Source organism: Hetaerina americana, unplaced genomic scaffold, assembly GCF_022747635.1.
Source record: "Hetaerina americana unplaced genomic scaffold, ioHetAmer1.1.p SCAF_9, whole genome shotgun sequence".
Taxonomy (NCBI): domain Eukaryota; kingdom Metazoa; phylum Arthropoda; class Insecta; order Odonata; family Calopterygidae; genus Hetaerina; species Hetaerina americana.
In genome coordinates, this window is record NW_027287538.1 from 59,867,344 (window position 1) to 60,011,522 (window position 144,179).

General features: G+C 36.6%; 6 protein-coding genes across 11 annotated transcripts; 3 read left to right on the top strand and 3 right to left on the bottom strand.

Annotated features, from left to right (window-relative positions):
* Positions 1-27,574: 27,574 nt before the first annotated feature.
* Positions 27,575-49,773, bottom strand: LOC139699118 (U2 small nuclear ribonucleoprotein auxiliary factor 35 kDa subunit-related protein 2-like). The gene is made up of 9 exons (XM_071598146.1): positions 49,661-49,773; positions 49,488-49,579; positions 45,141-45,346; positions 42,516-42,611; positions 42,201-42,239; positions 39,901-40,013; positions 38,889-39,032; positions 32,277-32,503; positions 27,575-29,696 (listed from the first exon to the last, which is right to left on the bottom strand). The coding sequence occupies exons 1-9, from the start codon at positions 49,666-49,668 to the stop codon at positions 28,975-28,977; spliced, it is 1,647 nt and encodes a 548-aa protein (XP_071454247.1). The 5' UTR covers positions 49,669-49,773; the 3' UTR covers positions 27,575-28,974.
* Positions 49,774-49,869: 96 nt separating this feature from the next.
* On the top strand, positions 49,870-73,904 carry LOC139699119 (transmembrane protein 164). Of its 3 annotated transcripts, none has more exons than XM_071598147.1 (6): positions 49,870-50,143; positions 50,650-51,284; positions 54,370-54,486; positions 72,138-72,216; positions 72,376-72,476; positions 72,557-73,904. In XM_071598147.1, exons 2-6 carry the CDS (start codon positions 50,772-50,774, stop codon positions 72,962-72,964), a joined length of 1,218 nt encoding a protein of 405 aa, XP_071454248.1. In that variant the 5' UTR covers positions 49,870-50,143; positions 50,650-50,771; the 3' UTR covers positions 72,965-73,904. The 3 variants fall into 3 exon arrangements, with proteins under 3 accessions (XP_071454248.1, XP_071454249.1, XP_071454250.1); XM_071598148.1 differs by lacking the exon at positions 49,870-50,143 and adding an exon at positions 50,177-50,321; XM_071598149.1 differs by lacking the exon at positions 49,870-50,143 and adding an exon at positions 50,367-50,540.
* On the bottom strand, positions 73,894-76,104 carry Fsn (F-box synaptic protein). The gene is made up of 3 exons (XM_071598150.1): positions 75,511-76,104; positions 75,304-75,394; positions 73,894-75,223 (listed from the first exon to the last, which is right to left on the bottom strand). Exons 1-3 carry the CDS (start codon positions 76,090-76,092, stop codon positions 75,129-75,131), a joined length of 768 nt encoding a protein of 255 aa, XP_071454251.1. The 5' UTR covers positions 76,093-76,104; the 3' UTR covers positions 73,894-75,128.
* A 174-nt stretch (positions 76,105-76,278) lies between these two features.
* Positions 76,279-102,980, top strand: Dp (transcription factor Dp). Of its 2 annotated transcripts, none has more exons than XM_071598143.1 (11): positions 76,279-76,639; positions 77,481-77,584; positions 83,690-83,741; positions 83,914-84,056; positions 87,366-87,709; positions 90,150-90,312; positions 90,646-90,855; positions 91,361-91,515; positions 96,481-96,563; positions 97,082-97,165; positions 99,779-102,980. In XM_071598143.1, exons 1-11 carry the CDS (start codon positions 76,591-76,593, stop codon positions 100,105-100,107), a joined length of 1,716 nt encoding a protein of 571 aa, XP_071454244.1. In that variant the 5' UTR covers positions 76,279-76,590; the 3' UTR covers positions 100,108-102,980. The 2 variants fall into 2 exon arrangements, with proteins under 2 accessions (XP_071454244.1, XP_071454245.1); XM_071598144.1 differs by having other exon boundaries at positions 83,914-84,050.
* Positions 102,981-108,519: 5,539 nt separating this feature from the next.
* Positions 108,520-109,276, bottom strand: LOC139698678 (COP9 signalosome complex subunit 9). The gene is made up of 3 exons (XM_071597551.1): positions 109,070-109,276; positions 108,913-108,985; positions 108,520-108,803 (listed from the first exon to the last, which is right to left on the bottom strand). The coding sequence occupies exons 1-3, from the start codon at positions 109,136-109,138 to the stop codon at positions 108,766-108,768; spliced, it is 180 nt and encodes a 59-aa protein (XP_071453652.1). The 5' UTR covers positions 109,139-109,276; the 3' UTR covers positions 108,520-108,765.
* A 54-nt stretch (positions 109,277-109,330) lies between these two features.
* Positions 109,331-117,625, top strand: LOC139698735 (cyclin-dependent kinase 20-like). Of its 3 annotated transcripts, none has more exons than XM_071597635.1 (7): positions 109,331-109,483; positions 110,997-111,229; positions 111,434-111,622; positions 114,543-114,800; positions 114,913-115,140; positions 115,244-115,408; positions 117,568-117,625. In XM_071597635.1, the coding sequence occupies exons 2-6, from the start codon at positions 111,044-111,046 to the stop codon at positions 115,403-115,405; spliced, it is 1,023 nt and encodes a 340-aa protein (XP_071453736.1). In that variant the 5' UTR covers positions 109,331-109,483; positions 110,997-111,043; the 3' UTR covers positions 115,406-115,408; positions 117,568-117,625. The 3 variants fall into 3 exon arrangements, with proteins under 3 accessions (XP_071453736.1, XP_071453735.1, XP_071453734.1); XM_071597634.1 differs by lacking the exon at positions 117,568-117,625 and adding an exon at positions 115,612-117,173; XM_071597633.1 differs by lacking the exon at positions 117,568-117,625 and having other exon boundaries at positions 115,244-117,173.
* Positions 117,626-144,179: the final 26,554 nt, after the last annotated feature.

Genomic DNA, 144,179 nt, shown 5'->3' on the forward strand with positions numbered 1-144,179 from the left:
CGAGATATTACTAATACCGAGTGCGTGATATCAGAAGAACGCGTCGGTCACATTTTGCTCGAGAAAATTGCACATGAAAAAGCGTTTTACCAATGATGGGCGCCGCGCGTTCTCACTGTGGATCAAAGACGTATTTGGACCACACAAACAAACACTTTACGAAAAACAAGCGTGATTTTATGCGTCGATATGTGACAGTGGATGAAACATGGGTTTGCCACTACACACCAGAATCGAAATTATAATCTATGGAGTGGATAGAGGCCAGTTCTTCAGCTCCGAAGTAGGCGAAGGCGGTGCCATCGGCGGTAAAGTTTATGGCGTTGGTTTTTTGGAATGCGAAAGAAATTCTGTTGATTGACTCTCTTGGAAAAGGCAAAATAATACCTCGGGAGAACGAATTCTAACCTTCAAACGAAACTGAACGCAAAATTACATGAACCAGTCCCGGTTTGCAGAGGAAAACACCGTTTTCCATCAGGACAATGCACCCGACCACAATAGTGTCTTGGCGATGGGAAAATTGAGGGATTTCCACTATGAAGGGCTTGAAAAGCCACCATATTCCCCGGATTTGGCTCCCTCGGACTTTCATCTCTTCCGAAAACTCAAAAGTTTCCTTACTGGTCAACGTTTGTGGTTCAATCAAGAAGTGATTATGGCTGTAGACGAGTAAATTGCAGCACTTCCGCAAGAAAACTATAGAGACGGGATAATGGCACTTTGAAAAATATAACTTTTTTGAAAACATAAATTGTCATTTTCATCATCAGTTATAGAACTTTTCAATTCACCCCAGTATAACCAAGATATACAGGTATTTGCACGACTCGTGGATATAGACGAGAAGTATTCGTCGGAGTGAATATAGCAAATTGAATGAATACATATTTTTCAGAAGAAAAGAGTAGAATAGAGAGATAAACGACTAATCCGAAACATGAACACATCTCAGACCTTACAAGTGCGAATAACGAATGGGGAGTCGGGATGGGCAGTGATAGGAAGGAATAAACACCGGGATGTCCACTTTCACATGCTATTTTCAATATATTTGTGAAGGAAATGGCAAAGGAGGTATGCAAAGGGCGTGAGGCTGGAGTGAAAGTAGGCAGGGAACTCTTCAAATAAGTTGGATTCGTGTATGATCAAGCGTTAACCAAAGGGTTACAATCATTAGTTTAGCGCATTGCAGAATCAGTGTGAAGGGTAGGTTTGGGATGATAATAAATAATTATAAAAAGAAGGTAATGATATTTTAAAGAAATGGGAATGCTAGGAAAATCATTACAGTTGGGGGACATAAAATTGGAATAGGTAACACAGCTCATTTATTTGAGAAGTGTTTAGGACGAAAGTGGGTAAATAGGTGGGGGCATTCCTGCACGGCACCTGTAAGTACAGATGTAAATAATAAATAGTGAAAAAATTAAATTTTAAAAAGTCGTTTTGTATGGCTCAGGTATGGCTTTGTACGGCTCACGGCTACAGTAGTGCGCAGACCTATCAAAAATATACTCTAAGCCGGTAGATGAATACTAGCAATAATAGCGAAATAACAAATAAAACACAAGGTTCTTAGGTAAAACTAGGAAATTATGTATTCAGTTCTCTTTGTGGGCATTATCATTGCCAGATTTAATTTTCGTCAAATAAAATACAAATTTAAGTACATGAAATAAAAATAAAAAAAGCAATACAATTATTATCATTGAAAGTTCGAGGGAAATGACACAATTGAATCACTCCAGTTGAAATTAATAAATACCGGCGCCACCATGCTGGGAAGTATGATCCTGGCTACGACAAATGAATATTTTTCGTAATTAATTCATAAAATTTCTTAAATATATCACGAGCTTCCGTAAAATATACTGTTGGTTGATTTCCACGTGTTGTTGGTCGTTTTATTTAAATTTTCTCCGATATTTCACCAAAAAAGAGCTATTTTATGAATGCGGGATCGTCCCTATGCAACGGAGACGCACAGTAGTGGATTTGAGATTCTGCCTCGGATCATGGATAGCTGCCATATTATCCCAAAAATTTCTCGACTTTTTTTCTCTTCTAATGTCCCCTCTCGCAAAACGAGACTCTGCATTACTTCACCTTTACTATTACCGTTTTTCCTTGACTCAGGGATCTCTTGCATACCGTCTCCCGCAAACCTTCTATTCCCTAATTTCGCTTCCTTCTTAAAATGGTATCTAATCCCCCATTTCATCTTGATCGTCCTCAATCCGCAGACATCCGCTCTATAATTACTTCTATATAACTTGTTTGATGATTGGACTTATTAACTTTGTGTTCTTTCCATGATGTTTTTGAAATAAGTTTTTTGTCCGTATTTAACGCAATTTAATTTTTTTTCACCCCACTCTATCCTTCTTATTTATTTTATAATTGTTTATTATCTTTTATGCATCATTAATTTTTTTGATAATCCAGTGCAATGGCCAATTGAACTATTTTGGGGTTACTTTTAAAATAAATTATTAGATTACGTCGAAGAGACTGTTCATCCTATCTCTTTCGAAAATTGTCACCGGCAAATTCGTTCTGCGGTTCAATTGAAATGGTGCGATGGACCGACACTCATTGTAAATGAAAGGAAAAAAAGAAAGTCCAACCAGTGAAAGAACTTCCTGTTTTTTATGTCCTTATGCTACCAGTGGGGGGGGGGGGTAGTTCTTTCATTTCGCAATGGCAGTTTTACGCGGCACGAATTCTTTCTGAGCGTCGAAAAATTTCCACTGCACCCTTGAATATTTTTCTACGGAGACTCAGTGAGCACTGTCGAGCAGAAACTAAGTTTAAAAAAAGTTCAGCTTGTTATTAGTGCACGGGCAAGATGCAAACAATCGAATCCTTAAGAGTTAAAGGCATCATCGTGTCCACGAACGTGATGAGAAACCTTGACGCTGTCAAGAAGTGCGACATTCAACATCAGACATTTTCTAGCCTTAATTCGAATTATCTTAAAAAGGTTGCACCGAGATGTGAAGTATGTGTCATTTGGATAAATTTAAATTTGAATTACGATGATAAGGTAAGGTCTTACCATGTTAGTTTTCATAGTAATTGACATTGAAAATTCAAGATTCTACATATGCTCATATATGTACAGTGGAGGACTGCCTATAACATATATAATATGGCAATGGAATAATGCGCTATTTGTACAGACACGCATGTTGTTCTCACGAAAACCTGATATCATGCGCACGTTTATTTGAGGACTGCAAAGCGTTAACATTAGGCATCTAACTACATTAACCACACTCTAACCCATAACCACATTCGAATGTACTTTGTAGCAGTTAAAAAAAGAAAGTTGCTAAATGGTGATGTTAGTTTACTTTACGTCTTGGTAGTAGTAGTATTTAGGCGAGGCGGCCGACAGCTGAGGTCATTTGTGTCCTTAGGGATGAGTTGGAAAGGCTAGAGGATGGAGAGATAACCTGCGTCGGCATTAGCCTACTCTTAACGAAAGGCGCCAAGGGGTCCGCAGTTCAACGTCCCATCCGACGGACGGCGTACTCACTCAAAGTGCTCTCCACAAAGTACCTCAGGTAGGGATAAGGATACCTCCGAAAAATATTCAACACCGCCGGGATTCGAACCTGGGCCCTCTATGTGGGAAGCTAGTACGTTAGCCACCACACCGTCCCGAATCTCTTTACTTTTTACAAATTACTCACCAGTACTAATTTTTCTTCCAGATAATAACACTACACTAATAAAATTCCAGAAAACAGTCTTTGATTTTCTCTACGCTTGCTCTTATTATTGTAGGTAAAATGGTAGTATCAATAAGCTGTATTATAATGGTATTGATGCTAACTTTTCTATTAAGAATAACATAAAACGTAGAGAAATTAACTTGCCGGCCACATCAGATTTTTTTCTGGTAGAAACCCTGCTTTTTTCGTCATTACACTTTAGTGTTGAGAAATATTTCAACTTAATTTTTAACAAAAAAAAATAATACAAGAATGGTGTTTTTCGTTAAAAACCAAACAGTCAACATGTAAATATCCTCCCGAAGTTTCTTTTATGTTGATGAATGGTTCGTTAGTAATGCCATTCACCCGCGACTCTTTGCATTTTGGAGCTTTCCTGTTTCCATTCCGGCTAATACACTACGCAGGTATCTTGGGCATGAAAGAACCTTCCAACGCGCCGCCGCGTTTGCCTTTCTCATTTCGAAGGTGGATGCACGAGCACAAACCGAGGATGTGGTCACCGAAACCGTCCCCTCGCATTAGCGCGGCGGCGTGGCGCATTAGTCTGCTCTTACGAAATGGACCAAAAGGGTTTAATGGACCTTCCGAAGGACGGAACCGCGGCTCATAGTCCTGTAGGAGGGCTCATGCATGACCGCGCACCCGTGACCACGCAATGACTACCAGGAGATATGCAGGCGAGGGGATGGTGCCTCAACCGCGATGACTTGCACGACCTGATAGCCGCGCGTCGACGTCCACCTTACGACCTCTCTTTTGGATAAGCTTCCTTCTGATCCATTTGAATTACCAACACTGCAACACGATCAGGACAGTATTATCTTAGCAGTGCCTCTGGGAGTCTCCTATGTCAATGATTCATGTGCGATTTTCAGCGCAGGGAATTCCAAAATACCGTGACACGAGAGCCAAGTTCGCGTGCAAAATTTCGTCTCAATAAGTATCCGATTCGACAAAAATGTAGATTATCTTCTAGCGACGACATTTTTACAAGATGCAAATCGGATAGAATCATATGACGACTTAGAAGGGTTTAATGGGCCAGTTTTCATCGAACCGAAGAGCCCGAATATATTAAAATAGAGAATAACATTTTATGATTTGGTCAGGTACACCAATCATTGAATGATTTCTCCAGGCAAGTATGTGCACGATTTCAATTGCATGGCCCCCCCTACCCTGATGTGTCGATTTCACACGCCGTCGGGCTTAGTACTGGGTGAACTTTGGTAGGTGATGGTAACATCACCTACCAAACCGAACTTCGGGTGGATTACTGTGTTTATGGTTTTTTTATTATCTAATGTATATTCAAATACATGTATGAACAAATATTTAAGCAATTATGGCCGGTGCCCTAATATCCCCACCCATACGGTGGCTTGCGTGGTATTTTGTAATGTAATTTTAGAGCTTAGATTTTCCTTCGGTTTGTAAATTAAATTTTCCATTGTGTCACCATCACGTATTTTCGTTGCATTGCAGTCACTGTCATTTCTTTCCTATTTCTCATTACAGCGCCTTTCTGTTCTTCCTCAATATGCTATATACTAAGCTCGTTTCTAATAGGTGGCTGCACTGACTTGAAGGGGGATAAAGACTCTACCCTAAACTATGTCTTGCACAATTTTCTTACGGTTCTCATACGATTTCAATATAGCTCCATACGCGAGTCATTCTTTGATGGGGTTGTAAATAAACTTGGCGCACGAACGATGAGCTAGAATTTGTCCAAGGCTCTTCAGACGAACGTAAACTTTCTTAGGTGTGCCTGATAAATACCTAGTCTTTTCAAAATGGCATCCATCGGGTTTGGTAAAGAGAGAGTGAAGTTAACTGCATTCACGCAAAGTCGAGAATGTTTTCTGGGCACCTTTATTGCCTTCTCCAGCACAATCAATTGGCGTTCTACAAGTATATCAAGGAAAGTTCGGCATCGAGGCTCTTTTCCAGTTCTCTATTGTTGAATAAAATTAAAGATAAAAATAAAATTTTTGAACATCACTTTCAACTTTTAGCGAACAATTTGTACATTATGTTTATCTCAATATAAAATTAGGAATGGCATTTTAATGACAATGGCGTTTTCTCGATGAGAGAGTCAATTTATCTCAGGATTCCAAACCGCGAGGAAAATTCAGAGAGGTTAACAAAATTTGGCAATGCTATGAAAATTCAATGCAACGTCATTTTCATTTGAGAGAAAACGGATGCGAGTTAAGAACATGAGTTAGCAGAATAGTACTTCAATCAACCTATAAGGTCCGATTCCTTTTACTTCCTATACATGGACAATAGTCATTGAGATAGACAGTCATTAAGAGGAAATAGCATTAAATTCATGTAGGTAGGATCCTATTTAGGTAAGGTTCTGTTTTCTTATAACTTAATTGAAACAAACATTATCTTAGTTCTGCGTTGTCAAGTTGCAGTGGATATTGAATCCTCTTTTTTGCTAAGATTTCCGTTTATTTATTTTTTCATTGTGTACACACTGAGGCAGTTTTCTCTTTCCCATACGTTTAATAGCAAGGGAATCTGAAAAAGGTACAGCGAAATAAATGGTGAGAGCATGAAAGATAACAATACCGAGTCTGAATTATCCCGCGCGAACACGTCTCCCTTCTTCAAAGCGCACCCACGACTAAATTCCGAAAGCCACACCGCAATTATGAAAGGAATATAGTGTGCTCAAAATTGCATGAGACTTTTTTGTATAGAGTATTATTCCATCATTGGATAAGATCAATAACAACTTAATACACTATTGCGTGGATATTCACCATCGACAGAATTATTTGGCATGAACGGGATTAGAAGCCGGGATTCCAATTCTGATTCGTGGAGTAGATTTAAATAGTCGAAACATCAGACCGTCATAGGTGAGATCCAAGTTCTAATCGCGGACATATCAAATGACTTTTTTTACAAGTTCCTCACATTATCATGCATAATGATACATGAGAGTATTACGATGAAATTATTGATTGAAAAAAATTAATTCATTCTTTTATTTGCTATTAAAATATTGTAAAAGGTGAAAATATGAAAAACTTATGCTAAAATATGAAATAAAAATGTTCTCTTATGGCCCAATATCTTACAAAGAAGTGGATTTGAGAAAAACCACTTACTCATTTTGGTATATTGTTCGTCCAATAAGAAATTACCATTTCTGAGCCTTGAAATTAAATTAATAAGATTGGGCTGTGTTAAAACATCAGGTGACACTGCTTACAAATGATTACTACACAAGAAAATCTTTGTGCGCGTGAAATAAATGATATTTAATGTGCAAGGGGTGCAAAAAATGACCTCTATGACAACGGACCATATTAAATACAACTCCTATACTATCACTATCTTTTTGCACGCTGTTCACAACATTAGATGAAAGCAGTACTCTTAAAATAATGCTGAGGTACGAGTTACTTTCAAAGTTTGCGGCGCGTCATACATTTTCTGGGTCACTGCATTCCTGAAGAGGCTCGCTGCAATGCGAGAGAAACGTTGAACTACAAAAATTATCCAAACACTGCCAGATTTAACAGCCTCCTCAGAATCAGAATAAGAACCTCTGCAAAGTCACGATGAACGACATTTATAACGATTGACGTTGATGACGTACCTTCTATTACTCCTCAAACAGTTTATGTTTAAGCTATTACTTAAATATGATTATAAATAATTTACGAGCATTGAACTAAAAACAAAAAAAAACAGAAAGGTCAATTTAATATAAGAAGTTTTTCTGCAATTCTTACTTCTTAGAGGTAGGTATCAATCGATACTTTGTAAGCTACAAATGATCATAACTAATTGATTAATCACAAGTACATTCTATTGCTCCCTTCTTATTTTTTTCAACATATAACACAGCAATAACACAGATGAGTGCAATATACCTCAAAATAATCTCTCTAATTTATCATGTTCTTGTTGATTATAAAATCAATTACTTAATTCATATGAAAAACAAGATACTCGTTGATAATAACGCATAATGGTAATTTTTGACATAAGTAATATTTCATTTGAAAAACTACGTGTACACACAAACTCGCGGTCGGAAGTATATCTCTTAAAGCAGCGGCAACGAATGAAGCTCTCATAATAGCCCGCCTAGTTGTACATTTTAAGAATGTTCATAGGCCGACCAGCATGCGATGCGCTGAGAGTTGGCCTGGAGGAAAGATATCGTTAACTTTCTTCCTTCGCAATGAGACGTTGGGGCAGGAGTAAATATGATATACTCTGAAAATTTTGCCTTCCATTCACAACGAAATCGGAAAGATACAATCGAGTGCATCTGATTCCATTTGGGTAAATATAGCCGCGCTAGTTTCCATTGCACCGATACAATCACTGCCAACTAATGGTACATTCAGTGAGGAACCGCCCATCTTTCCATTCCCTAACAAAAGAGAAACGATATCCGTGTGCCACTCCCTAGGAGGACATTCGAAGATAGTTACAACAGCACGAATATTCATAGAAAATAATTAATTATGCTGTCACTGGAGCCCCTATTGTTGCACGGGGTTTCGTAGTAGAGAGGTTTTACTTTCTGGCCAATCTCCTTAAATGGCTTGCGCGGATACCTACAAACAGTACCGTATTCACACGGAATGGGGGAGTCGAATGATATTTCACCACTTGGGCTTTTTTTGAGATGTTTATCTGCCTTAGTAGCACGCGACTTCCTGTGCACAATGGACTGTTCCCTACCCCAACTTCGCGTTGCCTCCCCGAAACGATCCTGGAAGGACGCTTATTGTTTTTCCGCTAAGTTCGTTCGCCCTGACCCGCTGCGGTATTGTCCAAGAAATCTTTTTCCCTAGCCATGATCGCGTTATGACTAATATCTATCAAAGCACGTTACCAGCGAGATAATTTCAACGGTTAACTCCTCATTGTTTCCATGCCCTTAACGGGAAGCAGTCGGTCGGACGCAGAGTCACGTTTCTTTCCAGTGGATGAGTCCTAAATTATGCAACTACCTCGCTTGGAGAGCGTGAGTCTTCCAGTTCGATCCAACGTTTTTTTATTGGTGGATCGAGGTGCGTAATCAATCAAGCGGATAGAGAAATGTTAAGTTAAGAGGAAGACATTATTCAAGTCTGTCTGTGTGCCTTTTATATCCTACCTTTAAAAGCCTTTTAATTTTGCCCTTGAAATTTACTTTCAAGCCACCCATCAAGAGTCAAGTGGTCTCCTCAAATTGTTTTCTCCGAAAGTTATGCATGATATGGAGTTTATAAGCAGCAGAGAAGTAACTAATAATTAATAAAAAAAATTACGAATGCTCACACAATAAAAACGCCTTAAAAGACCTAATGATGAAAATGGGAAAGTTGAAGTGATCTAAGCAAAGAAATAAACTAAGTATTGAAATTAAGGTGAGTGGCAATTTACAAGCTAGACTTACAGAAAAAATCTACTCCTTAAAATACGTCGGAACGGTATTTGACAAATAAATTTAACACGTCAATGGTGGCAGGGCAATGCCCTCGCATCCGGAGGTGAGGGTTCGTTTGCCGTCTATGTGAGTATCAACAACCTTAGGGCTTGAATTATTGTAGTTGTCCTTGATCTTATACCTTGCTAAATAATCCGATGTCAATCACCATACATGCATGTTTTCGGGTAAGTTTTTGAATGAATAAATACTCATTTTCTCAAAGTCATTTTAATAATTTGATTCCTGACGTAAATCCTTAAAATTTTATCAAGTGCAGCTTATTTTTCGCTTGCCGGTTTGAGTCGCCCAACGAATTGAAAGTACGCATTCGACAAACAAGACGATATTCGACAATTATTGTGTTTCGATTTTTTTAGCGTCCAATATACAGTTCGTACTAATTTTCTTCATTACGTAATTATTTTTCAAGATGGATAGAATACATCAATCACCAAAACGATCAAAAAATGTTTGGAGAAATCACGGAATTCTCTGAGCTGAAGAACCGATTTCCATTTGTGGACGAGAGGATCCTTAGCAAATTCAAATAAATAAAAGAATAATTCCCACTCTTAGTTTACGCTTCGAGGATTTTTTTACAAAACAAGCTTCGTGTTTACGAGGTGTTCAACACAGGGATGACTTCAAATAGGCGAAACGTTGGCAACACCCTAAGCAGTGACGTCACAGCATCGTCATACCTCGAAGTAGATGGAAAAGAATAGGGTCGTGACGTCACGCTCACAACCATTGACATGGATCTGCCGAACGCTGCTCTCGTAAAAATCACTCTCGTAGCCAGGCAATCAGTGTCAATGACAAACCTCAGAATGAAAGGCCGAAATATGCGCGCACCATTGCGAAATCCTTTCGCAAGAGACGAATCTTCAAAATGATTTCCCATACACATAAATATTTCTTTCTCCGCTGCCTCTTCCCCTCCCACATTTTCGCGCATAATTTTGCTAGGGAGTTAACGCACCTTGGTAATTGTGAACCCTCGCGATTTCACTCACGGTTTGCATTATTCTCCACTGTGATATGAAGGCAATGCAGCCGGGGTTTCATTCGCTCGGACAAACGGAACGGTGGACACACCCTCGGTCGCCGGGAGTATACCCGTTTTGAATTATAGATTCGCAATCCTCCTCCGCATAATAGAGTATCGTTATTATTGCCGCCACGACCCACGGCAGTGGTGGGCTCACGACACCGCGCGCGCGTTGGCTACGCGGGGCATTCATTCTTCGGTACCTATTTCGGGGAGTTCGCACGGGCACACACACACACACACACAAACATTCGAGACTCACGCAACCTTTCGTCCTCCCGAGCATGGAGCCAGGGAGTGGAAAGGAAAAACGTAATGCCTGGCGAAAATCCTGGCTACAACAATTTTCCTTCGACTATTCTCCGTCCTCAACCCAGACAACCCGGGGGAATTTCGTGGGACGCCGTAAAACCGACTCTATAATCTAAGCGTGGGATCGTGGGAGTGATTTTTATCTCGTGGAGCAGTTGCCTGCATTTTCCGGTAGAATGTTTCTCGCGAGGGAGCGGCTGGCGGCTTTCGAGACGCCGGCTATATCCTCCGTAGAATGTTGTTGTGTTCTGGACACGTCGTGTTGGAAAAAACAGAATTGGTCCCCCCCCCCCCCAGAATAACTTCTCGGAGTGATTTTTGTGGAATCGTATCCGGAGGATGAAAGATAAAACATCACCCCAATTTAAGTCTCTTATTAGTGGCAGATCCCGGAAGGAACTCATCGCGTTTATATAGGAAAGTATTACGTCGGCGGCGTTTTGGTTCAAATCACTTGTTACAACACAGATCCTCTTTTTGGTTTACCTCGTTTCCCATCAGGTTTCATAATTTCGGCATATGAACGGCCGATATGATGAAATTGTAATGGAGAGGGCCATCATATTAGCCATTGAGACCAGCAAATATGCAGCGGAACTCATGAGGGGCATGACAAGAACTCTAGCCTGTCATTTTTTAAGATACGCGGGGGGAAATTCCTTTTAAACAGCCCGTATGTACAAAATATTGTGCTGCAGATGACATTGAATGTGGTTTGTTTTTCAGTCTTTTGGATAATGATCATTGCGAAGACTACTTAGTCGCATTGACGTAAATATTAACTCCACAAATTCTACGAAACATAAATTGACACACTGACCTTAAGCTAATAAACTAAGCATAACATATTTATTCCGCAATTCATTATTCAATTTTTAAATTGTGTTACATACATTTCATTCGGGAAGTATGCATAGACAGTGAAGAAATTATTATTTTGCACTAAATGTAATTTTTAATTACATTTAGTGGCATCATCCTGAGGATGATGCACAGCATCGAAACCATGGTCGTGAAATATTAAATCTTTATTGTGGAAGTGTTAAGTTTCTTTTTGCCCTCATAATTTTAAAATAGTTATATTTTTAATATACCTGTATCTTTCACAAGAAAACATGAATAAATGAATTAAGTGAGATTAATAATTTAAATATTTCGCTTCTTTTAATTTGCATGAATCTTGGCAAATAATTTTTCGCACAAAATTCCTTTGAAAAAACAGTGTTTTATGGATCAAAACCGGCATTGGATAAATGAAACAGCACCTCAACAAATGACAGGAACTATTCGGCACGGTAATATTTTCTATATATTTCAACATGTGTTTTTTTCAATATTAATTGAAACGCTAATCATAAAATGTTGTGGAAAAGCTAAATTCAATTTTTCTAAGAAAGCTACTTAACAGTCAATAATAGTTTGTATGGATTATTCAGTCCGGTAGTTCTCGTGAACACAATCTAGACATAAGTAATAATGGCGATCACATGGGCCCCAAGAGGAGTGGAAATGGAAATATTACGAATGTGGAGCACATAGGAGATACATCCTACCTATGTGAAGTGAGAAATGACATCATGACTCAGGAATAAGCGTTTACGTGGATAATAATACCGTGAATTAGTCAAAGCAATGTCGCTTCATTGTGATGCGTGTGTTAAAGTACTTTAAATGATTATATTACGATAATTATCAATTATATGACTTTATTATTATTACTTGACCTTTGCCATCTATTATATTATTAATTGACCGTCGCCACCAGGAAAATCGCCTAATTGCAACGTAATTCTAAAATAAAGTTATAAAATAAAAATAAAATTAAATTTAGATCACTCCCATAAACTTAAGAGATTATTTGCGGAGAGTGAGATAGCTTGTAATAATCTCTAATCTTTCGCAACAGCGTTCCGGCGTTCAAAGTTTCCGTTGTCACTGTCGTGGTTCATATTGCAAGCTACTTTCTTCGACAGAATCCACCGTCGCTTGTTAAAAATGCCCAAGATGTCCTCATATTGTCGCAACCACATTTTCACTCCACGCAACACACTCTAGTACAGAGATTCAAATTATCAATCCGTATAAGCCAATAATCTCATCAATTAAATGCTACAATTTTCGGATACATTGTTATATTTAACCTATGTGATATCATATTATTTAAGTCTTTTGCGGGTCGATGCTAACGTACACTTTATCCTTGATGGGAACAAAACACTTGTCAAAAAAGCAGACGAGTTTTTAATCTTCAGAACATGAAATACGTTTTAGAATTCAAGGATAAAATCTTCTTCGCATACTGAGGAAACAAAAAACAGTTACACAACGCGATCAGGTCGTCGAGTTGAGATAAAATTTAAAGAGTATACTTCCAAATTAAAAATTACGAAACGTATTTTACGCATATTCTTCGTCATCAGCATTTTGGGGAAGTGTTTGGTAGTCGCTTGGGCCGAGGACGCTGTCATCAAGGCATTTAATTAACAGGACTAGCGTCATGTAGACTCCAATTGACCATGATGGATATTATAGTTAAGTGCGCATGCGGAGGAAACGACCTTGGTGACATGATTAGTTTGACTGGTGGATCATGGAATTTCGACACCAAGCGCTGTCATCTCATCAAAATCAAAACACGTGAGCATTCCAGGAGCTTAATAAGAAAATGAATCCGCTGACTCCAAAATATCCCTTTTTAAATACTTGTGGCATTCCTATTTTTTAAAAATACCATAAAATTAAAATAAATGACTCAAAACACTTTGCACAGACAGTAATAGCAGCGTTCTAGCCCTGTGAGTGCAGTGTTCGGCTACTAACCGGGTTTGGGTGAAAAATCAGGGTGGTATGCATTTTGACATTGCAAATTGGAGGTTAATTACTGTGTTTATGGTTTATTATTTATAATTTCATGAGAATGCGTGTATTTATGCATTGCCTTATAAGCTGCCACCGAGACGCCGGGCGTGACCAGTTAGTGCCCCTGCCAATTGCAGGAAAACAGAAGGATAGTTCATTCTACGTTAAAGAGCAATGAAAGAATCAGTAAACAATTAGTTAATAGCATTTTCTTACGTTTTCTCTCATTTTGATTGTTATTTATGAGTGGTAAAAACATTTTATTGTAATCGATCGTATCAGCAGTCATTTTTCCTTTAACTTCATAACTGTATCTCTTCTATCAATGTAGTTTGATACCATGAGTGGCCGCGCCAAACTCGAACTATTTATATTCCATTGATATAATCCTCGTATTGTGTTTAATATCCGTCCACTGATTACTCTCCTCTATTTCCCGATTTCCGCGTAACATTTCCATTAATGTGAACAAAATTATAACCGGTAGGACGACTTCATTTTGAATTTTCCTCAGTTTAAAAATTTAATCTTTCTCTAATGAGTGTGTCTAAATGTTCAGGGTTTATAAATATCGAAGTGAGATTTAATTGACAACGAGATAAGACCTCTACTTACCTTGTTCATTCGAATATTCCCCCATTTTTTTGGATGAAACCATATTTTCTTGATGCAGGTACCCTCGTTCCCTCGTGGGATCCGGGTTCGAATCCCGGTTAAGAGGAATGATTTATACACTCTAAGATTATTACTTTGAAACAGATTGAGGAGCGAAGATACGATGCGATCCTCTAAAGAAAGAGCGCTTCCATTAAGCATGCAACATTTGAATGAGAAGAGAATGACACTGAGAAAGCCTATCAGGGATCGAACAGGCCTTGGACGAGGTATACCGCTTACCCACAGCAGAACATGGATCCTACCACAGGAGAACATGGATCTCGCTTTTACACGCCGAATTCATCAATTAAAGACTCTATTTGCGAGATGAGCAATGTAGGCACTCGAGGGCAAATATTTAGGAGGAGTTCGAATTCCTTTCCGGAAATGGGCTGTCGTTCATTTACAATACATCGAGACGCTGTGTCATCTTGACGAGGCACGGTAAATAAACCCCAGTATTATTATACAAATGACGCCCGAGCACTTTTAAGTGATACACCAATATGCAAATATCATGTGCTTACTTGGAGAAGAAAAAACGAGGAAAAAACGAGGTTATGAGAGAAACGTAACGAGAGAAGAGGACATTTCAAAGCCAACGACACTCGCTAACAAAATACTATGAGGAACTTTTTAACAGTTTATTATATTTATTCATTTATATATACCCTGCAAGCCACCGCCAGTGTGTGTGGCAGGGGGGGGGTGAATACGCGCCAGAATAATTTTACCCGAACATGACCCTAACGCGGTCGAACAATGTTATTATAATCCCCTATCATCCGTGGAAAAAATGACATCTTAAATCTATCTGTTTTACACTTGATCTCTGTAATTTTATCAGAATGATGAATAATACATTTTCAACATCACTGCTAAATATACCTCCTTCCAATTTATGCAAGAGCTTCAATCTGTATTTAATTTTATCAATTTAACCTTCGCTCCGTGAGTGATTCCCAGCCTAGCTGCTCTAATATTCTGGATACGCAACTAAATTTATCAAAACAACGTTTTACAAATCTAGCTCCTCTACGCCGCACGCTATCCAATTCGGCAATTAATCCAACTTCGTGAGGATCCCATATACTTGCAGCATATCCTAAATGAGGCCTAACTAACGACAGATAACATTTCTCTTTGACCTTTTCATCACATTTACCAACTACTCTTCTGATAAATCCTCATGTTTTGTTAGCATGTCCACATATTCCCCGTATGTGTTTCACTCAGGAGAGATCGTTAGTGAGGGTAACCCCTAGGTATTTAATTGTGCCTACACATTTCATTGCGGTGTTCCTAATGCAGTAGGCGTGGGTGGGAATTGCTCTTTTTCCAAAAATGTATGGCTAAGCACTTTTTTAAGTTTAATTCTAATTGCCAAGTGTCGAACCAGTGTTATATAGCATTAAGGTCATCTGGCAAAGCTGCTATGTCCTCAGGATCACGGATCTCACGGTCAACCACTGCATCGACGGTAAATATACGTATCTTACTAATGACTACTAAGTCAATGCCGTTAACTTAAAGTAGGAATAAAAGAGGTCCGATGGCACTTCCCTAGGGAACACCTGGAGTAACTTCTACTGTATTGGAGCAAACTCCATCTACCACTACTCTTTGAACCCGACCATCCAAAAAGTCTTTAATCCAATACCGGATATTTTTATCCATGCCGTAGGCTTCTAACTTTGCGAGTAATTTACTATGAGGTACTTTGTCGAAGGCTTTCTTAAAATCTAGAAAAATCGCGTCCACTGGAGCATTGATGTCGCCGGAAATAAGAATATCATGAACAAAAAGCGCACGTTGTGTCTCGCAGGATCCACCTTTTCGGAAACCGTGCTGATTTTTCATTAATAACTTCTGATTATCGAGGTGTCTCACGATCGAACTAGAAACTATATGTTCCATAAAATTTGCAAGAAATGGATGTGAGGAAAACAGGTTTGTAATTACTCGGTTCCTCCTTGTCTCCGTTTTTAAATATTGGTGTTTGGGTTTAAATCTCTGGGATCCTTGTGATCGTACCTAGGATGAAACTGCAAGGAAAGTTTTCCAATGAGTATGCACTAATTATACGAGGGTCATCCGGAAAGTAGTACCCGTTCGTGAAATAAAGACACAAAAGTAAATATTAACAAACATAAAAAATTTTATTTGAAAGAGGATACTTTAAACTACTTCTCAACATAATCTCCAAGCAAATTAAGGCATTTGTCATAACGTGTGACAAGTTTCTGTATTCCTGCTGCATAGTCCTTCGCCGCCAGCTCATTGAGATACGCGAGGGACCCATCTTGCACAAATTTTTGCATAATGCAGATGGTGTTTAACAATTTCATGAACAATTGTTCGAGAAACATTGGGAAAATGCTCACAGATGTCATCAATTGTGACGCGCCGATCGTTCCTCACGAATTCGTCAACTGAGCTCACCAGTTGGTCTGTAATGACAGACGGTCTCTCCGAACGCTCATCGTCGTGTGTGTTCCCCCTCCCCATGTTGAAGTTGCGACACCACCGCCGAACAGACGACTCGTCCATTACATTGTCTCCATACACCTCCTTTAATTGGCGATGAATATCACATGGGCGAACGTTTCTTGCATTGAGGAATTTAATCACTGCCCTCACTTCACAACTGGCGGCGTTCTCAATTTTTTTAAACATTGTAAACAATCACAGAAACAACACAGGCAATGCTAGCGTCACGCAACTTGGCTCAGAGAAGGCAGACAAGCCACTGAAGCTATCTGACCTCGTCCAGCGGCTACTCGCGTCGTCAGCACTTCATGCGGCACGAACGGGTACTACTTTCCGGATGACCCTCGTATAGTACTATTTAAAAGAGAAAATTTGATTGCCTTAACATCCTAGTTATAGGGTTATAATGAATACAGCCAGTTCTAAGCATTTATATTATGGGTATCAGCGATGGAAATGGTACCAACTTTAATTGCTAAAGGGAAGATATGGTAATATTAAATATTTTATGCAGAATTATCTGCATGGATAAGTCTGAAAGAAATTCTGTGCAGTCGGAGGAGCTACGACGGATCCGATATTGTTTCCTCCAAAGGGGAAGGCGCAATCAATTTATCGATTAAAGCGAATTTTCTTCGTTTGGCACGTCTTATATCGCTCTCCAATTACCAAATTTACAAGCCCATTTAATAATATAGTGATTGATAAAAACTATTATTACACATTTTGTTTTTCTGGTCTACCTATTTATTGACCCGCAAACAACCACAGGGGATATTAGGACTCGGGCCATTTAAAAGGAAATTCGGCCACCTCAATATTTGTTGTATTGAGGAGTAAAATCGACGAATACCTGTTTCCAATACTTCCAACATTAATCACCATTTCATATCAGAATATATGGAAATTTTAATAACGGTTTTCAGCACAAAATGAAGAAGCTGGCGGTGAATTCTGAATGGAAATATTTTTGGCTATTAAACCAAGAGAAAATGAAATGTACCTCAAATGTTTAATGACGTGTCTGCGAAAAGGAGTGGATCTCTTTTAATGCAGTCGCCTTTCGTCCCCGGGACAGAAGTCTGACTGCAAAGGCAAGAATTAGACTTACGAGAGAAAAAGAATATCGCCGAGCACTTTTTCTCTAGGAAGGGGACGCTACATTGTTGTGCATAGATTGCAGAACGGATGGAATAAATATCAAGAAGGCCACGCTATTACAGTGAGTGATTCGCTTACTACCTATTCCGAAGGTCATGGGCTCGAAACTTGCCTGAGGCACGGATGCTGGGAGGTGATGCATAGATCTTCAGTGAGTTATGCGTGCAGAGCGAAATTCCTCGGCCGTCGAAGAGCTTAAAAGTCAAACCTATCGGTATGCAATCACTGCTACCGCATGCAAAAGGAAGTACACGAAAGTTATTGGTGTGTAAGTGGCAGATAGGAACACATATGAAGGACGAACTCAGTAGAGGTGGGGAAGGCGGAATCAGGCAAATCACAAGTGTAAAAATATTTCCTATGCCGGGACCGGGAAATATTTTTACACTTGTGATTTGTCTGATTCCGTTTTCCCCACCTCTACCGTGTTCGTCCTTTTATGTGTTCCAATCCCTTTTCCTTATATCTGTTTCCATGTGAATGAGTATTTGTTCGCCGTTTGGCGGAATTTCGTGTTTGAATGCATAAATCTGCGGGGGGTTTATGCAACCAAGTGCCCCGAATCTGTAAATTCCGATGGGCACAGCGTCATCTTATTTTTTAGTGGGTCGCGGTAGTCCAGGGGGCAGAGCGTTAGACTATTGACCGGAGGGTTCCGGGTTCAATTCCCGGGCAAGGCACTCTGGGCACCTGCAGCTCCACCCAAGCTATGTGATTTTTCGGGTACCTGGTCTTCCTGGGAAACCATAATCGGCACAGGGAAGGGAACTGGCCCCCCTATCCTGATGTGTGAATTTCACATGCCGTCGGGCTTAGTACTGGGTGGACTCTACTATCACCTACCAAACCGACCTTTGGGTTGATTACTGTGTTTATGGTTATATATATATATATATATATATATATATATATACTACCTTGATCAAAAAGTTCCCGGAATAACCACCGTGTGGCGCTCCCATCGTTCCGATTTGAGTTCTGTTTTTTTTGTTAAATTGGTACATCTGTTGTTGATATTCCCTTTAAATCTTAGTGTCATAACTTGACATTTGCAAAAGTTACGCAGCCAAGAGTACACCTATCTCTGTGTGTGTTGGCGATTTTTTACAATTTCAGAAATGGATTTAAATTTGCAACAACGAACTTGTATTAAATTTTGCGTAAAAAACGGATTTAGTGGCGCACGGACGTTGAAAATGTTGGAAAAGTGTTTCGGCAACGATTCTCTAAAAAAAGGTCGTTTACCAGTGGCACGAGCGGTTCAGAAGTGGTCGTGAGTCAATCGAAGATGATGAACGCAGTGGCAGACCATCGACATCGAAAGTCGGTGAAAAAATTGATAAAGTAAAAGAAATGTTGGTCAATAACCGCAAATTAACCATCAGAGAAATAGCGGAGGACTTGAACATTGCCTATGGATCCGCCCAAGACATTGTGGTTAATGATTTGGGTTTCCGTCGCGTAGCAGCAAAGTTGGTGCCAAAAGACCTCAATTTCATGCAAAAAAGAGACCGTGTTGACATCGCAAAAGACATGATTTGCGAGGCTGAATCCGATCCCACATTCATCAAAAGGATCATTACTGGAGACGAGACGTGGGTTTATGAGTACGACACGCAATCCAGACATCAGGCAAGTGAATGGCGTTCACCAAATGAGCCGAGACCAAAAAAACCACGTCGTTTTCAGTCAAAAAAGAAGGCAATGCTGACGGTTTTCATGGATTACAACGGTGTAGTGCATCATGAATTTTTGCCAGAAGGCCAGACAGTAAACAAAGAGTATTATTTGGGCGTTATGAGACGTTTGCGTGAAGCAATTCGCCGAAAGAGACCAGAAATGTGGGCAGAAAACTCGTGGATTTTGCACCATGATAACGCACCGTCGCACAGTGCTATCATTATTCGTAATTTTTTGACGAAAAATGCAACAAATACCATCCAACAGCCACCGAATTCACCTGATTTGGCTCCCTGTGACTTCTTTCTGTTCAATCGAGTTAAAAAACCATTACGGGGAACGCGTTTTAGCAGCCGAGAGGAAGTAATGGAAAAATCGCAGGAAGCACTGATGGACATACCGAAAACCGAATATAAAAAATGTTTCGAGGATTGGATCAAGCGCTGGCATAAGTGTGTTGCAGTCGATGGGGATTACTTTGAAGGGGACAATATAGATTTAGATGAATAAACTTGTATTTTTAATTTTCTGAATAAATTCCGGGAAATTTTTGATCAAGGTAGTATATATATATATATATGATTTCGTCGACGTAACACGGAAGTGCCGAATAATAGAGTAGACAGCAACAATCAATATAGAAACAAAAAAACATCACTCACGTTATTTCTTGATCATAATTATATATATATATGTATATATATATACATATATATACATCTACATCTACATAATACCCCGCAAGCCGCCGCAAGGGCGTGTGGCGGGGGGTGTTAGGTCACCAACCGTAAAAAAGAAAAATACCACATGCAAAAAAAACAACACGGAAAATTACACCCACAGCAGCGCACACACTCATGCAAAAATCCCTTCATCCAATACTCATGCAAACACATATACCGCAAACAAACAAAAAACTGCACCCCAGGATGCAGCACGAAAGCCATCCTACAACACGGAAGCCAGGACACAACAAGCAAGAAAGTGAAACATCACTACCACATGAAAATGCACCACGAAACACTCTACCCCCAAAGAGTCTCTAAATGGCAGGGAATGCGACCCAACGTTGCAGGTAGCAGGAATTTGCCCCCGCGGAGAGGGACGAGGGATTGAAAGGGAGACTTAAAAACAGATGAACGGAACACGAATGAGGTCATTCGGAAAGAATGGGTTATTATAGCAAAACACATAAGGTTAGTGGAAGAGCATGTATTTAAATACAACTAATTATTTTTTAGACGCTGAGGGTGGCAAGTGGAATTTTTGCTATTTATAACCCTGCAGTTGCTATCCCGTATTGTCCGTGGGAAGAAGGAGTCCTTGAGTCGGCGAGTTCTGGCATCTATTTCCCGAATTTTATATGCATGATCCAAGCGACCAATGTATGTAGGAGTACGAATAATTTGCGAGACCTCGGTGCTGAAACATGCGGATCTAAATTTATTTAATAATTTCAATCTTGCATTGAATCGTCTCTCAGCCAATGATTCCCACCCCAAATCCATGAGCATTTCGGTGACGCTTTGCGTTTTATCGTAGGAATTTTTTACAAAACGGGCTGCCCGGCGTTGAACCTTCTCAATTTCCCGAATGAGACCTTTTTCACTCGGATCCCACACGCTGAATGCGTATTCTAAATGAGGCCTTACAAGAGCGTGGTAACAACGTTCCTTGACCTTCGAGTCACTTTTGCCGACAATGCGTCTAATGAATCCCAATTTTTTATATGCTTGACCGCAGACTTTACGTATGTGAGTCCCCCAAGTTAAGTCTTTGGTGAATGTGACACCTAGGTATTTTACCGTATCAACTACTGCCAGGTCACCTCCAGCTAATTTGTAAGCAAATCCCGTTGATCTTTTAAAGAAATTTACCACTGAACATAATATATATATATATATATATGTGTGTGTGTATGTATGTATGTATATACATGGACACAATTATGTACAAATGTGATGTGAGTGAATGAATGGTTCTGAAGATATGGTGTATGTATACATATATATATATATATATATATATATATATATATATATATATATATATATAGCTACACATACATATATATATATATATATATACACACATACATACATATATCAATATATACAATCACACCAACGGGTCACCCATTTACTGACTTAAAACATCTGAATACTCTGCCCAGGAAACTACAACTAACTTTCCTAAAAAAGAAGAACCCTTTTGGAAATCAATTTTAGCACACACTTGGGTGAAGATTAAAATGTAAAAATTAAGAGTGGTGCAGTAGACTGACAACATTTATTTAGATATATGCATTAACTTTATTCTTTCTAAGTACAAAAATATGAAATCAGACTGCATTCAACATAAATGGCCTAAAACACGGTTAGATGTAATCAATCCCCAATATAACCAGATGCGAATTGATTGAGAAGGAATTCTGGAGAAATTCAGCCCACAAGAATTAATCACCAGTGCGAGGCATAATTGGAAGCATGAAGAGGAATCAGGCGGTATTGGAAAGGAAGATATATGGGAAGAATCGCTTAGGAAGGTCATCAAATAAATATATATCACGCAAAGATGCACACGAACCATTAAGGAGGACAATAACTTAGACGTGAGATCATTAGAAGAATGGAGAGGTTTAAGAAACAATCAATGCCATGAATATCTTAAGGTTCAGCTGATATTAACAAAAAAGGCTTTGTTTAAAATGCAATTAACTCAAACAAAAATAAAGAAACGTACATATGAAATTTGTAAATGAAGGCCAGGAGAGACACTCACGAAGGATTTAAAGTTTCAAGCCTCGACAATGACGAAGTTTTTACGCTCAATTTGCAAGCCTCAAAATTTACCAACCCCGATTTTTAAATGTTTCATCTGTGATGACGAAACCTAGCTATAGTCAAAGTGGAAAAATTTGAATTCTCCCTGAATATAACCTCAAACTACTTAAAAAGACACGACCAGAACAAAAGTGCAAGGGGGGATTCTCCCGAACGTTAAGTTTATGCGCAAAAAATGAAAAGGGTGGAAAATTGTGCTGGAATATACTCGCACTGACCAACGGTGTGGGTTAACTATTCCCAATTGTATCCCGTTCATATTTGAGGAAATAACTGGAAGGCCTTATGGCTCCTAATTATTGTAATGAACATAACTGCGTATTCTTGACTTCCAAGCATGGCAATAGGGAAAAATATGGGCATGACAAGTGAATAAATGATGCGTCACAATGGGGACGAAAATATTTTACTATAAACACTTATAAATATATTCAAATAACTTCGAGAAGTGCCGCAACTGTTACTTTAATTGAAAAATTCGCTGATTTGAATCGAAGTGCAGAAATTTCACAGAGTCAAAATCATCCACTTTCATCGGGATACGAACCTGGACCCTTAAATATCTCGCCGAATGGTTTAGCCAATTAAGCTAACAAGGCGCACTCGTATACTGGCTATCTTGGGGCTGCAAGGGAACAAGATATCGTAAAGTACTACCGGACATCCCAGGATGATTATTACATTGTGATAAGTGAAAAAATTATTTGACTATAGTTATTGTCTCGGAAATTAAGCATCTAGGAAGGAATCAACTCTTCAAAATGTAATAAAATATGTGTATGGGAAAATTATATAGATGTAAATTAAATAATAAATTTGTTAACAACGATAATTATTCAAACATGAAAAAAGGAAAAGAAGTTATGTGTATTTTTCGATCTGTGAAGCTGCTGCCTAAAAAATAATAGAGTACTTCTCCTATTATGTCAGTTCATGCTGAACGCCGATTCAAACGCCTTGAGTCATGAAACCACGACTGCCATCGTAAATAAGATTCAAAGTCACTGGCAATTGATTTAACACTTTCTACATTGACACGGTCATACATGGCGAGGTGAAAATGTCACCTCGCTAGGCCAGAGCGTCTTAGGTTCAAGGGCAAGGACGAATTTCTTTTCTTTATGGCGGTGAAACTCAACGCAAGAGATTCCGCAGTTCAAAACCTTACTAAGGAAGATCTTCCCTGTAAACAACGCAAGATGAGATCCTTATAACGTCATCACAGTTTCGCATACGCCCCGGCACTCAAAATTACACAGAGACATACAAATTCCAAGGACGTCTCACTCACATGGACATTAAGGCCGTACTGAATCCGAAAAACACCATACCTTCACCGCTAAGCAGAACTTGAATTTTCCGAAAACTCAAATGACATCATTTCTTGAGGGGAAAAATCACGGGCGGAGAGAAGGACAAAAGGACCACACCAAAATCATGCAAAATTACAAATTCCAATTACATTTTAGCTGGATATAGTCCATACGAGCTGCAAATTAAAGCGAATTTCTTTTTTCTCAATGCGCAACTATTTTGACCAAGCCAAATAAATTTACCTTACAGGCCTTACATGTCAATGAAACAACGCCGAAATAAAATGGGATGCAATGGAAGACCAACACATTAATAATTTTCATCATGAATGGAGACTCTTTTGTATATGCCGCACCGCTTTTGCAATCATGATCCCTTCACTAAGCCCGAGAGGCAGACAGGAGAAAAATCTAGCCGCGACGGAAACGTGAATGGAATAGAATTAGTGACGAAACATTCAATTAAACAACAGAAGAAAATGGAAATTAACTCCATTGCGTATAGTCGAAACAAATAATGGTCGAAATGCACAAGATAATACCTTAGTTGTGGAGCCGACAGTAATTTTCCCAATAAATCAATACGAGAAGACTAAGAATAAGATAGTAGGGAAAATTTTAATAATGTGGGAAGAAAGGAAAATACTGGACATTTTGACATAAGTAGTTCCATGATAAATTCAAGAAATTCAGGCGAGATGTAGTGGAAGTTCGTCATTATGAGAAAAACAAAATTTACACTTTGTGGAAAAGTGCAAATATGGTTTGTCTCATAAGTCCCATGATAAACTGAAGGAGAAAATAAGAGTTGAGCCAGCACAGCTAGTATTGCGTGAATTATATCCGCGAGAACATTTAGTAGCTTTCAGGGGCCGTCCGAAACCAAACAGTATGCTGGTATAACACCAATCATAATGATTGAAATATTCCTGTGAAATAATTCAACTTGCTCGGTAAGCCGGAGTTTTCCAAGCCTTGAGTTTGACAAACGAGTATAGTAATGCTTAGTTAAATGCTATCTAATTTTCCAAGCTTAAATAGAAAATGGACATTGGATTGATTTCAATCAATTATGTTTATTAAGAGAATACTGCAAAAAAAATATTATAGAACTATTTGACAAAGTTACTTCCGAATCCAAAGGCAAAGAGAATGAAAATCGCCAAAGACTGCGACATACCTAGCTGGTAGTTATTTCGAACAACAGATGTTTATTCGTTGTTACTTAAAATGGATTTGGTTTTATGCAGTTTTTCGAATATGACGAATGCTCCACAGAGATAAGCTTGCTATTCCACACTTACTCACACTCAACAAGGAGAGTCATTTAGACCAAAATGCCAGAAGACACGGGCTACAAACAAGAATGCTATATGAAATTACAATAGAAAAATATAAAAACTAAATTTGAACCAACCCATATAAAATTTTGACCTTTAGTCTGGAAACGGAAATACATTACCAGCCTGCCATTCCAGGTGTGTTGCACGAGCTAACGAAGATAACGTTCCAATCGAATATTTATCAGAGCAATGAAGCACTATACCTTGCGGAGGATTTTCTTAACCATCATTAATAACCATCATGAATTACATTAAACGACGCGAAAGTTTTAAAGTAAATCAGCGTAGCCATGATATCAGCAAAATGCCTTGTACTTTGAAATCTAACGAACGTATTAATCCGCATTCGGCAATGCTATAAATAATGATGTGTTCAATTACACTCCGCATTACAACTGAAACAGCTGAGATAACAGTTAATTAAACTAAAAATATCAACTTAAAATGGAATTTGATATTAAATGTTACTTGGGGAACTGTCGTCACAAACAACAAAATGTACCAATTCTACGAGCTGTACGCACAAAAACGTCTCTAAATCACTCCTTTGTACAAATAATTTTAAAATTCCGAAATTGCACGAATCTAATGAATTAGGAATCTCGATTCAATGTAGCGAGGACGTATTTCTATGGAATACACGTTTCCGTGGGAGGGAATTTCCTCCCCCTCGAGGATATAAAGAGTACACCTGGAGCATAGACCTCAACATTATATTACTTTTTAAAGAAAAAAAACACAACCGAAGTGTGAATCCAACCATTCGATTACAGAAAAGACCCAGCCACTTATTCAATCGTTTGGTAATACAGACAAGGGCGAGATGACAATGTATAGCGGAAGGAAAAAGAGCAGCGATCTACATAATATCCCGCAGCCTGACGCAGGTTCGTAAAACAAGTGTGCCAAGACAATTGATCATTCAAAGAAAATAGGTGAGTGGATTATGTCCCAAAGACACGTATAAGGTCTATATAGAAATGATTGAAGTAGCATAGATTGAATGAAGGAAGACAAATTGGCTCTATGCTCCAAGGTCAACTAATAAAATTCTCCTAACTTGTCCATGTCGTCTCCCCTTCCCGTGTGATTAGATAAGAGTCATTGCATGGGCAGCAGCAGTCATACCAGATTCATTTTGTGAAGAGGCTAAGTCATGCCCGAAATCTTATTACAACAAATAGTTCCCACGGTGGGTCATCCGATATCCTCGCGGGATTTCTCTTCGCAAACAGAAAAGGTTAACGGATTAAGCCACTCGCTTTTTGTTTCGGCGAAATATGAAATGTATGAACTGGATTCGAATTGTTCGAGGCGAATATTCAAGGTGAAGTTCAAGTGATGCGAAATAAGAGCTCTTACTTAAGATTTACCTTTGGACTGCTTCTCTTTTACTTCATTCTACGGAAAATACACCAAGAGTAGCAACGTTGCTCTCTTACCCAGGGATTAAACTTTCTGGCGGTAAATGACTATTCTGATACTACTAATTTTTAATTAATTTTGTACGAGGAATTGGATCGATTAAACCAACATGACGGGCGCAGTGGGCTATATTTTAACATTGGAGCTTTCGTTAATTATCACTTCAAACCGGCAGCGTTTTCACACTCATCGAAATGCAGAGTTTTTTAACGCAACATCCAATGTGATGGCTATAGCGTTAAGAGAACATTCATTATGTAAAACTCATGCAGCAACTGAAATATCACTTAAATTGAGAAGATTCAGGCGTGACGTGATGAAACTGAAACAACGAGTAGTAAACAAATTTGAATTTCCACAATAAATTTTACATTGCCTCTCTAACTCATGGAAATCGAAAGTGACAAAGGCGCCTGTTCCCATTAAATACATTCGCACAATTTCTAATAGGGAGTGTTTGGGCAGGAAGAATAGGAAACTAGGAAGATGAGATAGAAGATGGATGGTACCCATGTGGGGTGACAAGAGAGAAACGCTGAAAAACAGGCTTACACCCTGGTCAGGTATCACAGTAAAAGCAAAAAGGCTGCTGGCAGACTCAGGACGCTGGTGAGAATCCATTTGATTCCAAGTGTCCCATTAATGACAAAAATGAACTTTTGTTTTGTCAACCAGCCGTTGTCCAAATGACGAGTTCAACCAGAACCAGCGGACGAACTACTAAATCCAACAGGCATTTCATTTTACATGCAAAACGTTGAACATATTTGTTTACCCCTAAATTTTCAGCACTATACATTTTTTTAATTATAAACCCCATTCTTTTTAAGAGTCCGATATTTCACTTAAATTAGGTTGGGGTACTGTGCAATTCTCAGGCGTGTGATTTCCCGCGAAAAAATGCTGTCAAAGTAATATAATAATGCTGTTCACGTGCAAACAAGCGTCGTTATTATATTTTACGAATAGAAGGATCTTTATCACGTTTCCTTGAGGGACACCGACGATGATACAGCAAACAGGATATCAACTTCAATGTCTGGATTTTAAACATTACGCAAGTGAAGGCAACTTATGAGATACCTAAATTAAGAGGAATAAATAGTATTTAAATATAGAAAATGTCAACAAAATTAGTAACTCTAAGTGAAATAAAATTGTAAAAATATGAACCCATGTAAAACAATTAGCAAAGTTTATTGACTGGAGATATTTTTACAATTCATCAGGCAACTAACAATATGAATATTTCAGAGAATTTGAGTCCAAAATTCCATAATTATCAAGCTGAAAATGTTATTCACCCAACTTGAACATACACTCTGGGTCAAAGCCAGCACTCGTTTGAATGCTCATCTTGTTGGTTGGGCGATTATACATTCGATTCGGATCAGATTAACGACAAGCGTTCCGTCATTTTGGCTCGCGCGTCGTCATCTCCGATCCTAAGGCGTTCTCGGTCTGCAGACGAACCAGCCCTCCTCCACCTGCTCCGCGAACACCCCCAGCTGACTGACACGGGCGGCGGAGAAAGAAAGTTTTCCGATTACCGTTTGGTTCGCCAAGCGTGGCGAGGCGGTCATAGGATCGCTCGCTCATCCCCTCACCTCCTCCAAGCGCGGCTGCCCGGATGGAAAAACCGAAGGCCGCCAAATGTGGGAAGCGGCAATTCTCAGCGGGCGTACGTAATCCATTGTGTGTGTGTCCCGGTCTTGCTTGCCGACCGGAACAGTAGGTGGCACCGTTTGACATGCGGCAGCCGCGCATTGATTGTAAATGACGCAAAGTGTTGAAATCCCGTCGAGCGCTTCTCGTACGTCTCCCTCTCTCTTCCTTCACACGCCATCCCATATCGCACAACCGCTTCAATTCGCTGGTGCAAGTTGTCCGAAGAAACCCGAGGAAATTTCTCGCAAGGGGGAGAAATCACGTGATAAATTCTTCTACCCGTCGAAAAAATGATCGGAATGCTCACGCGAGCAAGGAGCACCTTTTCAAGGTAATGTGGAACTTTACTCGTATGAAAGGATGATGTATAAAGATAGGTGAGGCAATTATGATGTCACAAGGATGCATCATCACCTCTGGGAAGCGCTGAAAGGATCGGAGGAAGAAGATGCAACGACCTTGAGAATTTATTTAGGCCATGGCCCTTATGCAAAACAAATAACCAGACTACCTTGAGCAACACATCAAGTCCACTGATCTCATAACTGCATTCATGCTAATTCCAGCCGAAAAAAGTTCATTAATGAAGAGCAACTGCTTTTTAACTAAATAAATGAGAATTCTTTGAAATAATCTTTTATTAATGGGCATTACAATGCATAGTATAGTCACAATAAAAAAATAAGTAACATGGGCTTGATGTTCATAATCCTCCCCGAAAACACCCAACTTTTCAAATATTGTACCGCAAAACGAAATGAAAAAGAGATCTATCTTATCATCTATCTCATTCATCTTTGGATGGACACCTTTCAGCCTGTATTCAATAAGAATGCAACCAGAAAGACATATATATACTGTTATATTCCAATAGAATAATGCTCACATTATGTATCTGAACAGCTTTCTTGGCAAGCTAAATCAGAAATGTCCACAAGGTCACCACCAACTGGAACTTGAATTGACTAACTGATCTCTTCTGAGTACTGCTCCTCAACACCATTGACCTTTTTTAATTGACTCAGCTGACCACACTTGACACTTTCCTCACTCACAACACTATTCCTTTCTCGACTTTGCCTACTGTGCCTTGAGCGTTGGCTTTCACCGCTTGAGTCTCTAAACCTTTTTTCCTTCCCATGGTACATGTCAATCCCTTGGTTTGGCTTTTCCCTTGAGCTTGAGTGGCCAACATCCACCCTATCATTATTGCGACTTCGCCTACTCGACCTTCTCATCCTGTCATCTTCCTTTTCTCTATTCCTCTCTCCCCTTTCATCTTCTCTCCTCTTTCTACTACTCCTTTTCCTCCTCCTTTCACAGCTGTCTCTGATTCCTGAATTGGGGCTTTCCCCATCTCTACTCCGCACACATTCAAACTTATTCTCTTCCTCTTCCCCATTGTCTCTAGGAAAAGCCACCCTCTCTGGAGACTCAGACCAACGCCACTCCCTCTTCGACCTTTCTCCCCTCTGCTGGCTTCCCCTTCTACTACTTTCTTCCTCCCCCCGGTGAGAACTTCTTTCGCATAAGTCTCTCTCCTCCTCCCTCTCCCTGCGACTCCTGTGCCTTCGGACCAATCTGTCTCGCTCTCGATCAGGGTTCGAAAACTCTCCCCGAGGATTGTGGAAGACATGCAGGAAATTGCATGCCTTTCCCTTAGGGCACCTCCCTCTGTGAAACAGACCTGAAGCAAAAGACATTACTTGTTCACTTACTTGATGACCACTCAAATCACAATGCTTCTACAATCAGCCCTAACCCAATGGCAAAATGAGGAATTTATCACATTTTTCTTAACTTTAAAGAGGTGAAAGTGAAGACATTTAGGGTAGATAACTGGCCTGAGACAATATCATTGACAAGTTACATTAAAACCACCTTTGGAAGGAAATCAAGATAATACCAAAATCTTCAGGCTGACCCTGTTTATATTGAACATCAATGGATTACATAGCATGGACCAGACAAAGATATCATCACCAGAGTAATCAACTGAGCCCAGGACCTTCCAATTGACACACTATTTACTGGACTACCATGTTACCTAAAAAAATGCCTCCCTTACTTCCTCCAATTAATTATCTTTCTCAATAAATATTTACAAGGCTTACCATGAAGGATGAAGAGGCATTGGAAAGAAAAATTTTTCTTACTTGCAAGATTAATTTTGCCTTGACCTTATCTACACCAATAACAAGTACCAATGACAATTTCAGAATATGTACCAGGCAAGTATTTAAGGAAAGACATGAAGTAGAGGTGACTAATAGATGGCCAAGTTAAGATAGGCCCACAACTAGGGAAAGGAAATTTTATCTGAATATGCCAACATATCTAAGTATACTTACTATAGAGAGCACATTAGCATGGTCGAGCATACTTAAAACTAAAGAACCACTACACTGATTTCAAGGCAGTATATTTTTACAACAAGTAGCATTTTTCCTGAAATATTTTAAGCTGTGGTTAATATAGCACACTGTGGGAAGGCTTGATTAGCAAAGCATAAGGATGTGCTTGCAGTACAACATCTGTATCTGTTAGATAGATCCTCCAAGTTATTCCCAAAGGGATGGGCTATTTTGATTTAAATTAATTACAAAATTCAATTCAAGTCTTGATATTTTCCACAAAAAATTTGGACTAAGTCCTCCACATCTCAGAGAATTTGAATTTTGAGCCCACTTTAAACTTTATTCTCAATAAATATGATTAGAATTGTCTCCTGTCCAACTGATTTCTAGGCATGTAATTCTTTGAAAAAATAACCTACTTGATGCTGTATATATCAGCTTTATTGTACTAATACTCTCTAATATTCTATCAGGGGTGAAAGCAGAAAAAATGTGATGATTTTTATAGTAGAATATGCTAAGAGTATGGATCTATCTAACAGGCTTGCCCCCCCTTGCATATTCCACATATACATTTCCTCTAAGATGTGGTTCTTAATTTCTACATATGACAACTGCGACAGGCTGACCATATTGTAATAGCTCAGGCACAACATCACCCAAGGAATAGAGGTACTTTTTTGATTGAATGATAAAGCCCTAAATTTTGGCAATGAAAATGATGAGAAGTTGTTAGAGTAGACAGCATGTTCACTGACAAGCATGCAATGTCAATGTTTTTATGCTTTGGTCATGTTTCTCCATCACAGAAGATTGTGATTACAGTGGATTGGCAACTGATATTCATGGAAAATACTGAAGGCATATAAGACTGCAACATGACTGAGTAGTGGTTATGACAAAATCCCTCCAACAGAATTACTATAAATAAATTTTATACTTTCTCGTCCACTTCTCTGGATAGACAAGGAACATCCGCAAAATGCTCTTCATATATTTTTCTTCATTTATAAATGGCAGATTTCATGGGGCCACAAATTTAAAGATGTTAAATATTCCCAGCAACAAATCCCATAGTCCCAACTCCCAAGTCAACATATTACCATTCTATCTTATACATATTCACCCAATTATCAACTGAAGTCCCTACTCAGTGCAAGCAGTAAGGAAACTACAGCTCTGATTGCTAAGATTGAAATATTTTTGTGATGCCAGCCCACAGTTTCTGCTGAAAAGGGTTTCTTAATGGCAAACTTTTTCCCACAAGAAGAAAAAAACCAATGCATCAATTTGGTCCTTTTCCTGGTACGAACCTATCTGCTCTTAAAGAAACATGGAACACCATTGATCTATGCTAGCTAGCATCGAAAGGATCCAGCAGCTATGCTCGATGATAATCTCTTTGTTCATACTTGAAGAAGCTCTGCATGTTTAATTGATGATTTTTTATTTTGACACACATATCTTAGCCTGTTGGGAATTATTGCTATGGTTCAGCATTTTTTTATGCAAGCAAATTATCTCTTAGATATGTTTGATAGCACCATACCAAATTTGAAGAAAAGTGATGAGAGATATTTTGCAACCATCATTTAAATGCATGTTAAATGATTTGCATTCACTTGTCATTCATTCGATGCAAGGAATGAAAAATGAGGAAAATTGAGGAAATCATTATTTTTAACAAAGCATAACCAAACACTGATGACATTTCTGTGGAAATGTATACAACTAAACAAATAATTAAAACTTGACACAAAGTTGGGATAAAAATCTTGTGGGAAATAATTTAAATACAAATTTCTGAAAGCACTATGCATTTTGATAAACATTATGCCACTTTTCTCTGAACAACTACACTGAACTATGTATAATCTTTTTCTATGATAGGAGATGACTTTAGAACATACCACATATAGCTGCTTTCCACGTTGGGATACTGGTAAACTGAGCTGAGATCAACTTTCCACCATACCAGCGACCATTCAAGGATGTTACTGCCTTGGCTGCTTCCGCCTCCCTTGCATATTCCACATATACATTTCCTCTTAGATGTGGTTCTGAATTTCTACATATGACAACTGCGACAGGCTGACCATATTGTAATAGCTCAGGCACAACATCACTATAGAATTCTCTGCATAAATACGGCACAAGACAAAATTTAATATTAACATCAATATAAATTCAGTGTTTGATACAGACAAATAACTTATGGGACCTTAAATGATAGCATGAAAAAAAGGGTATTTTGATAACTATAGTACTTCCATCAATATGTTCATTGATAGTTGTCCAGAGATGAAACTATTTTTAATTGGATTTCAACAAGAAATCAAATTAGGTTAATAGTATCCCTTTAACAGAAGCACTGATGGAAACCAGGGTTGCGAATCTTGGAAAATATCAATGGGCAATGGTTACTTCCTTAGAAAGAAATTTTTGTTGGCAATAGAAAACTTCTAAATGGTGAGAAAACATACCACATTAATAAATAGGGTGCCTATGCAAATACATATAAACAAATTATTATTAGCACCTTCCAAGTGTCTGAATGTTACACAATGATAATACTTTAATCAAATGAAATTTTATACAATCCATGAGTATTTACAGCTTCAATAATAAAAACATGTTTTACATTGGTTGATAACAGAGTAAGTTGATAGCTTCCTTCTCTCGGAGAGAATGAGGCACAAAATTTAATGATTCATATTGGTTAATATTAAATAGAAAAATGTTTAGTTATATTTTAATGGAAAAATGTAATTACATTTTGCCAATTAAGCCAGAGAAGGCTGTACTAATATTCTTTATAAAGATACTAGACATTGTAAAAATACTTAAGAAAATTAATTCATGACAATTAGACTAAATGTAAGACTATTTTTATTTGCTCGGTGCAATTTTTCTCGCCCCATTCCCTCCATTGAGTAAAATTGGACAAGGGCAGTCAAAAATATTTATTTTCTTATATACTTCCTCCCTTAAACTCAGTTCCTTATTGTGAGATACATCATTGAAAATATTAGACATTATTATAATACGCATTGTTGACATTATTGCATTGAAATAATTTATTTCTTCATTGTTCAAATGCTTAGTTTATCTTCTTTGTGCATGTATTTTCCACAGTAAACTGATTATGATAAATAGATAAAGAACGTACTACGGCCGAGTGCATGGAAAGAAAGTAAAACCCAAAGCCGTACACTTAAGTGTTAAGATTAAGTGTACGGCTTTGGGTTTTACTTTCTTTCCAAACTGATTATGTCAATGGCTTGATGCACCTGTTACCTAGTACATGCAAATACGTATCCATATTGACAACCAAAAAAGGTTGAATGGATCACAGGTTTCACAGACCAAAAGTTGAGAACGATTTTCGGAATATACATACATTTTGAAAATGATGCAGATATAAAAAAAACTCAGTCCACGAAGATTATGATTTAAAATAAGTATTGGAATCTCATACTGTTGGGGAACAACTTTTCACTTTTTTTCACATTCTGCATTATGGCAATTTCCTAACTTACGGAGCCTCACTCCCTATTTAAAATATTCTTTTAATTTTCTATAAAATTCAACAGTATTATGATGTAGTTTTCAACACAAAATGACCCCGAAGAGCATCTAAATATGTCACCAGATAAGTAATTTGACTCACTCCAAGCAAAAGTTTTCCTTTCATAGAATTGTAATATTTAATTTCATTTCAACTTGGAATTACTAGTCATATTTCATGTAACTTTTAAAAAATATGGACATTAATGGAATCAAATGTATTGTCAACCTCTTTTTAAATATTTGGGAATATTGACTGTACTTGCGTATGTATATATCATGCAGTTACTTATGCTAAGAAAAAACAAGAGGGACTTTATAATGAATAAAATTTATCACTGTCACAGTACCAGAAGATGTAAAGATATACATGTGAAAACATCAAACCTATCTATGGTAGCTAAAGGACCATCATCAATGTACACAAAATGTTTAACAATCTGCCCAACCATTAAAAAAATAAGACAGGAATTTCACTATTCAAGAAGAATGTATTTGCATATCTGGTTGAGGAGTGTTATTATAGTAAATGAAAATTTATGTCAAACAAAGTGTATATTAATTTCCTGTCATAACTGTATTGGTATTTATATTGGGGAATAATGTGATCTATATTCGATTGACATGTCCCACACACCTGCCATGAATTCTTAATCCTATACACTGTGTCTGCAGGGCAAATCAATATATTATTATTAGACTCATGTACTGGGTGCTATATCTTTTCATAACTTGGCATTATCGCAAGTGGTATTTCAGTTACTCAATAGTTTAAAATGAGCTATTCCATTATTACACACTGTCAAAAAATGGAATAATAGAGTCATTCACCTAAATGCCTTTAATGATAAATTTTCTTGAATTGGCCCATTCAAAATACACAAAAAAAGCACAGAATAATTTAGCACTTTATGCTCCCAAGTCCACAAATTATATTGGAATCATCCAGTTCTAATTACATTAAATGTTTGAAAACCCACTTGGCTGCATAGTGGATGGGCCTGTTTTCCTCAGAGTTTACAAGAGTTGCGACTATATCTCCACATACTTACTAATATTTAAATCAGAAAATCTCTTTATTTATTTGTTCCAGTCTTACACCAAAACTGATGCACACTTAGATTTAAAACCTGCTCAATGGAATTGGAATGATAATTTCTAAATGTCTTAAAGCCACTGCTGCTATCATTTTACAAGGCATCCCAAAGGTTTAATACTTTTATAAAATCCAATGGATAGGTTATTTTGTTTCAATGGGACATACTGACAGGAATATTTTAGGGGTCAATTAGTAAATTCTAACCCTGTTCCCACCCTCCCTCATCATAAAAGTATCATTGAAGATGGGCACAAGAACTATAGGATACGTGGGTATAAGAAATTAATACAGAATTTTTACTAGAATAAACAGGGATATACCACCTAATATAGGAATATGATTTGCACAATGTCATGTGTAAAGGGAAAAACGGAGTTAAGGGTTAAGACAAGAAAGAATTACCGCACTTATAATAGTTTGAAAGATAAATGCATACATAGGGAGAAAAGTCAGACTCTGGAAAATATTAGCATTCAATTTTTAATGAAATTAAGAAATTGTGAAGCAGTTCTGAAGGCAAAATTACCATTAACTATATGCATTATAACAACACCCACTGAATTTTAACGTGTTTCAGCTAGAATGTACTTAAATATAATTTTGATAAATGCATAAGCCTCCATATTCATGTAAAATGAAGCAAAATAAGATATGTACAGCCAAATGTATGTATGCTTAAGAAATTGAATATAATTTTTGCAAGAGACTACGATTTACATAACATGAAAACCATTTTCTGTGATATAGATTTATGGGCAATAGTTATTGGACTGACAATTTTACATCTATGTATGATAAAACATTTAACCAATACCCATTTATGCCAAACTATTTTACTTTAATCTTACCAGCAACCACCCATCCTGTACACCAGAATCACATCCTTAGCATTCTTGTTAAAACTTTTTCAACTTCCAAAGAAAAATACTTGACTGGCACCAGATTGTCATGCATCTTAAAATGCAGTTAAGGCTAATTCTGAGCTATAAGTCATTTCTTTGCGGTAAACCATACGCATAAACTTAACCAGTAACACTTGATGGAAAAATAATTTCTTCATAGTCTTTTAGTAAAGGATACACAGATAAGATTAAGTTTTGCGAGTTGGCTACCAGTACACCATTTAGTGATTAGGTTATCTCACCATATCACAGTGTATTGAACCAACAACCTGTAAAAATAAAATGCTGATGATAATTGCTCAAACTTTAATATAAAATACCAAATGCAGCAGCAAGGTGCTTTTCCAAATACTCCATTTCTGCAAGAAATTACAACAGCCAGGTTCAATTATCATCCTGCTACATTAAATAATGAACAAATTAGAGAGAAGTAGAATGATCCATTGTATTTCAGCTAACGAATTCATTACTGCCTCTACTGCATTGAAGTTATGGCTCAAAAAGACGACTATCAATCTATCATTCATGTTAGTATTTCCAACCGGCTTTAAGGCTGAATCTGGTAATCAATCTTTTAAAGTTATTAAATGTTAAGTAAGTATAATGAAAAACTGATGGTTGAGAAGTACACATTAATTTTTCTAATGTATTGAGGATCATGAAAAAACAGATTTGTTCAATTGTTCCCAGTTCAACTTTGTGGAAATTCATGTTTATTAAATGAAGAATACAATGTTTCTTTCCACTGTCCTTTATTCATGTACAACTAGTTTCAATGCTCAAGTGTCATCATCAGGTAACTGATGATGACGCTTGAGCACTGAAACTAGTTGTACGTAAATAAAGGACAGTGGAAAGATACATTGTATTCTTCATTTAATAAACAGATATGTTGTCTGAATATCCTTCTTCCAGACTGTAATTGAAATTAGGAATGGTAGAATATATCCCATTATTTGCCAATTATAAGGGAAATGTGCATGAATTTGTATCTGTGTACACAAAATTACGATTTGGATTTAAGAGCATAAATTGAATATGCACTGTGGATTTATAATTACAACAGCAACTACCAATGAAAAACAATGAATCAAAACACCAAGAAATTTAATTATTATATTACATTTAACTATTGACTATGCATGTGTGGGTGATCCATTTTGCAGATTACCTGTGCTAATCTCCCTTCCCAGCACCTCGAAATTTTAATAAACTTACAATCGCAAACATAGTTAAATGCTTTGAAAATCCTATATACTTTTAAAAAAATTCAGGTTTGAAATGCCTTGGATTTCTTCAAAGTTTTTAATTTTACAAACTCAAAAGTTTTCAATAATATTTGTAATTGGCCTTTCATACGATGAATATGAATCTGCTTTAGTGATATTTTTTTACAACCCCCCTTAAGCCAGTAATTTGTTTTTCCTGGCTACGTGATTGGTTTAGCTTTCTGAATAAAATATGTTATGATATTCAGTTTATGATATTTCTATGCTCTTGTAAATCTATATTTTCACCCTTACGAAATGGCTGAAAAAATAGAAAAATGTACTTTCCTTTGCAAAAAAAACTCGAATTAATCACATGGACTGAAAAAGGAGTTTTTCTATATAAACCGTTCATATTTTGACTATATTTTCCATACATTTTTGTTATCCCATTTTTCTATTAGCCGCACTTCATCATTCATCTATTAGCACAGAAAACCGAGAGTTTACCGGGCTTATGTAAAAGCTAAATTATTTGTACATACAATAGTTTAAGAAGTTTTATAAAACCAAAATTTGGACTTGGAATATTCTGTCTGGTTTCTTTAAAATTCGAAAGCAGAACTCAAAACCTAGAACAACAGATATTTGCTTATAAAATCCTAGGATTAGAAGTTAAATTATGCATCATGAGAGACTCGCTACTTTTTAATATAAACTCGAGGTTAGCAAGTGCTCAACTATCTAATCTGCTCCTGATACCAATGATACTGAAGTAATATATCATTCACGAAATGCAATTGCACTTTTTTGTGCTATTTATGGGTCTCTAGTTATAAATGCACCAGTAATTTGTACGTGTATCATCTCTGTGATGAACTTGGAATTGCCATAAATGACTGAAATAAAATAGTTAGTCCCTAATTGATGAGCCACAATACTAACTCTCTTTGCGAGTGAAATTATAATGAGAGAAAAACCTGAGGAATAAAATTACTATGATTTTTATCAAATTAAATGTAAATCTAACTAACCCATTTTCACTTTTGGTTTATGTATTAAAACGGAAACTTAAAACATTAATGAACAAAACACATGCATTTAGAATTTTAATCTGAAATTGCATACCAGTAAAATATAAAACCCATTCATTTAGATACTTCCTTTAGTTATAAGTATAAGTAAACTTATGAATCATTTCACCTTACATTACTTTTAAGGCATCTCTTGTTAAGAAATTGCCAATTATTTGTTCTAACACTATTATAATTAATTCAAAATCAACCAAGTTTAGAATAGTAAATTCCAATGGACCCTGCACAGAAAACTGAGAAAATAATCTTTTTCAGTGGAAAATTATCTTTTATTCTTCCCCAACAGTAAAGGAGGAAGATGACTGTCTTATCTGTAGTAAGACCCACATTCTCAAAGTATGCAGTTTGAGGCATTTCTGATGGCCGTTGCCAACTGAGACTTAAAAGTCAAATTTTACATGTGAGATAGAAGATTATTGACCATTCTGACACAAAGAGCCATGTAGATATGACAATTAGATTAGGTTGAGATGGAAATTTATCTACCTCCAACTATAAACAAACTCAAAATCATTTCTTCTTCCATTCATATTAGGTACCCTTTCACCTTAAGAAACTAGTAAAAAGTAATACAAAGATAGAAACCAATTACTTTCCATAATAGTATCAAGGTTTAAGGACTCATTAACTAAAAATAAATTTTCATTCTTACCGAAAGTGTTGATATGTTTCTGAATCCTCATATTCCAGAAGTAAATCTGAATCATACTCATCTAGCATTGACTGATCCATGCCGAAATGTGAATAAAAATTTGACAGCAATATAGTTTTGCTTAGAGCAGGTCTTGGATGATTCCTAAAAACATATAATATCACAGGTTAATGAAATTAAAACATACCTTTTACTGCGGAGAAAAATACTCACTCATGCATAACAAATGCAACCATTAACTAGACAATGCTATCTATATGTCTTCACAATAACTATTAAAAAGTGCAGCAAGGTGACTTGAAAACTTAATTTTGCATACTGTGCAATGCGTTTCAATTACAAGAAATCCACTTTGCTATAAGTGTCAAACATATTTGAATTTTGATCCTTGTCATAGCAATGAAAAGTAAAGACTGTGACAATACATATTGAGGATCATCATCAATACATGGCAATACCTAAATGTGCATGACAAATCCAATGTAAGACTCTGTCAACATTATTATTTACATCATTCCCTCACCCTGCTCTTGCCATTCCCTTAGGTAGCCAGTACTTACTGAACACCAAAACATTCAATTAATAAAATATCCACTACAATACATTCCTGATGCTGAAAACTGATTTTTGACAGGAGTACAATAATTTGTTCATAAATACTTTTTCAATATCAAAAACATAAAAAAACTATTGGCTTGGATTTAAATGAATTATCTTCAGGTGAGGTATTCATTACTGGCCACAGCCATTATTAATAAGACAATGTTCAGCACTTGATTTGAACATGAAGGATGCTGTCTGACATAGCTGAAGTGAAATAACTACCATTCTTAAGAATAATTCATACGGTGGAATATATGATTCCATTATTCATAAATTCATTAAAATAAATCGGTTTTTATGTGAAAACTTCAAAATATGCAATAAAAACCAAAGATTGGTAATGTCAAGATTATCCCATCAAATCCCACTCTAACTAATGCAATAGGCAACAAATAAAATAAAAACCCACCTTGAGCACCTATCTCCAAAACGACAAGCACCAGTTTTGATGAAGAAAGGACATAGAGGCTTATTAGGGTTTGTCTCATTTACATCATTAGCAAAAGAAGGGCGCTCTCCTCCCTGAAAAGCAATAAACTAATAATAAAATCCATTGTTTAGGGTTTAAACACAAACAGGCAGGCACTGTCATTCAAATTATACTGATGTCTAATCATTCACCTCACATAAAATTTGAAATACAGAAGAATCCTCAAGGACAAGAAAGATATTTAAGTATAAGCTGGTCAGAATTGGTTGCAAAAATATCTAATATGAAAGATACTTTACATCTATAAAAGAATAGGATGATTTTTTCATCAATTAGGTTGGGCTGGTAATTACTGATTGCAAGGCCTTGAAAATGGACAAAAAGGCCTTAAAAAGAAGAACAACTATTAAGAAATGAACAACAAGCATGAAATGCAGATTTCAGACAATAGCTGGTGAACCAATGCAGTTTGTGGTCTAACGATTTGATACTTATGCCATTTTGTTGTGCAATCAACACACATGCCATTTTGTAGTGCCATCACGAAGTGTCAGACGCGAAAGAGTGATAAATTGAAAAAGTGTTGGCATAGTGTTATGTTGCTGCGCTCAATATGTCAAAATTTATACCAAACAGAGAGCAAACGTTGACAGCATTAATTTCTTGTTTTAATTTGAAGAAAACTGCAGTTGAATCATATTGATTACTTTGAGAAGCTTTTGGTGAATATGTTCCATTGAAAGATACGTGTGAACAATGATTTCAGCATTTCAAAAGTGGTGACTTTGATGTTGCAGACAGGGAACATGGAAAACTGCAAAAAAGGAAGATGCGGAATTGGAGCCATTGTTCGAGGAAGAGCATTGTTGGAGGAAAATGATTCACAAGCATATAAACAACTCAGAGCAATTAGTTAGTCATAAAGCTGTTTCCAATCACCTAAGAGAGATAGGAAAGATTCAGAAGACCAGCAGATGGGTACCACATAAGTTGAATGACAAGCAGATGGAGAGGAGCACCTCTCCATCTGCCTCTCAGAAACACATGCAAAATTTTGTTCGTACGATTCAAAAGGAAGTCCTTTTTCCATTGTATTGTTACTGGTGATGAAAAGTGGATTTATTTAGAGAATTCTAAGAGCAAAAACCACACCCAGGGGCACCATCCACATTGACCACAAGACCAAATCGCTTTGGCAGAAAGAAAATGCTCTGTGCTGGGTGGGAACAGAAACGTGTGGTCTATTATGAGCAGTTCAAACCTGGCGAAACAGTTAATACTGAACACTAACAAACACAATTGTTATATTTGAACCGTTCACTGCCTGAAAAAAGACCAGAATACCAAAAGAGGTAACATAAGGTCATTATTTTTCATGACAATGCTCTATCACATAAGGTAAAACCGGTTTGCGGCACATTGGAGGCACTCAGCTGGGAAGTGCTACCCCTTGCGGTTTACTCACCAGACTTCGCTCCTTCCTATTTCCATTAGTTTGCATCAATGGGCCATGCACTTGCTGAGCAGTGCTTTGGTTTGTACGAAGAAGAGAGAAAATTGCTCGCCAAATGGTTTTTGACAAAAGAGAAAGATCTTTACTGGCACGGTATCCACAAATCGCCCGAATGATGGGAAAAATGCCTCACTACCAATGAAGTATACTTTGAAAAAAGCTCTTTTAATCATTCTTCTGAATTTCTTTTTCAAGAAAAAAATCCACATTTCATACTTGTAAACCTGGTATAGCTTACTGGTGAATGTCTGAAGTATTTGGAAAACACCATCAGGAATATTAAATACTTAATTACATTTGAAAGAGCTAATAAGGAAAAATTCCAAAGAAACTACGGGAGATGCCGCAAAAGTAACTTTTAACGGAGTCATCCGCTAATGTGCAATTCAATGCAACATTTTCAGAGTGTAAAAATCATTCGAGGCGAATGATTTTTACACTCTGAAAATGTTGCAGCTAATAAGGACTTATATTTTGTTTTCTCTGAAGAGTCGCAATAACAAAAATGTTATTTTTACAACATTCAACAAAATTTTCAATATAACAACATTGGAAACTAAAGCTAGCTAAAAAAGGCAGACTTGAGGTGAAAAATTGAATACTTGAAAAATGTGTCCTTAATATAGCTATTGTTTAAATATTAACAAGATATCCTGAATAAATATGAAATTGCTACATACATATGAGGTTGACAGAGGGATTTACTTTATGGGCCAAAGCAAAAATACATGACTAAGTTAAATAAAATGTGAAAGCTGCACCTTACCTTATCAACAAAGTCTATAATCTGCTTCAACAGTTCCTCCTAAAAAATAAAATTGTTCACTTAAATAAAGGAACTAAAATCCTCTTCTTCTACTGAAGAACTTAATAATGCACACACGCTGAATTCATAGGATTCAAAATGAGTTCAACTGAATAAAAATGGACTCAAGGAGGATTATTTGCCATCAAGGATGATATCCTTATTTGACTTCAAGAGCTTATTTTTAGCAAGAAATTCATTAAAATGCTCCTTTCTGCATTACTGGAAGCTATCACAGTATGATACTACATAGCTAGTAAAAGAATAACTCCTCACCTGCTTTTGTAACTTTTCCTCCTGCTCTTTCTTCTTCTCCAACTCTATCAATTCTTGTTTCTTTTGTTCTTCTTCCCATTCCAAACGAATGCGCAGCTACAAAAAAAATTATTTGAATGGAATCATAGACCTTATGTTATTATATAAACAGAAATTAAACAATTTACACAAGATAACATTTATAAGATGTTTTTACGCTACTTTGTGACATGAAATTAACTCTAACCTATATCTGACTGTCACGCTTCAGTGAGTCTTTCACTATAGAGCAATATGTCCTCTCAACAATGCAAGATTCATACACAGGGTCCGCACAATAAGTATCGCGACTGGTGCGCTGAAGCCTCAACGAAACCGTGGATGGGAGTCCGATCAGTTGGCTTGGGAGAGGGGTCCCCTACCATTCAGGCACACTTTAGTTCAATCTCCTCCAGGCATTCGTTGAGACAGGAGGTTGATTTTTGTGACACGTGATTGTTTGTGGTGTCGTCACACCAGCATGGAGCGCACCGTCAAGCAACGCTATGCTTTGAAGTTTTGTGTTTAACTCGGGAAATCCGCATCGGAGACCCTTGCACTCATTAAACATGCTTATGGGGATGATGCCTTAAGCTGCACAAGAGTTTTTGAGTGGTACAAATGTTTAAGGAAGGCCGGGAGCTCGTTGAAGACAAGCACCACGTTGGACGCCCGAAGACCACTTGAACCGATGCTCAGGTGGCCAAAGTGAAAAAAGTTTTGGACTCTGATAAGAGGTTTGACCATCCTAAGTGCCTGTGTGTGACTCTTTCATTATTTTCCTTTCTCCAAGATTTTATCAAATTAAGCACTCTTGGTTCACTGTTCAATTTCTTGTAAACCCTAAATGCATGCATGATTGCAACAGAAGATGGTCATTTTGGAAAACAAGCCTGAGTGAGATGCATAAGATATTTTTATCAGTGTATTTCCCATTTCATCAGACATAATATGATTTTTCATGTAAGAATTTATGAAAAATTCTTGGATCAAGCAGGAAAATATTCTAATGTTAACAGTATAGGGAGAAGTTAGAACTATTTCATTAAAAAATTAGCAACTATATAAACGTTTCATCACCACAAAATTCCAGAAATTCATCAACATTCTAACTAAATTTATTTATTTTATTTATTTATTCAGTATAAGTCCGAAAACAGCACATTCTGGCCTTTACGTCGAACTATTAACAACGATAACAATGATCACATTTACAAACACCCAAGCCCTAGGTGGAGGAAAACTCACCCAGGCGGGAATCGAACCCGCGACCCTTGGAATGGCAGACGAGGACGTTACCCCGCCGCCACCGGGGTCGGCCATCATCATCATGTATGCAGTTATTTTCACAATGGAATTCTATAAAACACTCTTTTATATTCAAGTTCCAGTTGATTGAGTGCCTATAGATTCTGAGTTTACCTCAAGAAAAACAATATTTGAGTAGAGGGGCAACATACCCATTAGCCCATTGCATATCAGTTTTGCAGCAGTACCACATGTGAGATAAAACTAAACAACCTACATTCCATATATTTACAATTTATTTGGGATTTTTTTGGATGTACTGCCAAGGAAATATTAAAGCTAATGATTAATACTGACTCAAGGCAGTGTTATTATCGAAATTTGTAATGAAGATAACCATTTTCTATACCTGATGAGGAAAATATATTTGATAGAAAGTACGAGTGGGTATCCAAAAATCCCTATGGTTGGCGGAGCTTACGCAGCATGCATTTCTTTGGCTAGGTGAGCATAGCACAAATCGTTCAGAGTACTGTGCAAGCATTGTTGTCACGGAAGGTTGTGTTCAGTCTCAACAATTTGTTTTGTGAAAGCAGTTTCGCTTGATCCTCATTTTTTGTCATGGCAAATTTAAGTGAAATTACTGAAATGTTGGCAGCTGTTTATGGTGATAATGCTCTGAAGAAAACATCCGTTTTCAAGTGAATTAAGCATTTTAAAGATGGCTGACAAGACGCCATGGATGATACCAGGCCGGGACGACCTGCAACCACCTGTGTTGATGACAACATTGATCGTGTGCGATCCCTTGTCCTTACCGATTGTCGAAAAACTGTCCCATTCATAGCTGATGAACTGAATCTAGGAAAATCAACAAGGCAAACTATTTTAACCGAAAATGATGGTTGGATCCGTTACCATGACAATGCACCTGCACATTCAGCATTGATTTGGCAAAAAATTCAATCACCATCCTTGATCATCCTCCTTGTTTGCCAGATCTTGCCCCCTGCGACTTTTTTCTACTCCCAAAATGCAAAAATGTGTTGAGGGGACATCACTGGGAAGATGTGGACACAATACATCAAGAAACGACAAGAAAACTAAAAAGCCTAACTGCCGAGTACTTCCTAAGGTGCTTATAACAGCGGACAAGAAGATGGAATAAGTACATAGCAATGAATGGAGAGTACTTTAAAGGGAACAAAATCGATTTAGACTAAATTTTGCAAAATGAAGTTTTTATGGCCTCAGTTTGGGTATTTATTGGACAGACCTCGTGTATCTGGAATTTTAGAAAATGAAAAATAAATAAAATTATATACACAAAGTAGTTCACAAAAATTTATTAGTCCATACCTCAATTTCTTCCCGCTCCTTTTTAGCCTTTCGTGCTTTCTCTTGGTGAGAGCGCCAAGAAATCTGTGCCTCCACTTCAGCCAGCAACCACTGCCTATTTCTTTCTTCACTCAGTCGGGCTTCTTCCTCTTCACGAAACTGTTCCAATGCTTCCTGCTCTTTTGCCCATGCCTGATATGTAGGTGACAACTCATTCTTTCTTCTGGCTGAAAAGTTTACCAGACACCAAATTCACTTTTAAAATTGATTACAAATCTTCAAAACCCACTAGAAGAAATGAATAGGGGAGACATTTTTGCACTCTTTGGATTTATCCGATGGACAATGTCCTCACAAGTTGATAAAGTTGTGGTTTAAAGTCAAACCTAGGGCATACTCATCTTAATATTACTCGGAAATTCACTGCAGGGACAAGTGTTAGCATCTTCTACCAAGTTGTTACACACAATTACACTACACCTCAAAGAGGTCTTATCAACCATCATTCCCAGTCTTCTATGGATAAATCATCATTGTCAAGATGATTAATCAAGATGACTGCTCAGCCTGTGATGTACCTCCAGTCTGAATCTTTACATACTACCTTGATCAAAAAGTTCCCGGAATAACCACCGTGTGACGCTCCCATCGTTCCGATTTGAGTTCTGTTTTTTTGTTAAATTGGTACATCTGTTGTTGATATTCCCTTTAAATCTTAGTGTCATAACTTGACATTTGCAAAAGTTACGCAGCCAAGAGTACACCTATCTCTGTGTGTGTTGGCGATTTTTTACAATTTCAGAAATGGATTTAAATTTGCAACAACGAACTTGTATTAAATTTTGCGTAAAAAACGGATTTAGTGGCGCACGGACGTTGAAAATGTTGGAAAAGTGTTTCGGCAACGATTCTCTAAAAAAAGGTCGTTTACCAGTGGCACGAGCGGTTCAGAAGTGGTCGTGAGTCAATCGAAGATGATGAACGCAGTGGCAGACCATCGACATCGAAAGTCGGTGAAAAAATTGATAAAGTAAAAGAAATGTTGGTCAATAACCGCAAATTAACCATCAGAGAAATAGCGGAGGACTTGAACATTGCCTATGGATCCGCCCAAGACATTGTGGTTAATGATTTGGGTTTCCGTCGTGTAGCAGCAAAGTTGGTGCCAAAAGACCTCAATTTCATGCAAAAAAGAGACCGTGTTGACGTCGCAAAAGACATGATTTGCGAGGCTGAATCCGATCCCACATTCATCAAAAGGATCATTACTGGAGACGAGACGTGGGTTTATGAGTACGACACGCAATCCAGACATCAGGCAAGTGAATGGCGTTCACCAAATGAGCCGAGACCAAAAAAACCACGTCGTTTTCAGTCAAAAAAGAAGGCAATGCTGACGGTTTTCATGGATTACAACGGTGTAGTGCATCATGAATTTTTGCCAGAAGGCCAGACAGTAAACAAAGAGTATTATTTGGGCGTTATGAGACGTTTGCGTGAAGCAATTCGCCGAAAAAGACCAGAAATGTGGGCAGAAAACTCGTGGATTTTGCACCATGATAACGCACCGTCGTACAGTGCTATCATTATTCGTAATTTTTTGACGAAAAATGCAACAAATACCATCCAACAGCCACCGAATTCACCTGATTTGGCTCCCTGTGACTTCTTTCTGTTCAATCGAGTTAAAAAACCATTACGGGGAACGCGTTTTAGCAGCCGAGAGGAAGTAATGGAAAAATCGCAGGAAGCACTGATGGACATACCGAAAACCGAATATAAAAAATGTTTCGAGGATTGGATCAAGCGCTGGCATAAGTGTGTTGCAGTCGATGGGGATTACTTTGAAGGGGACAATATAGATTTAGATGAATAAACTTGTATTTTTAATTTTCTGAATAAATTCCGGGAAATTTTTGATCAAGGTAGTATTTGCCAATGACTTTGACTCAATTTTCCCTAAAAACCATCTGAAGTGGAAGTGAGCTAATTAAAAGGATAAATGTCTCATGGCACTATCTAGGGGTTGAGTAAAAACTATGATTCTGACGTATGGAGAATAAGTTTCAGGCTAAATTATTGTGAAATCTTTACTTCAATGATTATTTTAATTAACATCATGAGACACTAAATACAGCAACAAAACTTCAATTTAAACATCTGAATAGTTTTTGTTGAATTGCAGTACTTCCACAAAGAACTTAAACCTCATACTAAAATTAACAGTGAGCAAACTGTGACACAAAATGAATTTCCGGCTTATTATCAGAATAAATAAATGTCTATAGTTTTACAACTCAATATAAATAACCAACCATAACTCAATGAAAATTCCTACTCAACTATTTACTTATTATTATTATTTTTGGATTTCTACCATTAAGGTAGGTTTTGGATGGACACAGACTATACAATAGTACAGCAATAGATATCTTTGCTTCTCCAAATAAAACAAATCTGATATTTGACATTAAAATAAATTCTTCATTAAATGCTGCACATTTCCTTCCACCTTTCATTTCATCCTACATGTCTATTCTATCTTACCCCATTCTCGCTTGTCTAGCAATATCCCCTCTATCAAAGTCCTCAACATCCCATCGCCAAACAAATCCTCTGCACCCATTTTTCCTCCCTCCTTTGAATTTCTACCAACAATCCCCTATTCTTCCACACAATATCTAGCACCTTGTCTGTTTTACTTTTCACCCATTTCACCTTTTCCATTCTTCTCCACATCCACATTTCAATAGCCAATCTACACTTATCACCTTGCTTAAACAACGTTTCCACGCTGTACAAAACTACTTTCCATAACAAAGTTTAAAAAATACTATTCTTCACATATTTACTTACCGTCCCTGTCATCATTTCTCTCTTTATTTACTTCTAAAAATTGTCCTCATTGTATTATTGTGGTCAAAAATATTAAACATTTATAAATCCATGTTTACACCTACTTAATCAAGGAAGATGTATAGGATAGGCATGTTGGTCAGAATGATTGGAGGAAGAAAGTATATGGAATTGAAGACGGGCTTAACATAGCGTGAGATGTCAAGTTTGTGTTGCGTAGCGAGAGATGTCAAGTGTTTTATTAGGAGGGAAAAGGAAATGGAATGTTGTATCGCTGTATAGGCTATGTCTATCAAAAACCTACCTAAAGCAATTGAATACCAATAATAATAAATTAATTAAGCCTCCTATCCTGACGTGTTAATTTCACATGTTGTTGGATTACTACTAGGTGGTCTCTACTCTCACCTATCAAACCAACTTTTGGGTTGATAATAATGGTGGTTTTACTTGAACATCAATGGTACCTCTCTATGTTGCATTGGATAGCCACACCACTTGACCTAATTGAATACCCAAATTACTTAACCACATTGAGATCTAGGAGAGTCTTGCCTCTATTTGCTATATTATAAAATGCAAAATACATATGTACACACCGTATTACTGGTTGTCCTGATCTCCTTACGCTATGGGGAGTTCTACTCTAAAATTTTGCACAGTATATTGTTCTGGGACTCTTCACCTAATACTGAAATTATATTCGACGTTTGAAAATGGTCATTGTATCTTATCTCAAAAGCTCCACATGATTTCCCATGTCATCCAGTTTTGAAAATCTGAATGCCTTGGAATGATTTGAGGGGTATTTTCCTGTTCATTTAAAAGCAGGGAAAAAGACCAATCGTTAGTAACGCAAACATTTTCGCATTTGCTGAAATCGGGTTTCTTGTGAAATATTTTTGACTGCGTTTCCCATAAGCTACAGAAACATCAAGTGTTTTACATGCGGGATTGTATTATTATCAGCGCATACCAGTTTAAACGCATTTTGTGAACAAAAGGCGTTTTTATGAAATAGCTGAGGGCTCCACATGATGCAGAAGTATGACAAACGCCTAGTAATGTTTTTAAAATTTCATTTTTCAGGGTAAAGGCGATGCGTAGGGCGGATGTCGTTTCTCATAATTAACAGAAAAATGTAACGCAATTAATGTAACGTAAGTAATGTATTGCTCACTTTGATCCATACCCACATAAGATACGAAGGAATTCGAGAACAGAAATAATTGATTGTCTAGCAATAATAACTTTAAACTTGACAGGCAATACAATAAAATTGGGCATCCAATTCATTGGATACGTAGCTACTAGTATTTATCAATAGAAATTCAAAAACATCTAGAGTACGTAAAATGCGCTCACATAAATCATGAAGTTAAAACGAGGACATAGAAAAGTAACAGCACACTCATAACCCAGTTGTTGCACTTGTTCCCCATGACTTAAAAGTTAAAGACGAAAATAAATATACACGATAAATGATTGGGAGAATACGTAATAATATATTACCAGCATCAAGAAGAGCATCTCTGTCCTGAGCTCGCATGCGTCGCAAACGCTTTCTTCTCAATTTTTTTACGAGGTTACGCCAAGCTCTGTGTCTGAAATATACAATTATTATTTTAAAAACTCATTCGTGAAATTTATTTCAGAGAGAAAATTCAGGCAATAAGAAATCTTACCTTCCCATCTTTTATCCACAACAAATATAAAAAATGCATTATAACAAAAAAGCATAGGATACCTAAACTACCCCCATAATCTAATAACGATTATAATACAAGCAGAATTGTGTGTTAAGTTCAATACTGTGAATACATGCATCTCCCACCACTCATGTAAACAATCGAGTTAACAGAACACATGACTGCTTCATTCCGAAAATTCTAAGATGGATTTAGTCTGCTAGAATAAAATGGAAATGTTAGAAATAGATTCTATGATGTTGAATAATATAACGAACTTTTTATTAAGGGAGTTATTTACTTATTTTCTCCTTATTCCATGTAATAATTACTTGATTTAACAAAAAATACTCAATCACGATCGCAGTAGCATGATGAAATTTTGCGAAAGTCGTAAGAGGGCAGCAATGGCATTAATCGCCTTAATGCGGTAATGCTGTACAGGAATTTGCGGCAACTAAGTCCCATATCACGAGACAGGTAAATATTGTAGTGTTTAACTAATTCAGTTATTATGGCTCTCGCGCTAATGGACTTGACCTGAATGCAGTTTTAATGCCCATTAGAGAAACGTGACCCACACGTATGACAGATTTTACGCGTGGCGGGTCCACTTACAGATAGGAGATTTGACTGTAGTGATTATACTTTTATCTATGTGAGTGATTGTTTTCTTCTTTTTAATGCATGTTATTTGCATCCATCTCAACGCGTGCTAACTTTTGAGGGCGTTTTCATTCATGAAAGGCGCATATTTGTGTGTGGTTGGTTGCTACCGTTGCTGTACACTAAGAATCGTTCATCGTGATAACGTTATTCTGTTAAATACGGTCGTGTTGATTTGTGGCTTCATATTAATTATGTTATAGTTTTTAGCGTACGTACTTATTTGCTAATTTATTTTATTTCGCTGAGAACCAAGCGAATGTCAACAAAAGTACGTTGGCTTAGAGGTCTTGCTAATAATTACTTTTATTTAATTACAGGAATGGGAAAAGTGGTGCAAAATATCATCAGCTAGCAAAAGGGAATACTACGGGTAGAAGGCTAAACATCTTGTAAATGAAAAAATATCGTAAGAAATTGGCTTAGAGCATATTTTTTTGAAATGTTTGACTGGGCCGTGGCTGGTGTTAACGTTTCCATACCCGGTGAGGGTGGTCCAGAATGTGCTGCGTTTATGCCTATGCATATCCGGATTGTTGAAAGTGTTATTGCTCTAGGAATAGCCATTCGAGTTCTAATTTGCGCTCGGTATAACCCCTCTTTTACAAATATTCCTCGATTATCACGGGGTAAATCGGAAAGTCCAGGAAACAAATCACTGAGGCACAATGTGATCGAATCTGTCAAAGAAGACGGGAAACCTGGTGCTTGCAAACATGTTGAAAGGGAATCCCGGCATGGAAAGAATGATTTGATCAAAGAAAACAAAGTCGTCTATTCTTCTTTGATTGGTAGAAAATATAGCCTTGGAATAGAAAGTTCAAGTGATCGAAATAAGAAAAATTGGCTGTTAGTACTTTTATGTCTTGTTTGGGGGGCGGAGATTGGATTCAAATTTGCTTCTCGGACTGTGATATTTCTCCTCAACCCTTGCCATGTAGTAACTGCTGTACAGGTTAGTTGTCATTTAAGCACAAACTTTGACAATAAATTTACTTGGTATCTTAATGCATGAAATGTTCAACGTATTGCTTGCTTGGTTTTCTGACATAGTGAGTAATATCAAATTTTCAACGAAGCCTACTTTTCTTGTGGTAGAATCCTACTCAAGGCATATTTTTTAAATTGTCTTAAATTGATGTTGCACTCAGAGGAGACTTCCAATCACCTCAATGATAGAGCTGCAACATCAGTGTTTTATTGCATACTCCAATAAAACTGGGAATTAGAAGCGTTGAAAATGTACTCTGTTTTCAGGATATAATTTCGCCAAACATGAGATAGTGAAGAAAATAACAGTTAACTTATTTTTGTTTTCTATTCCCTTTGCCGTTTTATGAGTACAAGACTGTACTTAGCACCCACTCATTCCACCCCCGTGTTTTTTCTTCATGTAAAATAATGGCGTGAGATGACAGTGACTCATTCACTCATTACTGCTATGACCACCCTAAGAATTGTTGACCGACTGCATAGCCTAAGAGTCCCGCCATCTTTTTATACCGGCGTACACCATGGTACCAATGTTATTAACCCATGTCGTAGTTCTGTTTTTGTGGACTAAATATTTAGGAAAACAAAATAACCAAATCATTCACTGATGTTTGATTCTAATTACATTTCCTGACATGTATTGGCACTCCTACAGCATTCAACCTTGTATTGAGTAATGCTGGAGATAAAATAGTTTAAGTTGTTCGGAAAGGTTATTTTTATAAATAGATTGTGGAGGTAGTTTCAAATGAAGTCTGAGACAAAGAATACATGTAATGATTGGAGTGTATGTTATTGCTTGTTCTGGTAGTCGCGAACTAGGAATTAGAGGAAAACTTCTTTGGTTAATTTTTCACTACAGCAACACAAACAAAGATGTATAGTTAGAGAAAGTAGTGGGAAAAATAGTCTTGCTGGAAGTGTAAGTAGCTGTAAATGTTCTGAATGAATCTAGTGGGATTCGGGAAGAATCTAGGAGGATCCTGCTACAATTTAGCTGGGAGTTAATCTTTTGTGCAGTATTACAGGGGCATGACATTTTCTTGCTAAATCTGTTGGATCTAACTACATTCAGTGAACTGTAGCAGGTTCCTGTCTAGGTTCTCCAAGTTCCCCTGAATTCTCTTATCATCTAATTAATGATGATTTATTTGCATATCACAATTAATATGAATAAATCCTGCTAGTGTAGGTAGATTATGCTATTTCATCTGGAAGTGACCAATTTTTACCTGGGGAAATATTTCAAAATGGCAATGGAAACATAATGCCAATTTTCGGATCTTATACCTTTGGATACCATGGACCAATGGATACCTTTTTCAAGTGGAGATTTGATTTAATTGATGAACATCACACAATCTTAATTGAGAAGCTGTGGTGGCTTTTCCAGACTCCATCACTATAATCCCTTGATTTTGTGGGAAGGATTCATCTTCGGCATCTGCCCTTAACCACCTGTTATTACTCTAGAATTAATGTAAAGGACAGTCATTGGCATGTCTTGGAAAGGTGAACTTTGTGTATTTTCATTTATTTGAGGGTTTGGGTGTTGAATCAGTTATTTTTGTTGATTAACTGTTTCTGTTAAGTTTCTCTGTCTCACTTCACCACCTATCATTTCCTAATGGGCAATAAAGTTAATAAATCCTGCTCTTTATACCTTGTAATCCTACTAAACGCAATTTAGCTATTGGTATATTTGCCAGAGCATGAGAAATAATTTTCAAGAAATACATCAGTATTGGGGGACGTGGTTTAATGACAATAGTTATTTATTTAATTAGATAGGTGGTGTATTCACCCACATGGAAGGTGAAACAGAAGTTGCAAGAAAGGTGGTGAACAATCTTGGTTTAAAACATGACTAATATTTAATAATGACCAAATGATAACACTTTTCCAATAGATATTGATTTATTACACTACTGGTTTCATTGTACTACGTCATGTTCAGGGGACTCGAAGATGATCTAGTACAATGTAACTCTTTAAGAGTGTTTGCTGGATGTTGACCATGAAACACTGCAGCATAATTTTGTTCACATCGTGAACTTCAAGATCTAGCATGAGCATCACTTGCAACTTTCTATTTACCCATTTCTATCGCTGTATTTTTATATAAATTGGCAGTTCTTTTGGAAACTAGGAATCTTCATAAGGAACAACATTGCTAACTGAACTGCTCTTATTAGGTATCCAGATTTTTTCCTGACTTATTTTAGTCATGAGCATACAATTTTCAACTGGTATGTAACATAGGATGTGTCATTCATATCCATTTGCTTGTATTGCTTCAATCATTTTAAAGTGTTTGGAATATCTGCTGAAAATATAGTGTGCTGCTAAAATATTATCTTGAATGCATAAAATTATAACTTCTAATTTCATTTTATTAGGTGGAGCTTAGAGCTCCCCCCATTAAAAATAGCTTGCTGCACTTGGTGTTGTGAAATTGTTAAAAAGCTATGTTGACTGGTTGACTATTCTTAATAATATTAGTTTTATTTCTTTTATTATGCCAAAAAAATAGATTTGAAAGTTGTGAATAGCCATTTATAGGCTTTATTAGTCTATGAAATTAATGTTGGCCTTATTAATTTATGATAATCAATAAAAGTTGATATTTATAATAAGCGAAAAAGTTCCTGGCTCTACTGTGTGGAATTACTTCTTGAATTTGATAATGGAAACAACAATTCCATGGTATGGTTTTTATTGACATATGACTATGGTCTCAACTCTGAGCCTGATGATGACCCTTAGTGTTAAAACCATGGTCTTACATCAATAAAAAACATTCTGTGGAATCGTTTCTGTTAGCAATTTCAATTATGATGCTGACATTTCAAAGTGTAAAAATTATTCGCCTTGACTGGGATTCAATTATGATTGGTAAAATTATGAAAGCTTTGGAAATCAATAAGGTAATTTCTTTTGAATTCTATATTTATATTGATCAATATAAATTGTGATGTCTTAGTGAGTAGTTATTCATCAAGAAATAAAAGTTATAGGGAGGTTTGATTTAAACTTTTCTATTATAGATTTATCTTCTGGCTGCTGAACCTAGTGAAAAAGTGACTGTCATATTCAGATTCCATTTATATTTCCTCAATGGAGCTATATTGGCTTTCCTCTTTCCAAATACTGAATCAAGAATTGTAAGTATGAATTGTTTAAAATTATGTTGACATTTATTTCCTACATTTAAACATATTGGGATTCATTTCCATTTATACAGTGGAACTATACATTTTTTGGTGTTACAAATGGATATAATTATTTGATTATTTTATTATTTATGATTCAAGCTTGTAATGTTCTTCGAAACTATATACTATGATTATGCTGCCGCCCTGGTCAATGTGGTGGGTGTCAGTAAGTGCCTGAATTGTACTTGAGACTTAAGTCAAACCACTGCAAGCCATGATACCAAAAGATATGTCTGTACTCAATGCATGCATTGCTTACTTGATAAAATCCAATTTAATGCTGAATTTTTTTCCATTCCTACAGCTAGATCTTGTAGAGTAACATAGTGGCTAACAAAGGTAATTTATATTTATTCAATATGCTTATTGTCGATATATTATGTTGAAGAGGTATACTAATGGCATCAGCATTACTTGAAATAAGGTCATCATAAATGCTGTAATCAATTTTTTGAAGCCTGGATTAATGAAAGGAGGATATTTTGGTGTCGGAATATTCAATAAAGCTGTAATGTATTATGAATGTAATTTACTCACCAAATTTGGACATTTTGTTTAAAGTTGTCCACCTGTTCATTTGAATCCCTATTCGAGTATGAAATATCTGCTAAATTACGACCTTATAATAGCATATCAGGGTAAAAATACAGAATGTATTGGCAGTTTTACTTCTTTGTGTTATAGGAGACAGTGATATTTAAGTGAAAAAATGATAGTGGTCTTCTCTCATTTTGGAAATGATTGAGGAAAATCTTATTGCTGAAAAATGCAATGCAACATAAATAAAATGTCTGGATAATCATAGCAGACCTAAGTCCTTGCTGGGCATGATAATGGAACATTTTATGAAAGATTTGCATTGAAGCTGCTTTCTGATTTTAGAGTTAAGAGCAGCATGCCATTTCTATTTGAATTTAGTGGGAAACCAAAGGGCAAATCTAATATGACCTTTTGTTGACTCAAATTTATCATTTGTTATATGTACTTCCAAACAGAAGAAATTTTGTGAATCTTACATATAATGATAAGTAAAGATATGTATTAATGTGCATTAAAACTATTACACATGAATCTAATCAAAGAGTACAATATAAAAAATTACAATGTATTAAATACAATGCTTTATGGTACAAATGTTGTAAGAACGTTGACAAGGAATTCATATATTCCTGAAATAGCACTGCTGAAATACATCCATTCATTCATAAATGGTCAATACTATTGCACCCGTAGAGAGGTCCTATCCAGGATAAACTGCGAACATTCTGACTGATAGAACTTATTAAGTTTAATATTTTTGTGTCCTTGGAACCTACCTGGATAAGGCTCAACCCCAGCCTTCATTGTCTATATGGAAATGGAGTAATGGTCAAGAAAACAGAAAGGTTGGGCAAATGGCAAGAGAAAAGTAGGAAAGGTCAGCGGATGGGAGGTGACAATCTGCGATTGCAGTGCCATTTCCTTAGCAGTTATTGATTCATTGTGTTGATCATTTGTTGTTTTATGCATATGATCTAAATTAGCAGTCTAAACTTAGATCTGATATATTATGTATACCTATGGGTAATAACTGGGCCAGTTATTATAAATTTTTGGGCCCTAAGCTGATACCTGGCCCTGACATTTTCCTGTTCAAATTTTGGATTCCTTGTTCCACATGTATTTTCAAAACACCCAGGCACCTAATGCAGTAAAATGCTGAATGTATGCTTTTCTAGAACCTTGCGAAAAAATATCAATAATGGGAAAATAAAAAAAAATTACTTGAAAATTTACTAAATTTCTCAAGTAAGGGTAGGCAATAGGAAGCAAATGAATGAAGTAGGCCAAAAGAATAACAGTTTTAATTTATTTTCTTTTCTGGCTCATCAATGGAAATTTTTTAATTTGATTTTTCATTTCAGTATGTAAAATTCACATGGAGTATTAAATAAGGTAAATTGTAATCACAGGATATGAGAAACTAAACCATGGCCACCTGAACAGATTGCGTGAGGCAGTCAAATATTAACATTCCTTTGAGAAAATTATAATTCTGAAATAATTACTAATTAAAATTTGAGAAAACTTGTTGCACTTATAGATGAGAGAGCTAGGGCAGTGGGAATGGAAGGGGTAGAAAGAGGGGGACAAGAGCATGTAACTGGCAGAGATGCATGTCAACTAGAGAAACCCTTGCTGGGCCATGTTCCGTATTCACTTCTGAGGTTCCTGTCCCAACCATTTTCTCCCAACAATCAGTTCTCGCAATCCATATGAGTATTAGCAATACTTGTAAGATGGCCATGGAATTTACTTTTTCTAGGAAGTGGTCGGACCTCACAAACCAACATTTCGCACAACTTAGTGACTTGGGATTCTTCCTTCCCAAATGACCCTGTGCAAGTGCTACTGCCTACATGCTATGCGTCTGAAATAACTAGAATTGTTTAATGCCAAAACAACGATGCAAAATGTTGATAATAGCTTAGCAACGATTGATGTTGTATATTGATGTAGAAAAGTAATTTTTTTTTAATTTTGCTGCAAGACATAAATTCATAAAAAGGGATAAAATTATGCATTTATGGGGTTTTAGTTGCATTAAAATGTTGGAAAGTGAATTGCACTCAAAGAAATATATGTCGTGCCTGGCAGTGTGGGAGGCAAGGCTTCTGCAGTCATCATCTCACGAAATCCGTGCAAAGTAAAGCTGACATTAGTGGCACAGAAGATGCAGAAAAGGGTCAAAGTAGTAGGAATAGGGACTTGGAATGTAAGGACAATGTTGAGGATAAGAAAAAGAGGAAATATAAAGTTGGAAGGATAGCGGGGGTTACTGGAGTGATGGTTATAAAGTAATATACAGTTTGGGGGGAAAAAAGCATGCAGTGGGTGTCAATAGTGCTAAACAAAAAGGTAGGAAGTGCTAACCTTAGAGCCAGTGACTTATAGAATATTATCAGTAGAAGTAAAAGCTGTGCCAGTGAACTTAGTCATTAATCAGGTATTATGTCACCAAGCAATCATAGGAAGGAAGAAGTAGACAGAGTATACAATCAGTGATGAGGTTAAAATCATGTGTGTTCCTCAGGGAAACCATTTGATAATGAAAGGGGATTGGAATGCAATGGTGGGCATAGAAAGAGATGTTAGTGAGGTAGGGGTTTAGGAACGAGGAATAACCATGGGGATAAAGCAATAGAGCTCAGCTGGAGACAGGGGGCCATCATCACCAACATTTGGTTTAGTTACCACAAATGGTGTAGGTACACATGCAAAATGCCCAGGAATTCCGGAAAGCCACCAACTTAACTATAGGAAAAGTGAAAAAAATACAAGAAAACCATGGATTGCAGATAAGATGAAAAAATGATTAATGAGAGGAGGAAATGGGAGAATGTAAGCCAAGTGTTATTTATAAGATAGGTTAGAAAACTGAGGGGAGAAAATAATAGAGTGAAAGAAACATGATGGAAGACATTTTGTGAGGATGTGGAAAATTTACTAAGGCAGGGTGATATGGGTGCTCTGAATAGGAAGGTGAAAGTACTGTCAGGGAGAAAGAAGAGAAAATGTATGTAAACATTCAAAGAAATTTATTCAGGAAAATTATTAATTGAACCAGGGAAGATTCAATAGAAATGGAAGGAATAAATAAAGGACCTAAGTGGTATATACAAGGGGCCCCCAAGCTTAGACATAGAAGGAGAGTATAAACTTAGGTCTACACATACTTGATGGCAACATAGGAAAGGCCTTGAGGGAATTGAAATGAAATAAGGCCATGGGAGTGAATCACATTTCCATGGATTTCATTGACTAGAGCAGGTGGAACAGTTTACCTATCTCAGAAGTGTTTTGGACCAAAATTTCAATGTACTAGGGGCATAAGGCAAAGAATTGCTTTAGACTAAGGCAAGCTTTCGCAAGGAATTGATGACAGGGACATTGGGTAAGGATGTAATGAAAAGGCTGATAACGTTGAAATGGTGTGGTTTTATATGGCACGGAAACAGTTGTTGAAGCAAGACAATAGGAGCAGATTGGGGGCTTTTGAAATGTGGGTGTGTATAAGGATGGAAATAAACGTGGAAGTACTAGGTATGGTGGGGAGGAAGGAGGGAGGATTTTTGGAAGAAATCAAATTAAGGCAGGAAAGATAGATTCAAAGTGTTTTGATTGGTGATGGGTTGCTGGAAACTGTGATAGAGGGGAGAATGTTAGGCAAATGAGGAAGGGGAAGGAATGGGATGGGCAAGTTGATTGTAATGAAGAGAGAAAAGAAATCTATGGGGGAATTGAGATTGAAAATTTTTGGAGGAGGGGGAATGAAAAAATCTAGAGGGTGGAGTCATTAATACCTAATGTTAATCCCTGGGTCTTTACAGTTGTCTAAGAGCCATATTTATGCATGTTCTCTTTTCTCAATTTTAAGTGGAGGGTGGGAGGGGCGCCAGAACAGAGACGCTATAACAATTTTCAAAGGGAGTATTGTGGTTGGAGGCGTGCTTTGGGATTAAGTTAATCATGGACAGGGAACAATGTTTGCAGGAAGTGTTGAGGATAATGATCCTATTGTTCAGGGGTGTGGTACACTGACAAATGAAAAATGGGCATTACCTTTTTTCGTGTGCTTAAAGAAAATGAATTGGGGAATTAACGAACATATGCACTCAACCTCTTGTTGTCTTATATTCTAGAAGTAAAAGTAGGATGTCCCACTGAAGGTATTGTTTTCAAGAATTATATCTGTTGCAAAAGCAGAGAGCTTATGGACATGAGGTGAAAAACTATTTTTGTGATTTTTATTTTATAAAATATAATGAGTAACGTTAAGTAATACGTAAAATCTTCCCATATAGCTCATATAGTGACTGTCTCCTTAAATTGTGTTTTCTTCACTAACAATGCATATGACCATATTTTTTGATGCCTTGCTTACCTAATTGAATTAATAACCATGTGTTTAATGAAGAACTCCCATATAGACTATATCTATAACAATGCTAATCTTATTTCTTCTTTAAATCTATATTGTTGAGATGTGCGTTAAATATTAACTGATCTAACATTATTTAATAATATGCTTTTGTGATTATTATTTTTGCCACAAGGAAATTGAATTTAGTTGCATCCAATGTTACTGTTTTTTGCATCTTAATGAGTGAAATAATTGTATTTATATTTCCTAGATTTCCACAATCAAACTTAAGACTCTTGAATAAATTTTCTGATGATCATAGAATATAATCAACTTTTAGGTATCTATTAAAATATGTAACTTGTTTTCGCCATGGAATTTCTACCTTGTGCCTAGTAATTGTCATAGTTCTAAAAATTAATTTATATTTTTGATGCATTTTCAAATGTAATCTTGTATGTATGGAATTGATTCTAAAACTTTGCCTTGTAAAAAAATAATTTGATAGGTTAATAGATATAAGCATAAAAATCAGAAATTTTACTGGTTCCATTTATATCAATTAAAATATGGACTTAATTTTTGATATCATCACATCAGATTCCAAATGGAATCGTGGCCCAACTGCTTATTTTAATCTTGATCACTGTTTTGACCATAATTACATATTGACCGGCATTTTAGGGAAATAATGACTTTGTCACAATAACTGAATATTGTGTGTTTAGTCAAAAACATTTTTCAGAATATAAATTGTTGTAGCCTTCCCTATAGTCATAGCTGTTGATCTATTAATTATGTTAATCAAATAATTCTTGATACTGGGAGTTGAAACATTTTCAAAGTAGGCGAACTATTTCATTCAGTGCAACAGTTTCAGAGGGTAAAAATCATTCGACTTGACCAGGATTCGAACCCAGATCCCTTGATGTCTGGGAGAATTCACACAATTGTGCAATTTTTTATTTATATTGGTGTATCTACCTCATTTTGCTTCATATATAAGCATGAATTGTTAATGGCATCATTGATAAAATATTTAATTAGAGAGAATTTTTGTGAATTAAATGACTGCTATACCCTATGCAGTCAAGTTTCCACTGGGGCAGTGTATGTTGTGCATTCACATGCATTATCAGTATTATTTGCACAAAAGTGGCAAAGCAGCACCAAAAGAAATGAGAGAGATGTGTTTTATGCTCCAGAAGAGTCGGCAAGTGAAAATAATATGAAGTACGAGAATAAATAACAGGTAAAAATAGAGTCAATAAGTGAATAGTGAGCAGTAGATCTATGCACTGTAAATGTTTCAATTTGCAGCTCATTATGGCACCTTAGTATTTAAAATAAGTGTTCTAATTTTAATGTAAAATTTCTTCGACACAATTAACATCTTTTTTCCTGCTTAAGATATGGGTAAAAAGTCTGTTCTGTGAAAATTATGAAACTATGTCGTGAAAATGTCTCTCTTTCATTAGCTTTTAAGTGAATGTAAAATTCTCATTATGAGTTTCATATGATTTAATTTGATGACAAACTCTTGGGGCTATTGAACTGTTTATTCTATCTCCTGGTCCCCACTTCTCAGTTTCTATATATCCCATCAATTTGAATCACAAACTTTTACTTCTATCAAAAATTTTATTTCTTTGTGATACTTTTGTTAATAATTTTCACGTATTAAATAATCATTTCTTCTAATTTGCTTCTTACCTTTACTGACTTGTAAATTTTGGATAATGCTTTACTCATTACTGTAATTACTGCCTATGGTGTCACTGGCTAAGCGGAAAAAAATCTTTGTAAAGCTTTTTACTGTTGTTTATGTCTGTATTCAAAATGTATGCTTGCAAGCACATTTATTTTTGCTAATGTTTGGGGTAATTATAGTAGGCTAGAGCTTATTAATAATTTTATTTTGTGGTGCATATTTATTTGTTTAATTTTTCTCATGCATTGTTAAAAGTATTTTTTTTTTATTGTTATCTCTTTTAGTATCTCTCTTACAACTCTGGCTAGCAACCAATCTCATTGATTGCCAATAAAAAATGAATTGGTAATTTTAGAGTAGCCTGGATTCTCAAAATGTATAATGTGCTGGGCCAATGCAGATTGTTTAATTTTTATTGTGTTTTCCAGGATAATCACTGTAGAATTTATCGCTAAGAATGAATAGTGATTAAAACACCGGTTTTTTTTAGTTTTTTCTCTTGTTATTAGTATAATGTCCTGAAAAGTCAAACTCTGAACAAAGTCCAATGCCTTTCAGAATGAGCTAAACATAGTTTTGAAAAATCATAGAAATAGATGTTGTGCAATAAAGCGTAATTTGCCAACAAAGTGAGCTGTTTCCCACTGGCAAGAGATGTTTGCTTGTTTTTATTTGTTGGTATATGATTCTTGGCTCACTAATGTAATAAGGGAAATTTTGGTATAAGTTTTACATTCATTGAAATAAGTATTGGGAATAGACCTCTAGTGTTATCATTTCTCGATTTAACATCATAATCCTCAAATCTTTTAAAATCTCGTCTTGGGTTATATTCCCCGAAATCCTTCGCTCCTCCCCACCACACCTGCTCAGAGCATTCTTATGAAAGCCGTCCTATTTCCTAAGCACTTTTTAGCTTAAGTCATAAAGTCAGTTGAGACCTTTGTTCAACTCATTCTAATAATCATCAGAAAGTATGAAATTTAAAGTTTTGCAACAACTTTCATTATGTCTATAATATTATGATGGATAGTCATTTTGTGGGCACCAATGTGACAGTTGAGTTAGCTGCCTTACTATAAATGAATATTATATGTGCCTGTTATTGTGATATTTTCTTGGATATCAATAAAAAATATCTATGGAAAGTTTAACTTTTTCAAATAGTGGTAGAAAAATGTGTTGGTAGAGAAAAATAATGCTTTCATTTACAATCATAGTTTGGTCCTGTGATCATGGTAGTTTCCCATGCATATTTTGTGAGTGTTCTCTTCCCATAATTTACTCTCTTAGAATAATTAATCCCAAGCGAAGCCAGCCTACTAGCCTTTACAAATTACTGTTTTCCTTGTACAGGGTGCGGCAACATAACTCACTTTTTCCAATGCAAAATGCTATCAAAAAGGAAGTTATGTTGCCCCTCCCTCTTAGATTCAGGGTGTATTTTTAGATATCATGGAGGAAACTAGTGAGACCTACAAAAGAGTTAATTGTTAAATATGCCACAACATTTTCTGCACACTTCCATGAATTATAGACTTCCCATTTCTCAAAAATAATTATATGCATGGTGTAATTAAAATTAATAAGAATACATAATTGTTAACTTACAGTACATATCATGGTATTTTACATTTTCACTTGAAAATTTGACTTGGGAAAATAATAGTTCTACTTCTTGCATAGATTACTGGTTATGGCCCATCTCAAATGTCACTGAGTTTATAATTAAAGCCAAATCATTTCCAGAAAATAATTTACATGAACTAGAGAATATTGGAGGTGGTTGTTATGGCTTTTTTCAAGAGTTATAATATCTTTGTAGTTTGGTTTTAAAGTTCAATGAGTGTTCTCATGTGTATTTTGCCCATTCCAATAAGTGTCAAAATTAATGAAAGCTAAGGAACGCTATAATATTAAAAACTGGTGAAAAATTTGGTTTCCTTTTCTGTGAAGATTCGACAGAATTGATAAGTTATTACAAAACAGCCTTGTTTGAAATGAATGTACGTATATACTGTATCTCCATTTAGTAGTTGTATAGTTGTGCAGTTGAATGAAATATGTCAAAATGTAACTTTTGTGGAAACTGTAGCCTTTGCAGTGACCCTACCATTTTTATTTCTTCCCTTCATTTATTCTTTCATTGTCTTTTTAAGTTATTATTTTTTCCTAAAAAAATATGGCTTGATATGATTGTTTAGCCTTCCTTTTGTGACAAATGAAATCAGGAAATGAAATGATATAAGAAAATTTTCTATATCTTTTGTCTTACCATTTTCATAAAAGCATTAATTCTCAGAATGTATGCTATTTTCCAAGTGGTGAGGTGAAACCAGAGGCACAAAAATGTATTAACGACCGGGTTAGTCTGAATGTTGCCCCTGACCTATTTTAGGGAAAAAATATTTATAAGAAATGTTTGTAAGGATCGTGTCACCCAAAAATGGCATATTTTTACAATTGGGTTTCAAGGTATAGGTAATAATATTCAAAATAATTCATAGAGTCCCAGTTTTCTCTGACAAACACTGACTTTTAAATTGCTTAGCTTTCTTTATTCATGTAAAATATCTAAACCATCTAGCATTCTTTTAATTGACAGTGAAGTTTATTCTCTCATTAAGTATCTCATTTCACCTATGTGGTTGGTTACTGCCGCTCAATGGACTAATAATAACATTGTGATTTGCCTAATTTTTGTTGCAAGAATTTAATTTTGTTATATTGTTGGCATAATGTTAAAAATTGATGAAGTACATGTTTCATTGATTTGACTCCACTGTTGCATCACTGGCAATCATTGAAAATTAAATAAGCTCAGTTAACTTACTGAAATAGTGGAGGTAATATGCGATACTGCATTGAAATTTTGCTGTCTATATAATGTGACTAGGGACTTTACTGGAGAGTATTGTTCTTTATAGCACTGTTATAAGGGAGGAGACATTTAAAGGAAGGTGGCTCCAGTCACTGCTCTTATGGAAGTAAATATTAGCACCCCTGCTGCCATTGTTAAAGAAGATTGTTGAATAAAATTAAAAGCACTATCAGGAATAAAGAAAATTTCTTTGGGTGCCACATTCATGCTGGTGGCTGGAACATCGTGTGATACATATAATTAAGAATTCTGCGATGATGTAACCTATGGTACTAGTGTTTTTGGATCCTGCATTTTTCCATCTGGCTGGATCATATTTTCACAAACATTTAAGTTCTCAGACCCGAAGGTGCTGGCAGGAATGTCTGTGAAACTGTAGTCTAGCCAGGTAGAACAATGCAGGATCAATCCGAAAACCTCTTTAATTAAAAATTGGCAATTTTTGATCATATTCTACCATATCACGTCTGAAACATTCTTTTTATCCTAAAACTTTTGTTTCTTCTGCACATGACACTTAAGTGACATCTGCAAAGACACAGTTGTGGGTTTCGTCACATGTAGGTTTGCTCCCGTTGGAACTCTATTTCATGAGTAGATGAGAAGTTTTAATGAAGGTTATCACTGAAGATAAAATTTGACTTTTAATTTTGATCTGGAAAGTAAACAGAAAAGCTCTGTTTTGAAATCTCTGGCATCACCAACACCAGAAAAGAAGTAGTGTCGGGGCATTCTGCTGGGAAATTTTTGGGTAATCATTTTGTGATATTCAGGGAATAGTGTATGATTATCCCTTACCAGAAATAACTACCATTAATGAATCATACTGTAAGGATGTGCTGAAAATTCTCTAAGGTCATATCAATCACAATAAGCCTCATTTCAAAACAAATGGCTGGATGCTGCATCATGATAATGCATGGCTGTATATTGCCAACTATGTTGCTGAATATAATGTGAATATCAATGTGAAGTGGGTTGCTCATGTTCCCTATAGCCCAGACCTAACCATATGCAGCTTTCTTGTGGTTTAAATGTGAAGAAATACCTTTTTGAAAAGTATTTTGCATCATAGATGCAGGCAAACTGAGCATCTTATAATGGCTACCAATGATACAATACTGGAGGCATATCGATGAATATTTTACCACAAATGTGTTCAATATGGAGCTAAAAATATAGAATAAAATGAAATTCCTGCATGATAAATTATGAAAATAGTAAATTATGATCGCCTTTTATTTAGCAGCCTTCATAGGATTTTGTTTTTTCTTTTATTAAATTTCAATTATTGTTATGGGGTTTAAGTGTGATGAAATTTACCACTGGTAGCTTTAACCATGCCAATAAAGTTGGCTAATTGAAAACTCTCCTTATGGGAATCTTCTCTAACATTTTATCACATTGGTTCTCGGTCATGGTTAGGTTTCATGTTCTTAATCATAGTTCTAATATAAATTTAAAGAATTAATAATTAATTTATTTTTTTACAAAATTTTGTACTTGTATGTCAGATTTAAGCCAGGGTATCAATCCTAATTTTGTAAAGACTACATTTCCCTACATCTAGTGATATTTTGTTGATGTAGATGCAGCGTGATATCTTTGGTAGGTTCCTAACAGTAATTAGTTTGAGTAAATAATTAGTGACTCTTAATATTTTCAATTGTAATGTACTTAATGCGAATGAAATGGCTGTTAAATGTTGTATTTCTCAAATTAACTCAAAGGAGTTCCCTTGTAGATATATCAGTTGTGTGTTAAGTACTCAAATAGAAATTGCTGATTATATGGTTTATGTATTCAACAATTATTGACATATATTGAAAAAGTAATACTTTGTAGTAATGGTAATAGCACTGTAAAATTCAAGAATATCCCTAGTTGTTTTGTCTCTGTTGTTTACACAGTAGTACCTTGCCAACAAAATGAACTTTGTGTGAAATCATGATTGCATTTGTAAAGGTTTTGATGTGCAGTTGATTAGGGTTATACTACTGGAAAGGCTTTATTTTTTAAACTTTCCTTCATTTGAATAGCTATGAATTTGTACAAGTGGCCTAAAGTATTTGGCTTTTAAAATAGTTAATAATTTTTATGCATTTAGGTAATCACCAATTCCTCTGTATACCAAAAAATCATTGTGGGAATATTCCAAGTTTTCATTTCTTTTATACATTGTCACCTGCTACATTCCCATTTGTGCATACTATGGGCATAAGTGTAATAAATTATGCAGTTACTTAATATAATAGCTAAACCATTGTTGAATAGACTATATCATACTGCCCAGTTCTTTGCTATGCTTGTGGATATTTTTTCACATATAAAATATCTTCGTCATTCAGAAGGTCTGTGAGTATAATTTGAAGATTCTTTTTAAAAGAAATAATGAGCGTTTTTATTTATTACAATTTATCAGTTTTAGGCTAAATTTTCATTTCATTGTAAAATTGACAGGCAATCTTGAATGTTGTTGATTGGGCATATAATCAGAGAGAAGGATAGTAGTTTGCAAACAAGTAAATATGTATTTCTTGACTATTTCTTTAAATTCGATACCTAATATGTAATAAGCTTATTAATGTTTTCCTTGATGTTGGCAAGAGACTTCTGTATTGGACAAGTGCTAATTATTGCATCTTATGTTTGCTTATGAGTCTATATTAGTGGCATGGATTTCAATTATTTATGTTTTCACCATTTTTTCTTGTAATATTATTTTTTTCATGCTATTGGGGGTCTGCTGATGCCCATTAAAATGGATTTTCCAGGAAAATGCCCAAAGAAAATCAAGGGGAAGTTTAAAGTAGGTGAGGCCAGAGAAACCATGTGCTGATGTGATAGGTAAATGCTTGGCATTACAGATTGTTCAGCAATGAAAGAATTGTGTCAGTACTGCATGGAAAATGACAATATGATATAAAAATGCTTCTTTAGGGAATAAAGCTTTACCCACTCTGTATTGTCCTGCAGGGCAGGATTTATATTCTAAATGTTTTAATTGTGTACATTTGGTGTTTTAATGAAATATATATGTGAATCCTCATGTATTAAAAGTCTTAATGTCAAGAAGTTTTACTTGAAGGCTGGGTCTGCCTTATTCTTGTTAATTGTGGCGTGGATTTTATTTGGTGATGGCAACACTATTTATGAATTGTTGTTTTCTCTTTAACTCATTTATAATTTCATTATTTCTTCTTGTTCAAGTAACTATAATGCTTTAATAAGAGTAGATAATTAATTTGTGGCATAATTCCTTGCTGTGTCTTTGAAATTATTTTTGGGAAAATGTGACTAACTGGGTGCTTTAATTTTTTTCATAATACATTTAACGTCAAGACTTTGTATTGCATAGCTCATCACTTCTGTATTGCAGAATTGCATGCCTTTAGGGTAGAAAAGAGGTTGCAGGAAGACATGGCTAAGATATAAGTATTGTGAAAATTGGATTGTGTATGAGTGTCACTTAGTTTGCATTAAAATACTTATTAGTATCCCACCTTCTGCTTGTTCAGTGTGTTGCATGTGATAGTTTGGGCTTGATTAAAAAGTCTTCAGCTCTTTTAAGCAATTTTGTATTGAAACTAATTTAAAGACCTTGTGTAATGTAATAGAACCTTATATAAACTCATTGTATAAGGAAGAAATGCTCCAGGTTAAACTAAAAATGTGTGCCGCCTGAGATAATGAATGGTTGTGGTTGCTATCGTTAATACTTTAGAACTTATCAATTATTATTCTCTAAAATAATATTCATGAAAAATCACACAGCTTGGGTGAAGCTGTCTGATATTTCAGGTGCTAGATCTACCTTGGAAATCATAGGTGGTGCAGGGAAAGCAACTGGCCCCCTACCCTGAAGTATGAATACATGCTGTTGGTCTTAGTACAATGTGACCTCTACCCTCGCCTATTAAACCAATCTTCCGGTTTATCACTGTGGTGGTGGTTCCTTCATAACCAACTCTTGAATTTCCAATTTGTCTAAAGATAACCTAATCTATATCAAATAAATTAGAATATACCAAAATAAAATATACTCTTTTAGAGCTCTTAAGAAGTAAAATGTGTTAGGGTGGAATTATTTTTGGTGGTGTGTGAATGGAATGAATTGTGCCAATATGTCCTAATCAACATTTGTTGTGGATGTTTTCATCATTACACGGAGTTTGTTACCATTTTAAAATTACAGTACATTATCATGTGTGGTGTATGATCAATAAAAACATTAAGGGATAATCTCTAGGCTCTAGATCATACCCTTAATGCCCAAGGTCAGATTACCTATTTTGAGAGTTTCAGATGTCTGTGAATTAATACCATACAGTAATTAAAATTAAAATAGCAATAGTGTAGCTTGATCTAGATGTATATTTATTTATTTAGGTTATTGGATGATAATGGTAATTTAGAGTACCTCAACTGGGTGCCTAGATCAATTATATGCTTAATGCATAGTTCTGCCAGAGCCTCCTTGACTTGTACTACAAGTTAGAAGTAATTGAAGGTTGCTCACCCAGAGGATTCTATTGCAGCAAATTGTGAACTCTAAGGTACCAGAAAACACCACCAACATACATCTTTGGAAGTAGCTATAAGTGTTTATGAATTTTTACACACCTTTGTCGCTAAATTACCCTGTGGTCTCTCCCTCTGCAGGTTTTTCTGGGCATTGGTTCAGTGATTATTTTCTTTTAGATATTAATTACATAATTTTTCATGACAGAAATCACATTTATGGCTGGATAATGTTTTATTTACAATCTTTCCTCAAGGGAGTATGTTTGAAACCTTTAGTTGTAGTTGCTTTATTCATGTCAGAAGCAAGGCCTATCCAACTGAATATGACAATTATGACTTCAGGGTACAGTTACCATCATAATGGGATGAACAGGACTGGCTCTATCATTGGAGTAACTTTAATTTATGAAAGAATATTTAGTTTTATTTTTTTGTGCTCCAATGACTCAACTTAAATAGGAACATTATAATATAAAAACAACTTTTATACAAACTACAGCCATGCGGAAGGTCGAATTCAAACAGAGAACCTTTAGGTTTCCAGGCTGTTGCATAAATGATCTGCTAACTACAACCAGCCACTATGTTTTGAATACAGTGTCCACATTCATGCTGTTGGCCTGTAGGAATATTTGAAATACAATGGAAAACCTTCTAGCAGTTTTAAACCGCCTAGTAGCAGCCAACTAATTAAATAAATGCAAAATTGAGGGCATATCTCAGTTAAAATACATCCGAGTGGGGATTCTCTGCATAAATCATACGCATTGACTATGAATGGAACTTGGGCCTCCAAAAAGCCAATCAGATGCATACCAAGGAGGCATAGTATGCAGCGATGTGCATAGATGCAGCTATTGTATCAAATGCATTTTCCAGTGGATTCCTCTTCCCAACTTTTTCCCAATTGACTTTTCCCTAATTGCTCTCTCACAAATGTGGAATCTGACTTGGTATTTACCTTAGTTACTCATCCTTCATTATTTATGATGCTTCTGGTACCAGTGAAGTCAGTCCAATATAGATTTTTGCTGAGCTTACCCATCCGAAAATCTATGGCACACGTGCACTGATCTTGCAACTAAAAGGAAAATATTTTTTAGCAAGGATTCCTGATTCACATATCAAGTTCCCTACATTTTCAAAAATGTTGCCCCCACTTCAATATTTTTTTATTATAATGATAAAATTGAATAATTCCCAACAGTGAAAGCCCCATTTTTTAATTTTAATATATTTCATTTCAGTATATCCTCCTCAATAATGTGGTGATTTTGTCTGGATGTCTGTGGTTACTTTGTTTGCAGATTTTTAAAATACCATGGCTAATCTTAATTTACTAGGTTACCTCATTTTGCTAACATGATTTTGAAGTGCATAAACATTCAAATCCTGAGTTCCTTCGTAGGAACACACCAACTGCACAACCAGAAATGTTTATTGGTACCACTATATAACACATTAATGGAAATTTTGATCATATTAATTTATCTGTTGTAACTGATTTGGTTGTGTGATATCTGATGTAATGGCCCATCCATTGGGCATTTTTCTTATGGTGGAAGCTTGAGCAAAGCAATAATAAGAGCCCATCTCTTTTATATTTGGTGTGCATGGGAAGTAGGTATCTATTTGAAAAAATACATGTGAGGATTAAAGAGTTTGTTTGGATTGTGGTGGTGGTCTCAAAAAAATTGTATATGGTTTTTTTCTAGAATACATGTATCCTCGTTCAATTATATTACAGCAGTGTCACCCAATGATCATTTTAATCATGGTCAAACCACTATAGTGAAAAGAGTGCTCACCATGATTAATATGTTTGTGGCCTGTTGATATCTCTGGTTAATATGATCATGCTGTGAAAATCCATAATGTAACCAAATTTAGTTTTTTTACTATAATTTGCAACTTAAACTTAATTAGATAGAACATCATTTCTCAGGTTAATGTAATCGCAAACCATTCAAAAGTTTCATTTCCTGTGTTATTTGAGACACTACATTTGACAAATTCAGATTTTATTCAAACAGTTTGACAGTAAATTGTTTGTTATTCCTGAATGCAAATATTACTAAAAAAATTTAAATCAAAGTTTTTGGCATGATGCTGTTGATGTCATGAAATTGAATGAGATAGTTAGTTCAGGATATCAATTGCCCTAGGCATATTCGAGAATAGGGTTAGTCAAGGCTTTCAGTCTAATTGGTAATGGCACCGGGAAGAGTTATTAATGATAATTGTTTCTTGCATAGAGATTTTTTTGTGATTAAAGTTTTCCCGTTATATTAAGGAGTGATAATGAACCCTACCATTAATTGTGTACTCGAATGAAACAAATTCCTATGTTCATTCAGTATTAAATTTACTTTAGCTTTTTTGGAATTATGTTAGATTCTAAAATGCAACTTGTTTGGTGACTGAAACAAATAGACTCTTGAGATCACACTTCGTAGGAATTCCGTACTAGTTCGCATCATACCACTCCGAATATTTGTCAGATCAATTATTTCATGTTGATGTATATACTTCCTCTTGATTTATTACGTTACTTCCAGCTAATGAAATTCAGTATTATTAACTTAACTAAGAATTTATCCAAGGCCAGGGCCAAAAACTGAATACTTCAGCCATTTAAACTGCATACCAGTAATGTTATAGAGATACATACACCTATATATTGTAAGTAAAGAGTATGCAACCAATATAGGGATGGGACCTTTTATATTATTGTTTGATTGACTTTTAATACTGAAGTTATCATAGTTGATTGTGATGTTCGGAGAAACTTTTTAGCAAACTGCAGCAGTTCAGGCGAAATAATGAAATAGGAAAGCTTAAAGGTATTCAAAATCGTACAAAAATACTATATTGTTAATCTAACAATTTTTTAATGATATGAAAACGTCTTAAGAAGTCTGGCTTTTAGTCAATCACAAGCTAATTTCTTTAGTTTTCATTATAAGTGTTTAAGATTAGATTAGGAGACCACAGTCTAAGGACATCTTAGCACATATTTGACATACGCATGTATTGATTGTTTTCATATTTGTGGTTAGTGTTGGGGAAATTTACTTTACATCCATGAGCTGAAATAATGTCATGTGATACCACATAATGATTATTTTGATAACTATTCTTACTAGTCGTACATGGGTCTTTTCAGAACAATCTGAAGGTAACCTATTTATAAATGTATATGCATAGAATTAAGTACAGCTTGTTCCCAAAGCCATTTTAGTCCAAGTTACCAAAAATTATTTTCTTTTTAATTTGAGGCTTACTGAATTTGTGTATACATAAATATCAATGGATATTTGGATTGAATTGCATACTAGCAATTTTTTCCAAAATAATATTCTCAGAGTAAGAAGAAACCACTAAACTTGGAAGCCTTGAACATTGATAATTATCTGTAATTTTGGACTAAATTGTTTCTGGGTATGAATAATGAATTAGCTTCATTGTGCTACATTAAAATCATTTTTATGTAAATTAGCTATCCTGGACTAACAGTGAAGAGTGCAAAAACTGACCTGAAATAATCAATGTACAAAACTGGTGTGAACTTACTATTTCAGTTGCCATGTGAAGCATCTTTATACTGGATTCAGCACAGTATGATGTTAATAGTTCCAATATACCTTCTATGTCTGAAAGGCAAGTCTTAAGATAGAAATTTAGTAGATATTTACGTACATTAAATCTGTGATGTTGACAATAGCACAGACACAATTTGAACTTTTAAATGACCATTATTTTTGTTTGAGTGGTATATATTAATACATAACAATTGATGCCCATTTGCTTTTCATGTAGGTGTTTATAATGTGGAGGCCATGCGTGATATCAGTTGGGGAATTGTGGGCTTTTCCATCAACATGGTATACCACTTTGCAGTCCTACAGCCTATAGCAATGGTAAGGTTGTTTTGAGGAAAATATTTAGAGTGAAAATTATCTTGGGAACAGTTAACTTAATAACACACAATTTCTTTTAGGTCTCCAATGTGAATTTAAATCAACTACTGTGCCCTGCTCAATTGGATCCATTTCGAGGAAATTATTACAGAACGGCAGCTTTAATACACCAATCAATTTTATGTGTTATTGTTGCCAAGGCCTGCTGCATTTGTGCATCTTATTTGATTTCAGCACCTGTGTATTCTGAATATCCAAAAGAACAATCAAATAGAGAAGCTAATGCGTTTAGCTGTGATAAAAGCCCATGTAAAGCATCTGAAAAGGCTACAGTGAGTTCAAGCTTAGTCTTTGAATGTGAATCATGCCTAGAGAAGGACATAGCAATTCCTAGAAATGAGGATAATGTTAGTCCTTCCAAAGAAAATAATGAACCAAGTTTTCAGTTAAGGCAAAGAAGTATAACTGATAACAATGTCAAGATGTAAGAGATTGTTATTGAGCTAATTTTGTCTGATCATCTGGTTGTGTGGTTTGAGTTTTTCATATTTATGATTTGTCAAATCAAGCTTTGGAATTGTATGGCAACATTTTTTTATAGCTTTAACTTACCAACAGCTTATGTGGAGCACACCTTGTTAAATTATTCTTTGGCGAATATGCCAAAAAGTCAAAAGATATTGCTAGTAATTTATGAAATTTTCTTAGGCTTAGCCCCGAAGTGGTGCGCATAAATCATGACATTTAATGTCTTAGGATTTCAAATATATGTATGAATATATATATTGATCTTGAGCCTTGATCTCAGATAAGCACGGAGCCAAAGTAGATGTCTCTAAGACAAATATTGTTAAAAATTCCTCTTAAGGAAGAGTTAAATATACCAAATATTATGAAGTTATGTAGTTCATTAAATTGTGCTAGCCATGTCATTAAAAGACTGCAAAGAATTTATTTGGTTCTGTATATAATGATATTTTTTAATGGCATGTAAATAATGACTCCTTGGAAATGACTTGTGAAATATATTTTTTTTTAGTGGATCATTTGGAATGAGCAGAAATTCTCACCTGGGTATGTAAATGTTCAAAAAGATATTTAATTTAGCTATGCTTAGGACAAATCACAATGTGATGACAATATGCCTTCTTTACATTGTACATAAAAGTATCACTTAACTATTCATATGTGACAGTACTGCAGTAAGGTAATTGAAATCAACTGGCTGTCCTCATTTGATATGGGCTCTACTGCTGAAGAGCTGCATGTCTCTCTTGCTGTTATACTTTGGATAGCATTGAAACTACTTAACTTTCATTGAAATAACCAATAGGGGGACTGGTTCCCAATTAGTGTTAGTTATTTTTTATCATACAATCCCTTGTACTTAAACCAAATTATCAAAATAAAATTTTAATTCCAATGGAATGCTGAGTATTAATATGGAAACAACAGGTAACATAACCCTGATGATTAATCGTCGGCTGTATTTCAGTAGGACTGGTATCAGCCAACCAAAGTCAGGCTGAAGTTAAATGAATTACTAATAAAAACTTGCATAATTTAAAAATCCTCTGATTGGAGAAATTAATTACTGCAAATGAAAAAATGCAATATTACCCTCCCAAATCTAGGTCATTTTGATTGTAAATAGTGATTTATTTTTACTAGATTAGACACACTCAGTGAACTTATTTACATATAAAGATGTATACATTTTTATACACTTTTCAAAACGCACCATAAATTATTTCACAATTAATTGCCTGAGTATTCACAAATCTAAAACGATTATCATCCAATGAAATGTTTCCATAATAATAAAAATACATTGCCTATTTTTATCATTATTCAAACGAATGAATGCAAATGAAGGAGTTCTTTAACCAGTTGTTCAAAGTAAACTTTTTTACGGTATCATCCCACTTCTTTGCTAAGGCAACACTGTCACTACGATGACTTCTTAAAAAAGTTTCAAAATTTTTTATAATACAAAACCACACTGTAACACTTTCAGACATACACTTTGCATTCGAGATACTTTTTATAGCACAAATGTACAATAAATAAATAAGTAAAACTGTACAAAACAACAGGATTTCTTTGAAAACAGCGAATAAAGGAATTCCAATAAATAAAATAATTAAGGATATTTACACAACAAAAATAAAATGGGAATTTTTAAAATACGATGCGGAAATACCTCAAACATACAACAACCAGCATGTTCATGCCACTGCATGTCATTAATGGGCAACAATGGAAGGCAACAGCGTGATGTGCACTTCTCGGTGGAGAAGAGGTAACATGCTGACAGCTCGGTAGAATCCCCAACATTTTCACAAATCCGTAGTGAAATCACTATTTGGCAGTTCTCCCCTTTTCCGAGGGCTTAACAATATATTTTCGATTCACAAATTTTGCATATGGTCGACTTCCACTGGGACCAAACAGAGAAAGTTTAACTTTCTTCGACTGATGTCCCTGCAAATTTTACTAAGCATTCTCTCAGAAAGACTGGTAGACCGGTTTCTGGAAGACGAGGTTCTCTCCATGTTTCGTTAGTTTATGAGAGTCGCCCTCCTTTGTGATTAGGATGGAGTGTTCTGATACTAAAAAAGCACCAACATCCACTTCTCACAACACACTTGACTAGCCATCTAACGGTGGCCCTAAATACACCATGGAAACCTCCGTGTTGCCATATACGGCAGACACAGACGGATAAAGTCTCTTGTCTGGTAACCCTACAATAAGAAATAATTGGATTGGAATTTTCAACAATGTGGCGTTTTGAAAACTGTCAAACTACTACTATCTGCCTTACCTCTAAATGCAACACCAAGAAATTCGTAATTCTTTTCAAAAGATAATGTGTTGTCGTCACAGTCCAAAATCACCCTTATTCTTTCTCCAACCTAGAATTACACAATTTAAGCATGAGTACGCATTTTCAGTGAAGACTACATGGGTTGGTAGCAAATGTACGAATTATGCGTAGTGGTACATTACATTTTAAATATAAATAACAAACCTGGTATTTCGGAGCATTGTTTAAAAGAGGGTAATTCCCTTGTGAACCACCATTATGCAGAAGGCGATTATCAACAAGGTTCCACCCCCAACTCTGATCGTCGGAACCTAATAAAGCAAAATATCCATGGCAATGTAGAGGCGCTTCTTTTGTCGCGATTCCAATGACAGCAACAGTGCCAAGTGGTCCTTCCCAAATAACTTCCCAGGCGTGCCTACCATGCCTAAAACCCAACTTCCCTCTCGCTGCGTCAGTGCTTTGGGCCACAGGATTCCTATGAAGTGTAAATCCATTTGGTTTAATATAAACATTCCTAGAACAGTCATTAGGGTTCCATGCATGATAGAAAGCCCGAAGTTTTGCTTTATCGGTAGGTACTGATGAGAGAAGATCCGATTTCAAGGCTTCTTCTGCTAATTTTCGCACACAATGCAACCTCCACACGTCGTTGTTCTCGTCATTTAAATACCTATACCATTTTTTACACACAAGGGAACAGTTTCTGAGATCGTGAAGGTCCAAGTAAGAAAATATAACTTCTAACACATTGTTGGGCACAGTTGCTGCTATTTCTTCAACCATTTTGCCGGTCACTATTGCACAAAGGAACTAACTTAGGAACGGTCTATTGAGGTAGTAGTTGATTGGTAGTTGATGAGGTAGACTTCCGGTCCATAGTTCTGGTTCCTTTCGTCGAAAACCGGTGTTGGCCACGTGATATTCTCTAACCAATCAGCTGTTTAGCTTTGTGCCCGCCGCCAAGCTCATCTCAGGAGGAGGTGCTAGAAATCGTAGATTTTACCAATATCATTTACTTTTATCAGCCGATTTTCTGAATCTGTTTGGTGTTTGTAAGTGAAGCTGAATGGTTCCACTATGTAGATGAATAGTTAAAAGGCATCCCTGGCTCTGCTTAAAGTTTATATCGGAGAAAGAAATGTCGGGATTTCGTCGTCGCCATTTTGATCTTAAAGGAGAGGTCTGTCTGATACTGTGTTTGTAGGCATCACTACAGACGAAGAAATAAGCTGCAACCCAAGGGACCAAGGTTACAAGAAATTGAAAGAAAACATAAAGAAAATGGCTCAACAAGGCAACACTTTGAATTTTTTGATTCATGATGCGAACGGTAAGAAAAATCATTAAAGAAAGTACTCGTACAACGTACCATTGCTCTGAAGTGACATCAAATTTATTTCTTAATTTATAAATAGTATTGCGTGTGTATGTGACCAATGCTGTTTTTATTTATTGTGGTAGGTAAATTTTGTTATTTGAAGGTAACGTCATACGTTTATCGGCGTTTCTAAAATAGTTAAATTATTCGAGAGTAACGTCCGAGCTCTCTTTGGGAAAAGCTGTAGAAATAGTAATTGTGGTTATGTCATATTACATGTAATAAGTGATTTGAAATATTTCGGTGGTATTTTCCTTATGGCTATCCTTTCATCTGTTTACATGGCTCCTCCATTATCGTATTATTAATGTTGGTATTGCCATGTAATTCAGATTTACTGCTAATATGTCATTGATTGTAATCTAACTTGTAATTTCATGGGGGGGGGGCTCTTTGAAATACCGTTTTAAAAGTAGCAGGACTTTTTTTGGATTATTTTCTCTTGAATGGAGTCGTTCATTGTCTTTATCAGCACTTCATATCATTTGACACTGTTGATCCTTGTATTCATAATATACATTTGACAATTAGTGACCATGACTTGAAAGAAAAAGAGCAGTTGATTAAATTTAGGTTACTATCTGCGTAATGGTATTAATAGTCTGATTCCCCGTTCACCACATTTAAAGAAACTGACAGCATTCTTTCTTAGTCGCACTTCTATTGGAAAGAAGTGCATATTTTGATTGTTTATACATATACTATTTGTAAAGAATAGTTGTCCTGAAAATATTCCATTTTTGTAAATTAGGAATGGCATGTATTCAATTTCTTGAATTGTTTTGGTTTACAGGTCAACCCCAAGTATATAAAGTAGTCCAGGCAACAACTAGTAAACCTCTTACTATTTCAACCCCCAAAGTTTACTTCAAAACTCCTGGACAGGATGTTGGACCGGTAATGTGTTTTTGTCTATTTGCATGTGACTAAATGAATTAGCGAAACAGAGGTGAGGAAACTCACATGAAGTGGTTTGATTTGCATTTGTGGATGGCTCTAGATTTGTGAACATCTTGTGTGAAGTTGACAATATTTTTAATTCAGTAACTGGACTGAGACAAAGGTGTGCCAGTGTTTTTATAGTATTCATGCTTGCGTTCGATGTGACCGCAAAATGTAGTGGATCCATTTGTTCCCAAAGACGCTACGTGGTAGTGAAAGGTGCTGGAAGAGCATTAATCAGTAAAATTTGCCATAATCGTGTGGATATTTGTTTTAGCTATCATTTCTTTACTTATTTAGATTTGGGTCACGAGAAAATTCATTCCCCTTGATTAGTGTGCGCATTCCAACCGCTAGTAAGCAATATTTCTGGCCCAAACGTATTTCATTGATGGGAATAGCTGATTGTGACATTTTTTTGAAACATTACGAGTGAGGAGTGCGTGTTTTTTTGTGTTAAGCGTAAGTACCAGTTACATACGCTCGTTTTGTAACCGAAATCTTACTTCAATTGTTTTTCATATCTGGTTTCGAATAGGCAGCAGTTTCATGTGTTGTAAAGATGAATAGAGAATTTTATTTGCATTTTAAAATACTATTATAATTTGTGTCGCTAGAGTAGCGCTATTTTTTAGCAGATGGTCGAAATTGTGAGATGGCATGATAGCTGGAGCGCTTCACCTTGAAGGGAGGGGTTATGAGCTCAGGTTCAGTGGGATGAGGTACCAGGTGGTCCTCTCTAAGAAGGGGATGGCGTATGTTTTACATCCTGCTGAGTATTCATATTCGGGCTCGTTATCTAATGGATATCTTGCATTTGTCCATTAAAATATCTTACTTGCGACGAATGTTATGGAAGTGAATGAAACTTTGATGCTTGTTTATCCGTTGTTTTTATAAATAAAAATTATTGAGATAAAAACATCGCGTTTTTTGGGTATAGTAATTGCCATGCTTAATGGACCAGTCGGAAGCTCACATATTTGTAAATATTAGAAGAAAAGTCGGCGTCGTCAGCGTGATGGGAACCTGATTTAAGTTTTCATTCATTGTGGATAATTATTACGCCGAAGAAGAAATTGTTTAAAGATACATTTCTCTTCGTAATCTTGCTCTGAGGTGGAAATTGATCTCAACGACAAGACAGCTAATATCGCGGAAGTAGGAACACTGATTGCTCAGTAATTTCGTGTTTACATCGAGGCGACGGTTTAAATGCGGCGATTTCCATTTCATTCTCATGCCTAATTGAAGTTAATTGTTTGTTCATCGTAATGAGCACATTTTATTACCTTCGATTAATAAGTATTATATTTTTGAGAATTGAAATTTCTTATTGTAATTGTTAATTAACGTTTAATCGCATTTGAACGAGGAGAGGCATTATTCTCAAATTTCTTTAATGTGGTAATTAGGGTTTTGTTACTCCAACGGCAGACTATTCAATGAGGTTATAACATTCGTAAAACTTCGATAACTTGTTTGAAGTATAAAATGTCTAATTTCCGAGCTTGGCTTGAGGGCCCGGTTTTCTAAAATATTAGTAAATGTCGACTTATGTAAAGAAATACTGAAAACGAAGAGAGATTATCTGATTTTATCAATTGTACGACGATTAACCTTGCAATAATAAGGTCTTTATAAAATTGATAATGCGTAAGTGGAGTTGTAAGTCAATTAGGGTTAGAGCAAAAACTATCTCATGAAATGTTTGTGCCCCTGTTAATTTTTTTACTTTTCGTTAATGCAGTGAGGGCTATCTTCGAAACTTGTTTTGTCATGTGCAAGTTTTACCAAGTTTATAAAATGGATGAATAAATGACAGAATTTGATTGAGTTTTCAGAAACTTAGTGTTTTTCCTTTTGTGCCGTAGTACTTTTGATCACGTAGGTTGTTGTCTAATGGTGCTCATTGTAATAATTTTGAACCTCGTATTCCAAAAATGAGTAATTACAGTGGATTTTTAGTAATTTTGGTAACAAATGGCCATTTATTTAATGGTGGCTTCAACCTCAGTCACATTCTTTATTGCTTGTGTAGAAGGCTGATGGTATTTCAGGCCGGCATGACTTGGCCTCCCTGACATATCTTCAGTCTTCAACCTCCCAGACATACCTAGTTATGTTAAATGCTGTTGCTTAATTTGTTCAAGTCAATTTATGTAGATGTTGAGAATACAAGTTTCTGTCTTTACCCAGTATCCTTTAAAAGTGGTGACATTTATTACTTTTTTTGTCATGCATGCATTTGTATCATCCTTCCATCCTTTAGGTTTTGTAAATCAAACATTAAATTCCTTATGCACTTTTGCTGAAACTGATTTAGAAATCATGGCTCAAGTGTATTAGTTTGTGAAATATTTGTTATTTTCTATTTTTTAACTTTGTTTTACGCACAATTGTTTACTCTGACAAAATAGTAGAGACTCTTTGTGCACATTGTCCCATGATAATTTAATTATTCCCCCACATATGTAATAATATGTATTACCATATTCAAACATTCTGCCCTGCTGTTCCCTTTCACTAATTTCATGCACGGATTGTTCCCGAATCTTCTTGTTAACTGTTATTCCTCATTCTTAATCTCTGTTGCCACTTTCACTAATAACTTAATAGGTTTACCCCTTCTTCTCAAATCTTTCTCGTCTCACACACATCTCTTTGGTTATTAAACTCTTGCCCATTCTTTCAACATGAGTGAACCTAATAATGCATATGCATTTTTTCTATTGGTACATCCATTCTACCTTTTTTCAAAACCCAGTCATTTCTTTCCACAAACATTTGCTGTGCAATTATTCATCCCATTTTCTTCAGTCACACTTACTTCAGTTTGAGTGCATTTGCCATTAATAATTCTTTCTGCTGCCTCACTGATGCTGTCCAATGCTCCTAGTAGGTCTTCTCAGGTCAAAGCCAACTATACTGCATTATGTGCTAATAGAGTAGGAATTGGTGCATTTGCATTGAATAGCGATGGTAAAAGTACACATGCTTGTTTTATGGAATATGAATTCAAACCATCTTATTCACCCATGTTTTACTATTATCAAGGATTATTTTTATAATATTCAGTAATTGTTCATTCATTCCATATTCTCTGAACATCTTCCCTCTCTCTATTCTGTAATATGGCCTCTATAAGACCTCAGTAAAATGAACTATTTTGCACAGCCATCCATTTCTCAAATACTTAATGAAGTGCAAACATAATCTGTACCATAAACAAAGTAATCAACCCGAAGGTCGGTTTGGTAGGTGATGGTAGAGTTCGCCCAGTACTAAGCCTGATGGCGTGTGAAATTCATACATCAGGGTAGGGGGGGCAATGCCTTTCCCTGTGCCAGTTATGGTTTCCCAGGAAGACCTATTACACAAAAAATCACATAGCTTGGGTGGAGCTGCAGGTGCCCAGAGCTCCTTGACTGGGAATCGAACCCAAGCCCATCTGATCAGCAGTCTAACGCTCTAACCCCTGGATTACCACAGCCCACAATCTGTGCTATACTATCACAAAACTATGCTGAACTCCCGATGATTAGTTGGTTACCTTCTTGCCAATCAGCTCCTTAAAAAACACTCCCCTGTAAATAAAGTCATAATACCAGGAATCTGCTGGTGCAGATGAAACTTGAATAGAATTTGTGAAATATATGGGAGTTGCGTGGGCAGGGAAGTTATTATGCAGTATAAAAATATTTGAAAAAAACTATTCCACTCAGCAGGTTTTATTTTAAGACTAATTTTGGCAATTATGACATCCTCATGTAAAGTAGCAACTCCTTTGGGTGCTATATAAAGTATATATATATATTTATTTATTTCTAGCTTGGATTGAAATGGTAGCATGATAGGTTAGATAAACCATGGGATCCGAGTGGGAGAATGGGAATAGAAGTTCTCAAAGGCAGGTTAAAATTCTAATGGAAGACTGTCTCTAACCCCAGTGCATGTGTTCCACATTGTTTGGCATCACAATCACTGAAATATCCATTCTCCTGGAAGTATTTTGCTAACTGGAATTCATTTGTTGCAAAATGGTGTGAGTGATGGCTATCATTCAGCATGGTTTTGAGATTTCCAGCCATTAGACTGATTTTAATGATATATTCCTCTTTGCATAATGCACCTATTGGTGTTATACCTCATCATTGTACTTGGCATTTCCAAGGCATTAGTAGAGGCTTTTGTTGTATAAATAAACCTCATGTTTATTCTTGTGAAGGTATTTCCCCATTACGACTACAAAAACCTCTGCTATCTTCAAACAAGTAATGTTAAGCACTAGAGAGCATAGTCAGTGACTATCTTTTCATTCTATCTCCCCCATCTCTTATCTCTTGGATTATCTTCCCCATCTCTCCCTGCACTTTTCAGGATTGAAATATAGATAGATACCCCTGGAAAGTTTGTCTATCTACCAGTAGATGTCGTAATAGGCAAAACTAGTGCAACAATATATTCTGTGGTACATGTTTCATGTCTCACTGTTATTGAAGTAATACCCCGCCACACGCCCTTGCGGTGGCTTGCGGGGTATTATGTAGATGTAGATGTATTGAACCATGATAATTTTTTAAAACAGCATATTAGACAATTGAAAAATTTTGTTTAAAGTATTGGTATTTAGGAACATGCTCAGTGTTTATTAGTAGAAGTGCAGCAGTTCACTGGAACTTGGGCTGGAAAATCTTAATATTCTGAAGAGAGCATTGAAGCACCATTTGGCAAAATATTTTTTTCACTCCTTACATAGGTTTGAGAATTGCCTGACTGTTTGTTTTTTCATGATGTGAAGTGACCTTCCATACCATAGTTCTCTTGGTATCAGTTTTAGTGAGCCTTTCTTGGGTCTAAGATGAACTCACCAAATTACAGGGTAGACACAGATGTCATCTGGGCACTCTCAGCTTCTCCTCTGCCACGTGATTTTTTTGGGTACAAGATCTTCCTGAGAAACCATAGGTGGCACTGCCCCCTGCCTTCCCCCTACCCTGATGTGTGAATTTCACATGCTATCAGGATTTGTAGTGGGTGAACTCTACCTTCACCTACTAGACCAACCTTTTGATTGATCACTGTGTTTATGGTTTTTTTGTTATTTTATTATTATTCTCATATTATTTTATTTATTAATGGAATTGAGTGGCCAGCAAACCTTGGCAATTGGAAATAGAAAAATCCTTAATTGCCTCAGAAAATCACTTTCCAGGCTATCTTTTAGGATGTACTGTGTTTATGGAGAGTAATATTTTTTTGAATAGTGCAGGAAATGAGAATATGCCAAAGTTCATGGATGTTGTCCCAGTCACATATTCTATCTTTGTGAAAAAAGTTAGGTCCATCCTTTTTTGTTATGCTGAAAAATTATATCAGCTGCTGATGAATCCAAAAAGCAAAGTGGTAAATTCAGTGGAACATGCACTTTTATGCTAACCAGATGCAGCAGTTAAATATTTTTTCCATCTCTAATCTCAAGTACCATTTAAAAATTAAAGGTAAGAATGTTGACCTCCATGCTCTTTAAGTGATTATGCTGCAAATCTAAAAACATGATGTCATAGTCATCTGGCATGATTCCATAGCTAGCCACTCAATGTGACAAGGTAACATGCACTGATGTGTACTGTATATAAGATAACCAATTCTTATGCTGTTGCACTATTTGTTAAGTATTCTTGATTAGGATTTGTATCTTCAGTCTTCAAACTTATATCTTTTGTTGTTTTTTTACAATTTGCTGATATCTTTAATCAAATTCTATATGATGGGGTGGTTTTATACTGACATATTGTGGTGCCGGAAAATTGTTAAGCAATAGATCCTTTGTAGAAAATTAGGAATAAATATTAACCCAAGTTGACAAGTCTATCCACGTAATAGTTTAGTTAACTTAAACTGCTTTGAAAGAACATCATTAAGATGGGCTGTATAGATTGGGAATTATTTTTTTCATTTTACATACAGCCTAAGGGTTTGAATGAGTCGAGGTAAAACATATTGTGATGAAGAAAGGGTTGAATTAGACTTCTGATATTTTCTTTTATTTTTTTGTAGGCTACAGTTCTTAGGACTCTTGGAATACAAGGCACAAAAACTGCTGGAGCAAGTAAGTATACATGGTGTCAGTATATGTGTATATACATGTATAGAGTTGATAATTTATGTAATTAAGTTATAATTTAGTTTTCCTTTTATTCCTGTATCAGTGTATGTTCTGTTTTATTCCCGAGTAAGCTATGTTCAGTGAACAGTCATTATTGTTTGTATTTTCCCTTCAGGGCCTCCCCAGGTGGTCACCATTCCAATCCAGGCAACTGCAAGCCCTTTGAAAGGATCTCCATTGAAGGGACTAGGCACAGAAAGACATCATGCCACTATTCTTCCACAGACCCTTCAATTTACTGCTGCACCGATGGTGAAGGTTTTAAGCCCTTTTTTTGCTCTTTTTTAAATTTTTTTTCATGTATCTGTTGGGAAGGTGAACTTTTGAGAATTTCTAGTTAAAAAGGTGAATTACTTGAAAACATTTTTACTATGAAAAGGCATTTGATACCTTTAAAAACTCTTAAACTCTCTGAAAGCATTCGCTACTGTTGTATAGTTGAAGTGCCGCCTTAATATTGTTTTTGTAATAACCTAAGTCCATATCCAATATTAATTGATGAGTAACTGTTTTGATTGAGAAGATGACATAATTCTGTTTCTGTTTAAACATTTTGGTTTTGTAATACATACTTTTCTATTGATTTTCCATCTGCTCTGTATCTGAAATGGCTGTGTGAATTAATATTTGGATGATTCTTGTTATGCAACCTGTCATTCCACTACACAATGAGCTTTGAGAATTCTAGGATGTACTTTGAAAAAAACAATATTCCTGAGGTAAAATCATTATTGTGGGAATGACATTCAGCAATGCAGATCAGACAATATTGTTGCATTTAAATTATTATTTTTTTGTGGTCTACTGTTTAAGATAAGTTTTGGATGAGCACAGACTGAACATCAATATTTCTTAGCCTTGCATAACAAGAAAATCAGACACCCCACTACAATGAATTTTTCTTCAATTCTACATACACTCCATCTACCTTCAATATGTCCAAAATACGTAATTTTCATTCCGCTACCTCACTTGCTCATGGTCTCCCCTGTATCATATTCTTCAACATTCCACTGCAAATTCAAAATCTCCTGGAGCCACCTTTCCTCCCTTCTTTGGATTTCTCCCTAAAATCCTCTCTCCGCCCCACCATGCACTACTTCTTTGTTAGTTCCTTTTTCTCCATTTTATCTTTTCCATTATTCTCCACAACCATGTTTGAAATACCTCTAATCTTGCTTCTGTGTCATTTTCCTTCATCATGCAAAACCTTCTCCATGTGAAAGTTTTAATGAATCGTTTCTTAGCATATTTACTCTACATTCCTGTTGCCAATTCCATCCTATTGATACTTAGCTGTCCTAATGCAGTCCTTCATCTTGTCCCTACCACTTTGGTTCAAAACATCTCCAAGATAAGTAAATTTTTCCACCTTCCCTAATTTATGAACTCATATTTTAGTATTTAACTTATAAATTCTCCACTGACTTTCATTCTAATTTCCAGTTCTTCTTCATGCCTCTTTAAATATTGTCCTTGCATATACACTAAAAAGCATATGTATTAATGGACACCCCTGACTCACCTATCTTTCTAACACCATTTACTCATTTTCTGTAACACATTCATAAATTCTACCCAATTCACTCAAATCGTGCACCCTCTTGAAAACTAGGAATCAAACGAATGCATCGCGATTGTATGTATGTTCCTCTCTATTACTGGCATCACTACTGCAATGACATCTCACGTACTTCTTTCTTGATGAACAGACAGCCTTCCCACGTAGAAATTTTTTTATTATGACCTAGGTTTCATGACAGCGTAATATCTTCAGGTCTCCTGGAGATGTTATCCTGTAAAGAAACCAAGGTAGTAATAAAAAAAATCAATGTGGAAAAGTGAAGTGTCTTCTTTCATCATGAAGGATTTCCACCATGTTACGCCCGAAACTGTCATTTACTTCTCATTTTTCTGATACCCAGCTGATCATCACATAAGTAATGATTTGCCCTGCTCTCCATGCTCTTATTGATGATCCAGAGAACCACTTCAACATTGACCTAATGAAACTTTCTTACCAGGTTCTTCCATTGTAAATGCAATCAATTATTCCATAAAAACTCATCCTCCCATAATTTTCTAAGCTCTCAAGAGAGAGAGAGTGCCATGAAAATGTTATCTATTCCTATGGCCTTATTTGATTTCAATTATCATAATAGCCTTGCCATCTCACCGTGAAGTATACCCGTACGTAAGGTATATTTATTGACATCGTATTCTGTTTTTTTGTTTAAACTTGTCTTCTCCGTGTGCCTTGTTTGTCTAAACCATAGTTTATCAACATATTCTTTCCAGTCTTATTTTTGATTGGTTTTCCCTTTGTGCTTCATGATAGATTTTTCATCTTTCTATCCTGGGCATCTTTTCCACCTTTCCTTTGTAATCATTCCATATCCTCACACGGAGGCTTTCACTAGGTTTCTTTTGCTCTATTAATTTCCCATCTCAGTTGATTATTTATCACTTTATACTACCTTACTCTTTGCAGTCTTCCATTTCCGTCTCTCGTCTATCTTTCTAATCATCTCGTTCATAATAATAATGAAAAATATGTTCTTTGGATATACACATGTCCAAGAGGCTTTTGGTTTTGAAAACACAGAATTCGATGATACATTCTAATGTCTTGCATTTGTATGAGAATGACTCCTTCATGTTATCCCCAAAAAAAATTTGATTAGGAGCCACTAATAGTAGTTGTATTTGAAATGTGTATATGGTTTCCCTGGGGGTAAATAATTCTCCATAAACAATGATAGCACTTGAGATTGTTGTGTCTGTATGATGTGTAGTGATGTTTGGCCTTCTTAACCCTGAATATTTGATGTCAAACATAATTGTACCATAGGTTTTCTTCCCCATTTTTTTATGAACAAAGTGGCATTACTTCCCAGTGTACTGTAAAATGCATTTCTGATTAGAGTATCCTCATTATCAAGCCCTTTTCATTAGTCCATCTCACTTCATATCTAAACTTTTTCAATCTTTGGAAGTTAACATTTCATTGTTGAATTGTATTAGACACTGTTCGTTGCATGATGTTCATGTTGGTAAAAGAGTTATATAAGTAGAAACAGTCATGTACAGGTATAAGTTATGTAGTGTTCCTGATTTAATGTTTGTTGTAAAAATCATTCTAGTCTCAATGATGCTACAGTATACCAAAACTAGTCTGCAATAAAAATTCTAACCCATGGAAATGCTGAGTTATATGCATCGTCCTTTTCAAGAATATTATATTTTTTAGCTGTGCAAAGATTTAAAATTGTAGGAAACTGCAGTCATTAAAAAAAGGCCTTAAATCCAGAAAAATAATCCTTGCTTAGTCTTTACTGGCCATGTAAGGGATGATTTTATTGCAATAATTTTTCAGTTTTTGGTTTAATTGTCTTATAACTACCTAAATTGCAGGCCAGCCGGGTGAAACTCTGTTTTGAAGTTTTTAAATGGAAAGTAAATTGAAAGCACAATTTTCAGTTCAGTGTTCGGTGATGTTTGAGTAAAGCCATCTATTTGGATTTCTCAATGAAAATTATATGACATATCAAGTATTTTTATTCATAGTCGTTGCAGGTCCTAGGATCTCCACAGAGGTTAAACACTGCCACATCAGCGTCAGGCACTGCCCAATCTTTGCATACAGCGACTGCTGTGGTTGTCAGTGGGTTGGGCACTGGAACAACTACCCCACGAGGACAGGTCAACTTGGGCACAACTGTGGTGTCTGCAGCAGCACAGCCTACAGTAGTTCAAACACAGCCAGCTGTGACAGTTTCTCAGTCACAGCAACATCAACAGCAGAACCAGCAACAGCAGCCTGCTATGCCAAAGAATTATATTTCTCCTATTTTGGACCACAGTGGTAGCCGAAAGAGGCAGGAAACTGAGCATGATTTTACGGTTGAATAGTGAGTTGCAGTTTTACTGATAATTTTTGTAATTTAAAACCCTTCATTAAGTCCAATGATGCTCAATGAAGATGAACTTTCCCCTATGGGTTTTTTTAAAAAGTTGGTGGTGTGGGGAAAATGTTAATTTAATGCGGGTGTGCATACGTTTTTCAAATTTGCCACCAGTCTGAAGTAACTAGAAAGGGAAGAGAAATCTTTGAATTCCGTGAAAGGCTTGTATTTGTTGATGTTTAAAATTTCAAGAGATGATGTAACGATTCTAAAATTCAGTTCAGAACTCTTGTTCACACATTTTTGAAGGACTCAGAATTCTAACTATACTTAAGCTAACCAATAATTGTGCAAACCAGGATTGACATTTTATGGCAGATTGCAATCAATATTTGGGTTGTTTAAAATAAGGATAGCTACTTTATGACTTAGGAACATTATATTTCATGTTGTGCATACAGTGGAACATTGGACAATGAGCATAATTGGTTCTGTAATATAAGAGACTGTTTTAGCTGTTACTCTGGGGAATTTTTCCAAGTGTAAATGTGGAATTGCTGTGTTTTCTTTCTTTCTATACGATGGTTCTGTAATATTTCTCATTAAATGAAACGAATTTTTGCCTATAAATTAATGGAAAATACAATAAAGCCTTCCATGCTGAAAAAAATAAATTATGTACTAAGTGTATTCAAATAAAATTACATATAAATTTTTAAGGAACGTGGATCACATTTCCTTTTTCTTCTATTGCGGAATGAAGTAACCAGGATTGCGAACTCGATTTGTAAAAGTGAACGTGAATTGAAATAAATAATTTTCTATTTATGATACACACCTAATTCCTTCTTACTAGAATGCTGTCTAGAAGCATTTGTTAGTGGCTACGCTTCAAAATTTTTGAAAAATGCTACTCAGAATTATCATTAAATAAATTTCTGGCTCACAACATCACTCTTATTATGACAATGCCTCATATGGATTGTAAGATGCGACAGTTTCTTGTGATCTCCACATGGCATTAAGCCTGATATTTAGGACTTAAACGTTCTTGAAGGCTTAAGAACTTTCTGTATGGTAAACAAGCATGGGTTTAATTTCTAACCGTCGCTTGCATTTGTGCAATTTGGGCCTTTCATTGGCTTGAGGCCGGACAATGCATTCTCTTCTACTGTTATGTGTACAAATATAGGTTCCCTTTGGCGTCTTCTTCCAGAAGATCCCCATCTCGTCACCATTAAAAACCTTTTCGGGCTAGTAGCCCTCAGAATTTGAGAGTTTTTTTTAAGTTACCAATGAAATTCTCTGCTGCCTTTGCAAAGCAAAGCTTGCTGCTTTACCATTCCTCACAATGCTGTGGATGTCTGTTCATCTCGTGAACTTCTCAAGTCCTGCATGGCTCCCCTTGAACTCTTCTTTAGTCATTGATGATCTTGACATCTTTTACATGAGGTCGGCAAAAATCACTTTCCCCTTCTCACAAAATATATTCTTGTTAATATTGTCGCATTGCAATTGCTTTTCATTCATCCATTAGAGAAGTAACCTTTCAACAGCAATGATAATATTTTATTGTTGAATAGATATTCTTGTCACTCTCTTTGAAGCATTTATCTTCTTAGTCTTGTCATTGTTCTTGAAGAAAATGCAAATTGTTGATGTCGACCAATTGTTGATGTGCGTGCTAGATCAGCGACACTCACACATTCTTCTCAATTTTCAATGAATTTACTTTTTGTTACTAAGGTTATTTTTATTCTCTTTATGTCGCAGATTTTTCCTTGGTGACTTTTTAAAAGTTTCCTCAAAATATTATTTGCGCAAATAATGTCTAAGCACAAGTTTAAATGAGTGATCACTGGGGACATTCCTGTTGCTAGCGGATTGAATGCTAATCACAAACTGAAGTAGTAGGCACTCATCATTCCAGAAATTCCCTTTTCCATGTTCCCGTTATGCTAAAAGTCTCTTGTTAAGTCAGTCTTTTTTGGAACCAATATAATAGCTCATTATTCGCATTGCTCACTATGTGATGTTCTGGTTTTTCTGAGTTCCACTGTATTTTATTTGTGAGTTTCCTAATGTTAAGTACAGTTAAAAATTCAGTTCTTAAAGCTTGTGATGATTCCACAAAGAGTTATATATATGAAATAAGCATAATGGATTTTCTTTATCTGTACATTATCTTTACAGCAGTGGATTCAGATGAAATTATAACTAAAGAAATCATTGTATTCTTTATAGCTTCACCAGTGTAATCATTTTGAGTAATTATTTTGAGAACACATATTCCTGAGCTCCTGTTACTTGTTGAAATATATCTGTGCTGGAAATATTGCAGAATGAAGGCTGTTTTAGTCATGTTAATTTTTTGTAAATGTATTGTAAATTTTGTACGCTGCGTATGTCAATGAATAACGTAGTATTATGTTTTTATTCATTTTAGTAAACGGCGTAAAACAGAAAAGGTGGGGAAAGGTTTACGGCATTTTTCAATGAAAGTCTGTGAAAAAGTTCGCAGGAAAGGTACAACCTCTTACAATGAAGTAGCTGATGAACTAGTGGCTGAATTCACGAATCCAGTGTCCATGTCAGCAGCATCTGATCAGGTAGCTTGCTTCATTTGATGTCATACTGCCTTGGCGAGTGTAATGCGTGACAGATTATCTTAAAATAGAAAACAAATTAGACATTTTATTGTAATTTTTAATTTAATATAGTTGATTAAATAATGCTGATCATTTTAGGCTATGTAAGAATACTCCATGCCTAAATTTCATCAAGTTCTTGGTTGCAATTGGTTATTTTGAATTTTTCATTTGTAGTATTTAAATAGATAATTCTGTTCTTAATTTCTTTTATTTGTAAATTATCAAGTATATTTTATGAGAACCTGAGTAACCTGTAATTTTATTAATTCTGTGAAAATCTTTCTCTAACAGTATGATCAGAAAAACATTCGAAGGAGGGTGTATGATGCCCTAAATGTGCTGATGGCGATGAGTATTATATCGAAGGAGAAAAAGGAAATTCGATGGTTAGGTCTTCCTACAAATTCTCTTCAAGAATGCCGTGCCCTTGAAATTGATAGGAAAAGGCGACTTGATAGAATTCGTCAGAAGACTCGTCATTTACATGACCTCATAATACAGGTATGCTAAATTTTATAAAATTAAATGATATAATGCGCAGCAGTCTATCTGTTAAGATGTAAATGCTTTGTTAGGTTCAATATTGCTGATTTATTTTGGGAAAAAATATTTGGATGTGCAGTGGAACCTTTATTTTATGATAATATGGACACAGTTTCTGATAGGTGGAATAAATTTTCCTTAAAGATGTTTTGTTTACTTGTTAGGATTTCAATTTGAAGCACACAGTAGTAGTAGTCTCCTTATATTGTTAGAAACTGCTTTCTTCTCTTATCATAATTAAACATTAAGCAACAGTTTAAAATTTACCTTTAAAATGAAACAAAAAATATGGACTCTGTCATTAAAATTAAGAAAGGGCATGTGCTTTGGGAAAGTGTATTGAGAAGTAAGTGGTTATCACAATTCATGACCCTGTATGTCTCAAGGAATGAAGCCCTGAATTTATATTTCTTTCTTGTGTTTTTACTGAATATCATCTAAATTTTTGGTTGTTTTTCCACAGCAAATAGCATTTAAGAACTTGGTGGAGAGGAATAGGGAGGCAGAAAAACTCCAAGGTGGAAACCCACCCCCTCCAAACTCCGCAATCCAGCTTCCCTTCATTATCGTCAGCACAAGCAAAAATACTGTGATTGATTGCAGTATATCAAATGACAAGTGAGCTCATACCTAATTTCTATTCTCTAAACATAATCATTGTCTTAGAATTTATAGAATGTGGTAAAACCCCCATCTTCTCTAATGCTCCCAGTGGAGCATTGGAGGAGAAATAATTGTTTCTATGAAATATATCTGTCTGAAAGATAAATCCTTGTATTATGCAGCCCTCAAGAGGTTGAAAGTATTTGGTATTCTACTAAGATAATACACTTAGGAGCTAAGTTTTTTATTTCTGCTTTCAAAGACTAGTTTGGAAATATCGTAGCATATACACCCATTGCTGTATTCATTGTATTGATACTTTTATTATTGGGATTCTACCGTTCAAGGTAGGTTTTTGATACTAACAGACCGTAACATTATGCAACAATACATTACTCTACCTCCTCTAGAAAAACACCACCTCACCTCTGAAATTACTGTTAACCCTCCCAAAACAATTACACATAGTTCTTTCCTTTAAATTCTGTTCTTGCCTATCTTATTTCTATCCCTGCCATGCTTAATCAACATTCTCCCCTGTATCATATTCCTCAACATCTCATCACCAGCCAAAACGCACTGTATTCACCATTCCTGCCTCTTTTGGATTTCTCTGCAAAATCTATTCTTCTACCTCACTTTTTCTAGCCTTCCTAGGAATATAATCGATGGTTTCAGGCGTTATTTTATGGAATCGGTTCATTCTTAAGCGGATAAAATAATACTTAGTAATTCCACAGATTTATTTCACAAACGCACGACCCGGGTTTCGACGTACAACGTCATCTTCAGGTGCAGACATACAGGCGACCAACATATATATACCCTTAGACCGGGGGGGGGGGGAAAGGGGGGGGGAGGAAAATTGGGGGGAAGGAAAGATAAAAAAGGGGGGGCTGGGGAGGAGGATGGTGGGGGAGGGGGTTGGGCAAGGCGCGCTTGTGGGTGGAGAGCCAGGCGGAATAGAATGAGTGGGTAATGAGGGTAATGAGTGGGTAATGTCCGCCTTCCATTCTATGATCCACCGACTGACAAGCATTCCTTTGTCTCTATGCAATTTCAAGAAAGAACTGTCAACAATTAAATTAATAGCACGTAATAACGGCTACGATGATAAATTAATTGATAAACTATATTTAGATAAAATAAAAAAACAGGCAATTGACAGAATTTATAAATCCCAGCCACTACAAGATTCCTCGGCCAAATGGCGGAGAATCCTGTATCTGGGTGAAACCTGGAAAAAAAATTTACAAATTGCTACCAAAAGATAAGTTAAAAATCGCTTATTATAATAAATCAAGCCTTAAAAACCTGCTCTCACTCGCAAAGGACAAAATTTTAGAAGGAGAAAAGAGCGGTGTGTATATGTAACGTTGTGAGTGTGATGCAGTGTACGTGGGTCAAACAGGAAGGAAATTCTGTACGCGAGTGAAGGAACACCAGGCCTGTGTGCGGAACCAAAAGCCATCTTCGAATTTTGCTAAACATTTGCTGGACAACCACCACCAGAGTGCCTTTCAGCTAGAAATATTACATGTTGAGAAGAAAGGGTATAGACTTGACGCTTTAGAGCAACTGGAGATTTTAAAATATGTTCGCTCCAAGGAAAAAATTATTGTTAATGACCTATTGTACACCTCCCATTCCCCTCTCCTTAACCTTTCCCTCCGAGATGTCCATAGTGAACCTAAAAAGTCCACAACCTTCCCCCCCGCTGGGGACTCCCAGTAAAGGGATAATCCGGTAGGGACTCCTTCCCCCCCCCCCCCCCTCTCCCACGGCCCTCCATTACCCACTCATTCTATTCCGCCTGGCTCTCCACCCACAAGCGCGCCTTGCCCAACCCCCTCCCCCACCATCCTTCTCTCCAGCCCCCCCCTTTTTTTTCTTTCCTTCCTCCCAATTTTCCTCCCCCCTTCCCATCCCCCGGTCTAAGGGTATATATATGTTGGTCGCCTGTATGTCTGCACCTGAAGATGACGTTCCTAGGAATGGTGGAAAAAAAGAACTATGCCATTCCGTAATGCACAATTTATTTTATTTCAATATCATGGATTTGCTGATGCACAGTGTCATTAGGTTAAAAGGCCACAGGATGTCGCATTGTGTATGTACTATTTCAAGGGGGTAAGGAGAGAATAGGGAGATCAAAGGAGGAGTCAAAGATACAAAGTAGTGCAACGCAGGACACATTCCAAAGAAATTAGGGAAGTTGTGTTTGGAAAGTTAGGATGTGGTTAGTCCAGAGAGTGTTTTGAGTGTAAGTGGGGGAAGGGAAAGAACAAGCGTTGGTGTTTGGAAAGTGGAGTAGGGGGGAACCAGTAGGGTACAATAACTCATTCAACAATAATTCCCCTTTAACAATATCTTTCACTCCTACAGACTATGTAACCCTGGCCCTACTCCTTCTAAGAGCAATACCTGGAGTTTGAAATCACCGTGGTGTTTGTTTTCCAATAAATTTTTGGCAAGTTGTGACATGTCTCGTGTATGAAGTATATCCAATGTAAACACCATTGCAGTGATTGCAACAAAGTTCGTGCACACTGCTTTCCATTGAATTGCCTACTTGATCTTTGTTTGTCTCCAGTATGTTGTTGAGTGTGCATCTGTTATAAAACATTGCTTTTACTTCCTTCTTGGGGAGCAGTCTTTGAATGTTGAGTGATAGTGCACCTATGAAAGGGAGCCTCCTCCAATTAGAATTGGGCCCTTTTTCTTGTCCAGTTGCAGCCTTATAAATTCCTTTCTTGGCTATGTGTGTTTGTTTCCATCTGTAGAGTGAGTACACTAAATTATAACTAGCCATGGTCTTCCATCGTTTTTATTATGGTCTGTAGTTCCTTGTAATTGTTTGAGATCGACATGGAAATTCTACATAATACTTGTATGTCTTTCATTGGGTGTGAGGCAGCCAGTTTCTGTGAAATGTGGTGTCTTAAATTGAAATTTATCACTTGGCCAGTATAGCCCTCTTTTCTTAGTATGGATAAATCAAACTTCCACTATTGCTCTACATACACCAAGCCAAATAATTTGGAGTTCCTGGACTTTCTCTTTCAAATTTGAAATTGATATTTTCACCTAGTAAATTTAAACATTCCAAAAAGTATTCAATTGCCTCTCCATTCATCTCCCCACACAAAACGCATAATTAACATATCAGTACCATTGTACCTCACTCTTCGTGAGTGGATGCTCAGAGGAGAATAGGCAGTGTTCAAAGTTGTCAATTTAAATGTCCACCAGTATTGGGGAAAGTTAAGAAGCTCATGGCTAGACCATCAAGCTGTTGGTGGTGCTTCCTGTTGAAAATAAAACTTCTGTTCCATACAAGTATTAAGTAAGGAGCACAATGACTGGTGCTGGAGCTTTTGCCCAATGCTTCGTGGCACGGCGGGAGGAAGGTATGGCACTGGTATTAAAAAGCTGGTTACAAGGATGCAAAAAGTGATTGATCATCAAGGCGACTATGTAGAAAAATAGCTAAATGCTCAGCCTTTCCAACGATGTACACAAAGTTCAGAATTAATGTGATTTTCATGAAAAAATAGGAGACTGTACTTTTCAAATCGCCCTCGTGAATAAGTTAAATAATAACAATGGAGTAATAGTATTAGTAAGGCAAGGTTGTCCATTATCACCTGTGCTCTTCCAAGTAAATGTGGAGGAAATGAATAAAGAGGCATGGGAAGAATGAGATAGGAATGAAAATCGGTGGGGAATTCATAAAATCAGTTATAATTGTTCATGACCAAGCTTTGGTTTGTCAGCCAGCCGAAGGGTTGAAAACTCTGCTGATTGGATTGAAAGGTCAATGCGATATGTGTGGGATGGGAATAAATGTAAGTAAATCAAGGGCTTTTGGTTATCGAGAAAGAAAAGGCAAAGTTAAATGTTTAACAGGAATTCCTTAACTAGAGCAGGTGGAACAGTTGGTCAATTTTAGAAGTGTTTTAGACCAAAATGGTCAAAATATAAGGAGGATGAGAAAAAGAATTTCATTAGGCAAAGAAGCTTTCACAAAAGGAAGATAATCGATGACGGGAATGTTGATTAAGGATGTTAAGGAAAGGGCTAATCAAAACTTTGACTTGGATTATGGTTTTATATGGAATAGAAACATTGTTAATAGTGCAATATTCTGCATGTAGATTGTAGGCTTTTGAAATGTGGGTGTGTAGAAGGGTGAAAAAAGTGAAATGGATAGAAAAGGAAAACATGTAAGTGCTTGGTTTGGTGGGGAAGGAGAGGAAATTGTTGGGAGAAATCTAAACGAAGCAGAAAAAATGGTTTTAGAGCATTTTGAATGGGCGTGCGTTGTTCAAGATTGTGATATAGGGGAGGATGTTAGATGAACGAGGAAGGGGAAGGAATTCAGATAGGTAGGTTGGATGGAATGAAGTGAGGTAGGAAGTATGCTGAATTGAATAGAGACATTATTGTCTGATTTCGGGTTGTTTTTTGTTTGGAGAGGCAAGTAAATTATTGTTGTGCAGTTTTATAGGCTGTATCCAACCAAAACCTACCTTAAATAGTAGAATTCCAATAATAATAAAAGTTCATTATTCATGTAAGATTGTAAAAATATTTTTTCCAAGTAAAGGTCGACCTTTCAATGCAACAATTTCAGAGTGTAAAAATCATTCACTTTGACCGGGATTCAAACTCGGATCCCTTGATGTCCCGCCGAGTGCTTTAGCCAGTTAGGCTATCAAGGCATATTCTTAAACTCTGAAATTTTGGGGACTTATAGGGACAAGATGCTGTGATGAAATACTGTACCTACAGGTACATTGTCACAGGCATTCGACAGGCATTTACTGTTGCGGCATCTCCCGCAGTGTCTTGGAATTTGTCAAAGGTTGACCTTGTCATAAAACCAATAAATTAGTGTTTCTGTTCTTAATAATGTTATCAATGTTTTGACATGCTTTTTAACAACTTGTGTTTTACATTTTTGTTTCGTTAAAACAGACGGGAGTACCTGTTCAATTTTGATGACAAATTTGAAATCCATGATGACATTGAAGTCCTTAAACGTATGGGAATGGATTTGGGTGAGTGCATTTGTTATTGGCCTGAAACCCACGCCTAATCTTTGTGCTATGGTCAATTGATTTTAATTAAATGGTTTATGAATCTGTTAACTTTATTTTATAAGCTGCCTCATTTATGATCCAGTTCATCTTCATGTGTATGTATTTTTGTGATCTCCCATCGTTTGTTGTGTAATGAAATTAACCATTGCTAGCATAGTCTTCATATGTGGTTTTATTATAAGTACCTAAATATTTTGCTTCAGGTGGAATTTTATATTGATTACTCTCTTTTATTATTCTCTGACCAAATAGTTCATTCTGGTTCACTTCTAGTATTAAAAGGTCACCGATGGCCCGTAAGTTGTTAGACATTGAAACATTTGGCACAAGAAGGGAAGGGAATTGTAAACAGTGGCACCTACTTGCCTTTAAAGTGTGTGTTTTATGAAGCTGGCATAAGTAACTGTTGATTTTTGCCAGTTGTCATATCATGTGCCAGTATATTTTAATTTCACCAACCATTTATTTTGTTTCAGGTTTGGAAAAAGGGAACTGCTCAGATGTCAATCTTCAAAAAGCAAAGAGTATGATTCCAAAGTCCTTGGAAGCTTATGTTACTCGTAAGTATAGCCATGAGTTATGCCTAAGGAAAATGTCCCTGATTGAAATTAGGGCCGTACTAGATAAGGAACATGAAAATCAGGGATATCTCAGGGTAATTTGTTAAAATTTATGTCATGCCGAGGCCTTTCTTTGTTAACGCTTTTGTGGATTGCAAAGAAATAAGTTTAAAACATGAGCAAATTTGAGTTGAGTCTAATATTGTAATTTGCTGGAAGTGGAAGCAAAATAATCTTGCCAGACAATGAAAACTGACATATTCTATCTTTGATCTTGGGGATAATTCTATTTTTAAAATAGATTCATCCGAGTTAAATAAAAGCTAAATCTGTTTTTTTTAGTAAATACCATTCATTGTACTGTGAAATTCTCTTCAAGTCTAACATATGCTTTAATTATAGTGGTTCCCATAATGGACTGAAAATTTTAATTTGCTTTCAAAAGAATAGTGGATAAAATGCATTTGTTTTCTTTGCAGAGAAATACTTTATTAAATTAGATATAAAATTAAGTTCTTGAAAAGTGTTTTTCAGTAAATTTTTGTTGTGAAAATTTAGTGAAATTATTTACATATATCCCTATGGTCAATTGATGTATTTTTAGATCATTGTTACTCACTAATAGGGTTTCTTAGACATATATTTCATAATCTTACAGAATCAGCAGTGTTAAATTGCATCTTCAGAGTCAATTTAACACATAATGAGTATATTTTTTTCCAAAGAAACTGCAGGAGATGCTGCAACAGTAACTTTTAATGGAGTCATCCGCTAATGTGTATTTCAATGCAGCAATTTCAGAGTGTAGAAATCATTAGCCTTGACTGGGATGCGAACCCAGATCCCTCAATATCCAGTCGAGTGCTTGAGCCAGTTAAGCTATTGATGCGTCCTCTTAAAATCTGAAATTTTGGAGCTTTTCACAACATCTTGTTCCTTTAATGACCCAAAATTTCTGAGTTTAAGAGGAGGCCTCGATAGCTTAACTGGCTAAAGCACTCGACCGGATATTGAGGGATCTGGGTTCGAATCCCAGTCAAGGCGAATGACTTTTACACTCTGAAATTGTTGCATTGGCATATTTTTTTATTAACCCAAGAAAACTTGCCTTCACTCACTTCCAAGCAAAGGATAGGGACTTCATGTGAAATGATGCAGTTGTGTGCCTGTAGGGCATGGGAAGTGGGTGACTGCATGTCAACTAGTGTGGGCATTTTAAAGTTGAAAATATTATTTTAATAAAATTATTTTATAATTCTTGTTAGGTGAAATAATCTTGAGATTTAAGGACAACACTAATTTCCTGGAACAAGATCTTAATGCTGAAAATGTTGTGGTGTTGTAAGAAATTATGAGAAGGGAGGCTAAAAACTCCCATTCCCTGTTTACTCACTATTGCTAGATCTATCTTATCAAGTGACCAGAAATGAATTAAAGTGAGAATTTACATTACAATTTCTCATGCATGCAATGTGAGCTCCCATCATTAGAGCTGCAAGTTGCCAAATATTCATTTGCCCATCAAGCAGTTGTTGAAATAGTTTAATGACCTATTGATGAATCTGTAGTATGAGTTAACATTAATGGTCATTGAACTCAACCCTTATATGTAGCCTACTTTAAATTTGAGGTGTAGTTGTGTAGCCAATAATATCAAAATCATTTAAAATACATCAAATTTATTTATCTCATGCTTCTATGTTTCTGAAAAATTGCTGAGGTACCTGCCTTAAAAAGTATTAGATTGCAGTGCTAGAACATAATTTGATGGATCCGTGTGCATTTGATTTGTTTTTATACTGAGATTAAGTATCCTATTAAATGATCATCGGAGTTGATTCTTTTACAATCTATTGATCGTAAAGTGAGATGTCTGTCCCTTGAAACAAGAACCTAGATTTGAAATCAGAACTTTGCCAGGGTGCAAATTCAATGAAGGTTTACTATTTTATTGACTTTAAAGACTGTTTGCCAAGACATCCCTAGTTTTTTACCTTCAACCTCTTGTCAGCACATCAGCGTAAAAGAATGACATAACTGTGTATTACATTAACATTTACAAATTACCCTGAGATTTCCTTGATTTTCAGGTTACCATCAGAATGATTTCTATTTGTTTAGGGTGATATTTCTGTTTAAGGATCTTTTCCTACCTATCATGGCTATGACACAGGTTTAATTAAAATGCGACAAAAATTATGAATGAAAGAAATTCGCCTTGAAGAAGAATCTGGAGATTTTCCAGGAAATTCAAAAAAATCTCGTAAAATCTGAGAAAAATTGGAAAGAGCACTCTCCAGGCAGTAACTAGGAACACCATATTTCACAGTATTAAATATTTCTTCAGACCTGAAAAGTTGCTAGTCCTTAAAAAATAAACTGATGCATGATCCCTCCTCTTTTATGCTTCAAAACTCTGCCTGTAATACTTACTTTTATTTGTCTGGTTGATGTTTTGAATTTGGGCTAAACTGATTGCAAGACAAGTGATAATCACCTGAAAATTCAGTGATGGAAATCAATTGGATGTCTCATTAAATCCTTAGCTCATTCATTCACTGAAAATGGTCCCTTGCATTGATTTTAACACTTCACCATTCTATTTCATTTTAGAGTTGGGCACTGGGAAAGAAGATCCATTGTTGGCTGGAGGTACAAACAATGCCAACAATGGTCAGTCTTCCAATTTGGAAGATGACTTGGAAGTTCAAAGGGCAGTTGAGAACAATGATGGAGTTGTTACTGTTGACATGGGAGTGGTTAATAATCAAGGGATGCTCTCAAGGAACTCGTCGTCTATTTTGGAGGAGCCGATATCTCCCTCCCTACCAGAATACTTCTCGGAAGAGGAAGAAGGGGGTGAGGAGGAGGAAGAAGAAGAAGAGGAAGAAGAGGAGGAGGGAGATGAATCTGAGGTGTGCAGTGATGTTGAAGTTAATTGAACTCTTCTTTTTACCTCGTTTTGCACTTCTGGTACAACCTGCCTTTATGTGCAGTTTGCCATCCACACAATAAATTGCCATTGGGGTGGTAAAAGCACTTGATATCAACTGTTGCTAGTAATTCCACACAATGACCTGTTTCTTTGTGTCTGGACTGGAACATTTTATTTGGTCGAAGCGTATTAAGTATAATCAAGAAATCATCCTCTTCTCTTGTACCTTATATTACAAATGTTGCGTGTTTTTAATTTTTGTCTTAAATGTATGAAGTCATTTTTTTGGATACTCATCCATAGAGTTGGCCATTTAAGTGACACAAATTGAAGCGAGGATGATTGGAATGAAGTTAGCTGGGAGCAAGTGGTAAGGAGAGCTACATGCATATGTATTTATGAATTTTGCATTAAGTTTTCTTTTCCCTGAAACTCCATACATTTCAGAAATGAATGTACAATGTGAATTTGGTGAGTTATATCTTATTTGTGTATGTGGAAGATAAAAGGTTGAATGAACAGTTATCCTTTTAGCTTCCTCAGTATTTTTAAGATAAGGTAAACCTATAACTGTCGTTAAATTTATGCACACAGCAACTGTTAATGATTATAACTATTTTTCTTGTTTTGAAATCATCAAATGAGTAATTTAACGTGTACATAAATTTCATTTCAAGACTTAAAAATTAGGTGTTACATCTGTTGGCTAGTTAAATTTGTGAATTTGTGTTTTGCACTTAAACACTGTTGTGTTGCAATTTGATTATAATGTTTTTTATGGGTAATAATCCTTGCCTGAAGGAAAGTTATGTTCTTGATTATTTTTTTTAAGGAATCTTAAATGGATGTGTTGCGAAAAAAATTTGTAGTGTGTTCCATGAAAATTGGAATGAAAAGTGGAAGGGTGCTCGGATATTAGTATCATTTGTTGGAAAAACATGCTCGACAGAAATGGATCCTATGTCCTAGGTATGACTGTGTACATAATGGACTATGAAAACAGAGCTAAATTTCTGTTTCTTATTGCTTTGAATTAGAAGATGATTATTGATTCAACAAAAGTTGTGAAACTCTGTACAGAGTTTCAGACCAAAGTAATGTACAAAGAAGATAGAGAAAAGGCTTATGTCACCTTTTCCATGCTTCTCATTTGCAAGTTGTAGTGAACTCATTTTTAATGTTGAGTGACATTTTCTTACTGCAACCATACTGTCATTTACATGCTGGAAGAATTAATACTTTGTTATTTTCTGAACTCATAAATGTGCATCGACAGCCTGTGAATATCAAGTATTCAAAACTATTAAGCGCACGAAGAACATGGCTGCAGTTATCTAGTTGAAATATAGGGGAAAAATTTCTGCCAGGGATGATTTTTTTTCAAATATCCTAGGCAGTATTTTTTGCAACTCAGGATGTCTCCCTTTAATATAAAAGTTAAAAATAACATTTTCATTGTATTAAGTTGTACAAACTCATGAATATGCCATGTAAATTATGTGATCTTTGATTTTTTCACTGTGGTGAGCTTTGATAAGCAGTAACAGTTAATCACTGTGATATTTCATGAGATCCTTTGGGCTATCACTCCATCCTTCAGTGTAGCAAATCTTGTAGGTAAGTTTGATTATAGGGTTTTTGTGATGTCATCTTACTTGTTTTTTTTTTGGTCTCTGTAACCCGCATTTTAGTTGTTTACAAGAACCCTCCTTCCCCGTCCACTGTCATTCCTGGTATTAATACAGGAATATGCAGAGTAAATGATTTCAGAGAATTATTCTAAAGAGCTTGTACTTCCTACCTGGCACTTTTATTATGGGGAAGGGTATCTGTGGGACTGTGTAGACTTGACACAAGTTTTATTATAAAAAAATTTAATTGCTACAAATCCCAAGGGACCATGCATTATACATGATCATGCTGTAGTTTTTTATTGCATTAAATATTATATGGCCTTAGATGGAGTAGATTATTCATTAAGAGTCTAAATTTTATCCTAATTTATATTAATTTTTTATTGATGTTTTTATCTTAGGTGATGAAATAAAACTGGTGACCCCCACCCCAATTTCCCAACTTAAGTGTGGTCTGAGAGTACTAAAAAGAGAACTTCTGAATTAGGTTTTGGATGGATATGATAGATATTTAGGAATATGTACCGCTGACATTGTATTCTCAGGATCCCAAGGATATAGTCCATTCGCTGGTTTCCCCTTAAAAATCTGTAAATACAGAAAATGGAATCGTGGAACTAAGCCATAATCAGTAAATCCAGAAATAATTGAGATTTGGATCATTCTAGGATCATTAAAATCCCTTTTATTTTGTGATTTGTTGCCACTTGCTACACCTGTGATATTTTGTAAATCTTTCATTCTTAAGATAATATTTTAAGGAAATTAGATGGTATAGTGTAATAGAATGCTTAATTTGCAGTTTCTTTCAAGCGGAAATACTCAATTACTTCTAGGTTTGCCAGTATATCTTCACGATTTGCATTAAATTTCAAACAAAAGTGAATTTTGCCTAAAAATGCCAGGTCCTTGTGAAATGCTTGGTTCTGATTATCTTTCTCTGTTTTCTGATGTCACTTACTTGAACATAGAATTTGTGGATACTGCATATACAAAGTCTTCATTAGCGTCCCAAGGTTTTATTGTATGCCTAAACCATGGCAATAATTGTTTTTAAGTCTGAGATGCTTGATGAAGGCAAAATATTTTTGCTGGGGGTCACCTCAATGCTATGTGCCAACAATCATTGTTTGGCATTGAGAAATATTTTAAAATCTCTGTCTAGAAATGGCATTACCCAAATCAACTTTTTGGATCTTAATTGCCAGTTTGGATGACGAGATGCTATGTATCTTACTTTTTTAAATAAAAGTAAAATGATGCAAAAGCATCATGACTACCATCATTTTAGTCTTGACATTATTTAGCATTTCTCTAACCTTAACAATAGAAAGATATTTGTTCTTTTGTGTTTGGGGAAGGTGTTCAAATTTGTACCCCTCTGAAAATTCTAGGCAAATGAAATGTTAATGCATGCACATAACAATGTAAATTTGCCATAAATATTTTTATTATTTAGTTCCTTCCTTAATGATTTCAATTCTACACTATGAAGTTTTTTTTGTTAATTACTCATTTAAACTCAACTTTGAAATCTACAAGACAGGAAAACTTTAAATAATGTATTCCCTCCTAGGATCTTGGTTACATCAGCACACACAAAAATTTGGCTTGCCTGAATTCTACACTAATGGTAAATCTTCAAATCTTTGAGTAGTCAAATTTCAGAGTACATGGAGCTGTTGTAAAATCTTAATGGCACTCAGATGTGCAAAATTGATGTCTATGAAGTGTTTTGTGAAAGGGAAAAATCAGCACATGGCAGGGTGGCACAATAATGATCCATAGCTGAAGGTAGAGTTTGAAGGTTACACACAACTCAAATTGCATTGGAGCAGTTACAACCACAAAGTATGTTGACTACGATGGTTTGAAGCTTTACTTAATGAAAACTCATAATCACTGAATAAATAAACAAAGTATTACGTAAGGTTTTTTGTTTGAAAAAAATGCTAAGTTTATTTATTCAGTGACAGAGTAAGTTCTTCACTCACGTGGTATAACCCTTGTGATCACAATCAGGCATGCCAGGGGGCCCTTGTGTGGTGATTTACTAGTGAACGTGATATTATATAAAATGAAATATTTTTTAACTTTAGTTCACAACTAATGTCATGCTCCCTATGATTTGCTGATTAGTTGGACCCGTAACTGATTTAAATTTTATTTGACTGTGAGCAATGTAGCCAGTTTTATAAGGGGAATCCCAAAAAGAAGGGCTCCATCTTGTTTAGAAAGAGAAGGGTTTATTTTCAATGACGTACATTATTTTAAAACTTCATTCCTCTATTTTTCTACATAATCGCCATTTCAGTTGATTCTTTTTTGTAGGTACTGGGACAGTTTTTGTAAGCCCATGTCATATTAGCTCACAGCCATATCGTTGAAGCATTGGACCTCATCATCATTGCCGAATGCAAAGTGTTCGTTCAATTAAGGAAAAAAATAATGGCTGATTGAGATTTTGAAGAAACAGGAAGGCAAAGATGAATATTAAAATCGGGAGATAAACCAGAACAGGTAAAACTTTAATCTATTTCAGAGGTGTTTTGGATGAGGGTGGGCATAGTAGCAAGGGTATTACGATTGTCGCATTAGGTGTAGACAAATTAGTGGAGGTGGGAGTTGTTGATGGGCACCCTAAGGAATAATATAAAGAAAAGTGGTGAAAATTTTAATATGCAGCATAGTTTTGTATGGTTCAGAAACTTCGTCATCAAGGCAGGAAAAGCAAAAATTATAGGCCTTGAAATGTGGGTGAGGAGAAGAATGGAAAAAATAGAATAAGTAAAACAAATAATCACATTATTGTATGGGAGGAGAGATGACAGTTGGGAGAAGTTTGAAGGCAAGAAAAATGGATGCCAGAAATACTGAGAAAGCACAGTAGGGACAGGAAAAGAATAGTCATTTTGGATGTAATTATGAGACGTGGAAAGTATGCAAAGCTAAAGAAATAGTTATTGGATACAAGTTAGGGTTTAAGGATATTTTGTTTCATGTATGTTAGGGCTTATGATTACAGTTTTTTACAGGGGTGAATCCATCAAGAACATACCCTAAGCCAATAGACTACTGCTTATAATATTGACATTAGAAAAATAATACTATCATTAAGTACCATGTTTACTTCAAGACATGAAGAGTGGAGAATAATCAGTTTCCTGAAGAGAATGTCAGAGGAAGCTCCAACGAAAAATCTACTCAGTTATAATGTTACCAACTCTGATGCCCTTGGGAAAGAGTGATGTTTCCTTCAGAAGGGTCTAAAATATCCAAAAAAGGCTGGTCAAGCAATCATTGGGAGAACTGTTAAGGAAGCAACATGGTAGTCTGTTGTTCAACAAGTGGGACCACCTCGCATAATTTTTAAGTAAAAAATCTTGGGGATAAACAGAGAGGGGGGGCTCAAAGGTCTCCCTAGTCCACCTTGCTTGATAGAGGTACTACAGAACAAATCAAGGTTTTATAGACACTGCCATCTTAAATAACTGGTTTTTCCATGGATTGCTTCCTCGTATCTTGAGGTTTCACAACTTTTACAAATAGCCAACATTTCGAAGATGCTCACTGAATTCCGTATTGTAAATAGAAAAAACTCAATTATAATAACCTAGTAAACTAAGTTAGCAGGCTTCATAAAAATGTTTTCTATCACCTCTTACTGCTGGGCACTATTCCTTTCTTGTTTTAGGATTAATATAAAACATCTTTCTTTAGAGGGCATCAAGATGACTGTCGACAATTTCATCATATTTCAACCTAGATATTTTAGGGGTTTCAAAATAAACATTATCACCTTTCAATGCAACAATTTCAGAGCATAAAAATCATTCGCCTTGACTGGGACTCGAACCCAGATCCCTCAATATCCGGTCGAGTGCTTTAGCCACTTAAGCTACCGAGGCGTCCTCTTAAACTCTGAAATTTTTGGGGCTTTTAAAGGAACTAGATGTTATGACATATTATGTTATGTCATAACATCTAGTTCCTTTAAAAGCCCCAAAAATTTCAGAGTTTAAGAGGACGCCTCGGTAGCTTAAGTGGCTAAAGCACTCGACCGGATATTGAGGGATCTGGGTTCGAGTCCCAGTCAAGGCGAATGATTTTTATGCTCTGAAATTGTTGCATTGAAATGCACATTAGCGGATGACTCCGTTAAAAGTTACTGTTGCGGCATCTCCCGCAGTTTCTTTGGAATTATCACCTTTGTTTGCCATCCTCTGTATACAACCAATATCTGTCAACCCCCTTGATATTACATTTTTTCAGCCATTCAGGGAACCATGGAGGAAAGTCCTGATGATATAAACTGTAAACACAGTAATTAACCCAAAGGTCAGTTTTGTAGATGATGATTGAGTTCACCAAGTACTAAGCCCGACGGCGTATGAAATTCACACATCAGGGTAGGGGGGCCAGTTCCTTCCCTGGTACCGTTTATGGTTTCCCAGGAAGATCTGGTATCCAAAAAACAACAGTTTGGGTGGAGCTGCAGGCGCCCAGAGAGGCTTGCCCGGGAATTGAAACCGAGCCCTCAGGTCAGTAGTCCAATGCTCTACTGTGATGAAAAATCTCTGTACATCAGGCTTTCAGAAAGATGTACGTGCAACTTTTTAGAATGCAGCCCAGAAAATAATGAATTTTAAGAAAGTCTAGTGCAAAACAAAGGAGTCATCAGGTAGGATTCTCTAATTTTAACCTGACTGAAAAAAAGATGTGGAACCTAGCAAAATGCTGCTGTCAGCTCAAGTGATGAAGAGACTCCAGCCCTGGAAAAGTGTCTCCAAGAGTAAAGTCTGGCCCCTCTTCTCCCCTGTCAAAACTTCAGGAGGATTAATCATACATTCCTGTATGAGAATAACAGCACTGTTTTTTATTTGCACTGACTGAGAATATCCTGCAGTCACTACAAATATGTAAGGAGATGGTCCAAAAGTAAAATGGACGATGAAAACAAATTATTTGCAATCTCCAGAGAAAGCCTTCATGCAATATAGATGGGCAGATAAAATACACAAGTCAACCCCTGCCCCCACAGTCGACAGTCTCCTAAACTAGCTTCATGAGAGGTATTTTTACTCAGTATGAGGGGGTTATTCATTAATGAAATAAATTGAATAACTAGTTGGTTACTCAATCAAGGTCAAATCATTATTAATACATTACATACATACAAATATAATTTTTGCAAGCTTTCATGGGAGATATTAGCAGTAAATATTTCTGGTGAAATAATGCCCTCTGGCTACGAGTTGAATTCTTTTTATACTTCTCTCACAATTATGAAAATATGACCAGGACTTCCAAGATTTCATGTAGACCTCACTTCCTTTGAGATAATGCAAATTTAACATTCCTACAGAACTACTAAAAGGCTTAGGAAAGTGTGGGAGGAAGAGTTTTTATGGACCAATTCGGACTAAGGAACAAGAAGTTCGATTTTGCATGCCGCTTAAGTGATTCTCTGGATCACCAAAGAGAGGATGGAGAGCAGGGTGAATGATTACTTAGGGGATTACTAAGTTTGGGTGCAGGAAGGGGATAAGGACATGTGAAGCTATTGCAGTCATGAGGTCACTAATAGAGAGGATCATAGAAAGCAACCTGGATGTATTTGCCTGTTTCACAGATTTTGAAGAGGCTTTTGATTCATGTATTGCATAAAATAGGAAAAAATTGGAGGGATATGAAGCTAATCCACAACCTGTACATGTCTGAGACTTCTCAGGTACCAGTGGTGGACGAAGAATCCGAATGGGTTGTGTTAGGAAGGGGAGTGAGGCAGGGATAATCACCTTTGCTCTTCAACATATATGCGGAAGAAATAATTAAACAGGGGAGGGAAGAATTTGAGATAGGAATGAAAGTCTGCAGGGAATTCATAAAATTGGTTAGGTTCGTTGATGACCAAGCTTTAATGTGTCCATCGGTAAAGGGGTTGCAAGCATTGCTGAGTGAAGTGGAAATTCAGTGCAACAGATATAGAATGAGAATAATGTAAATAAAAAAAGCTAATAGGGTTTTCCAGAAAGAGGAAGGCTTATTTCAATGTTAAAATAAGAGGGCAAAAACTAGCGCAGGTTAAACAGTTTTTATCTTAAAGTGTTTTGCATCAAAACAGTCAATTCAGTCATGACATAAGGAGAAGAATATTGTTAGGCACAGAAGCTTTCACACAGAGCAAAGAATTGATTGCAAGGACGTTGAGTAAGGATGCTAGAAAAGGCTCATTAAAACTTTGTCATAGAGAGCAATTATGTACGGCATGGAAGCATGGTCATAGAAAGGATGATCGACATAGATTGGAGGCTTTTGAAATGTGTGTGTGGAGAAGGTGAAGTAGACAGAAAGGAGAAGAAATGAGGAAGTGCTAGGTATGGTGGTGGATGAGAGGGGATTGTTGAAAGTAATCATAAGGAGACAGTAAAAATGGATGCAGAGCATATTGATTGGCAATGGGATGTTGAAGACTGTGATAGACGGGAGAATGTTAGGATAACGAGGAAGGGCAGGAATATGATAGGGATGTTGGACGCAATGAAGGAAGAATACAGAGATTAAGAAGGGCTTATTGCGGAGTAGGATGTTGGGTTGTTCAGTTAAGTTGTGTTCTGTTAGAAGTGAATTATTTGATAGCTGGCGTCCACCCAAAGCCTATACTAACTGGTAGGTTACCTATAATAATAACGGAATGGCAAATGAGAACCACATGGGAATAGCACGTTCACAACTGACGATAAAGCAAATTAAACAACTATTTCACGTGTAACTTCATTCAAAACTCTTCCGATATTTAGCGATTAGGGCAACTTATCACAATAGATATTACCATATCATAATAGATACCACTGGTTAATAAATATATGTGCATAAGAGGCAATAAATGGTTGCTAACGATGGCACTTAAATCATAAATTAGTCTTTTTTGTAAATGTAGTCTTTATATACGAATTAAATAATTTACAAGTAGAATTCCGAATGCCAAATAGTTACTCCTTGGAGCAACCTTTGTACATACATCAGGTACATTATGACAAATCGTCGTCATCGTAGAGATCCTCGAAATCTGAAAATAAAATACCATTACGTAAACGCCATGAAATTATATTACACAGGTATCAGATTAGTTTAATTTCTCAAATATCTGCCAATAATTACAAAAACTACATCATTACCATTAAAGAAGTCAGCATGCACAGCCTTTTCATTAGCAGCTAAGTCCATGAGCAAACCACTAGATCCCCCAGCCTGAAAAATGAGTTGATATCCACAAATTAAATAAGCTCATGTTTTCATTTAGCACAGAGATTAGCACTAAACTTCTGAACTTACTTCTTCAAGGTCCATGTAAGGACCAGCACCTTCAGGAAACATTTCATCTGCTACAACGGTCGGCTTCATTCTTTGGAACTTTTTGTCCCTTCTTTTATAGGAAGTTCTCTTAACAAAACGATATCAATCGCTAACTTTCAGTCCACTGATCCAACCTACACTGTGATTGTTTGCGATACACAATAATTCGACAGGCGCAATTCGTTATTCTCTTGAGTAATTGCGTTGCGATGTTGCGGATTAGTACTGATTCAGCGCGTCGGTTTGTTTGAACTTACATACCTGTTGAAATACGTTTGTACACGAAGCTTTTATATAATACATATGTTTGTTATTTCACATGCAAGAGTATTTGACATGATTGTGGTGGTCACAATCAGTTCACCTGCGGAATATTTCTAATTTTAATACGCGGTTGGTTACTCGTTTACTCCTATTTTGAAAAATGGCATTGATTAGTTCACAAAGTTCCCAAAGTTCCCATATGATAAGTATTCTATATGCTTAACTTTTCCACTAATAAACCAGTGGAAAGGTTGCTGAGTCTTACGTTCTCGTTTAAGATTTTCCATCGTAAGGACCTTGGTGGCTTATAAAAAAATTGCAATGTTAAATATGGGTTCGCCTGACCCCGAAAAATTACCTAACGAGAATGAAATATATCCCCAATGTTCTGGGTGAGTCGTAAGTGTGCTCATTTTGCATTATCTCAAAATAGTCAAAAATTCAAATCCTATGAAGGGAAATTTGCTTTATCATTGTTGAATCGTCAAATATTAATATTGTCAATACAATCATTCACCTAAAACTGACACTTGAGATATGCAAAACTGTACTTCCTTCAAGAAAGCCTTTTGTGGGAAACTACAGCTTTTGCCTAATTTTAAAAGAAACTCCAATTGAGTTAACGATCAGAATTAGCAAAATATACTATTGCTGAGATTTGGTATGTTGCCTACTGCAAGCATTAAAACTTTTAGTCAACTCTACACTTTTTATATCATGTGCACTTTGAAATTCTGCTTGAATTAATAATTCCATATTACCTTTTAATAGTTTAATGTGGGTGAATCCAGTGTTGATTTGAAATTCAACCCTTAGAATTTCTTATTATTTGTGGCTTTATGGACTATGGGGTTAATTGTACCAACTCTGTATTGTGGAACTAAGGGAGGAGAACTTTGATATAATATGTTTTACATGGTTTCTATTTGCTACTTATTTTGGTAAACTTTTAGTTCACCTGTTCAGAATTTCATCATAAGTTGTAATCTTGTAGTTTGTTTATTGACATTCAAGAGTTGAGGAAACTAGGCCCATATTTGTGGATGCATTCCATAGTTGACTCGCCAATTTATTGAAGGTAACTCCATTGATATAGTTACCTTCTCTTCTACCTATCTCTTCCATTATCCATGATATCATGGGGAAAGATTTTTTTTAAAGAAACAAGGGGAAAGAGTTAATGAAAAGAGGTTATACTAGACATAAATTGATATGTTATAATGGAATATAATATGATATTCTTTCGGATGGGACGTTAAGCTGCGGACCCCTTGGCGCCTTTCGTAAAGAGTAGGCTAATGCCGATGCCGGGTTTCTCTCCACCCTTCATCCTTTCCTGTCCATCCCCTATGGCGCAAATGACCTTAGCTGTCGGTCGCCTCCCCTAAAAACTACTACTACTAATATGATATTCCATGTAAATCCTGCATCAGCGGGCTTAGCTATATTAGATGCCGGAAGGTTTTACTTTTTTACTTTAACTGTGGAATATTAATGTAGGAAAAATGTAATGGATTAAATGATGGAAGAAAAATTAAATGGATTTTATATTCTATGCAGTCTAAAATTACTACGCACATATCCAATCTCAATTCTCTGAAATCATTTTTGTATGAAATACATTGCACTTTGAATTGGGCAGGACTTTTCACCCAGTGGAAGAATGCTATAGTCAAATTGTACATCAAAATGGATCAATATTCAATCCTGGGACGTATTGGAGAAGGGGCCCATGGGCTTGTTATGAGAGCTGTGCATTTGCCCACTAATAAGCAAGTAGCTCTGAAAAAGTTATTGCTAAAAAAACTTGAAGATGGTATTTCAATCACAGTGATTCGGGAAGTTAAAACCTTACAGCATATTGATTGTAAATATGTAAGTATGATCAATACTTTTTCTGCCTTGATTTGATAGTTTAATTGCATTTAAAATTGGGGAGAAATACATGCATAGCAATTGATAAGGTTTAATTTCAGTATTTCTAACATATATATTATGCACAATGATTAGAATGCACAAAGTGTTTCTCTTTTCAGGAGTATTCACATTTAGTTTGAATATTTCTCCCTTTTTTCATAGGTGGTACAATTGTTGGATGTGTTTCCACAAGGCCTAGGTATTGTTATGGTGTTTGAGTTTATGCCAGCAGATCTGTGGGATATGCTTCAGGACCCTAATGAGCCTCTTTTAGATTCCCAAATAAAAACATACATGCAAATGTTATTGAGGGGAGTTAGTTACCTTCATAAAAATGGAGTAATGCATAGGGTGAGTGAATTATATATTAAGTCCCTATTGAAAGTTTTTCTCTTCTAAAATCCCCCTGGAACCATTCCAGTGGTATATTAGAATAGGAAAATTATTGTTCCCCCTTATTTTTTCATATAATCTTCCTGAAACTGGTTATCTTACATTTCTAGGGGAAAATAACCAAGAGCACATGAAAATTTTAACAGGGTGATTTTCACTACCTTTTATGTACATATATGCATTTAAAACTTTCTAATGAAAGTTCTGCAGTTCATATTTGTATCCTAAACAGCGATTTTAATTTTAGTGACAATCAATGACCAAAAGTATTAGCATTAGTTTTAAAAAAGAGATGCAAAGATGGGGTTGCAGGCTTCCGTGCTTCCCTATCCAAAGCTAATTTTCTTATGTATGAATGGGGGTCATGAAAACTCCAGAAAATTACTTGAAGTATTTGGCAAAAATGCCATTTTTACAAAACTGAAAATATGAGAGTTTGGATTATTATATTATATTTTATACATTAAAAATAAACTGTATTGTATTTTCGCCATAACATTTCTTTTTTATCAATATTTTATGTTTGTAAAAGTATGTACTATGGATAGATGCTTATACACTGCATTTGTTAATAAACATTGTCCACCGTTATAACATCATTTAGCCAAAACATGTATCTATGATAAGAATTACTTGAAAAGAAATGGGATTTCAGTTGAAAGTCAGAGCGTATTAATGTATCTTTTAATGATTATAGTTGAAGCGAATGATATAGTTTTTTAAATATGAATAGTTATTTAAGCTAAGATTTTATCCCTTTTGGACCAGTAAGCAAATTTTGTATTGGTGTACTCCAGATGTATCATGTACAATGGAGAATATTTTAAAGTTGTTATAATATGATATAATTATTCATATTTAAGGAGGAAAACAGTCTAGGATACTTAAATAACGCTTACTTATGGTATCATTCATTGTTTTGGCTTTATTTTCAGATAAACACCAATTATCATAAAATGTACAAATTTTTCTCTTGTGAAAAGTAATGAATAGCACTGCATTATTAAATAGTTTTGCTGATACACAATGATAAATTAGTTCATCTCATTTCGATATATTATTCTTTTTATTATCCTTCATCATCAGTGTCTCCAGTCAGAGATTCATTTACTGCAGGACTCAAATATTCCCTTTCTAATTCTAATATATATATATATATATATATATATATATATATATATATATATATATATATATATATATTTCTATTTTCTATCTAGGTTTATATATATATATGTGGGTCGCGGTAGTCCAGTGGGTAGAGCGTTGGACTGCTGATCAGAGGGTCCCGGGTTCGATTCCCAGGCAAGGCACTCTGGGCACCTACAGCTCCACCCAAGCTAATGTGATTTTCGGGTACCAGGTCTTCCTGGGAAACCATAACCGGAACACAGGGAAAGGAACTGGCCCCCCTACCCTGATGTGTGAAATTTCACACGCCGTATCGGGCTTAGTACTGGGTGATCTCTACCATCATCTACTAAACCGACCTTCGGGTCGATTACTGTGTTTATGGTTTATGCCCTGGGACACATTCCTCAAAGCTATAAGTAATTGTAGATTTCTCAAACAAATCCTCAATGAGAAATAATCAATAAAATAGATCTCACTTTTCTGTACTCACAGGATATGATTATTAGGCCATTTAACTCTTCAGAAATCTCTTAAATTGACCTTAAGTGATTTTTAGAAAATTGGGCTTGTAAATGCTATTCTGTATAACATTCCTCTTCACTCAGCCTGCGTTTTTGTCCCTTTGCCTCACTTGTTCCCATCAGCTCGATTATTTCTCAAGTTGTGCCTAATCTATCAGATTCTTTTGTGTATATTAAGTGCCCGATTTCTCCTAACCTGGGTGGAGATGTGTGGTGTAACTTGGGTATGTGAATGGTGTTGCGATCATTTGTGCTGTGTGTAACTTTTTCATTAATCTATGATGTAGATCCTGATTATTCAGATACCAATTCAAGTGGAACGGTGAAGTTTGGATATGTGAGCGATGTTCTGAACATCCTTGTTGTGTAAGATTTTCTTTATTTTCTCTAATCGGTGGCATACATCCTGAAACCAGAATACTTAGTGTGTGCATGAAGTGCCAGAAATTTGATAGCACTGTATTTATTGTATGTATCGGGGTAAATCGAAATGTTATTTCAGGAAACTGGAACACAAGGTCTAATTGAAGTGCTCATTATCCTATCAACGAGCATTTGAATCTCTAAACATTGGGTATGGAATAAATGGGATTGAGAACCACTTAGTGTAGTGCTAATCAAATGCAGCAATGGCTGGGACTGATGCCTTTCATGGAGAGGAAGACCTTAGTTCTTTAACAAGTCAGTTTAGTGTAGCAAGTGATGCCTTGCGTCATCTTTGGGGCAGTGAAAAAAATCTCCGCTTAAAAAAAGTGAAATCACAGACAAAATCTAGGAATTGGAGGACTTATTCATAACACTTATAAATAGTCATAATAGGGCTCGTGGACAATTACAATAGTAAGTACGATAGCCACCACAACATCTTGATCCCCAGTTGTGTTTTAGTGGTGATTGTTATGCAATGAATGACTTTATACAAAGATTATCGTACCGATATTTGTATTCCCTGCATTTACCATGTACATTTCTTTTTTTATGAGAATATGATAATAGCGATTGTAAGTACATCCATTCAACTTTGTAAAAAATGAAAATTAATGTTTGCAGTTATTTTAATGTGCTGTTCTAAATTTAATATACTTGCATTGTTTAAAGGGTTGATTTAATCATTGCCATTTAGGCCCACTGATGGTTGATTGGTTTAGTTGAATTTAGAATAATTCATTCTCACATCAGTTAATGATTTTGTGAAATCAATGGCTTGCATTACACTGTTGCAGGATCTGAAGCCATCTAATCTTTTGATCAGCAAGGATGGAGTGCTCAAGATAGCTGACCTTGGTTTGGCTAGACTTAAATGGATAAACACACCTAAAGATGTGAGCACTTCCCAACGCCCATATTCACATCAAGTGGCTACCAGGTGGTACAGAGCCCCTGAACTCCTATATGGTGCTCGATATTATGATGAAGCTGTAGATCTCTGGGCCGTGGGTTGCATCTTTGGGGAAATATTGAATAGATCTCCTCTTTTTGCTGTAAGTGTTCTTAAGCACTCTTTGTTTAGTGTTACATCCAAATTTATTGCTATCTCAGAGTGTTAGTTTGTGATTTTGAGGTTTATTCTAAATTTCTCATTGTAACTTTTAGGGGGATAATGATATTGAGCAGCTCTGCATTGTTCTACAGACTTTGGGGACACCAACGTCAGAATCTTGGCCTGGTATGGAGTCACTTCCTGATTACAACAAAATAACATTTCCTGCAAGTAAAGGTATATCCATGGAACAACTTTTACCAGATAATATCCCTGATGCTCAAGATTTGGTGAAGCAGTTTCTTTTATATGATTCAAAGAAACGTATTCCTGCAGAAAAGGTTATTATGAATATGAATTTATGACATAAAATGTATGGAAAATAGCAAAATTTCACATAAGTTTTTACTGACTCCTCTTATTGTAAATGGAATTTTTTTTCAGGCCCTCCAGCATATTTACTTTTTCTCAGAACCATATCCATGTTCTTTGGAGGATATGCCAAAACCAGGAGATGACTTCCGTAAAAAGTTTTTACCAAAAGAGTATGATGTTGATGAACCAATTATAAACTGTTTGAAGGATCTCAAAGAAATTCTTGGTTGAAAGGTATATCTTTATGATCAGATGCTATCACTCTCTCATAACATTAAAAAAAATGTATTTAAACACTAACCCAATACACATTCATAATTTTTTCCTTCCAAGTTTCTTGATACGATATGTAGTTGTGCTCTGAAAATTTGGTCTCTTTTAGAAATGTTTTTTAAAAAAAACTTTACAATTGCATATTACCTCAAACGCCATAACAGGGGCACAAGGAGACTGGCTGGAGGTTTTGGCTTTTCAGGAAAATTTCAGAAGATAACTAGGCAATACACACTTTGTTTTTGAGCTGGGAGAATGGCTGCTCCTACTGTATTCTACAGTTTCAGTCGTGAATAATGCATAGGCATAAAGAGTTCCTCATAGATTTTTTCCAAAAGCCTATTTTTAACTTATGATCCTGGTCTTGTTGACCAATTGAATTTGGGTTCAAATAAATCCCCAAGTATCAATATTGAACTTATTCAATTTTTATTTTTCTATTAGTTTAGTGGTGTATATATCTTCATGCCTCTGGATGCCCCTATCTCAAGTTTCCAATAACATTTTGATGCTTTTTGCTTGTTTTTCATTTACATTTTTCCAGGCCCACCATTATGACTCATAAGTGATCTCTAAAAAACATAGTAGTAGTGAAAGGCGATATAATAGTTGAACTTAATTCATCAATCCTTCATCAATTATTCTGATGTGGTTTGATTTCTCATGCAATATTAGTCAATGTATTGAACTTGATATAAGGAATCAGCTGTCCCCCTTCTTCTCACTTCAGTTGCACTCTCTACAGAGGTATTATCCATATCTCTTCAATATGCCTCAATGATTATGGAGTCAGTACATCCTGAATGTGCAAGAATTTAGTTATAATGATGTTTTCTGCTGGATTGTAATGGTAATAATTTTTTTATCATGTCTCATAATCTTTGCCAAAGTCAGCACTCAGATATCTACAGTTCATTTGCTGTAACATTTAATTTTTAATCAACCAAAAGAAGCACAAAGTCCTTTTCCATTGTCTGAAATAATATTCATTTTGAAATAGCAACAAACATACTAGGGGTTCAATGTACAAAATAAGTATTATCGCCCATGTATGGTATGTAGTTAGGAAAACAATCCAAAAGGTGAAACTTAAGTTGCCTCGTTGGCATTTCAGTAAGTGTTTCATTGAGGTGCTTGAGGATAAGAAGTCCAAAGACTGAGAAGTTTTGCAACGGGAATTAAATGTTGAGTATATTCTTTAGAAAAGGGAATACTAGGATAAGGACAGTTTGAGTTTCAGGACATGCAGAGAGCTCATGTCATGTGTGAGTTGAAAAGAAGAATTGATAGGAGGTGAATTCGGTCTTTGTTGTGAACAAATCCATTTGAAATGTTTAAAAAAATTCATTTCAATTAGTATATGGCAGTGTTATTGATGCTAAATTCCAATTGGTGAAGTCTTTAGTACCAATTAGGTACTAATATAAGTTATGTCCCTATTCCATCAATTCCTGTTTCTCTCAGCCTTTTATTCTTTTAGTATCTTATGCTTTTTGGTGAGAAATGCTCTCCAGATCTTATTTGAAGTATTAGATACTTCTTTCCCCATTTTCATTGACAGCTGACTAATTTCTGTGTGCACAACTATGCAAAATAGATATTTAATTCCTCATATCTAGTTTCACTGTGAACTTTTTGTGGAATGCGTGATTGAAATATGTGGCCTATGAAAAGATTGTTTGTAACCTGATTAATATAGGGGTTTCCCTATTGTAAAGTGTTCATATGGACGAAAATCTATAAAATATTGGATTGGAACTTGTACAATGTGTGTATAGTTGTATTTTTTACATTGAAGTAAAAAGTGTCAAATTATCATTTTAATAATATTTAACGATACCAGCCCAAAAATGAGCACATTTTTTATCTTTCAGGTCATTTGTCTTACCCATTGCCTCCAGCTAAAATGTGTACCGATTGTATTCTTTGCTCCTCTGTAGTAGTGACTACATTACTGCTATGGTATCACGTATGCCTCGCCCCTTTCTGAACCCAGATTATCATATACCCTTCTCTCCTTCCTTTATTGATGACCCTGAATACCAATTTCGCTTTAGTGCGAAATCGATCTAATATTCTATAGTTCTCACATATGGCTGCCTTTCCTTCTGTTGGAATAGGAACTAACACTGAGATAACGAAGTCTAACGACAAAATTCATTCCACGCAAATGCTACGAATTAATCCATAAAAACTCATTAGCAGGTTTCTTAAACCCGTAAGTAGTTCCGGGAGAGAAGGAGGAAACCTCCCCAGGCTTATTTGATTTATATTTCCTTAATACCCTTTCCATCTTGCCACCAAGTCTACCTGAGCCTAAGCTATCCTCATCCATGTCATATCCTCTTTCTACTTCTTAGCTTAATCGCCAAATGTCTCTACCAGGTAAGATTAGTTTCTCTTTATGGTCATTCTATCTCTCTTGAATCTTCCCCGCTTCAATATATAATAGTACTGATTTATCTTTGAGTATTTGCAGGGAATTTCCCTTCTTGCTTCCTGACATTTCTTTTGTCTTTTATTTTGCAGTTCATCCATTTCACCCTTCCTTTTTAAAAATGCCATGCCCTCGCATTACGCGATCCACCACGCCTCTTTCCCACCTCAGTTTATTATTAAATTTTTTGTGATTCATTACTTTCCTAACTCCCTTTATTCATTCTTCCATTTCCTTCCTTCTCTCGTATATCTTCGTAACCGTCACATCTGTTATCCAAGCTAGTTTTGTCCTGGTATTGTCTATTCCTATAGTTTCGATCGCAGCTTTCGATATCCTTTTTTGGTATGTTGCGAGGATAGTCAGAAAGGTTCTCGGAATCACCACCGGACGTCAACGTTAGCACAACTAGTTTCCCGCGTAGTAATAGGTAATCCATTATGAGTAAACACCTAGCGTATTAGTGCTCAGGGGAGAGATGTGCAGTGCGGACGCCTCCCTGTTGTTGCTCCCGTCTAGTGATTTGTGAAGATGGAAAAAATTGAGATCCGAGCAGTGATTAAATACTTCGTGAAGAAAAGTATGTAAGCTAAGGAAATTCACAGTGACTTTAAAAGTTTCACTGGGATAAGTCGTTTATTTCTATTCCATTCGGAGAACTTTTCTGACCATCCTCGTATGTTACCATTTTTCTTCTATAGCTGTCCCTTGTCACCCGTAATTTTTTCTGAAGTGTGCTGATACTCCTAATTGGGGGTTCCAATGAATGCTGCTGCATTCCATTTCTTTATTCGTCTTCCATGTTTTATCTTTTTGAATTGGACGCTACACTTCATTATTACCAAATTATAATCCGCTACCGGAAAACTGCGAATTAATTACGCTGTTCTTAAATCTGTGCCAAACCATAATACTTGTATGTATAGTCTAACTGATATCTGCCTGAAACTCTGGGCGTTTTCCATGTATACTTCCAATTTCAATGTATGCTTTTTGTGGTGTCTTGACCGAATGTTCGTTATGATAACCCTGCCTCCTGCAGAACACTATTGTTTTCTCCCCGCGGTCATTCTTGGTCCCAAAGCCATAGTCTTTACCTCACGACCACCTTTTCTTTTTCCTATTGTTGAGTTTATCCACCATCACTATCCAATGCTGGCATACAGGAATGTCTCCATTATGTCCTGCAATTTATCGTATGAATACCCTGATGTAATTGATACCCTGTCGATTTCTTCCTCCGAATGATTGATTGGTGACCTGTAGACCTGGGCAATGAACAAGTTCGTTGATTCAGCTTTTATTTCTCCTAATTAAGTTTTCACTCTCAGCTGTTAATTAGCTCACCCTAATTAAGTTTTCACTCAGCTCAATGTCTTCTGTGCTTCTTCTGTCGCTTTTTCTTTGCGAAAATTTTGTGAGATGAGTACCGCGAAAGCCTTGCCTCTTCCGCTGTCGGGCACGACACATGACCGATTGGGCCGAGTCCCATAGTTGCATGGACTCATACTCATATGTATGTCCATCATAGTAGCATAAAATAAATAATTGATATGTCTTCCCGTTGCCTTCCTCAATGGTGTTTTTAATGTGACGCCATCGCTCAAGTGACTGCCCCTCTCGTGTCAGCCGATTTTGCAGCCGCCTCACTGAGGAGCTGATACGGCGCGGACTACCTTTCGTCTGGCTGATATCCTACGAACTACGAGTATATGTTATGGGTAAACCTACTAGGAGAAAATGTCATTACTCCCACCAACACAACCCTAGGGGACATCAGAACGCTCAAACCCTTCCACCACGTCCAAGTTTTAGTCCCTGAGGAAGGCTATACTCGTAAATACTATTATATTTCGAATTGTGCTCTTGCAATAATATGCTAATTACTTACAGTTTAGGTTCAATTGTTTTCTGTACTTTTCCTAAATTATTTGTTTATTTAAATAAATTAGTTTCAATATTTTACTATGTACGGCTCGAACGGGCTGTCGGGCTAACTTCGTAACTTGAAACAGTTCTCCACATGGATATATTTGGATGTTAATTTCCACACATGGTCTTCTTCCTCTACTAAAGTTCAATTTATGAAATAATAAAGGTAACCTGTTTCGTGTATTCTTTCCTCGTTGTGATAATGTGAACTACGTAAGAAGCTAGCAATCTTTGTTTAGACTCTACATTTTCAATAGATCAAAAAATTAAACCCTCGGATTCGCTCTCACGTACTGATTGTAGCTTTAAGTGCTTTACCATATGATATGGAGGGAGGATATGATAGTAAGCCTTCCTTTGTGGTGCTATATAAATACTAAGTATTGCTGCGCAATCATTTTAAGTAAATAATTTCTTTAGTTGCTTGTTGGCTTGAGTTTTCGGAACTCACATGAATGTTTTGGCAAGAAAGGACTTAAGGACAAGAAAGCCGCGTATCATATGGACGAGTGAGGTAATTAGGCAACTGATCGAGTTTCAAAATTTTTAGGGTTTCGACACTGAAGTGATATGCTCCATATCTATTAGTGTATCTCCTAGCCAAAGCGATATTTTACGATAAAGTTGTAATTGTAATAAAGCTTCATTATAATTTTCAATTTTACGAGAATGTGTGACCTTAATTTAAGAGTTTTTGTTTCTTACTCCTGCCTTTAATTCTTTTTATAACAGGCTGCGGTAAATGCAGCTATTTCAAAGATATCCACCGATGCGGGCTAAAATTCGAAATGTTACAGAGTAAACGTTAATTATTCCCACAAAAATTCATTGGCATTGTAATCCACCGATAATACTCGTATTCTCATTCCTTATATTTTTCGCTTTTGGAGTCTTTAAAAAAATCCTCGAACATAAAAGGTTCAGCACAAGAAACGTCATTTTGAATTAATTGAAATATAATGGGATATGGAACTAAATCTTTAAAAAATGCCACCGAAATTTAAGGAGAAATCAGCTCATTCCTGCAGGAATACTCATAAGCTGAAGTGAAGATGATTTCAAGCAGGGTTTTAGCGGGGACTCGTAATTAAAGCTCGCGATGGAAGTTGATTGGACGCCGGAAGGCGCTTCTTGCCCGTTGCAGAACAGGGTTGTGTGCTGGAGGAACCAAATATGATAGGCCGAATTAGGTCTGGAGCTTGGAGCCCAGTGGAAGCTCTTTTTGCTTCAGAGCTGGTACCGAATAATCACATTGGCTATTTTTGGGCAGCATTTCATTTTCTATGCGTTCCAAGGCTGGATGTAGTTTTGCTGTCAGATGCTGCGCCTAATTGCCTTTAAAAATAAAAAGAGGCGTGATATGGTGGAATATCATGGTTAATTAAAAATTGGCAATTTTCCACAAAATAAAATTTAATATGACCAGTTTCAATGTGACTACATCATCATCAGGTCAACCGGTCACCTGATGATGATGTAGTTACATTGAAACCGGTCGTATTAAATTTTATTTTGTGGAAAATTGTCAGTTTTTAATTACTCATTGCCTTTGGCTGGAGTGCTAAATCGTGTGTGCGGTAGATACGAGGAAACAATTGACACAATTCCACTCGATACCTATTGAAATGAAAAGTCACACATAGCAACGATTACACGTAATGGCTGACCCGTATGTGAACGCAATTAGACGCGTGTACGTTACGAAGACACGTGATCGTTCCCCTTTCTCTTCTGAGTCAACCTGCGAGTAAGTTGTGAGGGCTCACAAGAGAGCTGAGCTGTCCATCCTTCGTGGTTTATTCTGAGATCTTTGCTCCTCATCCCAGATCTTCAGCTCCAGTAACGTAAGGAAAATGAACCACTTGTGGAAGTAAAGAGATCCGTGCAAGGACGTCATTTTGAGCGAAATTTCATGTCATAATGGGGTAGGAAACTTTACATCATTTCTGTAAAAATAACCTTGATAAAAAATATCAGCTAATTTCAGCAGAACTTTGTATGGCTGTAGTAGAGATAATTAAATTTGAATTTCACTCGAGGGTTCTCAATTGAAGCTCCGGATGGCGCTTGATCGGGAGCCCTGGTACCTTGTTGAATTCCATTGCAACCAGGTCGACTTCAACGCGCGTCATACCCACTCCTATACGCGATCACTGTCGATAGCGTCCAGCGTCCATTCTCGTACTTTGATTAAATAGCCATAGTTGCCATATTGGTGACTTTGTTTTTTTCGACCGCATATTTCGGTTTAGAATAGAAGAAATCGTTATTTGCACACTTATTATTTGTACTATTGACTTATATAATTTAAAAAAATGTTGGTAAGTCATTCAATAATTGATTAATACAAAGGAGGATTCAGCGTCGCTACCGTCATAATATTGTGAACATTTTAGATCTGTTGAATCAGTTGGTTTCGGAGTCGATTTAATATTCGATTCGTTAAAATTTATCATGGTCAGCGCCCGTGTGTACCTGTATCTTAAGGAAGTCCGGTCATGACTACACGACTCAGTGTGTCACCTTATTTCTTGTATAATGAAAAGTGATGAAATTAATGTCACTCAAGCAAAGGTGGGTGGGTGCTGCTTTGCTTACACTATTAGAACTCATATAATTTCGCACATGGAATCAGTTTTCCCAGAGAACGGCCTGTATTTCTGCACGATTAATCCAAAATTGTTATATCCTCTACCATAAGAGCGTACATGTATATAAAGCTTAGATTTTAAATCCCAATTATTATCAAAACTAGCATTGTAAGACCATATTTCATAATGATCACTTGATTGAGTACACTTAGGACTACGTCCAATCCCACCAAAAACGTAACCCCTCCGGTATTCGAGTTTGAGGTCGGTGGTTAGTAGTGGTTATTAGGGGAGGCGGCCGGCGGTTTAAGGTTAGAATAAATCTTGTACTAAGGGGCGATTGAAATTCATACATCAGACTAAATGGACTGTTCATTTTATTGAGAATCGTTTGGTTGAATCTGGCTCCTCGAAAAACACTGCTAGATTAAAAATTGGCTCATAATCTCTCCGAATTGAACTCAAGCCATTTGAACGGTATCAAAATGCTCTACGCAATAGGCTGTCACTTTCCTGAAAGCGTGACATTCGATAAATTTGTAATTTTTTAATATATTGATTATTTTCATGCATTAATTTCGGTTTTAATATGAATTTTAATACAATTTAACATTTTCAATATAATTTAATTCAATTATAAATGTTAATTTGATTATGCGATAGATTCATTGAAAATATCAAGTCAAGCATGTGGATTCTGCAGTAGGTATTCTTCCAATTTATTGTTTTCTAGCTCTAAGTGTCACGTGAAATGTGCGACGTCCTTAAATAATCTTAACCTATTAAGCTTTGCAATTATCCATTCATTATGTTCGATTTCGTCGACTAAGACTGACTCTACGGGCCTTCCCTCAGTCTTTTCTAGGGTTTTCTATCCTTTAATCAAGGTATAGCCTTCTGCTGATCATGATAACTAAATCCACCTATCATCTGGTTCAATATAATTATTCTCTTCTACTCCTCCTTGACCTAGCTCAGACTTCCTTCTCAGCATCGAATAATCGAATAGCCCATTGCAATTATTGATCCTCTTTTCCGACTTTTGGCTTATTCGGAATCCCTCTACAAACTCTCTTCCCCTCCCAAATATATAACCATTCATTTTTCTTCCCTCTTATCCAGCTCTTATTTGTCCATTTGCAACAAACGCATCTTGAGAGCATCCAATCTAAGCTCATCTTTCTAGCTTCAACTTTCTGGTTTCTGAGCTTCCCCTACTCGCATTAATAAAAATCGTTTTATTTACTTCTATATCTATGTCATAGTCGTGCATTCCCACTTTGCCATTTGATTGTTGAAGATGTTACGCTGTAACGAAACCTAGGTCGTAATAAAAGAAGTTCTACGAGGATAGGCAAAGTGTCTTCTTTCACCATGTTACGCCTGAAACTGTCCTAAATTATTCTTCCAGCGTCCATCATCTTTACTTTCCACGTTATTCTTATGGCGTGTAATATCTAGCCTACGCTTTGTCGTTTAGAATTCCATTACCTTTCCATATGCTAGTGGGATATGCAGTGGCTTCATGCAAATCTTACTTTCCCTCAAATACATCCACTAATATCTGAAGCATCGGGGCCAAGGGACTAAAGATTTAATCCTGGGTACAGCCATACATTTAAAATGACATTATTGGTTTTATCTCCAGTCTGCTGACCCAGCTGGCCTAATTAGCTGCCCGTTTTCTCTCCCTTGCATCCTCTGTGTGTATCACATTATTATTTGCCGCATGTTCCCTCATCATTCCGATTATGTCACTGACGATGAAAGCAGTACAAACGCTTCGAAAGAAGTGACAGTCACACTCCTTACATTACCCCCAGTGATCAGTTGCACTGTGCGGCGCATACACGTTTTGCATACACACACACACACAGCGTTTCTGGCCATGCAAGGTGCGGTCATCACGTCAACCCTTCCAGTGGGACACATTCCATTCTACGGCTGTTTTCGTCTTCTCTCCTTCAACTGTTCCTCTCCCTAAAACTTATCTTCCAGTACATACCACCGATCGGGCGCGCTGTCTCACCCGCGCAATTGAATGGGACTGGCAATGCTGCACCTTAAGAGTTGGGAATCCGGCGGCAAGCCCTTAACCTTCACCATCGTGACTCTATACCTTTTATTCCTCCTCACGATTCGGATGACTTAAGCCTTCTTGCCCAGCTTACGCACAACTTTTTCAAATACTCATGACTGCCGGTCTAAACCTGTCGGTTTGGGCCTTCTCTTAAACGCGGAGAGAGGAAAGGCACGAGGAGACCGATTGAATAATAGCGTCTAAATGGTGGGTGTCTGCTCTCGGCCCTTGCTTATTACCTCGACTCCCCGCCTCGTGATGCGGCCTAGCGATAACAATTAATTCGAGGGGGTGAACTCCCCGAAACGTCCCCTGCCCCGCCCGCCAACCATACCCCTCATCCACCGCACCCTATTTTTCGACCCGTCCCGTCCGAGACAACGCTTCCTCGCCATTCTTTCTTTCCCTGGAGATCGCCGAACATCACACACCCACGGACTCGCACGCACTCCACGGGCTCTTTCCCGGGTGGTCTCGGCCGCCCGCCCGGCCACGCCCCTTCCCTGTCCTCCACCCTCTCGAGGTGTGAAGTAACGCCACCGGGGGCGCAGTACGTCCTGCTCTGCTCGACCACCCGCGCATTATGTGGGCCCCTCCTCCTCCATTGCTGCATTTCCCATCCCGCGCCTCAACCCACCTCGCCATATCCTGCACCCCAAGTACGGGGGGGGGACCGGCATGCTGTTCCACTTTTGTGCGCAGGGTGGGGATGCGGACTCCTGGGGAGCGGGCTCCCGTGGAATGGGGAATTGTCTTCATACCCTATCCCAACACAAAATCAAAGTAGAAGTAATTCGTTGGCCGGAGGTTAATAGGTGAACTTGCGATGGTCTACTGATTAGGGGTAGAACCTGGGCCATCTCTGGGGTGAGTGGGCGTTTCTTCTTCTTTATTCTTTTCCTCCCTCTTCCCCCCTTATCGTGGAATTCTCTTGAATATCACGGCCCTCCCACATTCCCCCACCTCTCAATATATCTTCCACTTCCACTTTTCCTGCCTTCCACGAATTTCTCCCATTGGCTTCCTCTCTTCCCTCACCGTACATACACAGTATAGCCTTCTTTTGTCATCCCCTCTATCCCGACTTATTTTCTCCGCCATTATTCATATCCACGGCTGAAAAGCCTGCAATCTACGCGCAAAATCTTATTCCGTAGATTCTCATTTCCATTAAGTAGCTGGATATGTGGAAAAATACTTTGCATTTACGTATTGGGGTCTTTAACACAGTGTGAAGTCGGGTTTTCGGTCTTTGCCATTATTGGTGGATTGGTGGAAATCTGTGGAAAAGTGCAAATTTGTTTCTCATAATGACGAACTTCCGCTACAGTTTGCCTGAATTTGTTGAATGTATTATTGGTGGATTTCAGTTTCCCGTGGCCTGGCGAAAGCCAAGTGTTTAGGTTTTAGACCGAAGGTTTGCATGATGCCTTTCGTCATTCTACTGAAAAGAATACGCTAGATTCCGATTTAATTCAGCAAATAACGAACGCCACTTTCATTCTATATTTATCTCTTCCCTGGTGCGGACATGAAAAGGTTGGCATTGGTACGAACCGGTTAGTTTGCTACACAAGACAAAAAATCTACAGCGTTTTCTTTCACAAAATGAACACCCATATCAATCAATTAATTCTTGTCGGATTTGAAGTTAATAGAATTTGATCTTAAACCATGGAAGTGAGCAATGTGAGTTGATTGTTTATTTATATTAGGCTATTTTTGAAAATCGTTCAGATCAGAATAAGACTTCATGTAACACTCCGTCTTGATTTTGAAATGCTCATTTGGCGTTCGTGGCCCTTGACATAAGATTTTCGTAAATTAGTAGATTTGGCAAAAAATACGTTTTTAAAATCCTTACTTTTTTCTAAATTTTAATTCTAATTCGTTAGCTAAGCGTGGCGACTTGCTAAAAAATCTTATTTTGAACATATGATATGTACAATAGTAGCTTTCTTTTTTATAAAGTGTTGAATACAAAGTCTGTACCGTAATGCGTCTCATATTAAATAAAATAAATGATTTACCCCTACTTCATTGGTCTAGGGAACACTCCACATAGCTTTCAAGTTCAGCGTTTGGCTGTGATGCAAGTATTTTACTTGATTCGATGATGCAAGAGACAAATTTTGATAATATTTCAGGCATAAAATTATTAAATAACTATTTGCAAAAAGAGATAATAAAATCGATTGGTGGTACGTATTTCGCTGCTCTCCGGTAGCAGCTCTCTCCCTGGCGAAGTCTTTCAGTTTCAAATATTACCCTAGATTGTGAAAGTTAAGCTAAAACTGTATCTGTTTTCATTAACGCCAATTAGTAAAGCGTATTGTTCTTCCAATGCTTTGTATGATAGCGGAAGTGAAATATACATGTACACTCATTGAAGCTCTCAAATATCATAACCGATGGAATTAAGGAGTGTTGGACTTAATAATTGGACGATGTTATTGTCCAATCACCAAATTTTATATCCGTTTATTCCATTGACTAACGCGTAATTGGTGAAATAGCAATTACTATTTATTTACTTAAATTTGGGTAAAAACATGTTTCTTTCATTCGAGAGAGTACTTATCAGATTTTAATGTTGGATTCTTAAGTATTTCAATGCTAGAATTAGATTGGAATTTGAAGCTACTTCGTTTTTTTTGAGTCCTTCATCTCTTTCTTTTGGATGCTGCGTAAAACTGGAGGAAATATGGTTAGATTGAGAGTTCACGTCGATCTTTCGCACTCGTGACTACGTAAGTGAAGCGAAGCAGAAAGCCAGAGCGTGAGGAAGGATCTCGTATTTCCCATCGATGACACACGTACGCCCATTTGCCTACCTTTGGCAGATGTGTACATTTGGCAGAACAGCCTCCTCTTCTGGAGGATGTGGAAAACAATTAAGAATGGTTAATAAAAATTTGAAGGATGTGTGGAGAGAAACTGTCCAGAAGTGCTTACGCTCTTCGAGAAAATCCACATTAATCAACATCTGAATCCACCCCGCAGGCAGGGTGGATTCAGTTGTTATGTTGAGTGTTTGATTTGAGTGGCGTGGGTTTACTCCAAACCAGGAAAACACTGTCTGCATTACACATCACATGTGCCGAGAAGTTAGAGACCAACTGAAAAGTTAGATTATTCATACGATGGAAATAACTGTTACACGAAGTTTTGCATGCACTACATTTTTCAAATTTCAACTATCAATATAAAAATGTGAGATAAGCTGCTTGTAGTGATTATGACGCAACAATTGTTTTGTAAAGTAATTGGCAAGGACTGCCTAGTCTAAAAAGTTATCCTTGGACGAATTCGATTATTCTGGTCTCTTATCGTTCGCGGGTAAAAATGACAATAAAAACCGGGTATAAAGCGGTTATACTCGTATAGCTGATCTCAAATCCGATTTCATTATATCCACTACGCCGCATCACAGTGCGGTTAGCCATGCACCTAGCTCAGTCATATAAGTAGGTGCCATCGGCCAGGGTAAAACACAAAGTGAGGAAAACATGACGTTCAGGAATATCACGTGACAGGAAAAAATGGTGGCGTTTGGAAATTATGATCCGCCGTGATCCATCAAATCTTTAAAGTGGATAAATTCAAAATAGGCTGTACATTTTGAACTTAATTAATAAGCACCTACTTCTGATTTACGCTAGGGATTTATTATGTAGTGTAGTCTTCTGTTGTATGTGGGTGATTCAAACCTTGTTTTGTGAAAATGTAGTCGTAGCACAAAGAGTAAGTGCATTATACCACCTTGCTATCAATATGTGAATGCTAATGTCTTTCCAACAAAAGTGGATTATGACGTCTGGCAAGACTTGTCCAGGAAACAAATTCGAAAAAAGGACCGACGCCTTAATGATCCCATGATATAGTAGAGGCATATCCTAAGGGAGGTCTAACTAGTGGAAAATAGCATCAATCTTTTAAATTCTCCCAGTTTTTTACCCGTAATTTTAATAATTCCTAACTTCCTGTCAGTTCGGGCAAAGAGAAAGACGGTACTGAAGGCAAAGAAAAATTCTTGGCGTCAATACCCATTGCGCATTTATTCCAAATTCAACTTTTTTATAAATTCGGGCATGGGTCTAATCTAAGTCGTCCGTAACGACCTAAATTGGAATGAAAAATTTACAAATCCAAATTTCAAACTTAAAAGTTTTGAAATTATTTTTTCAAAATCAAATTAAGTTGCATTTATGTTAAAAATTCGGCGCATTCAGCTTTAGCAGAGCCTCCGTAGGAGTCTCCTTATTCTGAGCGCCTGAAATTTTAGCTATTATTGATGTTATTTGTGGTGTCAAAGAAGCTTGGCAGTGAAGTGCCAAAAACGGCATTGAACGAAGTTTTACGGGGCTCTTAAATTAACCCAATAAAATCTTGGAGATGAGAGTGCACCATTGAGAGGCTATGGTGTCCTCATACAGGCAGACATTTTTGTTTTGATTTTATTCCGTGAAATTCATTCTTTAAAATTCATCGCAACTCAAATAACGTCAATAAAAACCATTGATAATTTAAATTTTATTTTAATATTTTTCAGCCCTTTTTACGAAAAGTTCACATTAAACCGTCGAGTACTAATTTATCGTTAAGAAGCTTCAGAATAGGTACAATAGTTTCACTTTGTTTCCCTTGGCCGTCATTGTGCAGTAAATTTGTTTTATATCTGCCATCTGAAATTTGTCACACTTCTTGTGTTGTATTAACATGAAGATCGACCGCTCTTTATTATCAGCGTACACTATACACTCCGTGGTTTTTATGCGCCTCAAATTCCAAATTCAATTATTTCGATTTTCTTTTATTCGAAAGTTTATTCATGAGAAAAGTTTCCTTCACAAGCCAAGGCCGAGGCCTTTCTGAGGCTGCTCCAAATTAAAGTGACCTGAATTTGATGGAGTGTTACTGCCAAATTCTTCGTCTCATGGGTGTCAAACAAGACTAAACGATATTTAATAGAGTTCGCGAGTAAGCTCTTTAGGGAGCAAGGGAATTATCAATGAAATTGTACGGAAATTTTTCTTAGCTTAGTCCTTTCCTTCCACACAGTACTTTCATCCAACTACATACTTTAGTTGAGTACTTATGTAATCTAAAATTTCACCAACGGCAGGCACGGTTTTTTTATTGTGATAATTTGTGTAAATGTAGTTCGGTCATATAATGGTATAGAATAAACAAAGGATTTCTATTTAATTTTATCTCTTAATCAACCATACCGTTTCGAAATAAATAATTAATCATTGCGATTTTTCTCAAACATTTTATTGGCGAAAACGAATAGAGCAATTGATGCTAAGTCACCCATTTCGTTGGTTCGGTGTACCTTCAGGCATTATTGTAATCCCAGTGCAAACAGTGCATTTGTAATCTTACCATATTTTCCAAAATATTACTTCAGCTTGCGTCTAATGGTTTTATTTAATTGGCAATCGATTATAGGATGAAGCATGTGAGCACTTTCGACGCAGGCAATTTTCCATTATATTGGTCATTTTAATGAAAATGATTAACGAAAAAGCAGAGACGAGCTATTATGACTTTCCTCGTAATTCTTCATGTCAATACCCATATAATATCAGCCCAGAATTTATTCAGGGTTTTTTTTCCGAGCCAGTTTTATGCCCAATTGATACATGCACTAAAATCCTACTTCAGATTACGAATTATGGTAGTCAAACAATTTCGGAACTGCTCAATGCGTGTATGGTGCTCAATTTAAATGCTGGTGGGAGGGTTAGCACTGAAGGAATAATAACTTAACACGAAGTAAAAACCACCTTGAAGTCACCTCTACTCAGTTAAATGAGATATGAGGAAGTTTCCAAATCCTTTTGACTCTGGACTTGCAGTTATACCCAAGCTGTGTGATTCTTTGGGACCAGATTTAACTGGGAAAGTTCAGGCAGTACAGTGATTGCTCCCGTACCGTGAATGTGTGAATTTAAAGGTGTTGGGTTCGGGACGAGGTGATCTTTACCATCACTTATTAAAACAGTCTTTTCGATTGATTGCTGTGGTTTGGTGCTTTAACGTATTGTCTCACTCTACCTACACACTAAAATGATAACCCAATTGAAGCAGATGCCTTTGTTCGCTCTGATTGTACGCCTAGTGGAAGGCTATAGAGAATAATTTATACTGACGAGATAGGTGGAGATGGTGCTTTAGAATATAATGATGCCTAAATGAGATAAGATGGCTAGGGATACTGCTCGAGATGCCTCCAAAGCAGCCAGTTGCTGTTGAAATGATTTGACGCTGCAATGAGCTAACGGTTAAAGAAGCGAGTGTGCGTATAGCTAGTTTGCGTATATATAAAACCCGGCACTTCTTTGATTGTGCAACTGAAAATCGTCAAACTCTTGGCCTTCCTGTGGGGATTGAATTTCTTGTAATACTTTCCTTGATCGCTCTTGCATGTAACGTGTAGGTTTCATTGCTGCAGAGATAAAAACCGCGTGTAAATCCTTTTTTAAGATGAAATAACCCAAATCCGTCGGTAATTAGCCCGGATATGCGGTACAAGAAACCCTGAGGAGTGATTAATTCTTCATCGCGTTGGTTTTACACAGAGCAAATGTAATAATGTTCTTCCAGGATGTGATGTAAAAAAGTTCGGGTTATGTGCAAATGAATTTTGGATTTCATAAAAAAATGACAAATTTATATTGATAAAGGGACGTGGAGGGTGCGGACACTGTAGGGGATTTTCGTGGATTCATGGTGGTGCTCGATGAATATCGAGTCGTGTTTACCTCTCATTCCCGAATTTCGCCCTCAATTCCAGATCAATTAACCTCTTCAAAACGCATTTGCTTATCTCGACACCTCCGTCAGTATCGGGCACGCAGACTCGACCGCTTGTACCGACAGCGGCGCTTGCTTCCGCGGGACGAACCCTCGCGCCTGCCGACCCTCCTTGCAACGTGAGTTGGAGCAGATGGGTTCTGCGCGTCCCGGAAAAGAAGAGAGCGAGGGCCGAAGGTGAAGCGCGCGGATGGGACGGGAGGCGATGAAACAAAACCTCTCGACTCCTGCCGTCCCCCTCCCCTCGGCAGCGGTCGGTGCCAGATTGTGCACCCTCGTATGTCCATCATTGCCTTTCGAGGGTTTATTTTTCCGAAGGAAAGTCCGCAACGGAGAAGTGAGGGCAGGAGGGGGGAGTGTCCGCTGATAGATGGCTTTGGTGTGGGATTTCAAAGGAACACTTCCCTAAACCCACCCTTTCCTATCTCTCCATCACCCGGATGTTTACACTCGAACGTTGAGTGGCGGTGGGTTCGGAGGGGGTGGAATTTGGCAACAAGCGCCCTTTTGATCTCCGGTTGCTCACCGCTGCCGTTCTACACCCGGTGATTCTCCGGTGAATCCCTGGGGGGAGAGGGGGAGGGAGAGGCAGACATGCCGTGAGGGACGAGGGAAGGTGGTGAAGGTGCCTAGGTGCGTTAGTGCACCAATGCGTGAACCAGAGGCAAGGGAAGGCTCATTATGAAATCTGGTATTGGTACGCTCGAGCTTGAGTTATGTGGTGACACCATAATTTCTCATGTTCCGAATAAACATTAATGAGTAGCCATCCAACGCCAATCAGTATTTTCTTCGTGTCTCGGAAAACAGCGTACCACTATTTTACCTTGCTCTTTTAGGGACCTGGTGCAGATTAAAGGGTTGCCATTTATCTCGAATCACCTGGAAAAATCCGGAATTCTGGTTTTATGTTGTTTTTTTCCAATTCCCGGATTTGGTCTGATTCTCCCACTTGGACACATCGTGATGTTCGTTCGTCCGATTATTACGAAGATGATAGCCATGCATCGTACCTTTTTGTTGCGGTAGGGTCGGTTAGAAAATTTAATGATATTATGGAAAAAGTTGTAATTCTCTATTTAAATTAAAAACATCCGTGCTAACACGACAGCAGGAAGGTATACATTTATTATTTTGCAGTTATTCAAAGACGTCCGAATTCGTCCACAAGGTGCCTGAATATTCCCTTCGAATGGAGGGCGCCATATTTAATGGTGCTGTATGTTGACCGGCAAATAGTTACCAACTCCCAATTATCTACGTATTATTACCACCAAAGGAACCAACATTGATTGTATCCTTTGAAACAAGCAACAAATATTCTGGCTTCTCTTAAAAATCACTGACGGCCTGGGAGTCAAATGGATGTGGTTTTCACGGAGCTTAGGGAAGTTTTTATTTAAAATAGCTTGATTTGAAAATTTTGGATGTTAAGCAATTTATTGATACTTCATGTCAGCAGTTAGAATAATAGCCAATCGTCACTTTCTCCTGATACCATTATATAATATTAAATACACGCATTATTGGTAATTCCTACCAATCTAAAATCAATTTAGGATCGAACAGTGTAAAATATGTGATGAAATTTAAATATTTGAATCGAGAAAGCATGCCATTATATTAATGGAAGAAAATTAATCAGTTAAATCGCTATTTCGCTCAATCGTCAGAATGGCAGAGTAATTTGTTTAATATATTGAATAATCTTTGAAAGACGTTAATCTTGTTGCGACTCATTTTGCCTGCAACGTTGTTGTGGGAATGATGGTCATCACCTCGAGATGCTCGGGGAACTTGGCGCGTGGAAGGGAAAATGCTCATACTATATATCTCAAGTGTTTATCCTGTAAGATGTCCGTTAGAAGAATGTATACCCCTCACTCTGACAAGACGTACCATTGCTGCTTTTCCTTAACACTCACCCTCGTTAGCTGGCGTCTTTCTTCATGAGACTCACCAAAACTGTGCACCATTTCTTCTCCAGCGATATAATCCCTAACCTCACTCATTTCAAAGTTTTCCGCTTCTAGATTTCATGCATTAATGACAACTTTCACTTTTTTTGAGTTGTTCAAATAGGAATTTAACCGTTGGCATATCAGTTTCTTAAAAAAGGGACCAAATTTGAGATCGGATCTGGTTATGTTTTCTTAATTCCCTGGCACCGGAAAAAAAGTCGCAAATTTTTTACGATGACAGATAACAAAATTTTCCTCGCGCCTTAAATCAGTTTATGGACATAAACCATTTCAAAAGACCGAATTTAAAATTTCTATAATTCTTTAGCTGATTGAAGTTTTGTGGATAATAAAAGAAAATAATGTACCAGTAATGGTAACATCAAAATGGAAAATCGTGACTTATCTGATAAACAATCAATCCTTTCTAAAGAATTGGTTAACGAGAATAGTATGACAATGAATCAATGAGCGGCAGTTAATGTTTCCTTCTTACCGGAATGAATTTCACTTTGTTGTCCAATCATTACTGATCCTCCGTCTTATATATGGCTGCTAAATATTTAAGAATTTTAAGTTATGGCTTGTCCTACTAACTTCTCCTTGAAAGATTTACCGAAGCTTTGGAGTCGTGGCACGAATGCGATAGCAAATATTGAAGTATTTCTAATGATTTGATGATGACAGTGAAGCGGTAATCAATAAATTACCCTATGAAAACGAAAACTAGTTGTATTTGAAAAACAACTCGCTTCGTCGTGATTATTGATATAATGTGTGTTAGAGATTTGATCTAAATCTGTATTGGCACACATAAAACATAACATTCAAAAGTTTTTCTGCAGTAACTTCGGATATTTCCTGTGAAACAGGTACTTTTTCAAATGAAGTTTGAGGAAAATGGATCGTGACTGAATGAGTCACCTGTGTATGCCACCTTAGTTCATGTATTTATAACATAGTCATGGACGGCGCGGAAACATGGTCACTTAAGCAGGATGATAAACGTAGATTGGAGGGTTTTGAAATATGGGTTTGGAGAAGGATGGAGAAGGTGAAGTGGACAGAAAGGTAAACAAATGAGGAGGTGCTGGGTATGGCGGGGGAAGAAAGGGGATTGTAGGGAGAAATCATAAGAGGGCAGGAAAAATGAGATAGCATAAGATACGTAGATAAAAGCAAATTGATCGGCAGTGGGATGTTGAAGACTGTGATAGAGGGGAGGATGTTAGGCAAACGAGGAAGGGACAGGAATAGGATAAGGATGTTGGACGGAATGAAGGGAGGAAGGAAGTATACAGAGATGAAAAGGGGCTCGTTGTAGAGTACGATGCTGGCTTCTGTTTTGTTTGCAGAAACAACACATTTATTTGGTAGTTGTGTCCATCCAAAACCTACCATAACCGGTAGATTATCTAATAATAATTAATACCATTCCAACAAAGTCAGGTAGTTGCTGGTATGTTAATACTGTTACAAATCTCATATAATTGTGCACATGATATCAGTTTTCCGAGAGAAAGATATGTATTTCTGCACCATTAATCCATAATTATCCTGTTGGTTGTACTCCATTGCCATGAGAGCATGCATGAAAACTAACACGTGAAGACCCCGTTTTATTACCGTTATATGAATATTATTCGACTTATGAGTACAAATGGAGGATATTTTACCAAATTGACATATACGAGGGTGGTCGTAAAAGTTTCCGACCTAACAAAGATACAAGACATTTTTTCTGAAATTTTCTGAGGTCGGAAACTTTTCAGACCACCCTCGTACTTGACCTCCTCAAATCACGGAACGGATATCACCCGGAATCGACCCTCTTGCAAGTTGAGACTCCGCAGACAAACCCCTCGTGAGCGTTGCTGTGGCGAGTGGGTGGAAGGTATGAGTGTTCAGGGGGATAGTGACAACCGTGACAACACTATCCCCCTCCACTCGCCACCGGGTGAAGGGGAAGGCCTGCACTCCGCCCAAGTCTGGGCTGATCGCACAGAAGCCAGAGCGCACGTGTAAATTGTGTTCTGTTCCCAGAGGCCATCATTCACTACATCTCCGACGGCGCCGGCGTTAAGCCCTCCGGATCTCGTTTTCGCGAGGCCGAACGGTATTCCCGCGCGGTGATCACACAGGAAGATAGATTTCATGAGCTTGAAAAAAAAGGAGATATAACTATTTACTCCCTGAAAAGCCATAGCGTTGTAAGTTACTTAGGGTTGGATCTTTACTACCGCGGTAGAAATGCCGCAGGAAGAGCCGTAGCACAGCGGTGCGCCCAATCACCCGCATGGCTGTGAATTAAAATAGATGCAGTGATAGTCGTTTTTATTTTTGGGCAGAGATTTAGATTTCAAGGGCCACATGAAGCCCCCAGAGATTAGGCAGAAATAAGGGGTTCAACGCCTTGATCGAGTCGTTCGTTTGAAACTGAAGTGAAGGGTTGTGCTCGGTGTTGTACCTATTCGGTAATTGAAATAAGTTCAACAGAGTCAGGCGAGATGTAGTGGAAGTTCGTCATTTTGAGAAAAACAAAATTTGTACTTTTTGAGAAAAACACAATTTACACATTCTCCGCGGAAATCTGTGTTAAAGTGCAAATTGTGTTTTTCTCATAATTGAAATAAGGTTCGGTTCTCGGGCAGTGACTTTCGAATTTCATTCATATTTACGGACTTCTTTACTTCCTCTACTCCTCTTACAGCTTCTTTTAAAAGTGCGCATGCGCACTTCCCGATTATCAATTTCATCTGTTAACTCTTTGGTATCCACTTTTTTCTTTCACTTTTGACAAATTGTCCTTCTATTTGGATGTATTTTCTCCGTTAACACGGCGGAGTTTCGAAATGATGTTGCATCAGTGGTTTGACAACATTTTATCCCATAGAATTTGTTTTTATTATTTATTTAAGGGGTACCTTTCTTCTGATAATTTACTAATTGAATGTATTCAAAACGCTCGTGAGGGTTTTTACACGTTGCCCCTGGAAACCATGCAACAAATCACATTGAAGGGTTAATGAAAGATGAAAACGAGTAGATTTACTTAATGAATTTCTTCAGGATTAAGGTTCTCGTAGTTTTCCCAACTTATACTCGTAATGAACGTATACTAAACTGGGATCACACCACTCGAATTTTATTTCCCAGCTGCAACCCTGAAAAGTTCAGTTGAAAAAGAACTGAAATAAGAATTGGTGTTCCAAATGTTATTGATTATTAAACTAGGCATTCAGATACGAATAGTTTTGGTAGAATATATGAATGTATGATTATAAATATGTTCACCGTGCTTCAATAAGTCTTCCACGAATGCGGGCTCTCCACTTTCCGACTTCCTGTGACCCCAGAGAATTAGGAATTTAAAATTTTTTTGGTGCGCTCACGTGTGTCAAAATATTCGGGTATCGAAATGCGGCCGTTGAAAAAATGAATGCTTAAACTCCCACATTATTGATGAGTACAAAATTTGAAAGAGCTATGACTTTTTTAGAAAACGAGAAATACGAATCTGTCAGTAATTTTTACCTGGCGATCAACTATCTCCAATAACTTGCGAGCCGTAAAGAGAAAAAATAGTGAGAGAATTGGAAATGTTCGAAAACATTTGATGATTTGGATTGAATGTTTGAATAATTATAGTTCTGGTTGCAAAAAAATACCTTTACCCATATGTAGCTGCAATGAGAAGTGTGTAAGCAATAACTTGGCTTACAAGCGTATTCTGATGCTTACAAAATGGAGCTTGAGAGAGTCTGATGTATTCCAAGTACATTACTGAGCCCATTATTCTCCTTTCGCTGACTTACTTATCCTTAATCATTTTCAAATTATACTAAATGGTTAAAGCGATGAATTTGTGGACAATAACCGAATTATTACCTATCTGATATTCTCTCTGGACAATTATCAAAAATGAATTATCCATAAGGTAGACAATTACGCGGCTGTTACGTTCATTGTGAAAACAAATACGGATGATTCGTAATTATTTAGAAGAATATATTTTCCTTGGTCCGTAAACAATCCTGAATTTCTTGATGATTGGAAATATTTTTTCATCGTATTCCTATTTCAAAGTCTTTTTTGAATTTATAAAGATGGAATAATTATAGCCTTCTGAATATTTGATGAGGAAACCAAGGACTGTAGTATTAATTGCTTTACCAAATCCTTCTGAACAGTGATGAGCACCCGACCTAATTTCCGATTTTCTCCTTTATTGGTGATCGATTAAGGCGCCCTTGGGCAGCCTCATGCATGTACCCTTGGCACTGTGTCAAAAGCAGAGTAATTTCCGAGACTAAAGACGGTCGCACTAGACTTAGCCTCGATGCCAAACATGGAAGTCTATAGTCGGAAAAATTTAATTCAGTGTGTCCCGATATCATGATATACTCTCAATGAATGGAAAATATCAGAGCGTTTTTACAAGAATTAAGTGATGAACTATGCTTTGATTTGAATACGTATTTCAGAATGTCGGTATAATGTCCTGCATGCTAATAAATCATTTGTGTCGAATGCTACTCTCCTTATCGATATTTAACTGCTGGTCCATGATTGACAATTTTTGGTGAGTCAACTCAAATTTCTGCGCAATTAAATAATTGCTTCAATTAATTTAACCAGTCATAACTTCATTAGATAAACTTAAGTCTTCTTTATCAGCAGGCAAAAATAATAATAACAGTTTTTGTGTCCATTAAATCAATTTTTGACATCGTTATTGCATGTTTTAATCTTAATTTCAACCGCTATACTAATAAATCAACACATCAACAATTCCTTTCTTGGAAATAACTTTTCACAGCATTCTGTGAAAGATAAAAGACTACTTCCGATCGCAAAAATAACGAGCGTGGCAATGGCAAGCTGATTCCCGGGGTTTACAAGGTCCGTGTCACATCCCAGCCAAAAAGCGCCCGTTCTTTTGACGCTGCTCGATCACGGCATAATTTTCTCCGACTAATCAATACTATAAGGAGACATCTAAAAAAATATGTATCCACATAAATGGCCGTTCCATTGTAAACTATAGGGAAGATTCACTAAAACTTACAAGGTTTATATAAAAAGTATCGGTAATAATTTTTGTGAAACGTGTGCATTAATTGCTTCATTCAGACCGTATGTTAAATGTGCGCCTGATTGCCGATTGTATTGGAATTGATAAGATGACAGTGAACACCATTATCAATGAAAATTTGGCGATGCGAAAGATCAGCGTAAAACTCGTACCGGAGGTCTTGACTGACGACCAAAAGCAGAGTCGAATGTCTGCTTGCGAAGACCTGCAACGCGTTGAAGAAGACCCCAACTCTTTCAACAGTCTCGCCTCGGCACCAGCAGACTGTTTCCTATTCCAAAAGGTGACATCCTCCCTCCCTCTAAGGACACCACCACCCTAAGTGCCGTCAAAGAAGCATGCACTAGTACCCTTAAGGACCTTCCGGAATCCGCCTGCCAGGGAACCTTCGAATCTTGGAAAAACCGCTAGCAAAAGTTTGTCGACGCTCAAGGAATGTACTTTGAAGAATTTTGAGGCATTGAAGGAATATCTGAAATAAATCTATTTTTTCGATACTTTTCATACAAGCCATGTAGACTACAAGAACAGTGGAAGAATGAAAACATAAAACTCAACCAACTTTGCCGTACATTACTGGTGGCATTGATAGAATCAGCAAAAAATATTCTCGTTTCTCAAAAGAAAATCGTTGCATAAGATAGCGATATTTTCCCAAGAGCTTAAACTCTGCCGCCGTGGCATGTTATGCGTGCATATTATACATTGAATGATGCTATAAAATATCTTGCGGCATCGGAAGATATTTATAATTTGATATATAATCTCAGCAGATATCGGCTTCCTTTGGCATGGAAAAGAATCTTCAAAATTTTATGATAGCAATGATTATTGTATTTAATTTTTATTTGTTATAAATATGAATGAAGTGGATATTGTTCATTCTTGTCTGATGGAGATGTTAATAGTTGGCAAAAGCTTTCTGGGAGATAAATTTGAACGAAGTGAACCGAATTCATCTTCTCTGTAATCGCCTCTCAGATACCAAATCTAAATATTGAAAGAATTCATCGAAAAATCTTTTTCCCCCCGGAAAGTCACTCGGAATGAGTGTTAGAATTTAATTCGTAAAAACGATGTCAACAATTCACCAGGATGTATTTAAGTTTTAATTGATTGTGAAGAATTAGTTAATGACTGATAGCTAGGCATATTAATAAACAAACAAATTTCTCTAGCACCAGTTCAAAATATCATTTCAAAATAATAATCTTGAGTTGTTGAATTACGAATATTGCTTGTGCATACATTAGCATCAATGAATAAGGTTGAAAACCGTTATGTTTTTCATAGTTTTTCAAGGAATATCAAATTCTGCAGGATCGTCCGAGAATTCCGTCGACAGAGTGACATATAGTATGCTGTCACTCTGAAAGAAAAGAATTTCTCCCCGTGTAACGATGGCACAAGAAATTCTCTCATTCAAAAATATCTAAAATGAATTCCAAATACCATTTGTGCATTCAATATGAGGTTCAGTTAAAGGGCAATATCTTCATTTTTTTGCGAAAACTTGTTCGGCAAATGATTACTTCTTAGAAGCGGCACCACACAAGCGGTACACTACGAAAGTGTGTTTCACGCTTTCAAGTCGATGTGATGGTGACATCGTAATATTTTGCCTGGCGAGACACGCGCCGTGGTGAACGTGTCTCTGAGTGTAGGCATGCCCATATTATATTTTTATTATTTGACCTACTGCACCTTTTCAATAAATAATTCTAGATCTCATTCAATTCAACGTTCGTGATTGCCGAATAAATCGCTTGAGAGGATTATTTACGCTGTGTAGAGGTAGTTATTTCTCTCTAAATTATGTTATGGCCGGAGAAATGGCCATGCTCCTTTCGGTTTTTATACTAATTTAATTCATAAATACAAGGAGCAATGAGATTGTCTCAAACGTCTAAAACTAGAACATATTTAAATAAAGCTCATGTGGAATTACAAAGTTATTTCTTTCATTTCAATAATCGCATTTAGGGATTAAAATCATATGCTTAATTTTAGAAGTCAGAATAAAAATTTCAGAGAGGTATTAAAGAAAGAGTGAGCCTAAGATTTTCATTGAATAATTCATTGTGTAAAACTTTAATATTATGTTTTACTGTTAGTTCAATGTGTAATATATATGTGGCGAAATTTCATGGATTTTACTCCAGTGTTGTGTCAGCGGCAGCCGTTGTAGTTTGAAACGTGTTCAGTTCGCCTACTTCTGCTTTTGGTGATGAAAAACGCTTTCCACGAAGGTTTCTTCTGATTTTTGAACTGGTAATTGTCCCACGTGGCTAAATACAAACTATAGGGAGAATGAAGAACACAATTAACAATGATTTTATGAAGATATTTAGAAATAACATTTGCGATGCTCGGCCAGACATTTTGCGATTCTGCCATCGTGGAATTTTCAGTGCTTCATTTACAGTTGTGTGTTTGGTACGGTATGTCGATCGATATACCATTCCATGAATATCGAAAACTTATGTAACACTAAATATCCCAGAACTTTGGCTTTTTTGGTGTTGGTGATACTGGAGATTTCCGACCAAGAGCTTTCAGGATGAAAATGATGTAGCTTAGTTTCATCTGCAGTGATATTCCTCGAAAGGAACTCCTCAGCTTCCTGCCGCATCAACTTTCTGAGCAGTGCGCGAACGTCCTGTTAATCGAGCGTAAGCATTCTCGCAACCCACCACCCACGAACACGTCTCATGCAAAATTTCTCTGTTACCGACGTGTGAGTAGCAAACAATGAAAATTTCAGCATTTCCGATAGTGCTATTAAAGTTATGCCATGATCTACTTTCACAATGACAGCCGCAGTGTTAAAGTTTACTTAACTGAGAGCTGTGAATGAAGCTCCGGGTTTGCCTTCTTCGGAAATTGATTATTTTTTAACATTTTAACACATTGCCTAACTGTGCTCTAGAAAATAACAGACTCACCATAAGCCTTCTGTAGCCTTAGACCTCGGCTAACAATTTATTCAGGCGAAAACAAAATTTCAATGCAGCGTCGCGTGTTACCTCCATCTCTGCCGTAGGCGAACTGAAAACGTTTCAAATTGCAAAGGTCGCCACTGGCGAAATACTTGAATGTATTACTTGTATGAATAATGAAATTTGCCCAACATATACATACTACATAAAGCTACCAATGTAGGATTAAATTCAATTTTTACACGATAGATAAAATAAATAATTACTCTTTATTGAACAGTTCTCTTATGCTTAATATAATGGATTACATTTCCATTTCTGTAGCTAAGAGCCGTGGCTGAATGACAGCAAAGTAAACCTAATATGATGCTTTAAAAAATTGCCCTAATTCTAAGGAAATGCATGCGAAGCTATATCTTAAAGATGCGGTTGACGTGAATTCTGCCTGGGACATCGGTGACTCAGTGACCCAAGATCTAGTTTCCCACGGGATCGTGCGGCCGCGTGCAAGGTACGGTATGAATATACGTGCGCTAGTCTCCCTCGGACATGCGTGCGCTAGTCTCTCTCGGACATGCGTACAAGAGAGACGAGCGCACTCATAACACGTATGCGTGCTCAAATCTCAATTGTTGACCTCGGATTCGAGGAGTGACGATAAATGCTTTTGGTTTCATGGTCTCATCATACGGATCCTTTTTGTCAAAATTCGAGAACGTTGACACTGAAAGTATCCTTGAGATGCAGAAGTGTGCTGAAAGAAATAATTCCCATCTGAACATTGCAAATCACTATTGCGGATTATTTTTTAATTTCCTGCGGATATCTATTCAAAAGTGTTGCAACTGAATAGTTTTGAGTCTTAACTATTGTAATTGCGAAAATTATTCGCTTCCGCATTACTTAGGGATCGAATAACCCGTAATTTGGAGTGTACTTTGACTCCGAACCAAAATTCAAGACACTTTTCTCTGTGCACTTTTTTCCAACGGCGAATCAGGACTCTTGTGTTCGTATCAGCACAGTAAGGCATGTATTTTTGCGATTTCAGTGTCTGTTCCACACAAGTGGCACACTAAAACTGTGTGTTTTGCGTGTTAAAATCCATGTTTTGGTGACATTGTAATATCTATCGTGCTAAAGTAAATTTAAAGTTTTCTCCTGTATTTATGATTGTAATCACACTTCCTTGCGTTCCAGGTGTGAGCATCTATTTATTTATATATTTGGTGTCCAATGTACATATATTAACGTAATATGGTTGATATAGTGTCTGTCTATTGATCAGGTGTTTTCCCGGTCCATTCCGGACGATGCCTTCATAAACTCGTATGATTTCCTGGGTACCAGAATCTCCTTGGGGACTGCAGGCGATAATGGACAAAGAACTGCCCTCTCTAATTATTATTCTAAATGTATGAATTTCACACGCCGTGCCAATGAAATCGATCCGGTTGGATATTTTGGTTTTATTTGATCTTGTAATGCTTCTTACTAGTTATTACTACGATACATTTGTCAATTTACTCCCCGGAGTAAACCGAACTATTTTATTTCGAAAATAGAAACGGAATGATTTTTCGGTTAGATTTTACTTAGAGACTTGCATATGTAGAAAGCTTCAGATGTAGATTGACTTTTTATTCCAACTGTTTAAAATTCCAAATAATTTAAATTGATTCCTAAGAGGATTCCCTGAGTAAAGGTTGAACTATTTCCAGTTTTTTAGTCGAAGAATTTTCTTTGCTATGGAGGAAATAAAAAAGGATCATTTACTCAATTCAAAATGCGAGAGCATTAGGAACGGAGTAGTCAAATTTACTATAATTTTAAATGAATTTTTTTTTTTGGTGAAATAAGAGTTAGTAAGAGGCTATTATGAGGATGAAGAAATTGATGATTGCAATTTGGCGAGCTAATGAAGCACTAATTAAAACATTCAGTAGGGATTTAAAATTTTAGATATTCGTTGCCTGAAATTAAATGCGCTCCTTCATTAGAATCTTTTAGTGAGTGGGTTCTGAGGAGTTTGTAAAAAGTGCATTACCAATGATGAATTTTTTTTTTTTCCTTTTTCTTTTCTAAATTATAGGTGGTGTCCTAGCACCCCCCGCCACACGCCCTTGCGGCGGCTTGCGGGGTATTAAGTAGATGTAGATGTATGTTACCTCTGAAATGGAAAGTAGGATGGAATTATTTTCTCATAGCATCGGCCATGATTTTGCTCTCGCAACTTGTAACCTACTTTTGAAAGAGAAATTGAGCACACTTTTTTTACGAAATGGGATTGTGGTAGCTAAAGGGGTAATGTTTGGCGACCAACCTTTACTTTGTGGCTTGAACTGAGGCAGTGGTTCAGATGGCCGTAAAATGAATTGTATCTCTTTAGCATTCAATTTAATTCAGCATCAATTTCTCACATCTCCAAAATTTAATAAGCGACGTTTCGTTTTCATTAGATAGAGGTGTACGCTTTCGTACTCGGGATAGATTAGGAGGAAAAAAATGGTCTGTATATATTAAATTATGGAGGAGAACATTTTTGAAAAAAAAGGAAAAGATTAAATATCGGCTACGGGAAAAATGGAGAAATCATAACTTGTACTCTCCATGCTAATGCTTTCTCCACATCATGATGGCCATGCGACCGTCGCTTTAAAAAGGGATGGTCGCGCGGCCATTTGTGCAGACAGCAGGGCAAATGATCGATAATGCGTTCCATCGCGCCGCCCGGTCTGATCCCTTAATCTCTTGCTCCATACAGGCTCTCAATCCCTCGGCCAAGACTGGAGATTTGAGACTCACGACATGTGGTTGGTTTCGTGTCCAAGCGTTGCCCGGCGACGATGCGCCCATCGCCATGGGCACGGATCAT

Bases quoted from the DNA above. Each gene is read 5' to 3' on its own strand.
- LOC139699118 (XM_071598146.1), bottom strand. The intron at 42,612-45,140 runs GTATGGACTAAT...TTTTTTTTGTAG, and splicing joins AGGAGCGGGAAGAAATTGAG to CTGCGCATTCGTTTGGAATG. The intron at 39,033-39,900 runs GTGGGTTTTTAT...ATATGTTTTTAG, and splicing joins TTTGGAGATAGGTGCTCAAG to GAATCATCCAAGACCTGCTC.
- Fsn (XM_071598150.1), bottom strand. From the start codon at position 76,092: ATGGTTGAAGAAATAGCAGCAACTGTGCCCAACAATGTGTTAGAAGTT. The intron at 75,395-75,510 runs GTTTGTTATTTA...GTGTAATTCTAG, and splicing joins ACAATGCTCCGAAATACCAG to GTTGGAGAAAGAATAAGGGT. The intron at 75,224-75,303 runs GTAAGGCAGATA...TTCTTATTGTAG, and splicing joins TCTTGGTGTTGCATTTAGAG to GGTTACCAGACAAGAGACTT.
- LOC139698735 (XM_071597635.1), top strand. From the start codon at position 111,044: ATGGATCAATATTCAATCCTGGGACGTATTGGAGAAGGGGCCCATGGG. The intron at 111,230-111,433 runs GTAAGTATGATC...CTTTTTTCATAG, and splicing joins AGCATATTGATTGTAAATAT to GTGGTACAATTGTTGGATGT. The intron at 111,623-114,542 runs GTGAGTGAATTA...ACACTGTTGCAG, and splicing joins AAAATGGAGTAATGCATAGG to GATCTGAAGCCATCTAATCT.
- LOC139698678 (XM_071597551.1), bottom strand. From the start codon at position 109,138: ATGAAGCCGACCGTTGTAGCAGATGAAATGTTTCCTGAAGGTGCTGGT. The intron at 108,986-109,069 runs GTAAGTTCAGAA...CTCATTTTTCAG, and splicing joins CTTACATGGACCTTGAAGAA to GCTGGGGGATCTAGTGGTTT. The intron at 108,804-108,912 runs GTAATGATGTAG...TTTTATTTTCAG, and splicing joins GCATGCTGACTTCTTTAATG to ATTTCGAGGATCTCTACGAT.
- Dp (XM_071598143.1), top strand. From the start codon at position 76,591: ATGGCTCAACAAGGCAACACTTTGAATTTTTTGATTCATGATGCGAAC. The intron at 76,640-77,480 runs GTAAGAAAAATC...TTTGGTTTACAG, and splicing joins TTTGATTCATGATGCGAACG to GTCAACCCCAAGTATATAAA. The intron at 87,710-90,149 runs GTGAGTTGCAGT...TATTCATTTTAG, and splicing joins CATGATTTTACGGTTGAATA to TAAACGGCGTAAAACAGAAA.
- LOC139699119 (XM_071598147.1), top strand. From the start codon at position 50,772: ATGTTTGACTGGGCCGTGGCTGGTGTTAACGTTTCCATACCCGGTGAG. The intron at 51,285-54,369 runs GTTAGTTGTCAT...TTTCTATTATAG, and splicing joins ATGTAGTAACTGCTGTACAG to ATTTATCTTCTGGCTGCTGA. The intron at 72,217-72,375 runs GCAAGTCTTAAG...CTTTTCATGTAG, and splicing joins ATACCTTCTATGTCTGAAAG to GTGTTTATAATGTGGAGGCC.